This window comes from Aplidium turbinatum, chromosome 5 (assembly GCF_918807975.1).
Source record: "Aplidium turbinatum chromosome 5, kaAplTurb1.1, whole genome shotgun sequence".
In the NCBI taxonomy this organism is placed as follows: Eukaryota; Metazoa; Chordata; class Ascidiacea; order Aplousobranchia; family Polyclinidae; genus Aplidium; species Aplidium turbinatum.
Window position 1 is genome coordinate 37,878,103 of NC_137476.1, and position 112,879 is coordinate 37,990,981.

General features: G+C 37.4%; 6 protein-coding genes across 7 annotated transcripts; all 6 read left to right on the top strand.

The window, feature by feature from the left end:
* The first annotated feature begins 10,860 nt into the window (after positions 1-10,860).
* LOC145771312 (ficolin-2-like) lies at positions 10,861-14,292 on the top strand. The gene is made up of 5 exons (XM_082583058.1): positions 10,861-10,949; positions 11,802-11,898; positions 11,995-12,091; positions 12,942-13,009; positions 14,011-14,292. The coding sequence occupies exons 1-5, from the start codon at positions 10,887-10,889 to the stop codon at positions 14,262-14,264; spliced, it is 579 nt and encodes a 192-aa protein (XP_082439184.1). The 5' UTR covers positions 10,861-10,886; the 3' UTR covers positions 14,265-14,292.
* An 11,238-nt stretch (positions 14,293-25,530) lies between these two features.
* LOC145770843 (microfibril-associated glycoprotein 4-like) lies at positions 25,531-31,509 on the top strand. The gene is made up of 7 exons (XM_082582578.1): positions 25,531-25,707; positions 26,045-26,152; positions 26,645-26,778; positions 29,684-29,780; positions 29,866-29,962; positions 30,284-30,351; positions 31,067-31,509. Exons 1-7 carry the CDS (start codon positions 25,554-25,556, stop codon positions 31,312-31,314), a joined length of 906 nt encoding a protein of 301 aa, XP_082438704.1. The 5' UTR covers positions 25,531-25,553; the 3' UTR covers positions 31,315-31,509.
* A 14,131-nt stretch (positions 31,510-45,640) lies between these two features.
* On the top strand, positions 45,641-62,470 carry LOC145771377 (serine protease inhibitor dipetalogastin-like). The gene is made up of 11 exons (XM_082583133.1): positions 45,641-45,735; positions 46,620-46,715; positions 47,259-47,357; positions 49,122-49,217; positions 50,441-50,539; positions 54,915-55,010; positions 55,554-55,652; positions 57,325-57,420; positions 58,714-58,812; positions 61,663-61,761; positions 62,243-62,470. The coding sequence occupies exons 1-11, from the start codon at positions 45,656-45,658 to the stop codon at positions 62,451-62,453; spliced, it is 1,170 nt and encodes a 389-aa protein (XP_082439259.1). The 5' UTR covers positions 45,641-45,655; the 3' UTR covers positions 62,454-62,470.
* Positions 62,471-70,290: 7,820 nt separating this feature from the next.
* LOC145771265 (ovomucoid-like) lies at positions 70,291-82,226 on the top strand. Of its 2 annotated transcripts, none has more exons than XM_082583001.1 (9): positions 70,291-70,342; positions 72,284-72,379; positions 73,664-73,762; positions 75,227-75,322; positions 76,554-76,652; positions 77,737-77,832; positions 79,440-79,538; positions 80,433-80,531; positions 81,429-82,226. In XM_082583001.1, the coding sequence occupies exons 1-9, from the start codon at positions 70,308-70,310 to the stop codon at positions 81,637-81,639; spliced, it is 930 nt and encodes a 309-aa protein (XP_082439127.1). In that variant the 5' UTR covers positions 70,291-70,307; the 3' UTR covers positions 81,640-82,226. The 2 variants fall into 2 exon arrangements, with proteins under 2 accessions (XP_082439127.1, XP_082439126.1); XM_082583000.1 differs by lacking the exon at positions 70,291-70,342 and adding an exon at positions 70,516-70,630.
* A 4,984-nt stretch (positions 82,227-87,210) lies between these two features.
* Positions 87,211-93,145, top strand: LOC145769858 (double-headed protease inhibitor, submandibular gland-like). The gene is made up of 5 exons (XM_082581403.1): positions 87,211-87,321; positions 88,918-89,016; positions 90,960-91,040; positions 91,438-91,533; positions 92,806-93,145. Exons 1-5 carry the CDS (start codon positions 87,248-87,250, stop codon positions 92,948-92,950), a joined length of 495 nt encoding a protein of 164 aa, XP_082437529.1. The 5' UTR covers positions 87,211-87,247; the 3' UTR covers positions 92,951-93,145.
* A 7,509-nt stretch (positions 93,146-100,654) lies between these two features.
* Positions 100,655-111,458, top strand: LOC145770699 (uncharacterized). The gene is made up of 4 exons (XM_082582395.1): positions 100,655-100,765; positions 103,101-103,489; positions 107,647-107,708; positions 110,925-111,458. The coding sequence occupies exons 2-4, from the start codon at positions 103,121-103,123 to the stop codon at positions 111,199-111,201; spliced, it is 708 nt and encodes a 235-aa protein (XP_082438521.1). The 5' UTR covers positions 100,655-100,765; positions 103,101-103,120; the 3' UTR covers positions 111,202-111,458.
* Positions 111,459-112,879: the final 1,421 nt, after the last annotated feature.

Here is a 112,879-nt window from a genome sequence, read left to right on the forward strand (position 1 = left end):
GTTTTTCTGCAGAATTTGCAATTTATTTTCTGTCAGATTGTAGTCTTCTTTGAAGTTCTCCCCATTTGTATACTCCATGAGCAATCCGAAACGACATGGAGGATAGATGAAGTGGAAGGAGGAGTTTGATTTCCTTGTTTTTCAAGAGGATCTCATTCCAAGAAATCTTCTTTCCGTTTTGATCAATCTTGTCAATCTTCTTTTCATTTTGCGTTTTCAGATTGAGATAGATGTTTTTATAGGAGGTATTTTCCCAGTCGTGTTTCAAGCCTTTGAGTTTGCAAAAGGACTTGAAGATGTCCGCATACATTTCGTTTGGAATTGGGGCATGCGGAATGCTGTTGGAGAACAGATGAGGATTAATGTGTCTCATTCTGTAGCTCAAATTGAACATGGCCCATTCGTGCCAGATTTCAGTGGCGTCTTCTAGTGGGAAGAGGTGCCGAATTCTGTCTATGCGACTAGTTTGGAATTTTGATTGGATGTCCACCATGTTGATGCCTCCGTCTTTGACAGGAGGAAATGTCTTGCTTCTCTGGAGCTGTTCAAATGGCGAAGGATGCCAGATGAAGCCGAATAGGATTTTCTTTAGTTCTTTGATGAGTTTTATCGATGGCATCAGCACTCTACTGAGATGCAAAGTGACGGGTAGCAAGAGAGTGTTGATGATGGAAATCTTTCCATAGAGGGAGAGTCTTCGTGGTTTGTGGATGTTCGCGATCGCCCGAGTTTTCCCGATGGCAGTCTGCCAGTTCATCTTGTCAAGTTCTGTTTTGTTTGTGCCTAGCCAGATGCCCAGGATCTTGACGTTGTTCAAGATCGCAGCTTCTGGAAAGAGCTGCTGAGCTCTTTGGGCCAGGTCAGGTTTGGACGCCAGGATCTGGGTCTTTCCCTGGTTCACTTTCTGGCCGGACATCGTCTGGTAGATGGCTAGTTCTTTGTTGATTTCCTTGAGAGATGGAATGTCTCTTGTGATGAATGTGGTGTCGTCCGCATATTGCTGGATTTAGATTGTCAGCTTGGAGAAGCGAAAACCGTTAATCAGATGTTTTTTTTCTATGCGACGGGTCAACACGTCGGCACAGATTATGAAATAGAGCATGCTGAGGGGACAACCCTGTCGAATGCCCCTTTTGACGTTGATTCGTTTTGTTAAAGCTCCATTGATTTCTATTTTGCTTTTTGTTTTGTTGTAAACCAAAGACAGGTAATTCATCATTATTGGTTTTACTCCGAGTTTCTTCAAGATTCCATAGAGCAGGGGTTCTTAACCTTTTTTGTCTCGTTTACCCCTTGCCGAATGAAAAAAGTAAAATTTACCCCCATCGTTTTGGTGGCCTCTTGTGATGTCATCGTGTCCAGTCAACCATGCAAAAACTTGGAAAAGTCACCATTGCACGATAAGAATTTGGAACAAAGCGTTGTTGTACATTGAAGATCAATCAATTGATCTTTGCAAAGATCATCGTCAGCAAGCTTTCTAACTTGGCTTCGAAGGGATGAGTTATCCAAAGAGCAGTGCTGTTAAAACTTTCACCTTCGATGTAACCGTCAAAGTTCTTTTTTAAGGCGGCAAGGTGCTGGCATATTTCGACTTCGAGGTCAGAAATCTCGTTACGACTTCTATTGACTTTCCAATGATCAAATGTTGGAAAAATTTGCGTAAATTCCTTTTTGAACTCTTCTACTCCATAGATCTAATTTTGTCTGAAAGCCTTGAATTTTATCATGTAGGCCTACATCTATAATGGTAACACTTTTTCCTTGCATTTGCATATTGAGCTGGTTCAAACTTGAAAAAATGTCTGTCAAGTAAGCCAATGCACCAATAAATTTGTTGTCGCCAAAGTGCTTACTCAACGGGGATTTGCGTTCTCGAAGAAAAATCTCGATTTCACCATGTAGCCTAGTTCGAAAACTCGAGACAAAACAAGACCCCTATAGAGCCACCGAACTTCTGTGTGATAAAGGAGAACTGAGTGTTCTGATCCAATCTGATCACAAACCACTTTGAAAAGACGATGATTGAGAGCACGTGCCCTGATAAAATTCACACGTTCAACCACATGCTTCAATACTGCTTTCAAATATTCTGGAAGGGTTTTACTTGCCAGTGCATGTCGATGAAGGGCACAGTGAGTAGAAATGATGTTCGGTGCACGTTTTTTCACCAGAGTTGTAAAGCTAGACTTCGCACCTAGCATAGAAGAGGCACCGTCTGTGCAAAGTGAACCCACATGATTCCAGGATATATTATTTTGTTGAAAGAAATTATCGATTTTTTCCAGTTTCAAATTTTTCCAAAAATGTAGCACACATAGGCCTACGCTGATGAAATGAAACCGGTAGTCTACTTGCGTGAAGACAAACAAAAAAGACGGAAACTTACATTAAGCTTGAATTTGAATCAAAATCGACTGCAATACTACCAGTTTTTTAATAACTGAAAAAATAAAGTTTGCTTTAATTTATGATTTAGTAAATTTACCCCCTTGGTAGGTGAAATTTACCCCCAGGGGGTAAATTTACCCCCGGTTAAGAACCTCTGCCATAGAGGAAGGAGTGACTAACTCTGTCGAATGCTTTTTCAAAGTCAGTTATCATGATGTACAAGTCCCTGTGTTGTGTTTGAGATGCTTCCAGGGCGGCTTGTATGTTCATTGTGACCACTTGGCAGCAGTGGCCGAGTGGTTAGCGCGTTGAGCTTGAAGTCGAGAGCCTGCATGTTCGACTCCAGTCACACGCACTTGCTGTTGTTTCTCTGGGCAAGAAACTTTACGATAATTGCCTCTACCCAGTGATCGATTTCGAGTAATGGGTAGTACCAAATTTAAGTCATAAGTAGAGTAGACAACCGAAAACAGACATTGCCGTTGGCTGCAGCGTGGGTCAGGTGTACGTCGGAAGGCGTACACCGATACATAGCGCTCAAGTCCGCTTTCTCACAATGCGGGATAAAGATAAAAACAAACAAACAACAAACAAAATGCTCTATTCTGCGGTTCGGCAGTCCACATTTCTGATTCGGACAAATCAGGTTTTTGATCATGGGTGTGAGTCTGTTGGAGAGGATTTTACTCAAGATCTTGTAATCAGTGTTGAGCAGAGAAATCGGTCTCCGGTTTTTGAGCTTTTCTTTTTCACCTTTTTTAAAGATTAACTTCACTTTTGCTTCTCTCATTGAGGGAGTCATTTTTTTCCTCAGGCAGCCATTTGTAAGCATTTCCAAAATGTCGTGTTTCAGGAAGTGCCAGCATTTTTGGTAGAATAATGAGCCGAGACCATCTGATCCAGGTGCAGAATCCTTGTTAAGAGAATGGATGGCGGTTTTTACTTCTTTTAGACTAATCAGCTGTTCCGCTTGTTCAGCTGCGTCTTCCTCAATTTTGGCCTCTCCAAGAATGTTCAGGTAGTTGTTTTGTTCTTGAGTATTGATGTCGTCTTCCACACCCCATAGAGAGTGATAGAAGCTGTGTACTTCTTTAAGAATGTCTTCTTTCTTGGTTAGAGTTGTGTTGTTTGTGCCATGTATCTCAGTGATAGAGCTACTTTTACAACTTTGTTCCTCTGCTTTGAAGAAGCTTTTAGATGGCTCTTCATTGCTAATTGGGATAGTTCTGGATCTGATTTGGGATCCGATTACTTTATAGTCGTAGAAGTTGTTGATTTTCTCCAAGAATTCCGGGCGACATTCTTCCAAGACGTGTAGTTTGGATTGGTAATGTGCAGTGGTCTGATGATGTGAAGTATTCATGTTTGATGTTATGATAATTTTCAAGTGCATGTTCATTTAGGTATATTCTATCTATCCTGGTCCCTCTGTTGTGGTTTCCGTATGTGAACAGCTTTTTGTATGGATGTTCTTGTCTGAACATGTCTGTCAATTGGTTATGACGTATGAGTGTTCTAAGTGATGTTTTATCCTGTGTAGTTTTGAAGTTTTGCGGCTTAGCGGTGTCCAGCGGATCAAGGATCACGTTAAAATCACCAAGTAAGACCACACGTTCATGTTCATATTCCAGCATAGCCTCGGAGAGCAGTTCAAAACAGGACTTTTTCTCTCCGATGCTCTGCGGAAGGTATGCGTTGAAGATATTTATGTTAGTTTTGCCACATTTGATGTTGAGGTGATGTATTCGATTTTGTAATATGGTGTGGTGTGTGATTTCGGACCTGTCGTGTATGTCTTTCTTCACGATGAACATTGTCCCTGCATAGAAGGTGGTTCTATCAGGTTCTATGTTGGTGTATGTTATGTAATTGTTATGTTGAGCCCACGTCTCGAGTCGATCGGTGGGGGTTCTGTGTGTTTCCTGTATGGCCAGTACAGAGAGTCTATGAGATGTAAAGAACTTTTCGACATCTCGCAATTTCTTGGATATTCCGTTGATGTTCATTGAGCCAACCTTGAGGTTGCCCAGTCCCGCGTCCGAATCTTCACTCTCCGTATCTGCGAACATGATTATAGATAGAGAACAAGCAGGTTAAAGTTTAAGAGGTTGGACTAAACCATGAAGTTAGCTGGCTCGCCGTCTGAGTCCGTGAACTCACCCACCGAACTGAAGACATTTCGATGGGGAGGAGACGTCCCGGGCAGTCCAGCCCGCAGAGACTCTCTCGAAGAAAAGGACTCCGAGTCAGTTGACGAGTTGTCTTTGTCAACTGAGACCGTCGCATCCTTGGAGCTGGCTTGGGATGCGTCGTGGTCTCTGAGATTCGTCGCCCTGGGAGATGCTGGTTGGGAAACCGATCTCCACTTGAGCAAGGGTTCTTTTGGAGTCGATGTCTTGGACTCTCTGTTGGACAGGGGCTTATCCAATATATCAGCATCTGGTGAGAAGATGCTGCGCGAGGAGGTGTTGGGGTTGTGTTTCCCTCCTTTGCCCACAGTAGTAAAGCCATCGTCGCTTGTGGGGGGTTCTTCCTCTTCCTGTGGTTTTCTCGGAACTTTGATCTTGCAGTGCAACCAGGTTTGTGCCAGCCTGTTGATCGGCACACAGGACAGGCGATCTGTTGCCTGGTGGGCGACGAATCTGACACATACGTTTTTCTTGATTTGGCTGCAGCAAAACGCGGTCTGGACTTTTCGTCCAGCCTGGCAAGGAAAGCGGCTTCTGATTTTTGGCAGAAGAGTTCATTGCTTCTGTTCCGAGATCTTCTTGCAGGCGCCCGATATCTGGTCGACTTGGACGCCCGGTCTCGAGGTGGATCGGCCTTGGACGCCGGGTCTCGACATGGATTGGCCTGGGTTTTTTTCGGTTTCGTGGGGCACTTTGACGTTAGGTGACCCGGGACTTTGCAAATTTGGCAGAGTGGCAAATGTCCTTCTCCAGGCTTGGTGATGGAAATCCATTCACCAAACATCTGCACTTTTTCTGGGATGTTTTCCAGATTTGTGTTCTGCAGGTAGACATGCAGAAACTCGTTGCAGATGGTGGGGTGCTGCTTATGTCTACCTTTGGTCATCTGATAGACTTTCCCCCAGTTTGCTTGGCAAGCAAACTCATTGATTAAATCCAGATGCCACTCGCCTGGCACTGGATATAATGTGATCACGTCGCATGGTGGCATAGGGCGCCATACTTTGATCACGTAATCAATTTCCTTGTGATTGTAGGTCACGGATGACTGATGGTCTAGCGCCAGCTGTTCCATCAGCAAGGATTTTGTTTCATTCTCAGAAGCTGAGAAAGTAACGGTGAAAATGTGCTGCCGCAGGCTCTTGGCACGCACAGCTTTTAGCTCCTTTCCACATTTGGCAAGAAAGCTGCCTTCCATAAAGAAACCTATGAAAGTGCTTACATCAAGCCAAGTCTGGCTTGATGCTTGCACAACCAAGGTTCTTTAATATTGAAACTCGTTGGCCTTAGAGTCGCCCATGAGTATAGCTGGTGTTAAGAGTATATTATTTTAAATATAAAGAATTAACAAAGACTTACCAAAGTCCAAGCTTTTAAAGTTTTAAATTTTCCTTCTGAAGGAAAATTTAGCTAATTCTGACTTGACCACACCCTAAAAGCTGGTCACGTACTGTCTAGACTCGCTGTAGCTAACTGGCTATTCTCACCTGACCTTTCTACGTGGCAATCAGCTAATTCCCTTAAGGAGAAAAGGCTGATTCAAAAAAAATCTAGGGAGGGAAAAAAGGCTAACTACTCGCCTAGATCAGTGGTTCCCAGCAGGGGGGCCACTGATCTAGCTGACTTAGGCTATTTTCTAAACTTTCTAGTTATTTATTTATCTAGCTAACTTTAAAAGAAATTCTAAAAAGGCTAGCAAAAGTTGGTCAGATAGTGCTCTCACTCACTTGCTCTAGCGAGGAAAGCAGAAGTTTTCACTGAAGTCGCTTTTTGGCGGCACTGTCTCCAATGCCACCAAGTCACTATATCGTTCGAACTTTGAATACAGGTTTCACTTACTTTGTATTCAAATAAAACAATATAATCTTTTATAGAGTAAGCTTCATCTTCATTTGAATAGATGGACATCTCTTTTTATTGGTTAGTTTTGTCGTTTGCATTTGTGGATTGCTCAAATGAAGTGACGTTATCATGTGGTAATAATGACGTCATGGAAAAGGGACCTCCCAGTATTCTTGGGAAACTTGGAGCAACCGGAATGAAAGGTGAAGTTGAGATTGTTTTGTGACTTGCTTGCAGGAGCAGAATTTTCTTGTCTATTTTGTGTGGTACAAACACTTTAAAATTGTCGGTGGGAAGCAGCGGATAGTGCAATGGCTTTTCAATGATGAGAATCTGGTTCGATACCAGATGAGCTGGTTGTTGATAACCCTACCTCTTTACCTTACTTTGGTATTATTGCTTTTAAACCTACACACATAAAATGTTTAAATGAATGCTTTGTTTTCACTTTCAACATTGAAGCTTGTAATTAGACGTCGGATGCACTAACAACAGATTTTTAAAACCGCCGGTGAAGTAAATCGTCTGATTAGATAAACAAGGATCAGCTTATGCAAAGTTGAAAGGCGGATCACCAATAAAAAGTTCTAATCTGTGGGATACGGCTAGTGCATTAGGAAAATATTAGTCCCCAAAGTTAGCTTCTTTATCGGATGATTTGATTTATCACTAAATAATGCAATGTTGGTATGCCCAATTGCCCAACCTTCGGTGTGGGTATGCTTCCATGGTGATGTCATAAACACTACACCGGATCAACAACAGGATGAGCATGCAGTGGATTTTATTTTTGACACTAAGACAATTGAATTTTGGATCAGTCTTCTTGTCTTCGGTGGTTCTACTAACCTGCATCTTTGTAATGTGTTACCATGTCCAGTGCTGTGTTAATCCATTTGTAGGCCCCGGGGCCAGAATAATTTTGGGCCCCTTATCGTTAAGCAGACCTAGGCTATAGTAATATTTTCACTGCACCTATATTATGGAAATGTGGATCACTTGAATAAACTTTCTCACCAGTTTAGAAAACAACACAAGTGTAAGTAAACGCAAACACAGGTCTATCATTTCTTAGCTATACCTTTGCTCGGATTGAAAGCTAAAAGTGTTAACAATTTCTAATAAAAAAATTTCTGCCAATGGAGTATGGTCACAACGCGATAATACCACCAGACCGCACAGAATTTTGACTGTTTGAACTTTACCGTGCGATACCGCGCAGATAAAATCTAAGGATGAAACCAAAACTGTAGAAATCATTAATTTTCATTCAGATTTGGTCATCTGGTAACATTATTGTTTTTCACCATTTTTATGGTTTATCTGGCAACACTACTTGTTCTGTCAAGTCAACCAAGGTAAAAACATTGTGATTGTAATTTGTAAACAAAAACAGTGTAAAGCGTTTTGAGGATCAGGTGTTCAAATTATTTTTATTTAACATTATTTCATTCCAAGGCAAAGCTTTCATTATTTTCTGCAGGCATTTAAGTTAATTAAGCTTTTAGGAATGGTAGCCTAGGTTAGTGGCAAGAATAAACAGGTCACTTGTGATAAGAATGATTTTTGTTTGGATCAAAGCAATTTCAGTAGTGATATGCCAGGCCTATAAGGTATTAGAAGATAAGAGCAATTTCATGTGCTAATATTCAGAAAAAAGTAAATACAGAAGAACGTTTCTGCTAAAAGTACCAGCATTCAATGAAATGCAACTCAGATTAGCTGCCAAGGGTGGATAGGTGGATAATAAGTGCTGCAAGTTACTCAATTGCCTAAATAGGCCCTAATTTTTTTCCAAAATTTGCTTTCATTTAATAGATTCCCTTGCATTTGATGTGCCCTTGCGCAAGTGCACTCTTATTTTTTGTGGTGCAGGGACAGTATGACATTTTGAGATGTTTTGCGTTGAAGTGTACGGGAAGACATTGCAGTGCGGCAGCGGATAGGTTTTTCCTGCTCGTGACATCACTAGTCAATAGGGTGGCTCGTTTTTGAACTTTTTTTTGAAATTCTTTCGGGGTAGTGGGGAAATGGTGCCAATGAGTGAGAAAACACTCATGACAAAATTTGAGATTTGTAAAAAATTGTCTTCAGCCTCCTCATGGGGCCCAAAAATCGAAAAATGGGGTCAAAAACGCAATTTTTTTTTAAATATTTTTAGTTTGGGTAGATACAATATTGTTTAGATATATCTAATTAACCTAAGAAAAAAAATTGGCGTCATTTGAACTATTCCTTCAGCTTCCTCACAGCTTCTGAAAATTTCCATTTTGATGAAAATTTCGCATTTTTGTGGGTGGTTACATGATACATAATTGCGTTAGACATTTTGCCAGCTATAAAACGTCATTGTATTTTTCTTTATAGACCTGCCCTAAGCTGTTGCGTCATTTTTTAATGAAATTGGGTTAACTTGGTAGGAAAAAGTGACGTCTTTATTTGAATTTACGTCACTGACGAAGTTTGTAGTTATGTAACCACAAACAAAAATGCGAAATTTTCAGCAAAATGAAAATTTTCAGAAGCTGTGAGGAAGCTGAAGGAATAGTTCAAATGACGCCAATTTTTTTTCTTAGGTTAATTAGATATATCTAAACAATATTGTATCTACCCAAACTAAAAATATTTTTAAAAAAAATTGCGTTTTTGACCCCATTTTTCGATTTTTGGGCCCCATGAGGAGGCTGAAGACAATTTTTTACAAATCTCAAATTTTGTCATGAGTGTTTTCTCACTCATTGGCACCATTTCCCCACTACCCTGAGAGAATTCAAAAAAAAAGTTCAAAAACGAGCCACCCTACTAGTCAAGGATATTTATAATTACGGTATTGTATTTAAATGTTAAAAATGAAATGATACGGTAATTAAACTATCAGGAATGCTATTTTGGCTACACCGAACAATTTTTTAAAACAAAACACTTTCATAGATAAAAATAAATTATAGCCTATGTGAATTCACAAAGGGCCCAACTCCATTTTTTTTCATTTCACTTTTTGTGCATTCCGATTTCTTTCAATGAAAAGAAATTGAATATATGTGAATTCAAAAGGGCTCTCCAGTTTTTTTTCATTTCACTATTTGTGCTTTCCGATTTCTTTCAATATCTTCTAAATGATATGCTTCTTACCAGTATGTTTAAGAATATAATCATTATCGAAGTTTCACCACAAAAGTAGATGACCAAAATAATTAAAATTGTTGTGAAAAAACACTTTGTGGCAAGTATGCCCTTCTTGAATTCACATATTCAATTGCATCCCACCTGTTATCGGTAGCCTATATGATGCATTTCTGCAGATCATGTTACTAACGTTATCGCATTTTAACTTTCTTTTAAGATAGTAATGGAGTTTTTAGAGATGTTTCAGTGTAGTAAGGGCCCAAATTTGAGATGTTTTAGTTTAGTAAGACCTAAATCATCTTTTGAATGGACAAGTACACGCAATGAACTTTAGCAGCTAAAAAAAAAAACTTTACTGAAACGCAAAAGTCTATTATTTGTGAGCCTCCTGAGATGGTGGGCCCGGGGGCCGAGCCCCCCTTGGCCCTTCCCTTAACACAGCACTGGCCATGTCATTACCGTGGATGTTTAACAGAACAAAGGTCATCTGAAACCACTTTCTGGCATCTGACGTAAACTTTTTTGCTCTAGTCGCTAAGAACATTTCCGTTTGCTCCACTTCCAATACAGGCTTTAGTCATGCGCACATGCGGATGTGGAGTGATTTGAATACATTGATCATAGACAGTCGATTAATTAAAATTTTCTACTTGTAGGTGAAATGGGAGAGACAGGAAGATGCGACAACCAAACCAAAAGCACTAAGGAAATCTCCAACTTGTCCGAACGAGTGAACAGCCTCGACGAGAAAATGAATCAAATATGTTCGTTTTGTGTTTTCATATAAAGCCATATTTTGTCAATTTGGGTGTAACCTAACAATTGCTATAAAAATGTTTAACTTATTTTATATATAAGATTTCGTCATAATGACGTGTTAGTTTACTATGAAGTAATGAGAGTGAAAACATGGCCTTTAAATTTGATGAATTATATGTCACATCCATTTTTATTGAATCTACACTTACAGTAGGATGGGTATTGGGTAGGCTAATCATTTTTTTTAAGTGCAACTTTAGCCCTGGTTTTATGATACAACACTATATTCTAAGATTTCTGATAATAAAAAATTGAAATTAAGGTCCAAAACTTTTGAAATTTCTATTTAATCATGTACTGTAGATTGACTGTTTTGCATTATAGCGTTACTCTAAAGGCCATGGTGGAAATTGAATTATTTTTTATTTCCAGACAAATGCGAGATCTCGCTTACTTGCAAGTTTAATTTTTTTCTGTTCTTATTTTTTCTTTTTCTTTCTAGTACGAAATCTAGCTCGGATCAACTCCAGTAGCACCGGCACATCATGGGAAGGCTGCTTGACAGAAGGAATCAATCCAATGTTTATAGATGGAAGGCTGATTAATGTTTATTGTGAAATTGACGGCGAAGATAGATGGCTTGTAAGGAACCAATGTACATACACTCGTGCATATGCTTTTTATCAAGCAAATTGTCCTATCTAAATGCAAAGATGGTTTAACAATACTGTACCAATTGAAGAGGTGAGAACGGAAAGTGCTCAAGTCATTAGTCATATTTGAAAAACATAAATTCAGAGCTCTGTCAGCGATTATACTGTGAACCTTAATAACCTGGCAAAACATATACACCAAAAATGAGCATTTGGAGACTTAGATATCAATTTTAGGTGCAAATATCTTGGCAATGTGCTCAACGTTCCTCGTACAGATGCTTGAAGTGCTCTAAATTTATTTAAGCGTGGCATAAGCTGCATTTCATTTTCACCTCTTTGATTGCTGACTTCCTAATGTAAAATTTTAAAACAACATTCTGTAAAGATGCTAGTATAAGCTGGTTTATTCATGAAAATAAAATAGAGAAAATATTCAGTTTGAATACTAAAAACAATTAGTTGTTTATCAGGATATGTATCGTTTCTAGCACTCGTTGCAAAAGTGCAAACAAACACAAACAAATTGTTTTGTTGTTTTACTGAAATCAGTTGAAGTGCTTCCTTACATTCCGTTGATAAATAACAAATAAAACAACTCAGCTTATGTTCGTTCGAAAAGCTTGTGATGTTTTGTTAACGAAGTTTAAGATAAAAAGGTTTGAATTTGATCTCGACAGACAACTGACAAGTTATTTTGTTGTTATCAGATTATGAATCCAAAACTAATTCATAAATCCAGGTATACATCTTAAATGGTTGTGAATCTACCAGTTATAACAAACAGATAAACGTGTTTTGGCGTACTTGACAAACTTCGGGATCATACGTTTCATTTCAGGTATTTCAAAAACGATTTTCCGGTGAAGTTAACTTTTATTTGGATTGGAAAGCGTACAGGAATGGATTTGGGAACTTAGATAACGAATTCTGGTTAGGTAAAACGTCTTAAAATAGCTTATATTTAACACAGTAATAGCAAGTGTAGCTGCGTTGAGGAACAGAAGAGATTTTAAAATAAACATTTTTTGAAGGACTTGAAAACATTCACGCCATCACAAATTCTGCTTCATATAAACTTCGTGTTGATCTTGAAGATTGGAACGGCAACATTGCTTATGCTGAGTACAGGTATCAAACTTATACGATCAACAAAATTTGATTTAATCTTTCTGCGATGCTTATCACTTCACCATGCTCAATGTAATTTAATATCAAATAATAATGCACGGTATCTAAAATTAGTAAAGTTAATTGCTCAATGATTTCGGGAAGCAGCTGACTCGATGACTAATATAGTCTTTCGCTGCTTCCTGTCTGTTGTAGATTCTAGTTATGGTGCTATTTTATTTGCATTGTCTATATTTTGTACCGTATACTTTTCTCGCAACAGACAAAATAAAAGGTTTCTCTCTCACTCTCTCTATAAAACAGTATAATATTTGCCCAATCAGGCTACCAATGAACTTAATGGTTAAATATAACAACGTGTAAATTGGAATATAAATGGGCTTACTTCGTATTGTAGAATCGCGTTGTTATTGCGTTTCTGTTGCTATTCATACAGCTGTTTAGCTACAGCTTAATTATGTTCAAGCTAATGGTAGAATACGCCCTGCTGCTTTCAATTCTCCCTTTAGTGCTTTCGTACACTAGTTTGTAAGCGTTACATAGTGTGGTTTGAAAGAGTGGGCTATATTTTTTTATCGTACCTTTCCATGTTCTGTAGAGTTGAGTTTACAAACTGTTCATTAAAGCCTTGAAAGTCAACACAAACAGATGTGTTCTATTATAATCTGATACGTAGTCAACGAAATACTATTTGGCCAAAGCATAAAGCTTTAAATGAAAAATTTACGTCGTCTTTAGACTTATTGAAGTTCGTTTACCCGCTTTCTGGTGCCATCGAGTGTTGGAAGTAATTGTGGGAGGCTCCTAAAAATATCTGACTTTCTTAAAATCGCACAATGTTCATTTTCAGCACTTTTTCTATTGGAAATTCCAGCTCTAACTTTCGGTTGAGCGTTGGAGGGTACAGCGGAACAGCAGGTTTGGTAATGGTATATATTTTCATAGCGTCACAATAGTAATTGTTTGTTATTGTATGACGCACATATTCTACTCACTGAAATCTTTTTGTCTACTTGAATCTTATTATCAATGCACAAAGCAATATTTAATTTTAGTCATCACAATGCTCGTTCAAAAATTCCAATCAAAATGTTAAGACGTATACATTTCCTAGCTATCATGCTAATACCTGACATAGGTTATTGCATGGCCACCTAAAGATACGGCCTGATTTGTCACATTTTGCATAAATTTCCAGGTTTTTCTAACTTTGGGCAAACGTTTAAATAAATTTTTCTAAAAATTAGATTTTTACGCTTTTTTTATTCTTTTCCCCAGATAATGCAATAGGTTTTAACATCTTCACATGTTAAAAAATAAAGAAATTTTGATTTTGAAGATTTTAGTCAGACTGTTAATTTTCAATAACAGTCTGATTTTGCGTTTTTCAACTTACTTTTTCTCATTTGCTACTGCTTCCCCAAGGCAACAAAAAAGTTTTATGTCATTAGGAAACCGCAAAAAGTAAGAACATCTCAAAAAATGTCAGTCAAGCACTAGCAGTAGCTGTAATCAAAATCTGCAAAATGTGACAAATCAGGCCGCATCTTTTTTTTTTTTTATCAAGATGGCCATGGTTTTTGTCACTATAATTGTGATATCAATTACATTTACAGACATTAATGGATTCTATTTGAATAAGCACTTTCTGATGATCTTTTTAGTAAGTAGTAGCTGAAGTTAACATTTACAGAACAAATGGTTAAGGCATAATCAAGCAAAAATTACAAAAATGATGTTGTTTGGTGAAACATGTTGAAAGCAAATTGTGACCTTTCCCAGGAGCCTTTTTGTTTGTGACACATCAAGTGATAATAGAGCATATGAAGCGACATTATCAGCAGGCTTATTGTTCGTTTGTAGCCGTTTACTTGATAAATATTTATAATGTCACAGATGTAATATAAATCCGATCGCAGGTGATGGCTTGTCCTATCACAATGATCAACAATTCAGTACAAAAGACCAAGACAATGACTCGGACAATGGATCTTGTGCGGTACACTATAATGGAGCATGGTGGTACAAAAATTGCTATGAATCGAACTTGAACGGAAAATATGTTCCGAACGGGGGTGTTGCTAATGATTTCTCAGGAATAATATGGAATGGCTGGGGAGGACATGGGATTTCAGTGAAGAAAGTTGAGATGAAACTACAACCCCAAAAATAAAATGTAGAAGATTAATGTTTCATAATAATCAAACCCCACACGATTTTTCAGAAGTGTGAATTTTTAAACATACAAAAATTATTTCAGCACTGACAAGGCTCACAAGACTTTAAATAGCTTTTTCCAGTGCATATAGTGTTCTGATGAAAGTACATCATACTTGTATGTTTGGTACGAAATATTAAAATTTTACACGCATTGCAGTGGACTGGTTTGACTTATAGGATAGTAGACGATGAAACTACTTCGTAAAGATCAAATAAAATTACAGTCGAGTGTGTCACATTATTTACTAGTGGAATACTTCAAAGCAGTTTAAGAGCAATCGCCGCTACACTTATCCAATTTACCTTTGTAAGTAAAGAAAGGTCATGTATGAAATCAACTAACCTCTAATGAGCCATCAAGTGCGGCCTCATAAACAGATATTGACAGTCCTGCTGTTGTGATTACAACACCCATGGCATGAAAGCAAAAATCTGAAGATACAATTCGAGTCCACAAAATAGGTTGATGATCAAAGAGTTGGTTGCATCATCAGCGTTTTACTTAAGCGGCCGATTAAGCTTACCATATGATTAGTTAATCGGGAATCAATTTATCGGTGGATCAAAAATCAAGGATTTTAATGAGAGGATTAAGGTTAGTGCAAAAAAATATTATCCTCGGATTAACATGCTTAATCGCCAGAATTTCTTGATCAGTAAACCAACCTTCAGACTGTGACTTCCAAGTACATACTTAGCTCTTTTATGAAAAAACTTTCAACATTTGAATTGCTTCACAACTGGTATGGAATGGCGAGCAATAGTGACCAAAAAAAGTTAGATAGCTCGAAATGAAATCCAGAAGTTTGTAAAACAAACCTGACTATAATAACCTATGCCTTACGGTGAAATCTTCTCGTGAAAATTTCATCAACGTTATCAAAAATTTCATCATCATCATCATCGGCCCTACCTGAATTGGCCCCGGCTACCATGATTCTCCACAACGATTGATCGCCCATTGTTTAACCAAACATTTGTTACTAATTTAATACTAAAAACACTGGAATATATACGTAATACAATTATAAAAATCGTAAAACTTATATCAATTATAAGAGTGGTAAAATTTAGATCCATACCTTTTGTTACTAGCAAGGGATGAATTGATCAATGTGCTGCATCTTGTGTCTAACATCGTTGGACGGGGTAGTTCATGTCTTCGTTTTCACGCCTCATATGTGATTATCGCGTTGTCCAAGTGAGCTATCTGTCCGCCCCAATAACTCAGGTGGTTAGCGCGTGACTTTGTGAACAAAAAAGCTTCAAGATCACACGGCGCTGGTTCGACTCGGGGTGTGCGCTTAACGCGTTCTAAAAACTGCTCTCCATTTAGCAGCACCTTATCGATGGAATAATTCCCTGGCAACACTTCAACAATCGGAAAACTTCACTTTGTCAATCTGGGTAACCGGCCCTACGTTAAAAGCCTCAACAAGTATTCGAAACTACCAGGAATAACCTATCAAGGCTTTGTCAGTCCGAGGATAAAGATTCAAAACCAACCAAAATCCTTTGTTTTGCCGACTGGTCAGGTTATTGGTAACAGCTGATACTAAACGTGAATTTTGTTTAACTGAAAAACGTGAACCTTTGAAATAAACGATGAAACCACAATAAAACTCTAAAGCAAAGAATCTATCTTGTCAAACGAAAGCGCCACGCTTCAGCACGTGGAATCTAAGATTTAGATCAGTATGTAAGACTTCCTCTAAAATTAAATCTCAAACCTACTTTGTGTGTCATGCAGTCGACTCTGGGTATTGCAACACAAGTCAGGGCATAGAATAATTTATACTGTAACTTTAAATGTTTTGCTTCTGTTTTCTGTGGAATGGTTGAAACGTTTTGAAACAAATACACTACAACAAAACACTCGACCAAACCAACAAGCAAATTTATTTTGTGATTTGGTGTCGAAACATTGAAGTAAACTACAACGGTGCCAGAAGCTTGGATGTTTATCGAAATTATTTTACAAAAGATGTGGAAGCCTTTTCATCCGTTGATATTCAAGCGAAAGCAAGCAAAATCAGGCTAAAACAGATCGTTTGAATCTACATTTGTGAGCAACGATCATGCTGCTGAATGCAAAACTTAATCTATTGCAAAATGTGATTTGTTTGTCGTGATACACTGTCTTCGTTTTAAATAGTTACACATCGTATAAAAACAATTCCAACGTGCAGCCTACATTCGTGTCCAGAATGTATCTTTGTAAAGTTATTGATTTCATGATGACTGCGTACATGTATTATGACATCACAGGTGATGCGTTTGCCTACCACAATGGTTAACAAATTTAGCACAAAAGATCAAGACCATGACAGACACAGCAAACAATGCGCTGAAGAATATCACGGGGCATGGTGGTATTTGGAGTGCTACGAATCCAACTTAAACGGAAGGTATATCCGAGATGGAGGTGCTAGTCCTGACTCTAAAGGTATTGTTTGGGTTACTTGGAAAGGGGCTTCAAAATTAATGAAGAAAGCAGCAATGAAACTTCAACTCCATTAAAAGACTGAATCAGGAAACTACCGCATGTGCTTCAATGCCATTGTACAAAAGCAAACGTTTTTAACATCTTCGCCATTGCAATAAACAATGTCCGAATCTATGCGGTCACAATGAATGCGACACTGATGATACTTGTGCGAGCAGAACAAAATTTTATCGTCGTTTTTTTCATAAGTGAGTGTTAATATTTGCTCTACCTTTTGTTGATGTCAACAATGAACGTGCGACTAAGTGTCCATGGTTTGCTTATAAGTGGAACAAGACTCGAGTTGTTCTAGTTCAGTTTGGAAATTAGAATTGTGTGATACTGCCCAGGCCAACAACATAGCTTAGAAAACTTGCCCAAATTTAAAAGTTAGTTGAAACTAAACGGCCAAACAACCAGAGGTGAGCAGTAGCGCGCTACTCGCCGCTACTTCTTCGGTAGAAGTAGCGCAGCAACATTTTTATTGGAGTAGCGGTTGCAGTAGCGGCGCTACATTTCTTTCAATCGCACTTCCGCATTCCGCTGCTTTTCAATTTACAGTGAAAAAAATGACTCGTTTTTGGAAATTTTTTAAGGAAGCAAAGCGTGGAAAAATCAAAGCAGAAATTATTCGATTATTGCGGGCAACATCAAGCCACGTTGATAATAATAATGTTACGCCCAGACAGCAAACCAATCACTTTTTTTTATTGATTCAGCGTTTGCAGCTGTAAAAAAACGGCTGATTTGCCATTTGTGTGGTTTTATTTATTGTCACTCTACAACAGCTAAGGTCTTTTAGCGACAGAGCTCATTTTTAATCGATGTCATTACATCATTATCCGACTTATCCTCACTGTGTTATGCAAGAAAGAACACAATCTGTACCGTTTTCAAAGTCTTTGGTTTGACCCGACCTGGAATCGATTTCAGATCTACCAGTACAAGAGTCGAAGGCAAAACCACTCGGCCTCTGAGCTGGTTCCGTCTATCGCAAATGTGACGTGAAAAAAAGAAGTATAGTACATACCGAATAATATTTATAGATTCAAATAGTTTAGGATATGAACACAGTATATTTTAGAATTGTCCATCCCAAGTCCAACACCAGTCACGACTCCGAGGATGAACTTTTGGTGTATTGGTACCATCGCATCAAATGTCGATGCGGAAAAACAAGTCGATTGTGGAAACTATTTTGAGACAGAAACAATTCCTTGAGCTTTCCCAGTGCCGATTTAAACGTCTCTTCATTAAATGCAACTCCCCATTCCTTCCAGTGCTGCGGTCTAGAGACCTTTCTCTGTTGGTAAAGACTGAAGTCCAAGCTGAAGAAATCAGCCACTCGCATTTCTAAACGCTCGAGTCTTTGAAATATGTGTAACAATAAGTTACTTCTAGAACGTGTTTTCTATAACGACGTTCAAATGGCAGTCTAAAAGAATGATATCATTGGTTTTCAAGGCCATTTTGACATCACAATAAAGTGTTTTCTGTGTTATTTTAGTAAAAAGTAGTGGTAGCGTGTTATACTTTATCCCGAGTAGCAGTAGCGGGTAGCGCGTTATTTTTAAAATAGCGCAAACAAACGAACAAAACTTGTAATTTCAGGCGCATTGTGTGGCTTTTTATGCATGTCAGCATTGGTGTAATTTCTCTCTTGCTTCCATCAATCATTTAGGTGTTGCTTACAATGACGCCTTTCGTATGTTGCATGGCTAACATCGCTATGCTAGTGCCCACACTGTTCAAATTGAACAAAATATCTTGACCTTTGATGCAGTAGTCCGAAAATCTGTTTACAACTTTTTATGTAGATGTCAATCTTTAAAAAAGTGTTGCATGCCTGCTTTCTGCAATTCTGACTCTCTTGTCAAATTGTCGTATTTCAATGGTGCCATTCGCAATTTACTTGTTGGCAATTCCCCTCAACAATATCGTCTGTTAATTACGATATTGTGATTAATACTTGTATTGTTTGTGGGTTTTTTTAATAGTAAATATGGACCCATTGGTCTGATGCAATTAATAAAAAAAATGCTTTTCACTAACCATAATACAAATGTGGTCTCCACGCTCGCTATGTAGACTTTCCAACCCACAAAATGTCTCTTGGCAGCCAACTGCCACAAGAATTGACAGCGATAGAAACGTTCAAACTGATGTCCATTCTTGCAACGCTCTGCTGCTAATAAATAACTAGATTACTTAGTAAAGAAGAGTTACTGAATTTATGAGCCGCTTTTATATTGTTTGTTATAGTCAAGATTATCCCAGTAGGTAAACATTTAGACTAAGTAGACACAAACAAAACGAAAAGGCAGAAAAACGTAGTCTATCATATTGTGGATGACAGCCAATTGTTGTTTCCACCACTATGTATAAATTTTATTTTTTTTGGTAGAGATAAATCTACCAGAAAATGTAATTTACAGATTTCATCTTAATTCCTTAATTAGTTGGGATGGACGACAAATGGCTCCTCGTGCCCCATCCTGTGAGTACCATCTGCTTTCAACCAGATGAGAAACGAAATTTGTCAACAAAGAGCCTCCACCCGGACGGCACAGCTGCAAGGGGCAATTGATAGCAAGTTCAGACGCCCCACCATTCTGCAGCTCAACATAGAAGGCTACACAACAAGCAAGACCAAAGTTGTGGAGCAGCTTGCCCATACCAACCGGGCACTCGTCATCCTCCTCCAGGAGACCCACTGCACTTCTGCAGATAGGCTAGCCATTCCCAACTACACGCTAGCCGGGTCTACCTTAAGCAGGAAGCACGGCATTGCCACGTTTGTGCATGAGAGCCTGAAGTGGACGTTTGTCGACCAATCTCCAACTGATGCCGAGATTGAGTGGGTGTGCATATATATCTCAGACTACAACATCGTCAACATCTACAAGCCCCCACCCTCGCGAATGTTGCCATCATCCCTTCCAACGTTCCCCTCCCCCAGTCTCTACGCTGGCGACTTCAACTGCCAGCACATCGACTGGGGCTACAACAACACAAGCAGCGACGGAGAATTGCTGGCTGACTGGGCCTCTACAAACCATCTTGCCCTCCTATTCAATCCAAAGGAACCAGCCAGTTTTCACTCCGGCCGCTGGGGAACAGGGACAAACCCTGACTTGGCCTTCGCGAGTGTCGACAGCTCTCTTCCAGACAGACGTGTGCTTGAGAAGTTCCCGCGGTCCCAACACCGGCCGTCCCTCATCACCGCCCCAAAACTTGTGGCTCCTGTCCCGAGTTCACCGGTGAAGCGATGGAACTTCAAAAAAGCCGATTGGAATCAATACAGCCTCCTGACCAATGAGTCTGCTGCAAAGTTACCACCGACTGAAACATGCAACGCAGACGAGGCATACCAGGACTTCTGCAATGCCATAATAACTGCGGCAAAGGCCACAATACCACGTGGCCATCGAACCAGCTATAAACCATGCTGGGACTCTGAGTGTGAAACTCTCTACCGCTCATACCTAGCCGCCACAAGTGGTGCTGCTTCAAACACCGCCGCCACCAGACTACTTGAGCGGCTGGACACAAAGAAGCTTGAGCGGTGGAACGAAGCTGTCCAAACTATCGACTTCTCACACTCAAGCCGCAAAGCATGGAGCATCATCAACAACCTCACTGGGCGCTCAGCAAACTCCCCTCGTCAGTGCCCCGTTTCTGCTAATGCCATTGCTTCCCAGCTAGTGCAGAACGGGGTGTACAAGACAAAGGACCGCAAGGCATCCCGCCTTGTTGCCAAGGAAGTGTCTGCCCTATGGCGAGTGGAAACACCACCAGAAGAAACAATCTCTGGAGACTTCACTCCAGAGGAATTCGCCACCGCCCTCCGCCTAGTGAAACCACACAAGTCTCCAGGGCCCGATAAGATCTGCCCTGAGCTTGTGCTCCATGCTGGCCATGCCCTAAAGTCCTGGTTACGTAGATTCCTCTCTTCCTGCCTGCACCACCTCACAATCCCAAAAATCTGGAGAAGAGCTTTAGTAGTTGCGATCCCTAAGCCTCACAAGCCACCAGAGGACCCAAGGAGTTATCGTCCGATATCCCTCCTCTGTGTTCCTTTCAAGATCCTCGAAAGACTGATCTATGCCCGCGTCAACCCAATCATCGACCCGCTCCTTCCAAAAGAGCAAGCTGGGTTTCGGCGCGGAAAATCCACTGTAGATCAGGTCACACTGTTGACCCAAGACATCGAGGACTGCTTTGAGGCAAAAAAGAAGGCCGGCGCTGTCTTTCTAGATCTCACAGCTGCTTACGATACCGTATGGCATCGCGGCCTTACTTACAAGCTGCTTCGCCTGCTTCCTGACCGACATATGGTCCATATGATTATGGAACTTGTCAGGAATCGAAGCTTCACCCTCACCACCGGCAACCCACGGCGAAGCAGACTGAGACGCCTGAAAAACGGCGTCCCACAGGGATCGGTCCTGGCTCCACTTCTTTTTAACATCTACACCCACGACCTGCCAACCACGGTCTCCGCAAAATACGCTTATGCGGACGATCTGGCAATTCTCCACTCCACAAAGTCGTGGGAAAATCTAGAAGACACCTTGAGCCAGGACATGCAAACCATCTCAGCTTATCTCCAGAACTGGCGACTGAAACTCAGCGAAACCAAAACTGTGGCGGCAGCTTTCCACCTACACAATCGGGAAGCTGATCGTGAGCTACATGTCCACAACAACGGAAAACCTCTGTCCTTCTGTCCCGAGCCAAAGTACCTTGGGGTGACACTAGACAGATCGCTCACATACCGCCACCATTTGGTGTCACTGCGCAAGAAACTGACATCTCGCGCTGCATTACTGAAGCGCCTGGCAGGCTCTAGCTGGGGGGCGAGGGCTGACACTTTGCGAATAGCAGCCTTAGCCCTTGTCTACTCTTCAGCAGAGTACTGTGCACCTGTCTGGTGCCGCAGTGCTCACCGCCACAACATCGACACTGCCATAAACAGCGCCCTGCGCACAGTGACCGGATGCCTGCGTCCCACACCATTGGACAATCTCCCCATTCTCGCTGGCATCCAACCTGCTGAGCTTCGTCGCGAAGAAACCACTCTGTCCCTCGGTCGACGGGCACTGGAGCCTAATCATCTTCTCCACCACAAGATCTCTGCCTTCCCAAACGGGCACCCCCGCCGACTGAAATCAAGACACCCATTCGTGCCAGCCGCTCGGCTTCTGATCAACGAAGCTGATGAACAAGACATCTCTGCGGCTACTTGGGCGGACCATAAATGGAATTCTGAATGGAGGTCAAGCACCACCAGACTCCATTCATTCATCCCCGACGCCGACACACGCCCAATCGGCCTGACACTACAGAGACAGGCGTGGGTGCGCCTCAACCGTCTCCGTACGGGCGTCGGCCTTTTCCGCTCAACCATGCACCAATGGGGAATGGCTTCTTCCTCCTCCTGTGAATGTGGTGCCGAGGAACAGACCGCAGACCACATCATCAATGACTGTACCATCTTCAAGCCACCTAACGGAGTGGAAGGTCTGCGCGTCATGGATGATGAAACTAAAGACTGGCTGCTCTCTAGCAGCCTTCCAGTGTAGTCCGGGAACATCGTGAATCTGGGGTGGTAAAAGGATAGACCCTCGGCCCCAGAAGCTCAGACGACGACGACGACGAATTAGTTCACGTGTACTTTTGCTCATTTTCAAGGACCCCCTATACTGTATAAAAGGGGACGATTGGCAAAACATTAAACCTCAGCAGCGCTAGCAAGTCGAGTCTAATGATTGTGGTACAATATTTAGATTTACTCCAACAAGTTTCCAATTCATAAAAAATTATGTTAAAAAATAATTCCATAATAAAAAACTCATATAACTTATTTCAGACACACAATACGATACAATTTTGTACAAAAATTATTAATAGAAACAAAAGTAAATGGAAGAAGAAACAAAAGTAGTTCGAGGAATATTTGGACAACAAACATCTCTCAATGGACAAATTTAAATTACAAAAAGTGGCGCACGCTAAGCTCGTGATCGTAAACAATGGCGCATTGCATCTAATACTCGCCACCAGGAAAGAGCATAGTGATGATGATGATTTCTACAACTTAAGGGCTCATTCAAACTCCATTTGTAGCTCTAGGATATAACATAAGATCATTTGTAAAACTCGTAATCATGGAGGACTGGACACTTGGACAGGTGGTAAGAATGTGGGTATGCTGACTCTTCATTGCTTTTCGATGCGAACGCAAAGAAATGATGAAAGTAGTAAAGCTGAAAAGAGGTATATTTGTTTATTTCAGGCTTTCTAATCTGGTTTCAAACCAAGGACCATCGCTGCTGAATCATGCTTTGCACCAGACCACTGCGCCTGTGAAGTGAATTACTTTGATGATGATGATGTTCGCCCTTCGTTTCCGAAGATGGCCATACTGTACTGCTTTAAAAATACAACTTACAAATATTAAATTACACAATACTTACAACTTTACTGCTTTAAAATTGATACATGTTTGTCGTCTGAGTCTTTCACCTGCTGCCATTGCGTAATGTCGCATCACTCAACATTATGATGGATAAGAAATTGTTTGTGGTGAATTGAATCGACAAAACTGTTGATAGCAAAGGTTGGTCAGGTTCTCAATTTCCATTTATGAGCTTCGGTTTTTGAACTTTGTGTTTGCAATCATCTGTATGCTGTTCCTTGACGGTCTCTAAGTTATCGTTTCCCATTGGAAAGCTGTCAACTTTGTATTACATAAGATAAAGCGTGCGTCTGGAATGACATCATCTCTGCATCTGCAAGTGCAACCGTATTATTGTTGGAATGCTTTTAGCGGGAAAGAACGCTGCAAACCGAAGAGATTGATAAGCAGGTTGCACATTTTATCTTTCAGTCAACTGCTTTATCAGATTTCCACTTTTATCATGTTGGGAGTTTACAATGATATTGTAAGTGCCTGCATAGACAGTTGTGCTGCTATTATCAGTTCTTGCGAGTGGCATTGCAACTTTCAACTGAGCAACTAGCGTATTATCAAGAGTTGCATGTCAGGATGGAAAATCATGGAAGTTTGCTTGTACTTGATCAAAGAAACTGCTTTTCCAGGTCACATCGCACTGGTTCTTCAGAAAAGATTATGGAAGGTTTCATTTTCGAAATAAGAAGTTGTTAGAAAAGCTCAAGGGAATTTGGATAAAAGTTGTAACTAAATTAATTCAGCCAATAAAAAACAAAGTATTTTCAACCAGTGCATAGAAATTAAAAATAAGGCTTTCTCAAGAGCAAGTAAACGGTTGCAAACAAAACAATGAAACTATTTAAAAACTATATTAGGCTCAATATCATTTTAATTGGGCAACAAAGCAATTTCAGAAATGGTCTTTAGCCTACAGTCAGTTGAACTCTCGACTTTTGTTGGATGAAAACAATCAACCATTTGCAGCCAAGGACCTTAAGGTGAAAGAGAAAGTTCATCCTTGTAGTCAGCACCAGGCTGAGTGCTCGCTAGTATAACAAGGAATTTGTGATTAGCTTACCATAACGGTGTTGCTGCACGCTAACCATTAAGACCATCCACTTTACAAATACTTCTCGTTAGTCCAGTTTAGCAAAAATTTAGGTTTGGTAGAGAGGTGATTTTTTTAACCATAGACAAATAAAACATAACAACCAGACGGCATTTAACATAATAACACGAAAATGGACAAAAAATTATCAAGTAACTTTTTTCGTCTGGTTGTTAGGTTTTGCTTAGCCAGCATTGACAACGATAAACATGTATTTCGACCCAACGCTAACCCTAATTATTTCAATTACTGAATGTCACAAAGATCTAAACAATCACACTTCTCTGTTCAATCTCTTAAATTTAATAGATATTTTGTATTTCATTTAACCGTATCTGTCACTGCTTCCTTTTGGCGGCAAGAGTTACTGGCCGAGACCATCAGGTCTACGTCTCTCTTATTGCTAATTACTCCGTCGGCTTATATCAAATAACAACGGGAAAAAGTATGCCGTTGGTCAAAAGCCTTATCTATCACTTCAATCAATTTATTTCACAAAATATATTCGTGATTGTGCATTTTAGGTAGAAAAGGTGATAAAGACTCGGTTTTTGACCTATTGTCCCCATTTCTTGGTCAAATTTTTCAGTTTACATTTTATTTTGAAAGTTTTCTTGCGTTGAACACAGAATTTCATCAATTTTGTTTTTCCGTTTCTGTGCAAACAGTATTCCATGCACTTTTTGCACTACAAAGCAATTTGCGCAAATAACAAATTACCTTCCCAAGTATTGTCTGCCAGCAAAGAATGACTCATATTGCGTCAGATTGCGACTTCCTACCCAGACAGCAAAATCGACAATGAATCAATGTAAAAATGACGGATTTTGCTGCCTGGGTAAAGAATGGAATTTTAGCGCCGCCGACAAACACAAAATGAAACCGCACTTTAATAATAAACTGTCAATCAAGCAATTGAATATCAGCAAATTTCTTGCATTTCATAACTGGCTGTGACAAAAGGTTTATTGTGAACTTCACAATTATCCGATACCAACATAATCAGGATTAAAAGTTGGGGCAAGAAAAAAAAGTAAAAGTCAAGAACTGTCAGGTTTCTAGCGTCACTGCTTCGATGTGAAAGTGCTGAATTAGAAGAGGGCGAGACCATATGGTCTACGCCAGTAACAGATACGGTTAAAGAAGTTTCATTTATATTCAGTTAAAAAGCGTCCAGTAGGTTTGTTGCAAGATGAAGTATTCTCTATGTTACTTGATATTAAATCTGTCACTTGCTCATTGTTTGAGAGAAGTGACGCTTTCCTGCAGCGATAACAATGTCACAAAAGGAGTCGCTCCCGGTTATCCTGGAAAACGCGGACCTGTTGGATATCCCGGAGATAAAGGTAATTCAATTTTTTAGAGTAAATCTCAATATTTCCTTTTTCTATTTTAAAACCAATCACAAACAAAGGGATCCACAAAAGTTGCACTGCAAATGTAATAACTTTCCAACTGATTGTGCCATTACTTTAACATGAAGAATTTGTTTTCTTCTTTAATAAACGCGAGAACACGCCTCTTTGGCGTGGCCTTTTTATGAAGATTGTATTTCGTGTAGAACCAAAACTGCCGACAAAAAAAAACTTAAAAAAAAATAAAGTTTATTTTTTATACTTATTCATATCATCCTGATTAATGGTTTTCAAAAATTTAAACAAGGCTAACTTTTTATTCCATTAGGCAACATTGGCGAGGAAGGAGAACGGGGCCAAGAAGTAAAAAACTTGAATAAAATCAACAAATTAAAACAAAGAATCAAGGAACTTGAAAGAGAATTTGAAAAATACAGTGAGCTAGAGATATAACATTTTCGAAATCTTTATTTCCTTTTATCATGAAAGACATATCTATTTTATATCTTTATGTGATATTTCTATGTGATATCAGTTTTGTTTTCATTTTGTAAACAGTTTTTTAAATAGAATGTTATGTCGCACAATTTGCATTTAACAGAAAGTATAGAAAGGTTAATAAATGATTGCTAATACTGTTACTCACCAGTACGATTTAGAAATCTGATTAGTTGGTAAGAGATTTTATTTTTCAGCAATTCAGCTAAGTTGGCTGCCAACATGATAGGCCTATGTTTACATTGCATCCGGGTAGCACTACACTGTAACACGTGCAAATAGCATAGAATAATTTTTTTCTGTAAAAAAGCTGATTGTTTAAGTATTCACTTGCTTCAGTAAGCTTATTTGGTCTGAGTACAGTATTTAGAGACTCCAATGCAAAGGTCTGTTGAAATTAATAACATGCGCAGTTTTGTTCCTTTGTCAGTGATAAGTGTCGGACGAAGAGATTGCAGCGATGTGTCCTCACAAGGTTACAACGACAGCGGCGTCTACATTGTTATGATAAAAGAAACACTAACAGAGGTGTTTTGTCAGTTCGACGAAGGCGACAGTTGGTTGGTGAGAGCCACTTCATCGATACCATTGTTTCAAGTCTTCCTTTCCAAAGGAAAACACATACAGGGTGATCCGAAAGTAACTCCCTATTCTAAAATAACTGTAATTTATTCTTGAAGTGTAATTTCTCCAATTAATGAATACGAGAAGAAAATATATTGCATGCAATTTTATTTAAAGTTCAATATGGCCACCATCATTCACCACAAGCTTCTCAAGTCGACCATGAACAGCATCAAATGATTTCACAAGAAACCCTTGCGGGATGGAACTCATAACTTCACGTATTCTTGCTTCAAGTTCTTCCAAAGTTTTTGGTTTGATTGAGTACAGTAAACTTGTTCTTTTAACAAACCCCAAAGAAAAAAGTCGCAAGTTGTTAACCCTATCTGTAGCGACACGGGGCTTTATGAGGACGCCCTACTCTAGTAGTGAAATATTTCACAGAAGGAAATACGCTATAAATGTGAAATTTCTTGACTTTTAGTTTTTATTCTTTGCGAATTTTCTAAACCTACACTGGTCATTTTTCTACCTTCCTGGCCTACACAATAAGCATTTCGTCTCAGGTGGCTAGACATTTTTATTTATGAGAAATTTTTTTTTTTTTATTAGTTTAGCATTACTTTATGTTATAATTCTGCAATGTCAATTTTGAAGCTACTTTCGGGAAACAAAAATAAAAACCGACTTTTTGACGTTTTTTCATCTCAAACTATTTGATTCAACAAATTTGTTGGGTAAAAACTTAATTTCTATACGCACAATACACATGGCTATTACAGTATCTTGTAAAATATTTTGGCTCTGTGATTTTCATAGCTCCCGTTATTAGCGATTAATTAGCACAGGGCTACAATAGCCCGTGACGTGCTTTCCGCGTATGAAAACAGCTTGTATTAATATAGGGTTAAATCAGGACTTCTGGCTGGCCATTCGTGTGAACCACGACAACCCATCCATTTTCCAGGAAACTGGGCATTCAGCCATTCTCGAACAACAACAGCAAAGTGTGGAGGAGCTCCATATTTGTTCATTAGTTCATCCTTCATGATACCATGAATGCCGAAAGGCACCTCACCATGCTGAAAATTGAAGTTTAGCCAATTATCAGTGTTTGGGATAATATTGAAGATTTAATTTTCATGCAAGATGGAGCTCCTCCACACTTTTCATTGGGGTTGGTTAAAAGAACAAGTCTACTCAACCAAACCAAAAATTTGGAAGAACTTGAAGCGAAAATACGTGAAGTTATGAGTTCCATCCCGCAAGGGTTTCTTGTGAAATCAGTTGGTGCTGTTCATGGTCGACTTGAGAAGCTTGTGGTGAATGATTGTGGCCATTTTGAACTTTAACCCGTTAAGTGCGTAATTAAATTTTCGAAACTCTCCTTACTGTGCGTATTTAATTTGATCACTCGCAGTATTTTTCGTCGCATTATTGCTTGCTAGGATATTGGGGAACCCCCATGACGCAGCACAATACGCTTTTGTTCAATTTCTTTTTGTGTCTATTGCTTTACCTTTTCATCGACTACCGCGGAGATTTGGAGAAGTATCCGGCTGGACTATTGTTTTCTGGTGTAATCGCATTACTCTCAAGTGATTATACCTTTCACCATTGTGAAATTATTCAACTAGTTGCTTATTATGGAGAAAAAAAATCAGTTCACAAAACAGAATAATTTCTAAGCATTTATAGGACACTAAACAAAGTACACGTAAGTTTAGTTTGGAAATATTCAAACTGTATCATTTTCTGACTCTTGTTCTAACATTAGCAGCAACACAAAACCCTATTGTTTTGTTTACTATATGTTACAAAATATGTTTTCGAACACCAAAAAATATTTCTGAAACTGCTCGCAACATTACATCAAAAGGACTTCGCACTGACTGAACGCGTATAATGTGGTTCGAATTTTATACACCAGAAGGAAGCCATTTCAGAAAAAGAAACACATTTAGGATGAAATCGTTTTATTCTTGCAATTGTGGTTATATTGTAGGTGAGTACAGAAGCTACCTAATATTGTAATAGAGTGGTTTAGGGATTAATGATTTCTGTCAGGCTTCAATCGTTATTGTAGTTTAAACAATGCATCTATGTTTCTTCACACGTCATAATTGCGCCTTCCAGACAAAGCGAATAGAGGAAAGCGAAATTAAAAGTGCCATGAATAGCTGCGATCACGAAAACGACAATTGTCGTCTTACGCACAGCAAGAGCGACTGTCTCGGACGACAATTGTCGTCATACGCACTTAAGAGGTTAAACAAAATTGCATGCAATATATTTTCTTATCATATTCGTTAATTGGATAAATTACACTTCAAGAATAAATTACAGTTATTTTAGAATAAGGAGTTACTTTCGAATCACCCTGTATTTTGCTTAATGAGTGCTCAATTATCATTTGATGAGGTATCTTCTTAATTATTTGACATCAAATATCAATTAAACCCATGGAGGCTACGGAAAAGTGGTATACCAATCACAAACACATTGTATCTTCGCAACAACAACCTGAATAGAACTTCTGACGTTGATCTTTATTTGTGTTTTCAATTAAATTTCATTTTAGTTCAGGATTAATCCTGGATCGTGAAGATTTAGATTGCATAAGTCGAATGTAGTGCAGTTAGTCTTCCTGACATAGTATGAGTGGTTATACACGATCAATTAATTGATTTCAAAAATAAAACAAAGCTTTAATAAAAATTTACTTCGATTGCAATTTTCGTTCTTTCGTCACTGTTCACGCATAATGTTTGTAGTCACGGTAGCCATAAGTTTATGACAAGACAATGGATCTTCTGTTGGCATTACTGTCACGTTTGTTTGTCGGCGATCCCTGTCTCGACCTTCACTTTCTTCTGTCTTGATCTACTGTGTATCTTGTTTTCAGGTATTTCAAAAACGAAGCAGTGGTGCCTTAGATTTTTATTTGGACTGGTCTGAATACCAATCTGGGTTTGGAAGTAAATTTGGAGAATTCTGGTTAGGTAAGAGTTGTCATGGCAGTAGGAATGTAAATGCAATTGATTTAACAGGCAGAATTATTATATTTAAAAAAAAAAATTCTTTTAGGACTAGACAACCTTAACTCCATCACAACTTCTGGTTCCTATAAACTTCGTGTTGATCTTGAAGATTGGGATGGAAACACTGCTTATGCTGAGTATAGGTATTGTCTATTAAGGTTGAATTTATGGTTGTGCTTGTTATCAATCTCGTCTGTTCAGGCTATCTTTCATGTGACATGGTACATGTATAATTGTATATGGTGCGGATGTTGTATGAACTACCACCATAATAGTAGGCCAGCTTTTCTACGACTCTTTCAATTATGCTGAGGGTTTGCGTTGCATTGCTTAGTGCAATAAAGTTATATTTACAAGGTCATCAAAGTGACCCCCATGTTACATTCCATATTGGTTCAATATTTTAACGGCTATATTTAGTTTTTGTAAAATGTTTTTGCTGAGGTCTTCATCATATTTGGCAGCAATTTTACGATCGAGGATTCATCCACCAACTACAGATTGAACGTTGGGAAGTACAGTGGCACAGCAGGTTTTGTTTGGCTTTTAAATTGGTTCCATGATTTATATTTCAATATCTTACATAATGAAATAATTATTAATCTTATTATTGATTAATGAAAACAAATGGACTTATTGATTTAAATTTTTGTTTATTTATTTTATTTTTACTCATCCGCACTGTGTAGTTCTAATTGGCAATTAGGGCAATAACTTATAATTAACAAATTGATATTTCAATACAATAGTTTGCTTTCAATCAAAGTTCGTTTTGTTGATACGAAGTAGTTGATGCAAAAGTTGAGTGGTGCAGTGCATACTGCATAGGTGTTCCATGTTATTTAAGCGCAGTTGTCCAAGGCGAGTATGAGAAATGCGTTGGCTACATTCTACTCTCGGGAATGTAAAAGGCCGTTACAATGATTACCTTATCTTCACATCGATTAGCAACTGAAGATGGGGTCACGCTTCCTTTTACAATTTATACCTTTTTTGTAATAAAGATTTCTCTTGATAATGCTTTTCCATTGTTTTCAAATACTGTGTCCTAAATACTAGAATCTTATTTAAAATATTTAACTTGACTTGATTATGCAACCCATACGGCGCTCAAGCTACAAAATAGCTCTCAACGTTAGAGCGTGGAAAAGAGCCCAAATTGCTGAATCAACAAACAAACATACACAACAGAAATATACAAAATAAATGCAGTATCGTGCATTCTTCATGTTAAATTATTTTTACAGGTGATTCCTTGATGTTTCACAATCGTCAACAATTTAGTACAAAAGACCAAGACCACGATCAGTTCGGTGGCAATTGCGCTGAGAAGTATCACGGGGCATGGTGGTACAACAGCTGCTTCGAGTCCAACTTGAACGGGAAGTACATTAACGGAACTGTGGGTGATGACGAAAAAGGGATCACCTGGATCCAATGGAATGGATTCTTTGTTTCGATGAAGACAACAGAAATGAAAGTTCAATCTGCATGAGAATCAAACGCTTCTCATCCCAAATACAAATTGTATTGTCTCTTAAAACATAAGATTTCGTTTGTTCAAGCAGATGTCAATTTTATTGCTTTTAAACATAAATTGGATTGACCCATGAGGGACAAAAATTGAACACAAACTATTTAAAAATTGCATGATTATAAAAGATTTTTTGACAGGGCGATAACTTAAATAAACGCAATATTCGGATTAATCTTTTTCTTGCAGAAAAACATGGTTTTGAGTTTTTAAAACTACAAATTCGGATTAATTTTATTCTTTTCAAAATGTTTCTTAAACAATGCAGCTACTATTTGAGTCAAACACAACACCACCATCATCACCTATTTTTATTCCATCCATTTTTCTAGTAGTGTAACTTAAACTGATGTATCATCATCATCAGTCAGTCAAGCCACTGCAGGCAGATGGCCTTAATATAGTTTCCAGTTGTAGAGTTATAGCCTACTGGAATTATCTTTATGATTGTATTATGTATCAATTCGTAGTTTATTATTGTCGTATCCAGGTTTACACCTGGTGGTTGAAGGCTTAGATTAATTGGAAGAAAAGGCTAGGAAGCCAATCTTCGTGTCTACATTCAAGCATACTTTTAAGTGTCCTGCTAAAGACACAACCGCATACTCTTAGACCGGGAGCCCGCGACGTCCACCCTAGGTGAAAAAGTTACCAATTTCTATTCATACAGCGATGTCCGGTGGTATGTGTGTACTCATAACCTGGAAGTCTGTCGGGCCGCCAGTGGTGGGTGTGGGAATAGGAGGCATTCTTATGGCCCAAAAAATACGCTAGGTCAGCTGAAAAAGTTACCGTTTGAAACTTAATTGATTTTAAAGTAAATTGTTTCTAGATGATTGTCTGGTATGTAACAGACATTTTCGGTAGTGGGTGTCTCTGACAGGCAAGTTTTATACCCCCCAAAATTTGCGCTAGGTCAGCTGAAAAAGTTACCGGATAAAACAAACTGATTATTAATCTGTGGGTGTTAAGTTTCACAAAATCATATGTGACAGAAAAATTTGATGGTGGTGTCCCCTGACAGACAACCTAAAGTAGGTGACCTCCTAACTTGAGCTAGGTCAGCTGAAATATTTACCAGATAGAACCAATTGAAAATTAATGCGTGAGTGTTAAACTTCACAAAAATGTATGTGACAGACAAATTCGATGGTGGGTGTCCCCTGACAGACGATCTGAAGTAGGCTGAGGGAACTCCAGGTTTGCACTAAGTCAATTGATAGGAGCTATGTGTTAGCTGTGCTTTTAAAATACGGTATACAAAACTAAGTTACACAACTTAATTTATCTACTTCATTTGTCTACACAAATAAAAATAGTTTCAATTCAAGGTCAACAGCCTCTACAAGTATACGAAGCTACAAGGAATAACCTGTCAAGGTTTTGTCAGTCCGAGGATAAAGAATCAAAACCAACCAACCACTTTATGTTACGGTTGGTCATACGTACTAGAATGCGGATCAAATTCATGACGGCCCTGAGAAGGAAATGATCACCACCAAAACTCGGAGGAGCAGAAAAATCTACACTGAAACAGAAAGAGAAATTCCACCATTCCGGACCCCTCTCAGTGAGGCAAAGTTTCAAGTTTTTCCTCACTCAGAAAAATCGTGTTCCGTAAGAGAAGCATTTGATCTTGTTCAGGAAATAATGGATAAAGAGTCCATCTTGCCATGCAAAATGAAGCTGCTATAGGTATGTATTGGTTCAGCAAAAGCAGAGATTTTGCAACTCCACTCTATGCTGGTTTCATCAGAAAATATAGAGTAGATCGTCTACCGCTACAGCGAATATGTTACATGAACCCAATAACAAGATCACCAACCAACAACGACGTTAAAGAAACACTGATTAGAACGATGAAGGTTGCAACTGAAACTCATCAACAATATGCCGTGGTAACGTATGACTTAGCTGTTGCACAAAAAGCCTATACTCCATTCAAGTCATTGAAGCCCCTCTTTTTGACAATCTCCTCATCATGCTTGGGAATTTCCACACGGAACTTGCATTTTTGGAGCAGTGGGAACCTTCATAAATGATTGCGAGATAGAGCACATATCGTCGGAGTTAAAGATTCTTACCGAGGGATCATTACAAGGGTTCATTAAGGGGAAATTTTACAACAGATGTACTCGTGTGCACGAAATTACAGCCAAGGTCATGGAAAAACAGCTATACGATCGATTCCTGAAAACTTTAGATGCAGATGAAATTGAGAACTTCCAGCAAGTCATGACCACTATTCCAGCTGACCCTGATAAAGTAGAAGTATGCTTGGCCAATCCAGTCGTCACCGAACATCGGTAAAAGTATGAAGAATACTTTAACTGGTCCATGAATGGAGTGTTTGGTGATACCTGTCAGTTCTGAACACTATACGTGTTCTTAATAAACCGACTCTATTAAGAAGGGCAGAGGTGCGTCAGGATGAACGACGTAAGTGGTTACAGAGTGATCGTAGCAATACGTCAAAAATTATATTTTGCTCTGAATCGTCCAAATGATACAAAATAAGGATCGTTGTTTTACTGTACAACAAACTAAAAAACGCAAATCCGAAACTGGGGGCTATACTGGATAATGGTGCTTTCTCAGTTAGACGTACCAAAAAGGATGACTCTAAGACGGCAGTCAATCTGTCTTTACCCTATTCGGACTAACGGGTGGACGGGTTCCATCCATACCTATAACTTTCATCGATTACATAAAAGCTACTGGCTCAAATTAACTGAAATTTTATGACTTTTCCTAAAAATTATTCATCTTTGATTTAGTAAAAGAATGACATTTTTGTGTAATATAGTTTTTTAGTTATCTGCAGTTTTTGACACCCTACTCCCAAAATTATCTGCAAAACTAGTAAAAAATTAATCAGCGTGAAATTGAAGAGGGATTAAGAGGGATTAACTCCACTGCTGGATTTTGCGTCAGCAGTTGTCGAAAGAAAATAGGTCACGACGTCAAATCTTCGCTCTGCTTGATATCAGATGTGTTGCAACGTATTGTTCAGAAAAATCAGTGAACCATGACAAGTAGACTGGCATTTATGAACAAATGCAGTTGATCTCGTGGGAATCGTGCTTTCGCAAACAAAAGTGCATGAAGTTTAAAACTCAACTTTGTCACCAATTTGTAATCGGTTTCTAGCAACAAATTCCCTATGTAAAAAATTAGGCTACGGAACAAAAAAACCTCCAAGTTTTATGATAAACAACATGGTTGATAAATAATATAAAAATGTAAAGAAATATAACATTGGTATGATAAATAAATACAAAGATTAAATGTAACCACAATTTTACTGCATACTTTTAGTTTATTTTTATGGCTTTACGAAGGTCAAAAAGAAGACTTTTATGTCATGTCAAACTTGTCATTTTTGTGACTTGTCTTCAAGTATGCTCTGTACATTTTAGTTTACACAAAAACAAAAAAAGTTAGTTTCATTAGCTGTTGGAGCTTTTTTCACCAAAAATGACAGAGGTTCCCAGACAACAAAATCTGTCATTTTTACGTTGATTTAACGTCTGCCGACGTTGAATCAATTTAAAAATGACGGGTTTTGCTGCCTGGGTTGAAACTTCAATAGAATTTTGAGGTTAGAATTGTGTCTAATGCTAATAGGTTATCTAATATATAAATTTGCAAATTATAAACACTGAATAGAACCGTTTTTTTTTTGTTTTTTTTATGCAAGCAGGATTGCAGCCTAACGTAATAAAGTTTTATGAAATAGTAACATCAAGCCGTGCAAATTAACCCAATCGAGATTAGTCAACATCGCTTTGTTTTGTAATCTTGAAACTTCACTTTTTATTGTTCAGCACGCAAAACAGCAGTTTGAACAAAATAAAATTGTTACAAAGTCTCCTCAGAAATGATTTAGAACAAACATCCAACATAAAATTAGATTAGGTAAAAGAAACGCTCAAGCTGCTGTGCAAACATCGCTGTTTTCAGAACATCTTGATTGCATTCATTCCTTTTTCTGTGCTATAACAATGCCAGCAAAGTTACAATTGTTTCTAGGCTAATTGGTTTTTACAAACAGTATGGTGCAACCAATTTCCACATAAATACTCAGAAAACCCAACATGTACAATTGTACATTCATTTGTGAGAAAAATTTGTGCATGACATACAACCACACTTCAAACGCGCAACATGGCTCGACAACAATTTTCTGCAAGCGAAGTTGTCGAACAACTGGAAAAATCTTTTGAGGAAGTTATTAACGATGTGCTAATGTCTGATTCTGATGAAGAAATAGATTATGCGCCGTCGACAGAAGTGCTTAATTTAGAGCAAAGTAATGTGGAATCAAATGCTGGTAGTAGAAGAGTAACTGTAGCAGTTTCTAAACGACGAGTTCACGATATTACTTCGGCCTTGAATGAGGAAAACTATGATGACGTGAATGTACTTAGAGCTCATAAATCGTACGTAGGAATATTAGAAAAAGGAAACAAAAGCAAAAAAGATAAGGAAATTGGCTGGACAGTGGACAACTAAGTCACCGCATCAAACTGGTCGCCAAGCGAGGTCATGTGTTATTGTGGGAAGACAGCCAGGACTCAAAGACACTGCAACGCATGCAGACAATTGTGAAAAGGCATGGAAGCTATTGTTTTCTCAACCAATGATTGACTTGATAGTTGATACCACAAACAACCGAGTACGTTGCATGAATTTAGGCAGAGACGATGATGATCTCAGAGAAACCAATGAAACCGAACTATTGGCATATATTGGTTTGGTTTATATGCGAGGTATGCTGGGTCTCAACGGTCATGAAATAAACCAATTATTCGCACCTGTAGTGGGACCGCCAGGGTTTGGAGCAACAATGAGCAAAAACCGCTTCAAGCTTCTCCATGCTTGCTTGACATTTGATGATCAAGCCACTCGCCAGACAAGATGGAAGCATGACAGATTTGCTGCTATTCGCACACTGTTTGAAATGTTCAATGATAACTGTTCCAAACATATTGATCCAGCGGAGTTTCTGGCATTGGATGAAACATTGTATCCAATGAGAAATCGTATTGGTTTCAAGCAATACAACCCAAGCAAGCCAGCTAAATATGGAATGCTCTTCAAATCGATTAACGCAACTAACTACAGTTACACTTTTACCACTTATCCTTATTGTGGAAAGCCGCTGGAAAATCCCACCGAGTATTATGTTTGTGGAACGGAAGAAACTGTAAAATACCTTGTAAATAAGCTACAGCTCAGTCATGATTTACAAGGACGAAACCTATCATATGACACGCTCTATTCAAGTATTCCACTTGCTCAGTGGCTATTGAGTCTAAATATAACTTGCGTCGGGACATTGCAAAGCAACAGAAAAGGAATCCCTGCCGAAATTAAAGATGTCGGTCAGCGAGAGGAATTGTATTATCAATGTTACTGGGAGAGTTCTGAAAAGAAGTTAGTGCTACATTCCTATATAGTAAAGACTAAAAGTTCAGGAAAACGCAATGTTCTGTTGCTTTCAACAATGCAACCTCTCGTGGGAACTATAAAAGAAGACCCAAAGAAAAAGCCAGCACTGTACAAGTTTTACGACTTCACGAAAGGTGGAACAGATGTCGTAGATCTAAGGATTGGCTTTTATTCTTGCAAAACAAAGTCACGACGTTGGTCTACAACCGCATTTTGTTATATTATGGACACATGTCGGGTCAATGCAAGCACAATTTTAGCTATGCAAAAAGGAATTGATCCCAAAACTCAAAATTCTTTTGATTTTGGTTGGGAACTTGCAATGATGCTGATCAAACCGCACATACAAATGCGGTCACGGTGCGGTCTTCAAAAATCCGTTCTAAGCAAAATAGTTACTTTTCTTGGATGCGAAGATCAAACTGATGTTGCTTCAACATCTTCCAACAAGACCCAAAGAAAGAGAGCCAAAATAACTTAAACGTTTAATTGGAGGTCTTTATGGCTAGCGTGGAAGCTACACCGTTCTGGTTAGCGAAGCGTTACTGCTGCTCGCTGTGCTAGTGAGTAATCAGCCTTGTGCTGATAGCCGGGAAGAACGCCTTTCTTCACATCTTCCAACAACTTGTCTCAAAAGAAGCAATTTCCTACAAAATCAGACAAAGACAGACGTTGCTATTTTTGCAGCCCTCCAATCACTGGCTCACCAGCAAAGAGGAAAAGAAGCAATTTGTCTAAAAGTAAAAACCAGTGCCAGCTGTGTGGTAAAGCTGTCTGTGCTATTCATGTGACGCAGGCTTGTCCAGAGTGTGCAATAAACATTGATGTTGAAGAGTAATGGATGCAAAGTTTTAATTTATGCTCAATTGTTTGCAACAAAAATATTGTTTGTTGTTCACATTCCATTTTCAATGTATTTTGATTTAGAATGATTAGTGAAAAAAAGCTTTTGTAGCCAACTATAACATTTTGGTACCGGTTCTACCACTCAGAAAGTTATACTCTATTCTTTGTTATTGTTTATTATCCTTTCATAACTGTTTGATGCAATGACCGAAATTCTTCCTAATCCTAGTATTTCCATCAAAGATGCTACAGCTTTTCCTCATAAAGTTTCCATAATTTATCGGAGTTAGTTCAGCAATGTAAATTTTTTTTTTTTTTTTTTTTTGTGGCGCCCAGTTTATCAATAGGCCTACATATGCTCAATTACGAAATCTTCTTAGATCGACCCTTTGATTTTGTTTGCTAGCTACTGTCGGCATGTCCGTACTCAACCGGGAAGTTACCGCAGTCTGCAAGTGCAATAAAGCAACTTTCACCAACGGGGCAGTAGCTCACTGTTCTCAAACTAGACAAATACAGTTGAAATTTTGAAGCACCATCAAGTTAGAAACTGTTTTCAGTATAATTTGGAGCACAATGAACTCTTAGTGATTTGAATATGAAAACCACACAAATGCAATAAAGCTTGACAAGCAAAATGAACTTGTAAAACTTGCAATGCTCTAACTACATAAGATTTTGCTCATTTATTATCAAAAATCTTTGAAATGGATGTAGGCTACTCACTTCCTTTTGTAGCGCACTAATATTCTATACGTAATAATATTTTTTTAATATAGCACTTCTCTTATTTTCAAACTCTTGTCAAGCCCAAATTCAAATAACATAGGTTTGCTTGCAATAAAGCAACATTTAGCAGTGGTTAGCGCGTTGGGCTCGCAGTCGAGAGCCTGCATGTTCGACTCCAGCCACCCGCACTTGCTGTTGTTTCTCTGGGCAAGAAACTTGACGATAATTGCCTCTACCCAGTGATCGATTTCGAGTAATGGGTAGTAGCAAATTTAAGTCATAAGTAGAGTAGACAACCTGAAACAGACATTGCCGTCGGCTGCAGCGTGGGTCAGGTGTATGTCGGAAGGCGTACACCGATGCATAGCGCTCAAGTCCGCTTTCCCGCAATGCAGGATAAAGATAAACAAACAAACAAACAAAATATGAACTATAATAATAAGCACTTGTTTGATCTCGATCAGCGTCATAGATAAATTTAGTTCAATTTTTCTCAATGCGTCGACAACACCAAAAACGATATATGCCAAAACTTTCTTTTGATGGAATTAATTTTGAGAAGAAAATATTTTCTCTAAGCTAATATAATATCATCTCTAAACTAACATCAGCTTTATGTTGAAAAACCAATGCAATTGCTTTGGCTGGGAAAGTTTTGGTTTATTCGCCATCACAATTTGTTACCGAATTTATTTTATTGCTAAATCAATCTCACTTTAAATTTTCAAACATTAACATAGGCCTATACTGAATTATATAGGCCTAAATATAATTATGAAAAGCGCGATTGGAACACACCAATGGAGAAGGTTTAGGAGTAATGATTGACTGCAGACTTTTACACTGCTCAGTCAACTAAAACATCATCAAGGAGAGAATACTTTTATTGTCAAAGCAGATTGGCTACATTTAACAACGTCGTATAAACTATCAAATGACAAACATTCTTGCATAGCAATAGATAGAGTTTCGCTTTTAGCAGCATGATCGTTGATTTCTTCTTCACAAATGTATTTGCATTTGGAGTTCTTGCATAGATTGCTCTAAAATAAATTTGGATTGAACAAAAGATGATTTTTCTTCATTTGCGTTTTTTAGTTTCGAATACATCACTACGTGTTTTCAATTGTTATATTTGTTGGTAAATCATATATTCAGTGGTTTATGGTAGCCTACAACAACATACAACTTTTAAAAAGTGCGATAAGCCAGCTTTCGATTTTGTTTTGATCGACAATCTACAAAGGGACAGAAAGCACATTACTAAGTTTAGAAGTAGGCCTATGCACTATACACTACAGCCTACTGTTTTGAACTTTTGCAAAAAACAAAGTTTTTGAAATAACAAGGACATTTTCGATGTTATTTCTACAATTTTCAAACTAATAAAAACCCAAATTCAGATAAATTTAAAAGTTTTTTTTTGCTGAATAACATTTAGCAACGCTGAATCAACATGAAGTAAACTTTCTAACAAATACGTTTATTTTTATTTTTGCCATTTAGCGATAATGCAGAAAAAGATTAAAAATATGGATCCATAACTAAACAAATTTACATCGATGGAACCAAGTTCTTTTTGACTAATATTTTTGCTAAAGCAACATTGTTTTACGTTGAAAGACCGTCTCAAACTGTTGTCGTACTGATTGCTTCAGGCTATGGAAAGTTTACATAATTCATTCATCACCAATTTCTTAATTTGATTTTGTGCTTTTGTTACCACACAAATCTATACTTCAAATTTGAAGTAAGTTTGATTGTGAAGCATGAATTGAACTAAACTGCTCGAAAAGTCTTTTGAGAGATTTTAGACTGCATCCTTCCACAGTATTCAGTCAACCGAAACACCCTTATTGTCTTCATGTGCTTGAGACATTTCGTTTTATTCACAAAGCAGATTAGTTACATTGAAACGTCGTATAAACAATGGAATGATGAGCATTTTAGTATGAATGCAAAAACTGATAATTACTCACAGAAACCCTCAAAATCAGCAATTTACTATGCAACCATATCAATTAAATTCAAAATAATAATTAAGTTGAATAGTTATCGAGACGTTTGTTGGTATGCTTGCGCTGTAATTTCTGACGACTTTCTTCATAATTCATACATGTTCCAACGCAAGTCTAAAACAATTTCATTTCAAGTAACTTATTCCTTTCAGTCACAAGCAGATTGAAGTCACAAGGAAATCAATAGCCAACGCAATAACTAAGCATTATCTGAAAATTGAAATATTACTTGTAAATGCAGCGTAGTGATTAATGTTTTATACTAAACGACAAATGTTTTTCGAGGCATAATATTGGTTGGTGAGAAGTTTTGCGCTGGTTATCTGGAAAACTTTATCTTCTTGTACAAGCAAGTTAGCAAACATTTGTATTGTTTTGTGCGTTCCAAGATTTACTGCGTGACCTACATGACTAGTGACCATTTCGGATTAAATGCAAAGCTGGACCGTGCGTGCCTTCAACGAAGAGATTAGCGATTTCAAGGAGATTATAGCGGAGACATCAGTCAAATTTAAAAAAAATTGACTTTTTTTAGCAAAAAAGCAATAGCAAAAAACTGCTAGAGTATGTGTGTCCACTTAAAATTTTAACCAGTTTGTCAATAATTTTGCTCTAACTTTGCGAAAAAAGCAACCTCTTAACGTTTTTATATCAAAAGTCATTAGACAATGAAAGTGTGGATGGAATAAGTTCACACGTCAGGCCATCACCTCACAAAAATCGCCTAGTCCGAATGGGGTTTGTCTTTAAAGCAAACTGTGAATAGGGGCGCTGCGTCGCAGGTAAAAGATATGATTGGCTTTAGGAACTCGAAAATGCCATAAAAAGATAATGTGTCAAAGTTACACAGAGACCTGCTTCTGTAACAGAGTTAAGATATCTTGCAGGCTTAGAACAAGCCGAAGATGCCGCGAAACAATTACGCAATCACAGAATTGTTAAGGACAATCAGCAAATGTCACTACTCAGTACAAAAGTTGATGAAGCCTGCAATTCATTCTCCGATGAATCCGTGAACGCTGGTGGCTTGTTAAATATTGCCACTGGTAGAGCAGCATCAGCTGAGACTTCAAAATACCTATTATTTGCAGTCTTAACTGAGCGGAGGAAAATAATTATGGTCAAAAAAAGTTGGGTTGGAGTGGAAAGAAAGCCCAGAACGTTTTCAGGAAAAAGTGAAGCGAACGCGTGTAGAGAATTTTGCAGCTCAAAATATTAAAAAAGCAGACTATCATCATAACAAATGGCTAAGAGAAGTGCTGAAAGCTTAAGAGACACATTCATACGCATAATATTCTCCATGCAGAAGGTGTCTAGAAAACAAAGCTTCTCTGGCACGCTATGTTACAATGATGTGGTCAAGAGCTCACACGGCATGTCCGGAGATCTTTCCTTATGATTATGGCTGGTCGAAAATAAATGAAGTTATCATTCCAAGCTGGCTCTGAAGGCGCAGCCATACCATCTGAGCTATTTAGTGTATCGGAGGAAAGAAGTGATGAGGATGACATTGAGAGTTGTGATGAACAGTGGAGCGGAGATTCCGACTCGGAAGATGAATCTGACTAGGAATTACTTTTTTAGTCAATGACTCTCCACCATTTTGGCAAACAATTTTTTCTTATATAGACTATTCAGTGATAACGCAAAAATTCAGACAACAATTGTTCAAGTATTAAATACCCTTAACAGTGATAGTTATTATTGATCTAACTAACCCTGAATGGGTGATTGCTCAATTTGCATCATTTTTATTTCGGTATTTCATTAGTAGTTAAATTTCCTGTTATACGTAATACTTATTTTCTGTTGTGCACACATTAAACAAAACACTTCTTCAAGTCTTGTTTAGCAGTAACTCCTATCATTGATCTATCGCAAAAAGAAAAGGGGTTACCTAGACCTACTTCAGGTCGTCTGTCAGGGGACACCCACCATCGAAGTTGTCTGTCACATACATTTTTGTGAAGTTTAACACTCACACATTAATTTTCAATTGGTTTTATCCGACAACTATTTCAGCTGACCTACAGTAGCTCAAGTTGGGGGGTCACCTACTTTAGGTTGTCTGTCAGGGGACACCCGCCATCAAATTTGTCTGTCACATATATTTTTGTGAAACTTAGCACCCACAGATTAATAATCAGTTGGTTTTATCCGGTAACTTTTTCAGCTGACCTAGCGTATTTTTAGGCTATAAAAATGCTGCCCCACCTTGCCACACCCACCACTGGCGGCCCGGCAGACTTCCAGATTATGAGTACACACATACCACCGGACATCGCTGTATGAAAAGAAATTGGTAACTTTTTCACTTAGGGTGAACTTTGTGGGCTCCCGGTCTATCTTGGGTGATGTCGAACCGGCTCCGCTTCGAGTGCCGCACCAGGCTCTCACCAATCGGTTATGCAGCCGACTTTGAGTGCATAGGTTGACTGGATTTAGATTTTAGCAAAGACTTTGTAAAAGTCTCTGTCCGCAAGAAAACTCTCCCTGACACGCCACATAATTTTCATCACAGATTTTGAAACTTATACATTTACCGATGCTTATTTTGCAACCACCACTCGTGACAATTGTCATGCGTTGATATAAGCTCAAGCTTTGTTAACAACGAAACTGATTTTATCATAACAAACTAAAGTGCTTCTTCTTCTTGCTTACGTGGCAGCAATTCAGCCAACATCTCCCAATTGCTGCAACCAGTGCAATGTCTTCATATCAGGGTCTATGAGATCCACATGCTCTGCAGATCGAAACACTGTACAGTAATTTATGATGTGCTGTGCTGTTTGACGTTCAGCACAAACACAGGCTGGTGAGTTACAAAAACTCCCGGAAAACATATTGTGTTTAAAGCGACCAACACCAGTACGGAGATGATTTAAGGTCACGCATTCTTTTCTTGGCAGGTCTGAGCCAGGTGGTATTTTAGTGTCTGGTTTGACTTGGAACTGGTTGGGCCATGAGATGGTTTCCTAGCAGTTTCTCCATAATTTCATAAGGTCGAAATGATCTTCATGAAGCGCCACAATGTGTCGAAAAATAGCGCTTGGAAGGCAAGCGTTGACGTATGAGCTGTTGTGCGTAAGTACGTAAGTGTACTAAAGTGCTATTAACACACAACTTAATGATATTTGAATAGAATCATTATTATGCAATAAATCAAACGCATTGGGCTTCTACAGAGCTTCCATCTGTAAATCTAAAACCCAACGGGAGTGGCAATTAAAGGAATGACGCTCACAGACAAAAAATATCTTCGGAAGTGCAATTTCATCTTGTTGGTCTCAACTGCAGGATGCGTCAAGCTGAAATATTTCTAAAGTCATCATCATCATCAGCCGGTCATGCCACTGCTGGCAGATGGCCTCCACATATGTTTCCACACCATTCTTTCTTTTGCTGGTGGTGCCAATCTTCTCATCCAGGTGGTGCCAATCTTTTCTTCTATGTCACCTCGCCATCTTCTTTTTGGTCTCCCTCTAGTTCTTCTTGCATATATTGGTGTCCATTCTGTGGTTATTTTGGCCAATCTGTTGTCTGTTTTTTTGATGTGTGTTCAGCGATGTGTGTTCTAAATTCAATGTTCTTTCAACTCAAACGTTATTCTAACTACAAAGTAAATCAATAAATGGCTGTTAAAAAAATTAACAAAGCATTGGTCAGGATAAGACAAAACGAATTCTTCTTTTGAATGTCTTCTCATTTACGGTTTGATTATCCTGCTGGTTATTGAATAAAATCATGCTACTGGGTTTTGAAAATATTTAAATTGAAGCATGGTTAGGATGGTGTATCTTTGACATCAAAGCATAAACCAAAAAATTCAATTGAAGTTTTACTGAAGCCAGAACATAAAAATGTCACCTATAGCGACGTCGAATATCAACCAAGAAAATTAAATAATGTCTCCTACTGTTGTCACGAATGCATGGCGAGGGAAGCATTATTATAAACCAAACAAATATTTTAATGCACACAAAAAGCAGAGACAGGAATTTAATAGAGAAATCGGAAGGAAGGATAATCTAAAAGTGTTTGAGTTCGACCATATTGCAACTGGCATATGGTGTAAAAATTGCACGGCCAAACAGATTTGAAGAGATAAAAAAGGTTAATAGGAGAGATAGTAAAGGTAGCTAAAGAACAGCATTCAATCAATACAAACAAATAAAATAACAGGAAGTAAAGTTAGAGACGACGGAAGTACGACACCAATAAAGTCGCTATGTTTTAGTAAATCGGAAGCACAACACTCTAGCTGCTGATGAACCACGCCCGTGCAAAACGAGAGACAGGCCTGTAGGGTTGGGTGCCAAAAATGCAGCAAAGGAGAGAAGAGGCATAATCCCCAAACCCTTTGAGTTGTATTTATGTTTCAGACAAGGTATTTTGTTTGACAGCTGTTTCTAGTAGAATTTGAGCGGCCATCAAAATTGAATCAACGGATTAAAAGTGCATAGATGACCTAGGGTTGCCATCCGTAAGATTCCAAACCTTGCTCCCGAGCTGGAGTCTGTCAAACCTTTCAAAAGCGCATCGCGAAAAGACAATTCCTTGCTCAATGCTCAGTGACATCAGGCAGTGCAGTGAGACTAGATGGGCAATCTGTCTAATGTTTAGTCTTTGCAAATAGTGTGTTTGAGTATTTTTTTGCAATTTTTTTATCACCCTCAATAAGTTACCACAAGAGAAGTTCACTTCGATACCCTTAGACTACGTTCTTTTTAGAGAAAATGTTTTTTTATTGAAACGTATTTAGTCCTCCCATGGCATTCACAAACGCCTCGTCCTTTTTTTGAACGTTGAAGCAAACAAAACACACTCATAGAACACTTTCAGCATACTCAAAACTATCTATCAATTATTATGAAAGCAAAAACCGTAAGACTTGTTAATAACAACTACGCCAATGGAAAATATTTATCAGCATTTTTGTTTTGCTGCTTAAACTTTATCTGCGTGAAATTCAGCCTCAATGTTGGTCACCCCATATTTTTGTATGGAAGCCCAGATATCACACACGATACAGAACAAGTTGGTCTTGATGAATTTTCAGTAAAATTTGTCTTTCTCTTTTGTGATAAAATCCTCCTATTGTGACTCTTGAGTCTTGAGCACGTACTTTTCCTATTTGAATAGGCATAAAGTTGAATTTTATAATATAATCGGCTTTTGATGTTCAATAGAGTTATAGACTAAGCTATTTCTTTTTCAGAAGTCAGTTTGTTTTAAGAATTAATTTAGAAACTATGACCATGAACAGACTCTACTTTTGTATAACTTTGTTAAGTTTAATCACTGCCTCGATTGCTGATACGTGCATCACGACGTAAGTTATATCTATTGTTTGCTTGCTCACTTTGCTCCCCACTTACTGCGCTAAAGTTTTCTGGAATAAATTTTAAGCAGAAAATTCATTTTGAGGGACATGCAGCAACTCATCTCTCTATAACCTTCAAGCAGATCTCCAATAATTGCCTAAAAGGAAAGAGACTTTTCACTTGCTAAAAAGTTGCACACAAACACTCAAATATCTGCCAAGCACGTAATTCCAACTTTGATAATGATTTTTCAAAATTTGTATCCTTTAGCACTTTTCTAATTTGCGAATCTACGAAGATTTCATCTTGTAATTTTGCTTGGCTTTGGCTGGAATACTTTTTATAGAGAAAGGCAAACCCATTACAACTGCACTTTCCCATTGCTTTAACAAAATCGTTCATCAAACCCAGGTAAATATGAACAGGTGACATGAGAACTTTCTCAGGATCTACTAGAGGAACGTTTCGATGTTAACCACTCCAGTTACTGTACGAACGATTCTCTTACAGACTAGCCTCTTATGATAGAATGCTCTTTGATAGCTCTCCTCTTCCACAAACATAAGAAGGAGCAGTGTATCCTCTTTTCCTCCAGTGAATCCCCCATTCCTCCAGTGAATTCCCATTATGGTGCCAACGACTTTAAGGTCTCCAATAAAGCTCCATTTGTAAGCATTGTTTTGAATAGCTTCCAGCAGGACTTCGACGCTTTTATGAAATTCTTTCAGATGAACTGAACGTGCTATAGGTATAGACGGTTTTTATTTTCCATTGTTCGTCTCCATGGGGAAGAGTTAAGATTTCAGGCAGTTACATATATAGTAGTTGAAAAGAACACAACTGTTACACAATGTTAGTGGGTATTCCAACACACAATGTTCTGCTTTTACAGAGAAAGATGTCCGAAGACCTTCAGCCCAATGTGCGGAACAAATGGAAAAACGTATTCCAACCATTGTTTTCTCATGCAAGCAGCTCTTTGTGACAAGTAAATGTATTTTTTGTTGTGTGCACGTGTTGTATGCTCTGCATGATAGAATAAAATGGTCATTCAAGCTGGGACAATTTAAGTGACGTCGTCGTCGTCGTCGTCGTGTGAGCGTCTGGGGCCGAGGGTCTATCCTTTTACCACTCCAGATTCACGATGTTCTCGGACTACACTGGAAGGCTACTAGAGAGCAGCCAGTCTTTGGCTTCAACATCCATGACACGCAGACTTTCCACTCCGTTAGGTGGCTTGAACATAGAGCAGTCATTGATGATGTGGTCTGCGGTCTGTTCCTCTGCACCACATTCACAGGAGGAGGAAGAGGCCAGTCCCCATTGGTGCATGGTTGAACGGAAAAGCCCGACGCCCGTACGTTGAGAATGGTTTTATTTTGTAAAACTGATGCAGAACTAAAGTAAAATATTTATTTTTCAAAAACTTCCCTAAAAGCACCGTTTCCAATGTTGCTTATTTCTGTGGCTGCTCCATTTCTAAAACACATCTTTCTTAAATAATTATTGTTAACGGTAATTGCATTTTTAGAACTCTAAATGTGGCTCATCCAGGTCGATGCCAAGGCGGCATCACTACACCAACCATGGCAACCAATCCGACTTCACAAGGCCCCTGCAAACCAGACACGTGGGTAAACGTGTCTGTACATGAACCTACATACAGGATAATAATTTCTTTTTACACCATTTTTAATACGATGAGTTAGTTAAAATGATGATTATGTGCCTGAACTGATGCAGATGTTGACGATCATGATCTTCTAAACTTCTCTGTCATTTGACATCTGTACAAAATTGTTAGTTTTTACTGTTGTGTTGTAGCATTGTTTATGGCATCAAAATTTTGTCACTTTATGTTATAAACTAATCAAAAATGCTGAAAACTGTATTGGTTATCTTGTCTTACACGCAAGCAGTCACAAGTTTTTCTGAAATAAATTTTAAGCAGAAAATGCATTTTGAGGGACATGCGGCAAGCCATCTCTTAGTTTCAAGCAGATCTCCAACAATTCCTTAAAAGGAAGGCGACTTCGCACTTTCTTAAAAGTTGCACACAAACACTTAAACATCTGGCAAGCACGTAATTCCAACTTTGATAATTGTCACGATTTCTTTCTATCTCTTACCAGGAAAAAGACTTGGAAAGGTTCAATGACGTAGTTTAATGGGTCAAACCGAAAAGCAGTCAATTAAATGTAGAAACGTTCCACTAGTGGAATGATAATCTAACTTCTTGAAGGACTTTAACGAACGGCTTCTCAAATAACTCTAATTTCGAGCACAATTTATATCAGCACCAATTCTCATCTACTTGTATTCGATTTCTTCAACTCTCAATCAACAATAATTTCTGCATCAACTACCAATCCACAACTCATAACACAACTCCCATAATCGCATAATCAACTCAATAATAATAATCACACAAATTACACCACTATTTATAAAAGGTTTGTTCGGTCTAGTAACTTCGAGAAGGTTACGTAATGTTGCATCACACGAACTCATCGTTCGGTCACGTACCATTGAGCGGCATAAACAAGCAAGTTTAAAGAAAACTCTAGAACTGCACGTAGCAATCGAAAGACCTAGAATACACGTTACATAATACAGATTTCGTAATCAAAGGTTACTTCAGGTCAATACCCGATAATAACACATCGCTCAAAATTCCATAATGAAACAGCACATTCTGTCAAGACGCAAAGCAGCCCGACGCGAGGCCTTGCACATTCGATTGATTGTGACAATAATGATTTTTCAAAATTTGTATCCTTTAGCACTTTTTTAATTTGCGAATCTACAAAGATTTCATTTTGTAATTTTGCTCTGATTTGGCTGGAATACTCTTTTAGGAGAAATGCAAACTCATTAGAACTGCTCTTTCACATTGCTTTAACAAAATTTTTCATCAAGCCCTGGTAAACATGAACAGGTGACAAGAGAACTTTCTCAGGATCTACTAGAGGAACGTTTCGATGTTAACCACTACAGTTACGTAAGACTCTCTTACAAACCAGCCTCTTCTGAGATAATGCTCTTTGGTAGATCTCTTCTTTCACAAACACCAGAAGCAGCAGTGTTTCATACTTTCCTCCATTGAATCCTCCTTTCATCCAGTGAATTCCTATCATGGTGCCAACGACTTTAAGGTGCCCAAAAAAGCTCCATTTGTAAGCAATGTACTGAATAGCTTCCAGCAGGACTTCGATGCTTTTATAAAATTCTTTCAGATAAAGTAAACGTGGTATAGATAGTTTTTACTTTCCATTGTTCGTTATTACGGGAAAGAGTTAAGATTTCAGGCAGTTATTATTATTGTAGTTGAAAAGAACACAACTGTTACACAACGTTAGTGGGTATTACAACTTACAATGTTCTGCTTTTACAGAGAAAGATGTGGGAAGACCTTAAGCCCAATGTGTGGAACGAATGGAAAAACGTATTCCAACCATTGTTTTCTCATGCAAGCAGCTCTTTGTGACAAGTAAATGTATTTTTAGTAAATTATGAAAAAAATATTTAATTTACTCAGAAAATATTCAGTCTCTTTCAAACTAACCCTCACAATATAAACACATAAAAAATTAATTACTGGCTAATGTAGGATGTTGGATGTAGGCTAATGTAGAATCACTATTGATTTGATCACAATTGATTATATTTGAATAAGGACTTCTCATGATACTCCTTTAGGTGAAACAGGCTGTTAAGGATTCAAATAGTAATAATTATATATATTTGATTTAAATGAAAATATAAATTGTCAACAAATTGCAATGATAATATTTTGAAACAGGCTGTTAAAGGGGTACTAAAGGGAAAACCTGACTTGGCGATTTTCCACGTTCTTTGTGTTTAACATGCTACCATAAAACGATTTTCAATAAAATTTTGCCCCATTGCGGTTTGACCACCATTGTGCGCATGCTTTTGTCAGAGCTTTCAAAACTAGATTGGGTCTGAGCAACGAAGCGTGCGACTGTACAGTTTACGTAACAAAAGACTAGCAATCAACCGATCACGCAATAATTGTTACTGCGGGCGATTTGACTGTAGGCTATGTATGTATGTACATCAAAACAGCGCATTTCAACATCAAAACAGCAGACAGTTTGCTCAAAACATCAGATGTGGTAACGTGGCTTTTGTTATTGCTGTCTTTTATTACGAATTCTCGAGCAGTGTTTGCACGTTTTGGTCATTTTGAAAAAAAATGAAAATAAATGAAATACTGGATTTTCGGCCTTGCCAGCGCCATTGAAAACAATTTTTTTTGGGTAATTGTTTTTGAAATGTATTCTTGAATGTTCATTTTACTCATTTTAATGCTTAATTCCGGTTTGAAATTTTCATTTAGTATGCCTTTAAGGATTCAGATAGTAATAACTATGTTTGATTTAAATGAAATGATAAAGTGTCAACAAAATGCAATGAAAATATTTTTCATTTTAATATATTTATTTGAAACAATTTTAAACGATTTTAGTTTCTATATATCGCTGCAAGGCCACGTGTTGTATGCTCTGCGTGATTGAATAAAACGGCCATTCAAGCTGGAACAATTTGAATGACGTCATGAATGGTTTTATTTTGTAAAACTGATGCAGAAGTAAAGTAAAATATTCATTTTTTAAAAACTTTCCTAAAAGCACCGTTTCCAAACACATATTTCTTAATATTTATTGCTAACGGTCATTGCATTTTCAGAAATCTAAATATTGCTCATCCAGGTCGATGCCAAGGCGGCATCACTGCAACGACAATGGCAGTCAATCCGACTTCACAAGGCCCCTGCAAACCTAATACGTGGGTAAACGTGTCTGTACATGAACCTACATATGGGATAATAATTTCATTTTACACCATTTTTATTGCGATGAGTTAAAGTTAAAATGATGATTATGTGCCTGATCTGATGCAGATTTGGCGATCATGATCTTCCAAACTTCTCTGTCATTTGACATCTGTATAAAATTGTTAGTTTTTACTAAAGTGTTGTAGCATTGTTGATTTAAATGTTTATGGCAAAAATACTTTTTTATATTATAAACTAATCAAGAATGCTGAAAGCCATTTTGGTTATCTTGTCTTACACGCAAGCAGTCACAGGAAAAGCTTTGCACAAATTAAGAAAATGCGAGTAGGCCCTACAGTACATCAGTTTAGATGCAGTTTTTGAGCTGATTCCGATTATACCTTTAATTTTCTGTATCACATTTTCAAGATATCGTTGAATTCGTGTTTTTCAGAAAAATCATTAAAAACATAACACAGCTATGATACTGTACATATGTTTAGCAAATGACTTTTTTTGGCGCACATGACTGGGGTCATCACGATATATCATCCAACAGTCAAGCCCCATCTTTAACTCATTTTAAGAATCTTGGTAACAAGCTTCCATAGCTTGAATGTCCTGGAAAAATATTTCACCTTGTTCCTCACTGACTGCGCCAAGGTTATTTGGAATAAATTTTAAGCAGAAATGCATTTTGAGAGACATGCGGCATTAGGGTGTCCCTTTTGAAGCAATTTTTTCATTTCAACTTTCCTGGACGATAGATTTTTACCTTAGCCCAAACTATTATTAAATCCAAAATTTTTTTGAAATCTGATCTGTTTAGACCCTGCCCCAACACCATTTTTAAATCGAGCCCCCTAAATCACGTTTTTAATGACAAAATTAGTACTATTTGAGCTAGATATATGTTGTTGGTATTCATTTTCATTGATTTGCAAAAAGAAAGACACTTGCATGCCTTAATTCAAGTTTTGAACAACTTTTTTATTAATTCATTTTATAGTATCAATGTAAATGCTTCTTAAATTGACCGATGAAGTGATATGATTCTTTCTGAGATTTAGGCAAAAGTTAAATTGATAAAAGCACATCTAATTTATTGACCAAAAAGTAACAGCACATCGCATTTCACACAATAGAATCTATGTTTGCTTGGATTTTCTGGTGACACGATATTTTTTTCCGATCCATGGCTTTTATTCTTCCTTCTATGATGCACAAAGCTTCACCAATTTTTCGTCTTTGTCCGGCTATCCTCCCAGTTGCTGTTGTTGTCAGTTTAACTCCATGTTCTACAGATTGAGATAATCTTGGACTTGGATAATTTAGATGAAGAGGATGTTCCACAAATTGCTGAATGTTAATGCATGATTTGGTCATGGGAGCTGAGAGGTTTGTTTGTTTTTTGTATCCAGGCTTACACCTGGTGGTTGAAGATTTATATTAAGTGGATGGGAAGGCAAGGAAGCCGATCTTCTTGTCCATTTCAGGCATGCCTTTAAGTTTCTTGCCAGAGACACAGCCGCATGCTCTAGCACGGTGTCGAACCGGCGCCCTTTCGATTGCCTTTCCAGGGCTCTCACCACTCGGCTATGCAGCAGACAGGGGAGGTTCATTCAAGAGAATGATTCCTTTTTTGTTTGAGAGACCATTGTGGAGACCCACTGCCATATATGGTTATCATTTCTGTACTGTATAAGATGTTGCCTCAAAATTTAATTTGGGAAGGTGAAACTCTTGCACTGAAGAATTTTACGATTGACTTTCATCATTGGTGGTGCGCCTAATCTTATAGATTAGTTTGACTGCATTAGCTGTGATGGTTTTGTAATCATCGCCCAGCATTGCCAAAAGCACATTTTCGGGATGAGCAAAAAAGCAATTTTGTTGAACACTCTGTTGAATGACTAGGAACACTTCATTGCCATTTAATAGATTCTTTTGCGATTGCATTTCTTGAAAAAGATTCTACGGCCCATCCATGATTGTACTTTGATATTTGGCTTGAATGTGACTTTTCCAATTATATTTTGCAAGAAGCCTGATTTTTTTTGTAAGGTGCATGTTGTAATTGGTATTTCATGGATAGGTAAACCCTTAGAACACGTGATCCCAAAGTCAGCCAGCGAGAATGGCACAGTGGACCAATTTTGTCTTATTCTGTCTATAAAAAAATTGGTCCACTGTGTCATTCTCACTGGCTGACTTTGGAATCACAAGTTTTAAGGGTTTACATATCCATGGATACCCATTACAAAATGCACCTTACAAAAAAAATTAGCCTTGCAAAATATATTTTATGTTTGTCGTACAGCTGGTGGTTGAAGATTCCCTGAGATTTATATTAAGTGGACGGGAAGGCAAGGAAGCCAACCTTCGTGTCCACTTCAGGCATGCCTTTAAGTTTCCTGCCAAAGACACAGCTCATGCTCTTAAGCGGTGCCGAACCGGCTCCCTTTCGATTGCCGTACCAGGGCTCTCACCACTCGGCTATGCAGCCGACGCAAAATATATTGTTGGCGTTTATTGGAAACGTCACATTCAAGCTAAATAAAAAAGTATTATCAGGGATGAGCCGAACAATCTTTTTCAAGAAATGCAGTTGAAAAAGAATCTATTCAATGGCAATGAAGTGCTCGTAGTGTTCAACAGAGTGTTCAACAAAATTGCTTTTTTGCTCATCCCGAAAATGTGCTTTTGGCAATGCTGGGCGATGATTACAAAACCATCACAGCTAATGCAGTCAAACAAATCTATAAGATTAGGCGCACCACCAATGATGAAAGTCAATCGTAAAATTCTTCAGTGCAAGAATTTCACCTTCCCAAATTAAATTTTGAGGCAACATCTCATACAGTACAGAAATGATAACCATATATGGCAGTGGGTGCTTCACAATATCTTACCACTCAAACAAAAAAGGAATCATTCCCTTGAAGGAACCTCCCCTGACCAAATCATGCATTAACATTAAGCAATTGTGGAACATCCTTTTCATCTAAATTATCCAAGTCACACTCAATCTGTAGAACATGGAGTTGAACTGACAACAACAGCAACTGGGCGGATAGCCGGGTAAAATGACAAATTGGTGAAGCTTTGTGCACCATAGAAGGAAGAAAAAAGCCATGGATCGGAAAAAATATCGTGTCACCAAAAAATCCAAGCAAACATAGATTCTATTGTGTGAAATGCGATGTGCTGTTACTTCTTGGTCAATAAGTTAGTACCGGTAGTGCTTTCATCACTTTTTCTTTTGCCTAAATCTCAGAAAGAAATCATATTATCTCATCGGTCAATTTAAGAAGCATTTAAATTGATATTATAAAATAAATTAAAAAAAAAATTGTTCAAATCTTGATTTAAGGCATGCAAGTGTCTTCCTTTCTGAAAATCAATAAAAATGAATACCAACAACATATATCTAGCTCAAATAGTACTAATTTTGTCATTAAAAACGTGATTTAAGGGGCTCGATTTAAAAATGCTGATGGGGCAGGGTTTAAACAGAGTCAGATTTCAAAAATAAATTTGGATTTAATAATATTTTGGTCTAAGGCAAAAATCTATCACCCAGGAAAGTTGAAATGAAAAAATTGCCTCAAAAGGGGCCACCCTAATGCGGCAACCAATCTCTCTAAAAGCTTCAAGCAGATCTCCAACAATTGCTTGAAAGGAAGGCGACTTCACACTTTCTAAAAAGTTGCACACAAACACTCAAATATCTGCCAAGCACGTAATTCCAACTTTGATAATGATTTTTCAAAATTTGTATCCTTTAGCACTTTTCTAATTTTGGAATCTACGAAGATTTCATCTTGTGACTTTGCTTGGCTTTGGCTGAAAACTTTTTGCGGAGAAATGCAAACTCATTAGAACTGCTCTTTTCCATTCTTAACAAAATTTTTCATCAAACCCAGGTAAATATGAACAGGTGACAAGAGAACTTTCTCAGGATCTACTAGAGGAACGTTTCGATGTTAACTGCTCCAGTTACGTACCAGCCTCTTCTGATACAGTGCTCTTTGGTAGCTCTCCTCTTCCACAAACACAAGAAGCAACAGTGTTTCATACTTTCCTCCAGTGAATCCTCCTTTCATCCTTTGAATTCCCATCATGGTGCCAACGACTTTAAGGTGTCCAAAAATCTCCATTTGTAAGCAATGTACTGAATAGCTTCCAGCAGGACTTCGATGCTTTTATAAAATTCTTTCAGATGAACTGTACGTGCTACAGGTATAGACGGTTTTTATTTTCCATTGTTCCTTATAATGGGGAAGAGTTAAGCTTTGAGGCAGTTACATATATAGTAGTTGAAAAGAACACAACTGTTACACAATGTTGATGGGTATTACAACATACAATGTTCCGCTTTTACAGAGAAAGATGTCCGAAGACCTTCAGCCCAATGTGCGGATCGGATGGAAGAACGTATTCCAACCATTGTTTTCTCATGCAAGCAGCTCTTTGTGACAAGTAAAAGCATTTTTTGTAAATTATTAAAAAAACTCACAATATAAACACATATATTAATTACTAGCTAATGTAGGATGTAGGCTAATGTAGGATCACTATTGATTCGATCACAATTGATTATATTTGAATAAGGACTTCTCATGATACAACTTTAGGTGAAACAGGCTGTTAAGGATTCAGATAGTAATAACTGTATTTGATTTAACTGAAATTATAAATTGTCAACAAAATACAATGATAATATTTTTCACTTTGATTATTATTTGAAACAATTTTAAACGTTTTTAGTTTCTATATATCGCTGCAAGGCCACGTGTTGTATGCTCTGCGTGATTGAATAAAACGGCCATTCAAGCTGGAACAATTTGAATGACGTCAAGAATGGTTTTATTTTGTAAAACTGATGCAGAACTAAAGTAAAATATTCATTTTTTAAAAACTTTCCTAAAAGCACCGTTTGCAATGCGGCTTATTTCTGTGGCTGCTCCACTTCTAAAACACATCTTTCTTAATAATTATTGTTAACGGTCATTGCATTTTCAGAAATCTAAATATTGCTCATCCAGGTCGATGCCAAGGCGGCATCACTGCAACGACAATGGCAACCAATATGACTTCACAAGGACCCTGCAAACCTAATACGTGGGTAAACGTGTCTGTACATGAACCTACATATGGGATAATAATTTCATTTTACGCCATTTTTATTGCGATGAGTTCAAGTTAAAATGATGATTAATTATGTGACTGGTCTGATGCAGACGTTGACGATCATGATCTTCCAAACTTCTCTGTCATTTGACATCTGTATAAAATTGTTAGTTTTGACTGTTTTAGCGTTGTTCATGGCAAAAATACTTTTTTATATTATAAACTAATCAAGAATGCTGAAAGCTATATTGGTGATCTTGTCTTACTCGCAAGCAGTCGTAGGAAAAGCTCTGCGTGAATTGAGTTTAATTAAGTTTATCCCATGCCTTCTTAGAAAGCAACAGTGGCCGAGTGATTGGCGCGTTGGGCTCGCAGTCGAGAGCCTGCATGTTCGACTCCAGCCACCCGCAATTGCTGTTGTTTCTCTACCCAGTTATCGAGTAATGGGTAGTACCAAATTTAAGTCATAAGTAGAGTAGACAACCGGAAACAGACATTGCAGTCGGCTGCAGCGTAGGTCAGGTGTACGTCGGAAGGCGCACACCGATGCATAGCGCTCAAGTCCGATTTCCCACAATGCAGGATAAAGATAAACAAACAAACAATTACACTGGTCAACAAAATTTCACTCTATTTTTTAAAAGAAAATTCGAGTATATCATTTGACATGTATTTTTGAGCTGATTCCAATTATACTTTTATTTTTCTGTAACACATTTTCAAGATATCGTTGAATTCGTGTTTTCAGAAAAATTATTAAAAACATAACACAGCTATTGATTGATTGATTGAATCTTTATCCTCGGACTGGGAAAGCTTCTTGCAGAGCTTAATCCTGGCAGTTTCGCATACTTGTAGAGGCTTCGCATCACTGACGCAGGCCCGGTCACCGAGATTGACAGAGTGAAGTTTCCGATCGTTGTCGGGGAATTATTCCATCCATTAGATGCCGCTGAATGGAGAACAGTCCTTAACGTGCGTTGCTCAAGCGCACACCCCGAGAGTCGAACCACCGCCGCTTGATCTTGAAGTTTCTTCGTTCCAGAAGTGACGCGCTAACCAATTGAGCTATCGGGGCGGACGATACGGGGCGGACGATAATTGAGCTATGATACTGTGCATATGTTTAGCAAATGACTTTCTTTGGCGCACATGACTGGGTTCATCACGATATATCATCCAACAGTAAAGCCCCATCTTTAACTCATTTTAAGAATCTTGGTAACAAGTTTCTATAGCTTGAATGTCCTTGTCAAATTTTTCACCTTGTTCATCATTGATTGCGCCAAGGTTTTCTGGAATAAATTTAAAGCAGAAAGTGCATTTTGAGAGACATGCGGCAACCCATCTCTTAGCTTCAAGTAGATCTTCAACTATTGCCTAAAAGGAAGGCGAATTCGCACTTGCTAAAAAGTTGCACACAACCACTTAAATATTTTGCAAGCATTATACTGAATAGCTTCCAGCAGGACTTCGATGCTTTTATAAATTTCTTTTCAGATGAACTGATAGGTATAGGCATAGACGGTTTTATACTTTCCATTGTTCCTTATTATGGGGAGAAGTTAAGCTTTGAGGCAGTTGCATATATTGTAGTTGAAAAGAACACAACTGTTGCACACTTTTAGTGGGTCTTACAATACACATTGTTTTGCTTTTACAGAAGAAAATGTCCGATAACCGTCAGCCCATTGTGCGGATCGGATGGAAGAAGTTATGCCAACAATTGTTTTCTCACTGAAGTAGCTCGTTGTGACAAGTAAAAGTATTTTTATTAAATTATAAAAAAAGAGTTAATTTACTCAGAAAATATACAGCCTCTTTCAAACTAACCCTCACAATATAAACACAAATATGAATTACTATCTTGCAATATTTTCAAAAGCGCATTACTCCATCATATGCTGCCGAATAACCAATTTTAGGACCACAAGAAACAATGAGAATTTCATGACAAGACAAAAATAACACCAGACTCGTCTTGGTGAAATGCATATAGTAATTTCTGGATTATAGGCACTTATGTGATTCCAAAAATATTAAATATTCTTGTGATGAAATGTTGATTTTTCACCAATGAAACTTCTTTTTCAAAGTTTTAAATAATTTTGTGGGTTACTTTACGTAAACTTCACAAAAGCAACATTTTGTTACACAACCAGAGACGCAGGCTAACAACTTCTATGTCGGTGTAGGGCTTCAATACAGATGTTGCTGTGTTAGAATACTTCATTGCAGTTTATGGAGCGACACTCACTGGAAATAAAATTGTCATGAACTTGAAAATCTAAATTGATAAATTTTCAAGTTTCAAAGATTTTTAACATCAATCTATTTGTAGAACGCCAAAGATGGCCTTTTGGGAACAAATTTTGAAAGCCGGCTATCATGTTTTCAAATATATATACCCACACATCATTTTAGCTGTGTTGGTCGGTCTAAGATTAACCTGTGTTAGATTTACCTGTGTTAGCCAGTTTAAGATTAACCTGGCAAGATCAAATTGTTTATACTAACCAGTACAAAAGAAAACTTGATCAAACAACTTTTCATTATTGGATTTTTATAGAACAAACAAAATCTAATCGCTTCTGTAGAAACGTGTTCAAACTGCCAAGTAAACCTGTTTAGCACTGACTGCAGCAAACAATTTTGTATCAAGAATTACAAAAATTAATTACAATATTTGAAATCTAAATGAAAAGATAAATTGTCTGTAAAATACAATGATAATATTTTTCACTTTGATATATTTATTTGAAACAATTTTAAACGTTTTTAGTTTCTATATATCGCTGCAAGGCCACGTGTTGTATGCTCTGCGTGATTGAATAAAACGGCCATTCAAGCTGGAACAATTTGAATGACGTCAAGAATGACGTCATGAATGGTTTTATTTTATAAAACTGATGCAGAACTAAAGTAAAATATTTATTTTTCAAAATGTTCCTAAAAGCACCGTTTCCAATGTGGCTTATTTCTGTGGCTGCTCCACTTCTAAAACATATCTTTCTTAAATAGTTATTATTGTTAACGGTCATTGCATTTTCAGAACTCTACGTCTGGCTCATGAAGGGTATTGCCAACGTGCCACCACTGCAACGACCAAGGCAGCCAATCCGACTTCACAAGGACCCTGCAAACCTGACACGTGGGTAGACGTGTCTGTGCATGAACCTGCATACAGAATAACCTATTGATTTTACACCATTTTTATTGCGATGAGTTAAAGTTAAAATGATGATTATGTGCCTGATCTGATGCAGACGTTGGCGATCATGATCTTCCAAACTTCTCTGTCATTTGACATCTGTATAAAATTGTTAGTTTTTACTGTTGTGTTGTAGCATTGTTTATGGCAAAAATACTTTTTTATATTATAAACTAATCAAGAATGCTGAAAACCATATTGGTTATCTTGTCTTACACGCAAGCAATCACAGGAAAAGCTTTGCATAAATTAAGAGTTTACTTAAGTCTATCCCATGCCTTCTTAGAACAATTACACTGGTCAACTAAATTTCACTTAATTTTTTTAAAAGAAAATGCGAGTAGCTCTATATCATTTGAGATGTATTTTTTGAGCTGATTCCGATGCTGATACTTGCTGATATGATAAATGCTTTTAAATGCTGATACTTTTAACTTTCTGTATCACATTTTCAAGATATCGTTGAATTCGTGTTTTCAGAAAAATCATTAAAAACATAACACAACTATGATACTGTACATATGTTTAGCAAATGACTTTTTTGGCGCACATGACTGGGGTCATCACGATATTTCATCAAACAGTCAAGCCCCATCTTTAACTCATTTTAAGAATCCTGGTAACAAGTTTCCATAGCTTGAATGTCCTGGAAAAATTGTTCACCTTGTTCCTCACTGACTGCGCCAAGGTTATGTGGAATAAATTTTAAGCAGAAAATGCATTTTGAGAGACATGCGGCAACCCATCTCTTAGTTTCAAGCAGATCTTCCACAATTGCTTAAAAGGAAGGCGACTTCACACTTTCTAAAACGTTGCACACAAACACTTAAATATCTGCCAAGCACGTAACTCCTCCTTTAATATTTATGTTTCAAAATTTGTATCCTTTAGCACTTTTCTAATTAGCGGGTCTACGATGATTTCATCTTGTAATTTTGCTTGGCTTATGATGGAAAACGTTTTGCGGTAAAATGCAAACTCATTAGAACTGCACTTTCCCATTGCTTTAATTTTTTTTTTTATTTAAACCAGATTAATTGATTGGTTGAATTTTATGCTTGGACTGGGAAAGCTTCTTGCAGAGCTTAATCCTGGCAGTTTTGCATACTTGTAGAGGCTTTGAATTACTGACACAGGCCTAATCTCGAATTTTTTCGGTAAATGTACTTCGGTAAGTGTAGTGATTATTGATTGAGTTTCGCTTTGTAGCAGCATGACCGTTGCTTACTTCACAACTTCCATTTCAGCCTGGATGTGACAGCAATGTACGCCTTTGTACCTCCTAAGAAAGCGATCAACAATGTAATCCAAAAACTGTCGGTAGGAAGAACACAACTATTCAGCCAGTTTCACCCTAAAGAGGTCGGTTCTCTCCTCGAGATTATCCAGTCCTTAAAAGCAATCCTTAACGTGCGTTGCTCAAGCGCACACCCCGAGAGTCGAACCAACGCCGCTTGATCTTGAAGCTTCTTCGTTCCAAAGAGTTATTCTCCTGAGTTATTGGGGCGGACGTCAATATGAACGTGTGACAAGAGAATTTTCTTAGGATCTACTAGAGGAAAGTTTCGATGTTTACCACTCCAGTTGCGTACGTTTCTCTTACAGACTAGCCTCTTCTGATATAATGCTAGTTGGTAGCTCTCCTCTTTCACAAACATAAGAAGCAGCAGTGTTTCCTCTTTTTCTCCAGTGAATCCTCCTTGCATTCCCATCAAAGTGCCAACGATTGAAGGTCTCCACAAATGCTCTATTTGTGAGCACTGTACTGAATAGCTTCCAGAAGGACTTCGATGCTTTCATAGAATTCTTTCAGATGAATTGAATGTGCTATAGATATAGATAATTTTTAGATTTTCCATTGTGCAACAATGCACCTTTCAATTTTATCTTCGATGAGTCGAAGTAAAGGCACCACTCAACAACAATGTGCGCTTCGCTAAATGTTTAAAACAATTCGTTAATGTTGTTGCAGCAGCAAAGCGGTTCGTATACCGTGAATGCTTCGGCCAGGTCTAAGTTTTGCTTTCTGTAATGACTTACGACTACATCTTTTTCAAGCAATTTGTTTTCTTTAATCTTGATAGAAGCAGTTCTGACGTTTCGTTGGAATGATACAAATCTCTTAGAAGGTCATTTAAATGTTCCTGGCACAACAGAATTGGTTTTGAACATTCTTCTGTTTCGTATTAGGACTCGTCAGAACGACTAGATTAACAAACATTGTGAAAAACAAGCGTATCATTTAGATTTTTTTATTTTAAAGCTGCAGTTTTACATAAGCTACTTACTCAAACAACATACATACTCAGCCCTGAAGCACTAACTACTTCTAGAGTTAACAGAATATACCACTTACTTTATTTTTCGAAATCATTGAAAAAAGATTTTCCCCATACTGTCCTCATCAGCGATATCAGTCAGGCACAGATGGAATGCTTCATAAATTACGTTACTACTGGATTACATTGCATTGCACAACCTGCGTACAATCAAACTATATATCATAACATTGATAATTTAAATGCAAATATCTCAAAAAACTGATGTGCTAAAAAAACACATTTTTGGAATCAGCGTCAAAAACCTTCAACAATCTCCTAATCTGGTCGTTTAAAATTACTTGTTGACCTGTGTTATCATAAGGATAGTAATAACAGTGCGCTTTCAAGACCAAGTACTCTTACTAATCGTTTTACAGCTTTTAAAGTTTATTTGCTAGCGCTAGATATTAGCGTTTCTTCATTGCCAATATAGTATAAAGTGATCTACGTGATGCTCAAATATTTTCAGACGACACTGCGCCAAAGGAGGGACAAGAGTGTGCGGGTCAGATGGAAATACTTATCGAAACCAATGCTTTCTTCAGGCTCAAGCCACTACATGCGACAGGTAGATATGATGTGATGATAACATTTGCAAAACATAATACAAGGGGTCCCAAATATGCTTGGGGTCCAAAATATACTTCATTACTTGATAGTCCTTGATGATACTGTCTGAGAGTCAGTTATTTTCATAGCGAAATAACTGAAAGACGTTTGTGATTTAGTTTACGAGTTCAAACTTCAATGCGTCATTATACCAACTGCCACCTTACCTATTTTATAAACACACAATCGCCTATAGAGTGTATCAGTGATTATACACTCCATCCAAAATATCCAGAAATAAACTAAGCTGAATATTTTCAGCTAAATTTCTAATGAAAGTGAAGAATAAGGTCTTACGCCTCTCGTCTGTGAGGCCGACTTATGTTTAATTTATGAGAAATGTATAACACAGAACTAATCTAAAGTACTGGTCAGTAGTCCCATCAGTTGAAGTCATTCACCGAGCAATCAATTTTTACTGTAAAAATATTATTTTGCAGCTCACTTACCATGGAACGTACTGGATCATGCAGTAAAGATGGAAACAGGCCACTTAAAGGCGGGGAAACCAACTGTGGATTCTATCAAAGGCTGCTGAGGGATTTTGCAAGAAAAGCTGATTCCGTGGCTGACCAATTGAAACAAATGGCTTCCAAGTACCGGGAACTCGCTGGTGAAAATGTAGGAAGAATCAAGTTGGAATCTTTGTGAAAGAACAACTAAACAGTGTCGACTGTGACAGCACAGTGAAACCTTCTCTGACGAGTGATCAGAATGAATTTGTGTTAATTTGACTTGTGTGATAAGAAAAAAACTAGTCTTGTATCTTCAAATTAGTTCGATGAAATAAATTGTGTCGCTGTGCACTTCACAAAGAGTGGGTTGTTACTTTTATTGATGAAAATGATTTAATTTTTGACTTAACTTCAAAGCTTAAATTCTCAATTCTGCGTCATCGCTTTCACAGAGCAATCGAAACGTTGAAAAGTATGACCAAGACCTGAACGTGATAAAGAATTTTCTAATCAATTCTATTTGAATAAGAACCTTCTGATGATCCCAATAAGAATAAAATAGCCTGTTATTCAAGATTTTTAGGTGAATAGTTGCTGCATTTGATGTGATTTTAAAAGTATGTTAAAATTATATAGTGTTCGTTCCTGGTTTCCGGGTCTCCTGGAGAGAGACTGTGTTCTGGACCTCAGTTCAAAAGGATCTCCTGAACCCCACTGCTGAAACTATAGCACGGGTCGGCAACCTTTAGCATTGGAAGAGGTTTATCAATACAAATGTATTCAAGTAATGCTGAAATTAAATAGTTAGCTATACTGCGTAGCTACAAATTACCATTAGCCTACTAGCTACAAAGCAAACCGTAGCCACAAAGGTAAAGTGTTGCGCCTCCTTGTCGGAACTATTCGTTTTTTGATCATTGCAACATAATGGTTTAATTGTGACACGAACTAATACAAAAAAATATCACGTGAGCCAGAGCGCAGAGATAAAAGAGCCGCATGCGGCTCCGGAGCCGCAGGTTGCCGACCGCTGAAGTATTATAGTGTGGGTGGCATAAGACTACTATGCCTACAAGCAATGACTTTATTTCAACAAGAAATAACTGGACTACCTTGTAGAGCTTTTGCACTGAGAATGCCAATCATGAAAGCAAATGAAATAGCAAATTGATTTCATTATTCGAAAAAAGCATATTATAGTATATACCTACAGTAGTACGTAATGCTAAACCAACAGGATGTAGGCCTGCAGTGTCTAGACACGTGTAACTGTATATGTTTATGTTTTATCAAAAACCTGCGTTGAAATTCATAACTTCAATATAGTTTTTATTAAAGATTATCACGAAACTTACGATACACCTGAACAATTCAAAAATAAAACCACGACTGATCTCTTCAGAGAGCTAGATCAGGTAGTGACTACCTGTCCAGCATAGTAACACATAGGACCATGTTGCTATAAAGTAAACCAACCAAACATACAAGGCAAAATTCAACTTCCAAACAAATATTATCGTGTACAAATTTTGAAACTGTAATCAAAAGGTGAATAAAAAAATAACAGTTAACCTCTCAAGTACATGTAGCTCCGCACAAAGTAAAATTTACATGTCTTTTGACTTTTTTTTTATTTCTTTTCAAAACAATGTCTAAAAAGACATTTTAACTCTTTTATGTTTGGTTAAAAAAAATGTCTAAAAAGACATTATTAAAAGTAACTACGGGCAGTGGCCAGTGTTTCGATCTTCCGATCTCTTCAGCGTAGTAAAACGAAAGTGGAGAGTTGTCTTGAAGTTTTGAGATGATCGTTTCTAAGAGTGCTTTTAATAAATCAATGAGAATTAATCTAATTGTTTGATTTCAGACTCCAGCGACACGTAATTTTACTGTCAATTACAAAGTGTGATTTTTTTGAGAAAATTTGTGCTAAGCAATGACAGGAATTTGTTAAAAGTAAAAATTTGAAAAAAATACAGAAATTTACAACTGAGCTAGGACATAACAATCATCTGAGAGGGATCTAAAATTCAAGAAATTAGATACTAGCGGACATAAGTATTAAGATTCAAAGAAATTAAAGGGGTGTACCAGCAAACGTCTATACGATTGGCCTATGATACAAGAAATTTATCCACAGAGGATACAAACTGATATGCATAAATCAACAAGTGAATAAAGAAATAACAGTAACCTCTCAAGTGAAACAAACATAAAAGAGTTAAAATGTCTTTTCAGACATTACTTTTTAAACAAATAAAAAAAATGGTCAAAAGTTATGTAAATTTCACTTTGTGTAGAGCTACATGTGGATCCTTTTCTTGTATCATGAGCCAATCCTATAGGTGTTTGCTGGTATAATCAAAAGCCCCATATTATAATAAATCTTAATGATGGCATCTCATTTCCAACTAATTATAAAAAAAACTATTGTACTGTAAGTGCTTGTCTGATGTATTTAAATTGGTTTCATGCTGATTGAAAACCGTGCAGTGTTGAGTATACAATTTGATTCTTCATGACTCATACGGTTCACTCTCTCTCCGCTCTGCAGTTATTTCAGTTTCTTGTTGATGATATTTAAACTCCTTTTCTAATTTAAAAATTTGCATGCGATAATTTTTGTTTGAAAGTTTAATTTCATTTTACATGTTTGAATGATTTACAGCAACAATGCAACATGGTCCTGTATAAAAACAGAGTGAAACTGTTCAAAGAGTTCACAAACAGAGTGCATTTGATAAATAAAGTGCCTTGCGTTCTTCTAGTGACTATAGACTACTACGTTACCTCCTGATGTTAAGGAGGATATCTAGTTTTTATTACCGACGTTTCGTCAGTCAGCACAACTTGCTTTATCAAGGGGGCTGAAACAGGTAAACACAACCTGTTCAGCAACAAAAGCACAACACAAAAACATACTGACGAAATGAATAAAGTAGCAAGAATCAAATCACAACACCTTACTGCTCAACGGATTTCCACGAAAACTTGCTTGCATACAGCGACCGAAACCTTTGCTTCCTCCTTATAAATCTTTTACTTGTCTTCCTTACTTAAGGAGAGTTTCTGACAAAATCCAGCGTATCCTCAATAATAGGTAAATACCTTCTCTCGACTAAAGACCCAATGAAAAAACGTGAAGTTTTTGGGTTGATCTACCAAGTTCCGTGTCATGACTGTGATTTGGTAGGCCTACTATAATTAAAATAAATTTATTTTTAAAAATTGTACAGCTGTCTAAAAAAAATGTTTTTGGAAAAAAATTAAATTACTCAATAAGAAATAAAATGTGTAATAAGGCAAAAAAGTTGCATCGAAAAAAGTATTTTAAATCATTTTTGTGCTGAACACTTGCAAGCCTGATTAATTGACAAGTAGTTTTCCTTGTAATTGAAAGTTGCCAGTTTATTGGAGTATAGACAATTAGACATACTAGGGACGGTAGATACCGGGACGCGCAACTCCGTTGTTCCGTCAACATTAGAAGGGTCAATTGCCAATTTGACATTTTTTTCACGCTTTGTTGCTCGCTTGTTTTCAACTAAAAACCTTAAATTATTTTAAAACCAACTTCATTCTTTTTATATAACCTATAAAATGTACATTATTTTGTAAATCAGAAAAAATCGTAACCCTTCTAGTGTTGCGGATAAGCCAAAAGCGGATGTAGTTGCGCATCCCAATATTCTACTGTCCCTAAGACATACATAGCTCAGCAACAACACTACATATAACATTATAAAAAACAAAAAGCGAACGTTTTCGGCTAGTCATACAGCCCTTTTGAAGTCTATAAGAAAAATACATTTTTAAAAGAAGTACTAAAGAATCATACAGTATCACAGCAAAAATCGACAGCTCTCTTCCAGACAGACGTGTGCTTGAGAAGTTCCCGCGGTCCCGGCGCCGGCCGTCCCTCATCATCGCCCCAAAACTTGTGGCTCCTGTCCCGAGTTCACCGGTGAAGCGATGGAACTTCAAAAAAGCCGATTGAAATCAATACAGCCTCCTGACCAATGAGTCTGCTGCAAGGTTACCACCGACTGAAACATGCAACGCAGACGAGGCATACCAGGACTTCTGCAATTCCATAGCAACTGCGGCAAAGGCCACAATACCACGTGGCCATCGAACCAGCCATAAACCATGCTGGGACTCTGAGTGTGAAGTTCTCTACCGCTCATATCTAGCCGCCACAAGTGGTGCTGCTTCTAACACCGCCGCCACCAGACTACTTGAGCGGCTGGACACAAAGAAGCTTGAGCGATGGAACGAAGCTGTCCAAACTATCGACTTCTCACACTCAAGCCGCAAAACATGGAGCATCATCAACAACCTCACTGGGCGCTCAGCAAACTCCTCTCGTCAGTGCCTCGTTTCTGCTAATGCCATCGCTTCCCAGCTAGTGCAGAACGGGGTGTACAAAACAAAGGACAGCAAGGCATCCCGCCTTGTTGCCAAGAAAGTGTCTGCCCTGTGGCGAGTGGAAACACCACCAGAAGAAACAATCTCTGGAGACTTCACTCCAGAGGAATTTGCCACCGCCCTCCGCCTAGTGAAACCACACAAGTCTCCAGGGCCCGATAAGATCTGCCCTGAGCTTGTGCTCCATGCTGGCCATGCCTTAAAGTCCTGGTTACGTAGATTTCTCTCTTCCTGCCTGCACCACCTCACAATCCCAAAAATCTGGAGAAGAGCTTTAGTAGTTGCGATCCCTAAGCCTCACAAGCCACCAGAAGACCCAGGGAGTTATCGTCCGATATCCCTCCTCTGTGTTCCTTTCAAGATTCTCGAAAGACTGATCTATGCACGCGTCAACCCAATCATCGACCCGCTCCTTCCAAAAGAGCAAGCTGGGTTTCGGAACGGAAAATCCACTGTAGATCAAGGCACACTCTTAACCCATGACATCGAGGATTGTTTTGAGGCAAAAAAGAAGGCCGGCGCTGTCTTTCTAGATCTCACAGCTGCCTATGACACCGTATGGCATCGCGGCCTTACTTGCAAGCTGCTTCGCCTGCTTCCTGACCGACATATGGTTCATATGATTATGGAACTTGTCAGGAATCGAAGTTTCACCTTCACCACCCGTAGCTCACGGCGAAGCAGACTGAGACGCCTGAAAAACGGCGTCCCACAGGGATCGGTCCTGACTCCACTTCTATTCAACATCTACACCCACGACCTGCCAACTACGGTCTCCGCAAAATACGCTTATGCGAACGACCTGGCAATTCTCCACTCCACAAAGTCGTGGGAAAATCTAGAAGACACCTTGAGCCAGGACATGAAAACTCTCTCAGCCTATCTCTAGAACTGGCGACTGAAACTCAGCGAAACCAAAACTGTGGCAGCAGCTTTCAACCTCCACAATCGGGAAGCTAATCGTGAGCTACACGTCCAGAACAACCAAAAAAAAATCTGTCCTTCTGCCCCGAACCAGGATATCTTGGGGTAACACTGGACAGATCGCTCACATACCGCCACCATTTGATGTCACTGCGCAAGAAACTCACATCCCGCGCTGCGCTACTCAAACGCCTGACAGGCTCTGGCTGGGGGGCGAGGGCTGACACTTTGCGTATAGCTGCCTTAGCCCTTGTCTACTCTTCAGCAGAGTACTGTGCACCTGTTTGGTGCCGCAGTGCTCACTGCCACAACATCGACACTGCCATAAATAGCGCCCTGCGCACAGTGAACGGATGCCTGCGTCCCACACCATTGGACAATCTCCCCATTCTCGCTGGCATCCAACCCGCTGAGCTTCGTCGCGAAGAAGCCACTCTGTCCCTCGGTCGACGGGCACTGGAGCCTAACCACCTTCTCCACCACAAGATCTCTGCTCTCCCAAACGAGCACCCCAGTCGACTGAAATCAAGACACCCATTCGTGCCAACCGCTCAACTTCTTATCAACAAAGTTGATGTACAAAACATCTCCGCAGCTACTTGGGCGGACCATAAATGGAGTTCTGAATGGAAGTCAAACGCCACCAGACCCTATTTGTTCATCCCCGACGCCGACACACGCCCCATCGGCCTAACACTACCAAGACAGGCATGGGTGCGCCTCAACCGTCTCCGTACAGGCGTCGGGCTTTTCCGCTCAACCATGCACCAATGGAGAATGGCCTCTTCCTCCTCCTGTGAATGTGGTGCCGAGGAACAGACCGCAGACCACATCATCAATGACTGTTCCATCTTCAAGCCACCAAACGGAGTGGAAGGTCTGCGTGTCATGGATGATGACACCAAAGACTGGCTGCTCTCTATAGTAGCCTTCCAGTGTAGTCCGGAACATCGTGAATCTGGGGTGGTAAAAGGATAGACCCTCGGCCCCAGAGGCTCACACGACGACGACGACGACAGCAAAAATATGAACAAATTTAAACATTTGAGAAACTGCATAGCTCACACAAAATGATAACTGAAAATTACGCAGCACAACGGTCAAGTATTTGAGAGGTAAAATTGATTAATTGTTCAAAAAAGGACTCAGGCAGATTACGCAAGATGGACAGAAGCACAACACGAGATAGTGGCACAAACAAAGCAAATGCAAGAAACACAAGACGTGATAATTTAATCGAAAACTTTTAACAGTTTTTGATTGAATTACCGTTATTATCGTAATTATTGTTACATGGGAAGCGTTATTATAAACCAAACAAATATTTTAATGCACACACAAAGCAGAGACAGGAAGTTAAAAAAGAGAAAGCGGAAGGCAGGATAATCTAAAAGCGTTTGGGTTCGACCGTATTGCAACTGGCATAGAGTGTAAAATTGCACGGCCGAAGAGATTTGAAGAGATAAAAATGGGTTGCGTAGCTACAGAACAATAATCAATCCATACAAACAAATGAAGAAACAGGAAGCAAATTTAGAGACGACGGAAACACGACACCAATTACTTCGCTATGTATTTGTGAATCACAAGCACAACATTCTAGCTGCGGATGTGTGAGAAGCAGAGTTGTTTGCTTAGATATGCTTATGTTCGAATCCTCGTCAAGGGATGCTAAGTTCAACATGTCGAATATGTCGAAATTTGAAGAGATAAAAATGGGTTGCGTAGCTACAGAATAATAATCAATCCATACAAACAAATGAAGAAACAGGAAGCAAATTTAGAGACGACGGAAACACGACACCAATTAGGCCTACTTCGTTATGTATTTGTGAATCACAAGCACAACACTCTAGCTGCGGATGAACGACGCCTGTGCAAAAACGAGAGGCAGGCTTGTAGGGTTGGGTGCCAAAAATGCAGCAAAGGAGAGAAGTGGCATAATCCCCCAACCCTTTGAGTTGTACTTATGTTTTACACAAAATATTTTGTTTGACAGCTGTTTCTAGTAGAAATTGAGCGGCTATCAAAATTGACTCAACGGATTACAGGTGCATAGTAGTTTAGGAAAAGCAGACAAGAGCCAGGGCTGCCGTTCGTAATATGGCAGTCTTTACTCCCCAGCTGGAGCCGGCCAAACGCTTCAAAAGCGCATCGCGAGATGACAGTTCCTTGCTCAGTGACATCAGGCAGTGAGACTACACTGATAATCTGTCTAATGTTTCCCAAAGATATTTTTTTCGATCAGATGAACAGTGGCATTCCCTTGATGTTAATATTTAACAAATGGTGATAACTTAGTCTTTGCAAATAATGCGTTTAAATATTTTTTTGTGACTTTTTTTCACTCTCAATAAGTTACCACAAGAGAAGTTCACTTTGATATCTTTAGACTACATCCTTTTTTTAAAGAACACGTTTTTTTATTTTTATTGAAACGTATTTAATCCTCCCATGGCATTTACAAACTTCTCATGTTCTTTTTTTGAAAGTTGAAGCAAATAAAACACACACTCATAGAACACTTTCAACACACTCAAAACTATCTATCAATTATTATCAAAGCAAAAACCTTAAGACTTGTTAATAAAAACTACGCCAATGGAAAATACCAAATATTTACCAGCTTTTTTGTTTTGCTGCCTAAACTTTATCTGTGTGAAATTCAGCCTCAATGTTGGTCACCCCATATTTTTGCATGGAAGCCCAGATATCACACATGATACAGAACAAGTAAGTCTTGATAAATTTTTCAGTAAAATTTGTCTTTCTGTTTTGTGATAAAATCCTCCTATATTGACTCTTGAGCACGTACTTTTGCTATTTTAATAGGCATAAAATTGAATTTTAGAATAAAAACAGCTTTTGATTTTAAACAGAGTTATAGACTAAGCTATTTCTTTTTCAGAAGTCAGTTTGTTTTAAGAATTAATTTAGAAGTATCATCATGAACAGTCTCTACTTTTGTATGACTTTGTTAAGTTTAACCACTGCCTCGATTGCTGATACGTGCATCCCGACGTAAGTTTTACTTATTGGAGCTTGTTCACTTTGCTCCCCAATAACTGCGCCGAGGTTTTCTGGAATAAATTTTAAGCAGAAAATGCATTTTGAGAGACATGCGGCAACTCATCTCTTAGCTTCAAGCAGACCTTCAACTATTGTCTAAAAGGAAGGCGACTTCGCACTTGCTACAAAGTTAGCACACAACCACTTAAATATCTTGTAAGCATTGTACTGAATAACTTTCAACAGGACTTCAATTGTACGAAGATTTCATCTTGTAATTTTGCTTGGGTTTTGCTGGAAAAAAAATTAGGAGAAAGGCAAACCCATCAAAACTACACTTTCCCATTGCTTTAACAAATTTTTTCATCAAACCCAGGTAAAGCAAGGAAAAGCTATACATAAATTGAGAGTTTACTTAAGTCTATCCCATGCCTTCTTAGAACAATTACACTGGTCAACAAAATTTTACTCTATTTTTTAAATAGAAAATGCGAATAGGCCCTGCATCAGTTAAGATGCATTTTTTGAGCTGATTCCGATTATACCTTTATTTTTCTGTATCACATTTTCAAGATATCGTTGAATTCGTGTTTGCAGAAAAATCGTTAAAAACATAACACAGCTATAATACTGTACATGGCACTTAAATATGTTTAGCAAATGACTTTTTTGGCGCACATGACTGGGGTCATCACGATATACCATCCAGCAGTACAGCCCCATCATTCTCTCATTTCAAAAATCTTGATAACAAGTTTCCATAGCTTGAAATTCCTTGTCAAAGTTTTCAATTTGTTCATCACTGACTGCGCCAAGCTTTTCTGAAATGAATTTTAAGCAAAAAATGCATTTTGAGGGACAAGCGGATAAATTTTAAGTAGAAAATGCATTTTGAGCGACATGCAGCAGCCTATCTCTCTATAACCTTCGAGCAGATCTTCAACTATTGCCTAAAAGAAAGGCTACTTCACACTTGCTAAAAATTTAGCACACAACCACCTGAACATTTGCCAAGCACGTAATTCCAACTTTGATAATGATTTTTCAAAATTTGTAACCTTTAGCACTTTTCTAATTTGCGAATCTACGAAGATGTCATCTTGTAATTTTGCTTGGCTTTGGCTGGAAAACTTTTTAAGGAGAAAGGCAAATCCATCAGAACTGCGCTTTCCCATTGCTTTAACAAAATTCTTCATCAAACCCAGTTTAATATGAACTGGTGACAAGAAAACTTTCTCAGGATCTACTGGAGGAACGTTTCGATGTTAACTGCTCCAGTTACGTACCAGCCTCTTCTGATACAGTGCTCTTTGGAAACTGCTCTTCTCTTCCACAAACACAAGAAGCAGCAGTGTTTCCTCCTTTCCCTTATTGAATCCTCCTTGCATTTCCATCAAGGTGCCAACATCTTTAAGGTCTCCACAAATGCTTAAAGATCTTGTAAGCATTGTACTGAACAGCTCCCAGCAGGACTTCGATGCTTTTATAAAATTCTTTCAGATGAACTGAACGTGCTATAGGTGTAGACGGTTTTTTATTTTCCATTGTTCGTTATTATCGGGAAGAGTTAAGATTTCAGGCAGTTACATAGATTGTAGTTGAAAAGAACACAATTGTTACACAATGTTAGTGGGTATTACAACACACAATGTTTTGCTTTTACAGAAAAAGGTGTCCGAAGATCTTCAGCCCAATCTGCGGATCGGATGGAAAAACGTATTCCAGCCATTGTGTTCTAATGCAAGCAGCTCTTTGTGACAAGTAAAAGTATTTTTTGTAACTAATAAAAAATAGTTAATTTACTCAGAAAATATTCAGTCTCTTTCAAACTAACCCTCACAAAATAAACACATATTATATTAGTTACTATCTTCAACATTTTCGAAAGCGCATTATTATATCATAATATGCTGCTGAATAACCACTTTTAGGACCACAAGAAACAATGAGAATTTCATGATACGAGACACAAATAATATCACCAGACTCGTCTTGATGAAATGAATATAGTCATTTCTGGATTATAGGCCCTTATGTGATTTCAAAACTAACAAATATTCTTGTAATTGAATGTTGATTTTTCACCAATTAAAATTTATTTCCGAAGTTTTAAATGATTTTGTGGGTTACTTTAAGTAAACTTCGCAAAAACAACATTTTGTTTCACAACCAGAGACGCACTCTAACAACTTCTATGTCGGTGTAGGGCTTCAATACAGATGTTGCTGTGTTAGAATGTTTCATTGTAAAATGTGGATCGACACTCGCTGGAAATAAAATTGTCACGAACTAGAAAATTCAAATTGATAAATTTTCAAGTTTCAAAGATTTCAACATCAATCTATTTGTAGAACATCAAAGATGTCCTTCTGTGAACAAAATTTTGAAAACCAGATACCATGTTTTCAAATTTATTGATTATTGAAACACACATCCTTTTGGCTATGTTGGCCTGTTCAAGATTAACCTGGCAAGATCAAATTGTTCATTTAAATTAACCAGGCAAATTGCTCATTTAAATTAACCAGAACGAAATAAAACTTGATCAAACAACTTTCCGTTATTGGATTTTTACATAAAACAAAATCTAATCACTTCTGTAGAAATGTGTTCAAATTGCCAAGTAAACCTGTTTGCCACTGACTGGAGCAAATAATTTTTGTATCAAGAATTACAACAATTATTTACAATATTTGAAATATAAATATAAAGATAAATTGTCAACAAAATACAATGATAATATTTTTCGTTTAGATATATTTATTTGAAACAACTTTAAACGTTTTTAGTTTGTATATATTGCTGCAAGGCCACGTGTTGTATGCTTTGCGTGATTGAATAAAACGGTAATTCTAGCTGGAACAATTTGAATGACGTCAAAAATGGTTTTATTTTGTAAAACTGATGCAGAACTGAAGTAAAATATTTATTTTTCAAACACTCCCCTAAAAGCACCGTTTCCAATGCGGCTTACTGCTGTGGCTGCTCCACTTCTAAAACACATCTTTCTTAAATAACTATTGTTAACGGAAATTTCATTTTCAGAACTCTAAATTTGGCTCATCCAGGTCGATGCCAAGACGTCATAACTACACCAACCATGGCAGCCAATCCGACTTCACAAGGCCCCTGCAGACCTGACACGTGGGTAAACGTGTCTGCACATGAACATACATAAACATATAGGATAAAAATTTCATTTTACGCTATTTTTATTGCGATGAGTTAAAGTTATGATGATGATTATGTGCCTGATCTGATGCAGACGTTGGCGATCATGGTCTTCCAAACTTCTCTGTCATTTTACATCTGTATATAATTGTTAGTTTTTACTGTTGTAGCATTGTTTATGGCAAATTTTTATTTTTTAATATAAACTAAACAAGAATGCTGAAAACTATATTGGTTATCTTGTCTTACACGCAAGCAGTCACAAGAAAAGCTTTGCATAAATTAAGAGTTTACTTAAGTCTATCCCATGTCTTCTTAGAACAGTTACACTGGTCAACAAAATTTTACTTTATTTTTTAAATAGAAAATGCAAAAAAGCCCTACATCAGTTTAGATGCATTTTTCTTTAGCTGATTCCGATTAAATCTTTATTTTTCTGTATCACATCACATTTTCAAGATATTGTTGAATTCGTGTTTTCAGCAAAATCTATAAAATCATAACACAGCTTTGATACCTTTGAAGGTCTCTAGTTTTAAACTGAGGGAGGAGATCTGCCGGACTACCTGAGCTGCTGCTATGCTGCGACGATCCTTTGTCCATTACTAGTTAATCTATCTGCACTGTCTAAGTATCAAAGGATCGGTCAACAGTCTCAATATTTTAATAGAAATCGATTTCATGAGAGGCCGCAGCCCTCACATCGTCAGTCTAGAATCGTCAGTCTAGAATCGTCAGTCATCGTCAGTCGTCAGTCTAGAATCAGATTCTAGACTGACGATGTGAGGGCTGCGGCCTCTCATGAAATCGATTTCTATTAAAATATTGAGACTGTTGACCGATCCTTTGATACTTAGACAGTGCAGATAGATTAACAGCTTTGATACTGTACATATGTTTAGCAAATGACTTTTTTTAGTGCACATGATTGGGGTCATCACGATATATCATCCAACAGTAAAGCCCCATCTTTAAATCATTTTAAAAATCCTGGTAACAAGCTTTCATAACTTGAATGTCCTGGTAAAATTATTCACCTTGCTCCTCAATAACTGCGCCGAGGTTTTCTGGAATAAATTTTAAGCACAAAATGCATTTTGAGAGACATGCGGCAACTCACCTCTTAGCTTCAAGCAGATCTTCAACTATTGCCTAAAAGGAAGGCGACTTCGCACTTGCTAAAAAGTTAGCACACAACCACTCAAATATCTTGTAAACATTGTACTGAATATCTTCCTGCAGGACTTCGATTCTTTTATAAAATTGTTTGAGATGAACTGAACGTGCTATAGGTATAGACGGTTTTATATTTTCCATTGTTCCTTATTATGGGAAGAAGTTAAGCTTTGAGGCAGTTACATATATTGTAGTTGAAAAGAACACAACTGTTGCATAATGTTGCTGGGTCTTACAATACACAATGTTTTGCTTTTACAGAAGAAAATGTCCGATAACCGTCAGTCCATTGTGCGGATCGGATGGAAGAACTTATGCCAACAATTGTTTTCTCACTAAAACAGCTCGTTGTGACAAGTAAAAGTATTTTTATTAAATTATAAAAAGGAGGTAATTTACTCAGAAAGAATACAGCCTCTTTCAAACTAACCCTCATAATATAAACACATATATTAGTTACTATCTTGCAACATTTTCGAAAGCGCATTATTACATCATATTATGCTGCTGAATAACCACTTTTAGGACCACAAGAAACAATGAGAATTTCATGACAAGACAGAAATAACACCAGACTCGTCTTGGTGAAATGAATATAGTCATTTCTGGATTATAGGCCCTTATGTGATTTCAAAACTAACAAATATTCTTGTGATGGAATGTTAATTTTTCACCAATTAAAATTATTTTCGAAGTTTTAAATAATTTTTTTTTGGGTTACTTTACATAAGCTTCACAAAAACAACATTTTGTTTCACAACCAGAAACGCACGCTAACAACTTCTATGTCGGTGTAGGGCTTCAATACTGATGCTGCTGTGTTAGAATGTTGCATTGTAACTTGTGGAGCGACACACTCGCTGGAAATAAAATTGTCATAAACTTGAAAATCTAAATTGATAAATTTTCAAGTTTCAAAGATTTTCAACATCAACCTATTTGTAGAATATCAAAGATGTCCTTCTGTAAATTAAATTTTGAAAACCAAATACCATGTTTTCAAAATTATTGATTATTGAAACACACATCCTTTTGGCTATGTTGGCCGGTCTTCGATTAACCTGGCAAAATCAAACTGTACATTTAAATCACCCAGGACAAAATAAAACTTGATCAAACAACTTTCCGTTATTGGATTTTTACATAAAACAAAATCTAATAACTTCTGTAGAAACGTGTTCAAATTGCCAAGTAAACCTGTTTGCCACTGACTGGAGCAAATAATTTTTGTATCAAGAATTACAACAATTATTTACAATATTTGAAATATAAATATAAAGATAAATTGTCAACAAAATACAATGATAATATTTTTCGTTTAGATATATTTATTTGAAACAACTTTAAACGTTTTTAGTTTGTATATATTGCTGCAAGGCCACGTGTTGTATGCTTTGTGTGATTGAATAAAACGGAAATTCTAGCTGGGACAATTTGAATGATGTCAAGAATGGTTTTATTTTGTAAAACTGATGCAGAACTGCAATAAAATTGTTTTTTTTTCAAAATCCTTAAAAGCACCGTTTCCAATGCGGCTTATTTCTGTGGCTGCTCCACTTCTATTGTTAACGGTAATTGCATTTTTCAGAACTCTACGTCTGGTTCATGAAGGGTATTGCCAAGACGCCATCACTACACCAACCATGGCAGCCAATCCGACTTCACAAGGCCCCTGCAGACCTGACACGTGGGTAAACGTGTCTGTACATGAACGTACATATAGGATAAAAATTTCATTTTACGCTATTTTTATTGCGATGAGTTAAAGTTATAATGATGATTATGTGCCTGATCTGATGCAGACGTTGGCGATCATGGTCTTCCAAACTTCTCGGTCATTTGATATCTGTATAAAATTGTTGGTTTTGACTGTTGTAGCATTGTTCATTGCAAAAATATGTTTTTATTTTTTAATATAAACTAAACAAGAATGCTGAAAACTATATTGGTCATCTTGTCTTACACGCAAGCAGTCACAAGAAACGCTTTGCATCAATTAAGAGTTTACTTAAGTCTATCCCATGTCTTCTTAGAACAATTACACTGGTCAACAAAATTTAATTTAATTTTTTAAAAGAAAATGCGAGTACATCATTTGAGATGTATTTTTTGAGCTGATTCCGATTCTAGCTTTATTTTTCTGTATCACATCACATTTTCAAGATATCGTTCAATTCGTGTTTTCAGAAAAATCATTAAAAACATAACACAGCTATGATACTGTACATATGTTTAGCAAATGACTTTTTTTAGTGCACATGATTGGGGTCATCACGATATATCATCCAACAGTAAAGCCCCATCTTTGAATCATTTTAAGAATCCTGGTAACAAGCTTCCATAGCTTGAATATCCTGGTAAAATTGTTCACCTTGCTCCCCAATGACTGCGCCAAGATTTTCTGGAATAAATTTTAAGCACAAAATGCATTTTGAGAGACCTGCGGCAACTCACCTCTTAGCTTCAAGCAGATCTTCAACTATTGCCTAAAAGGAAGGCGACTTCGCACTTGCTAAAAAGTTAGCACACAACCACTTAATTATCTTGTAAGCATTGTACTGAATATCTTCCAACAGTACTTTGATTCTTTTATAAAATTCTTTCAGATGAACTGAACGTGCTATAGGTATAAACGGTTTTATATTTTCCATTGTTCCTTATTATGGGAAGAAGTTAAGCTTTGAGGCAGTTACATATATTGTAGTTGAAAAGAACACAACTGTTGCATAATGTTGCTGGGTCTTACAATACACAATGTTTTGCTTTTACAGAAGAAAATGTCCGATAACCGTCAGTCCATTGTGCGGATCGGATGGAAGAACTTATGCCAACAATTGTTTTCTCACTAAAACAGCTCGTTGTGACAAGTAAAAGTATTTTTATTAAATTATAAAAAGGAGGTAATTTACTCAGAAAATATACAGCCTCTTTCAAACTAACCCTCATAATATAAACACATATAATAGTTACTATCTTGCAACATTTTCGAAAGCGCATTATTACATCATAAAGTGCTGCTGAATAACCACTTTTAGGACCACAAGAAACAATGAGAATTTCATGACAAGACAAAAATAACACCAGACTCGTCTTGGTGAAATGAATATAGTCATTTCTGGGTTATAGGCACTTATGTGATTTCAAATCTAACAAATATTCTTGTGATGGAATGTTGATTTTTCACCAATTAATTTTTATTTTTCGAAGTTTTAAATAATTTTTTGGGTTATTTTAAGTAAACTTCAAAAAAACAACATTTTGTTTCACAACCAGAGACGCACTCTAACAACTTCATTGTCGGTGTAGGGCTTCAATACTGATGTTGCTGTGTTAGAATGTTTCATTGTGGTTTGTGAAACGGCACTCACTGGAAATAAAATTGTCATAAACTTGAAAATTCAAATTGATAAATTTCCAAGTTTCAAAGATTTTCAACATGAACCTATTTGTAGAACACTAAAGATGTCCTTCTGTGAACAAAATTTTGAAAACCAGAAACCATGTTTTCAAAATTATTGATTATTATAATACGAAACCAAGAAAGTTTCCAGAAATATTTAATAAAACTACCATTCAATGTTTTTTAGGCAGAGAAAACTTTTTTCTTTCTACATAGAGAAATTCCAAGTCTGACTACCGTACTTAGATTTCTAGACGATTGAGACTTCCGTTTCTTCGACTTGTTGTTTTTCTTTAGTCATTGCAAACAAACTGTATTTCTTCAGAAATGTCTGCTAGTCGAAGAAACGGAAGTTTCAATCTTCCAGCAATCTAAGTACGGTAGTCAGACTTGGAATTTCTCTATGTAGAGAGAAAAAGTTTTCTCTGCCTATAAAACATTGAATGGTAGTTTTATTAAATATTATTGATTATTGACCCACACATCTTTTTGGCTATGTTGGCCGGTCTCCGATTAACCTGGCAAAATTAAATTTGCTCATTTACATTAACCAGGACAAAATAAAACTTGATCAAACAACTTTCCGTTATTGGCTTTTTACATAAAACAAAATCTAATCACTTCTGTAGAAACGTGTTCAAATTGCCAAGTAAACCTGTTTGCCACTGACTGGAGCAAATAATTTTTGTATCAAGAATTACAACAATTGTTTACAATATTTGAAATATAAATATAAAAATACATTGTCAACAAAATACAATGATAATATTTTTCGTTTTAATATATATTTATTTGAAACAACTTTAAACGTTTTTAGTTTGTATGTATTGCTGAAAGGCCACGTGTTGTATGCTCTGCGTGATTGAATAAAACGGTAATTCTAGCTGGAACAATTTGAATGATGTCAAGAATGGTTTTATTTTGTAGAACTGATGCAGAACTGAAGTAAAATATTTATTTTTCAAAAACTCCCCTAAAAGCACCGTTTGCAATGCGGCTTATTTCTGTGGCTGCTCCACTTCTAAAACACATCTTTCTTAAATAACTATTGTTAACGGTAATTGCATTTTTCAGAACTCTACGTCTGGTTCATGAAGGGTATTGCCAAGACGCCATCACTACACCAACCATGGCAGCCAATCCGACTTCACAAGGCCCCTGCAGACCTGACACGTGGGTAAACGTGTCTGTACATGAACGTACATATAGGATAAAAATTTCATTTTACTATTTTTATTGCGATGAGTTAAAGTTATAATGATGATTATGTGCCTGATCTGATGCAGACGTTGGCGATCATGGTCTTCTAAACTTCTCGGTCATTTGATATCTGTATAAAATTGTTAGTTTTGACTGTTGTAGCATTGTTCATTGCAAAAATATGTTTTTATTTTTTAATATAAACTAAACAAGAATGCTGAAAACTATATTGGTTATCTTGTCTTACACGCAAGCAGTCACAAGAAAAGCTTTGCATCAATTAAGAGTTTACTTAAGTCTATCCCATGTCTTCTTAGAACAATTACACTGGTCAACAAAATTTAATTTAATTTTTTAAAAGAAAATGCGAGTACATCATTTGAGATGTATTTTTTGAGCTGATTCCGATTCTAGCTTTATTTTTCTGTATCACATCACATTTTCAAGATATCGTTGAATTCGTGTTTTCAGAAAAATCATTAAAAACATAACACAGCTATGATACTGTACATATGTTTAGCAAATGACTTTGTTTAGTGCACATGATTGGGGTCATCATGAATGCTTCATGAATTACGTCACTACTGTACTGGATTATATTGCATTGCGCAACCTGCGTACAATCAAACTATATACCATAACATTGATAATTCAAACGCAAGTATCACAAAACCTGATCTGGTCGTTTAAAATTACTTGTTGACATGTGTTATCTTAAGTATAGTAATAACAGTGCGCTTTCAAGACTAAGTACTCTTACTAATCGTTTTAATGCTTTTAAAGTTTATTTGCTAGCACTAGATATTAGCGTTTCTTCTTTGCCAATATTGTAAATATATGATAAATGGAATGCTCAAAAATGTTCAGAAGACACTGCACCAAAGGAGGGACAAGGGTCTGCGGGTCTGATGGAAATACTTATCGAAACCAATGCTTCCTTCAGGCTCAAGCTACTACATGCGACAGGTAAACATGATATGATCATGACATTTGTAAAACGTAACTCAAGATGTCTTAAATACGCTTGAAACACGGTATACTGAGGTAAATTGAGCTGCATATTTTCAGCTAAATTGCTAATGAAAGAAAAGTCTCTGAAAAAATTGCACCAAACTCAGACTTTCATAATAGCTTGTGGCTTACTTTACATTAATTTTGCCTCCACTCATTTCACTGAGAATGACTGATTGCTCCACTACAAAAATACCTGACGTCACTAATGTTTATTCAATTACTTCAGTTGCTTTAGAAACTCTTTGTTTGAAAACAATCCAACTACACTATGTCGACGAAACGATATCTTTAATTCTCGTGTCGTAGTAATGCTTCATAATTTATAGTGTAGCCTACTTGTAATATTATTTTTATCTTTTTGAAACAAATGAGAAAAGACGATGCAATATATATTTGAAACAAACTTCATTCTACTTTCGAAATTAATGTTTTGAAAAATATTATACCAACTCATAACTATTGAAAAAGTTACTCTTTATATTCAAAATGTTTTCGCATCAATTCTATCATTGCTGGTTGATGGGATAGATTCAATTGAATTTTTCATCAAATGCAGACTTATGCCCGGTTGGTAGAGACCTTGAGATTTAGATTAAGCGGGTGGAAAAAGCAATGGAATAAATTACCATGTCTTTCCAAAACCACAGCTGCATGGTGTCGAACTTACGCACTTCTGAGTGTAGTACATAACTTGCATAAGGTCTCTCACCTCTCCACTGTGAAGCCGACCTATGGGTAATTAATGAAAAATGTATAACACAGAACTAATCTAAAGTACTGGTCAGTAATCCCATCAGTTGAAGTCATTCATCCAGCAATCAATTTTTATTGTAAAAAATTATTTTTCAGCTCACTCACCATGGAACGTACTGGATCATGCAGTAAACAGGGAAACAGGCAACTTAAAGGAGGGGAAAAAGACTGTGGATTCTATCAAAGACTGCTGAGGGATTTTGCAATAAAAACTGATTCCGTGGCTGACCAATTGAAAAAAATGGCTTCCAAGTACCAGGAACTCGCTGGTGAAAATGGGGGAAGAATCGAGTCGGCATCTTTGTGAAAAAACAACTAAACAATGTCGACCTGTGACAGCACAGTGTAACCTTCTCTGACGAGTGATCGTATTGAATTTTGTGTTAGTTTGACTTGTGTGATAAGAAAAAAATTATTCTTGTATCTTCAAATTGGTTTGATGAAATAAATTGTGTCGCTGTGCACGACACAAAGAGTGGGTTGTATATTTTTCCGGATGAAAATTATTTAATTTTTTACTAAACTTCAAAGCTTAAACTCTCAATTCTTTATCATCGCATGCACAGAGCAATCGAGACATGGAAAAGTATGACCAGGACCTCAACGCAATGAAAGTTCTTCTAATCAATTCTATTTGAATAAGAACCTTCTGATGATCCCAACAAGAGTATAACAGCCCGGTATTTAAGGTTTTTAGGTGAATAGTTGCTGCATTTGATGTGATTTTAAAAGTATGTTAAAATTATAGCCTATAGTGTTCTTTCCTGGTTTCCGGGTGTCCTGGAGAGAGTCTGTGTTCTGGACCTCAGTTCAAAAGGATCTCCTGAACCTCACTGCTGAAACTACTGTGTGGGTGGCATAAAACTACTCTGCCTACATTAACAATGACTTCATTTCAACACGAAATAGCTGCACTACCTTGTAGAGCTTTTGCACTGAGAATACAAACCATGAAAGCAAAGGAAATAGCAAATTGATTTCATTACTCGAAGAAAGCATATTATAGTTTATACTTACGGTAGTAGGTAATGCTAAACCAACAGGATGTAGACCTATAGGGTCATATTTTTTCAAAAACCTGCGTTGAAATTCATAACTTCAATATAGTTTTTATTAAAGATTATCACGAAACTTACGATACACCTGAACGATTCAAAATAGAACCACGACTGATCTCTTCAGGGAGCTAGATCAGGTGGTGACTACCAGTCTAGCATGGTAACACACACGACCATGTTGCTATAAAACAACTAAACATGCAAAGCAAAATTCAACTTCCAAACAAAAATTATCGTGTACAAATTTTGAAACTGTGATCAAAAGGTGAATAAAAAATAACAGTAACCTTTCAAGTACATGTAGCTCCACACAGAGTGAAATTTACATGCCTTTTGACTCTTTTTTTATTTGTTTTAAAAATAATGTCTAAAAAGACATTTTAACTCTTTTATGTTTGGTTAAAAATAATTTCCAAAAAGACATTATTAAAAGTAACTACGGACAGCGGCCAGTGTTTCGATCTTCCGATCTCTTCAGCGTAGTAAAACGAAAGTGGAGAGTTGTCATGAAGCTTTGAGATGATCGTTTCTAAGAGTGCTTTTAATAAGCCAATGAGAATTGATTTAATTGTTTGATTTCAGACTCCAGCGAAACGTGATTTTATTGTCAATTACAAAGTGTGATTTTTTTGAGAAAAGTTGTGCTAAGCAATGACTGGAATTTGTTACAAGTAAAAACTTGAAAAAATACAGAAATTTATCACTAAACTAGGACATAACAATCATCTGAGAGGGATCTAAAATTCAAGAATTTAGATACTATCGGACATATAAGTATTAAGATTCAAATAAATTGAAGGGGTGTACCAGCAAACATCTATAGGATTGGCCCATGATACAAGAAAAGGATCTACAGAGGATACAAACTGATATGCATAAATCAGCGAGTGAATAAAGAAATAACAGTAACCTCTCAAGTGAAACAAACATAAAAGAGTTAAAATGTCTTTTCAGACATTACTTTTTAAGCAAATAAAAAAATAGTCAAAAGTCATGTAAATTTCACTTTGTGTAGAGGTACATGTGGATTCTTCTGTTATATCATGAGCCAATCTTATAGATGTTTGCTGGTATAATCAAAAGCCCCATATTATAAGAAAACTTAATGATGGCATCTCATTTCCGACTAATTATAAAAAAAACTATTGTAAGTGCTTGTCTGATGTATTTAAACTGGTTTCATGCTGATTGAACTGTGCAGTGTTGCGTATACAATTGGATTCTTCGTGAGTCATACGGTTCACTCTCCTACTCTGCCTTTATTTCAGTTTCATGTTGATGATATTTAAACTCTTTTTCTAGTTTCAAAATTAGCACTCGATAATTATTATTTGAAGGTTGAGTTTCATTTTACTTGTTTGGTTGGTTTACAGCAACATGGTCCTGTGTAAAAACAGAGTGAAACTGTTTACAGAGTTCACAAACAGAATGCATTTGATAAATAAAGTGACTTGCGTACTTCTGGTGACTATTAGGCTACTGGGTTACCTCCTGATGTTAAGAATTATATCTAGTTTTTATTACCGACGTTTCGTCAGTCAGCACGACTGACTTTATCAAGGGGGCTGAAACAGGTAAACACAACCTGTTCAGCAACAAATGGCACAACACAAAAACATAATGACGAAATGAATAAAGGAGCAAGAATCAAACCACAACACCTTACTGCTCAACGGATTTCCACGAAAACTTGCATACAGCGACCCAAACCGAAACCTTCGCTTCCTCCTTATAAATGTTTTACTTGTCTTCCTTACTTAAGGGAAGTTTCTGACAAAATCCAGCGTATCACCAATAATAGGTAAATACCGTCTCTCGGCTAAACACCCCATGAAAGAAGGTAAAGTTTCTGGGTTGATCCATGGCCACCTAAAGATACGGCCTGATTTGTCACACTTTGCAGAAATTTCCAGGTTTTTCTAACTTTGGGCGAACGTTTAAATAAATTTTTCTAAAAATTAGATTTTTACGCTTTCTTTATTCTTTTCCCCAGATGACACAATAGATTTTAACATCCTCACATGTAGAAAAACTAAGAAAATTTGATATTGTAAATTTTAGTCAGACTGTTAATTTTCAATAACAGTCTGATTTTGCTTTTTTCAACTTACTTTTTCTCATTTGCTACTGCTTCCCCAAAGCAACAAAAAAGCTTTTTGTCATTAGGAAACTGCAAAAAGTAAAAACATCTCAAAAAATGTCAGTCAAGCACTAGCAGTAGCTGTAATCAAAATCTGCACAATGTGACAAATCAGGCCGCATCTCCAGGTGGCCATGGTTGATCTACCAAGTTCCGTGTCATGACTGTGATTTAATAAACCTACTGTAATTAAAAGAAATTTATTTTAAAAAATTGAACAGCTGTCTAAAAAAATTTTTTTTGGAAAAAATTAAATTACTCAATAAGAAATAAAATGTGTAATAAGGCAAAAATGTTGCATCGAAAAAAGTATTTCAAATCATTTTTGTGCTAAACACTTGCAAGCCTGATTAATTGACAAGTAGTTTTCCTTGTAATTGAAAGTTGCCAGTTTATTGGAGTATAAACAGACGTAACTCAGCAACAACACTACATATAAGATATAACATTATAAAAAACAAAAAACAAAAAGCGAACGTTTTTGGCTAGTCATACAGCTCTTTTGAAGTCTACAAGAAAAATACATTTTTAAAAGAAGTACTAAAGAATCATACAGTATCACAGCAAAAATATGGACAAATTTAAACATTTGAGAAACTGCATAGCTCACACAAAATGATAACTGAAAATTACGCAGCACAACGGTCAAGTATTTGAGAGGTAAAATTGATTAATTGTTCAAAAAAGGACTCAGGCAGATTACGCAAGATGGACAGAAGCACAACACGAGATAGTGGCACAAACAAAGCAAATGCAAGAAACACAAGACGTGATAATTTAATCGAAAACTTTTAACAGTTTTTGATTGAATTACCGTTATTATCGTAATTATTGTTACATGGGAAGCGTTATTATAAACCAAACAAATATTTTAATGCACACACAAAGCAGAGACAGGAAGTTAAAAAAGAGAAAGCGGAAGGCAGGATAATCTAAAAGCGTTTGGGTTCGACCGTACTGCAACTGGCATAGAGTGTAAAATTGCACGGCCGAAGAGATTTGAAGAGATAAAAATGGGTCGCGCAGCTACAGAACAATAATCAATCCATACAAACAAATGAAGAAACAGGAAGCAAATTTAGAGACGACGGAAACACGACACCAATTACTTCGTTATGTAATTGTGAATCACAAGCACAACATTCTAGCTGCGGATGTCTGAGAAGCAGAGGTTTGCTTACATATGCCTTTGTTTGAATCCTCGTCAAGATATGCTAAGTTCAACATGTCGAATATGTTTTCGTGCGTGCATCGGTGAGAATAAGTAGGGACAACTATGGCATTGTCGTTTTTACAGGACTCTTTCCTTTCATAATCCGACTGGGAATGAAAAGCATGCAGAATTACTAATAAAACCAAAACATTAATCAAAATAGAGGGAGTTCATAGGAGAAGTCACAGCTGATCAGACATAATTTGTTGAAGAAAAACACATCGAAATGCTGCAAAAGAGCAGGACAGTTTCGTCACCTAAGGCACCTTCTGTTCGTTTTGGTAAGTGGTACAACGATGGTAGCAAGGCAATAGACTACAAGGATTGCGGTTATAGTCTGCGGTCTGTTTTTCTGTGTCATGTACCCGAGATGTTTGAAGTGGTACTCTTAGTTGGTTCACATTGCAAACCCGGCGCCCATACAAAAGCGACAGGCCTGTAGGGCTGGGTGTCAAACATGCAGCAAATGAGCGAAGAGGCATAATCCCCCAACCCTTTGAGTTGTATTTATGCTTCAAACAAGATATTTTGTTTGACAGCTATTTCAAGTAGAATTTGAGCGGCTATCAAAATCGATGGCCGAAACTCAACGGATTAGAAGTGCATAGTAGTTTGCGGAAGAGAAACAAGAACTTGGGCTGATGTCCGTGATGTGCTAATCTTCGTTGCCCAGCAGCTGGAGCCTGCCAAACGTTTCAAAAGCGCATCGCGAGATGATAGTTCCTTGCTCAGTGATATCAGGCAGTGAGACTACATGGGCAATCTGTCTAATGTTTTCCCAAGATATTTTTCTTGATCAGATGAACAGTAGCGTTCCCTTGACGTTAATATCCAATAAATGGTGATAGTCTTTGCAAATAATGTGTTTAAATATTTTTTGCGATTTCTATCTTTCTCAATAAGTTGCCACAACAGAAGTTCACTTTAATATTCTTAGACTACGTCTATTTTCTAAAACATGTTTTCTATTTTTATCAAAACGTGTTTGTCCTCCCATGGCGTTCACAAACGCCTGGCCTTTTTTTTGAAAGTTTAAGCAAATAAAATACACACTCATAAAACGCTTTCAACACACTCAAAACTATTAATTAATTACTATGAAAGCAAAAACCATAGGACTTGTTAATGAAATCTACGTCATTGGAAAATGCCAAATATTTATAAGTTTTTTGTCTTGCTGCCCAAACTTCATCTTCACTAAGGTTTAACTTTGTGAGTGAAACTTAGCCTCAATGTTGGTTATTCAATAAATTTGTGAGGAAGTCCATAGATCACACACGATACAGAACAAGTAGGTCTTGATAATTTTTGATCAAAATCTGTCTGTTTTGTGATCAAACCCCCTATATTGACGCTTGAGCACGTTCTTGTGTTATTTTAATAGGCATGAAATTTATTTTTAGAATATAAACCGCTTTTGATGTTCAATACTGTAGACTTATAAACTAACTATTTCTTTTTAGAAATCAGTTTGTTCAGGGAATTCATTTTAGAAATTATAATCATGAACAGACTCTACTTTTGTGTAACTTTGTTTAATTTAATCACTGCCTCGTTCGCTGATACATGCATTCCGATGTAAGTTGTATTTATTGTTTTCTTATTAATTGCAATTGCTCAGGAGACAACAATTTACTAAAACATCGTAGAAAGTGATCACACCTATTTTATTTATCACAGTACAAAATAAAAATAATTTTTTGAAGATAGAAACTGTCATTGCAAGACAATCGCTAAAGTTTATGAATACATTCTTGATACATCGCTTAGTGTCGGAAACAACACTGTGGTTGGTGAAGATTTGACTGTAAACAAAAGGATAAAGAACTTTTTTTGTTTAATGTAGTCGACTCCGCTTAATCGGATGGATACCAAATTGAGACCAAGTTAAATTGATCCAAAAGCGAGGAGAATAAATTTCTTTACTTTTGCGTGTTATAATGTCTACGTTTTACTGCCACTCCTCTTTTTAGTGCTGCTTGAACTGCTGTTCCGTGTTTTTTTGTTTTGTTTAATTCACAGAAGATTAAGTAAAATAAACAAAAAAACTACCACCGTCAACAAAGAAACCAAAATGTTGTATAATACTTGTAATCATATAATGAAACGCATCCAGGGTCGATTAGTTTCCCAGTCATGTAGACATGACTAGGGAACTGTGTTCCGAATGCCAGTGCAAACCGCTACTATCATAGCGAACTCGCGGTATCATTATCAGTCGTTTGTATATTTACACTTGTGAAGTAAACAAAAAACGATTTTAATAGACTAAAATAAAATAACACGAATTTGAAAAAGATAGAACACTCGAAAGTTAAAGATTGTGTTCATGTTACTAACAACAATAATAAGGTAATAACCAAGTTTTGTTTTGAGCCAATATACTTCTGCTTCTATAGTTTATTTACTTCTACCCTAGACAGATGCATTAATCTTAGACAAGCGACATCTGTGTAAGCTACTCTAGTGGTTGTTTAACATTTTACTGCAATAACTTAAAAGTTTTTCAAAGTAAGAAAATTCTTAAAAAAAACTCATTCAAATATATTTGAAGGTGTTGGACTGTATGAACTGCAATATGTTGGACTGCATTACGTTGAACTGCAATGTGTTTACTGGTTCCGCTTGGTTATTTTGAAGTTTTAATATTTAAATAACACAATGTAGCTAACTTGAAGCAATTGAATCTAAAAGAGCGTAAATAAACTGATTGCATAATAATTGACATTGTTTAGCTCATTCTTTCAGTTCTTTATAGCGTTGTTTTTCGTTAGAAACACGACGCTCCGTGTAAAAATTTGTTCGCATTTTTAAAAGAAATGGTAGTTTGATTGGATGAATATACTCGTGTGGAATTTTAGCGTTTTCGGTATGTCTAAGACTCTAAGTAGAAACCAAAGAATAAATGAATGATACAGAATCTGATAAAACTAAAGAAAAAATTCTAAGAAACTACACCAAGATTGTAAGGCAAAGTAATGATTAACTCTCCAGGAAAAATAAACTTTAAAATCCACTTTGAATTTATTGTAAATGAAGGGTAAGTATTTCTGCAAATGTATTCGTGAATAAGGAAAAGCCAAAATTAGTAAAAAGTCTAAGCAAACGTTCACCAAGTTATTGCAGTCGCCAACATGACTAATTTACATTTTTAACACTGTTGAATTTGTTCAGGCAGGCTTGCAGGGATTACAGACAACTGCTTTGCGGTACTGACGGAGTAACTTACAGGAATGAATGTTTCTTAAGGATTCAAAGGGAAGAATGTGATAGGTAGTTTAATGTAACTTCATTGTGTAGGATATCTTCTTTTATTTAATGTAAAATTGTTGTATAAATATGAATGAATTGTTTTTACACAATGTAGAGCAGTGGTCTCCAACCTTTTTAAGAAGCGACCCCAATTTAAGCGAAAACGAAATCAGCATTTACATGAGACCCCATTTTTGTTTTTGTTTATTTTTCTTATCTTTATCCTGCATTGAGAGAAAGCGACTTGAGCGCTATGCATCGCTGTACGCCTTCCGACGTACACCTGACCCACGCTGCAGCCGACGGCAATGTCTGTTTCCGGTTGTCTACTCTACTTATGACTTAAATTTGGTACTACCCATTACTCGAAATCGATCACTGGGTAAAGGCAATTATCGTAAAGTTTCTTGCCCAGAGAAACAATTTTCCAATACGGAGAAAAATATTTTAAGTAATGCTGAAACTAAATAGGCCTAATACGAGTAAGTTTGCAGAATTACATAGAAATGTGGCTACACAAAAGTATTCCAAATGATTGTTTTTAAGAAGTTTTACATAACACATGAACGTGATTTCACGAACACAAAATTGTCAATTTGTTTCAGCATTTAATTTGCACTGTTAATGCGATGATTTCAATTTGGTCAAGAACGTCATTGGACATATCTTCAATCCTACGTTTTACTGATAGTGAAATTGAATTCAAGAGATTGCAATTTACGTTCAAAAAACTCAGATGGTTTATCCATGCAAGCAGCCTGGATGATTTTTTTTCAAAATGACGTTTAAGTTTATTTTTCTTCATCGATTCTTCTGCGAGAACTTTATGACACTTTGGTTTGCGATTTGAATCAGTAAAACCAAGTTTTAAAAAAGCCTCGTCATAGCATTTTTTTATGGTATTTTTTGCTGCAATTTTTGTATAATATTTAGCTATACTTACTAGCTACAAATTACCATTACTAACTGCAAAGCAAACCAAAAACAGCCGATGAAATGTCTGCACACTACACCTGCATAAATAACTATTCGCTCGTTCTAGAGTCACCATGAATAACAAAAAGTTAATCTAAACTAGCATCGTAGTCTTTTTTTTTCGGTAATAAATTCAATATGGTGAGTTTTGGAGACCCCAGGAAAAATTAAGGCGACCCCACTTGGGGTCGCGACCCACAGGTTGGAGACCACTGATGTAGAGTAAAAAGTGATGGCGAAGATATGATGAAATGTGTTTCAAATAGCACTACGCCAACATCTATCGTAGATGCAGCGCTTTATAGATAAAACAAGGTCAGAGCAGTGGTATAGAAACATAAGCAAGGAATCCATTCTTTTCGTGAATGCTAAGAAAAAATAAAATTTAGTGACTCGTTGTTAATTATATGACTTGATAAGGTACTGAACTCAATCCTACGGACTCACAGGAAGACTGTTACTATCAATCTTATTAATCTACAATATCTCCAAGTGAAAAAATGTTAGCAATCTGCTGAGAAATTCTTGCACATTCAGCAAGAAAAAGTGTGTTTGCTTCATCTTTTGTAAAATCAATGTTGTTTTCATCTTTGTAAAACAAAAGAACCAGTCACTGGTAGAAAAAAGTCCTGTTCAAGTGATTGGATGCTCCAACAACTTTTTATTATCAGAACATTATCTCTTTTCATTTTTTTTGCATTTCTAAACTTCTTAACAAAAATAAAAGGTCATATGATGAAGAAGTTGAGTGAAAAAATATTTCTAGCAATTTAAGAAACTTTAAAAGTATTACCCAAGGGAAGGACATCAATTGAAGGAGTTGGGGCTATTGTTGTGTGCGTAATACCCGTGAACTGTGATTGTTTGTTCAGTGTTACTGATAAAGTTTATTGTTGCTGAAGAAATTAACAATAGCTACTGATTAATTAAAAACTACATATCCCTCGAAGAAAAGTACATTTTGTTTCATTTCACTTTGCATTTGTTAGCACTCTCCGCATCCGCAACAGAGGGGAGTGCCAACCCACCACTACAGAATCAACTTCACCAATTCCGTGCCTACCTGCAGAGTGAGTAGCAATGCTAATGAGCGCCAAAGCAACTGTTTACAGCTGACAAAAGCCCAATTTTCCATTTAGCATTGTTTCATATCATAGCAATGAAACTGAAGATGATCGGTATTATTAATATCATCATATACTTAACCCATAACACTGTCACTTTTATTATTGCGTGTCTCATACAATGATCAAATCTATTGAAAATTTATTTACAAGCACACGTATTTGATTAATTAGGAATTGACTACAAAATATTAAACTCTTGCAACGTATTTAATGAACTAGTGGTTCCTCATTGGGAGAGGAGTTAAGATTTGAGGCAGTTACATTATGTTGTAATTGAAAAGAACAAAACTGGTACACAATGTTGATGGGTATTACAACACATAATGTTTTGCTGTTACAGAGAAGAATGTCCGGCGATCTTCAGCCCAGTGTGTGGAACGGATGGAAGAATTTACTCCAGCGAATGTTTTCTCACTCAAGCAGCTCTTTGTGACAAGTAAATATATTTTTATTAAATTATAAAAAAAGAGCTAATTTATTAAAAAAATATACAGTCTCTTTCAAATTAACGCTCAGATTATAAACATACAGTTTCACACTGTTTTACACATATTAATTAATATCTTGTAACATTTTCGAAAGCGCATTATTACATCATAAGCTGCCGAATTACCACTTTCAAGACCACAAGAAACAATGAGAATTTCATGACACAAGACACAAACAACATTAGACTCGTCTTGGTGAAATGAGTATAGTCATTTCTGGATTGTAAGCCCTTGGCCTCCTATGTGATATCAAAACTAACAAATATTCTTAGAGGTAAACTAAGCTGCTTATCCAGAGGTAAACTAAGCTGCTTATCCAGAGGTAAACTAAGCTGCTTATTCAGAGGTAACCTAAGCTGCTTATTCAGAGGTAAACTAAGCTGCTTATCCAGAAGTAAACTAAGCTGCTTATCCAGAGGTAAACTAAGCTGCTTATTCAGAGGTAAACTAAGCTGCTTATCCAAAGGTAAACTAAGCTACTTATCCAAAGGTAAACTAAGCTGCTTATCCAAAGGTAAACTAAGCTGCTTATTCAGAGGTAAACTAAGCTGCTTATCCAGAGGTAAACTAAGCTGCTTATTCAAAGGTAAACTAAGCTGCTTATTTTCAGCTAAACGACCAATGAAAGTAAAGCCTTTGAAAAAATTGGGCCAAGCATAGATTTCGTAATAGCCTGTGACTTATTTTATATTAACTTTGTCTCCACTCATTTCAGTGGGTAATGGGTATCTGTGATTGCTCCACTGCAAAACATACCTGACGTCACTAATGTTTATTCAATTACTTTAGTTGCTGTAGAAACTCTCTGTTTGAAAATAGTCCAACTACACTATTTCGACAAAACAATATTTTTAATTTTCGTGGCATAATTGCCCTTTATAATTCATAGTGTAGGCTACGTGGAATACATTTTTCAACAAATACAGACTTATGCCCGGTTGGTTGAGAGCTTAAGATTTAGATTGAAGCGGGTGGAGAAGCAATGAAATAAATCACCGTTTCTTGCCAACACCACAGCTGCACGGTGTCGAACCTACGCACTTCTGAGGGTAGTACATAAGGTCTCCCACCTCTCGACTGTGAAAAAGACCTATGGGTAATTAATGAGAATTGTATAACACAGAACTAATTTAAAGTACCAGTCAGTGGTCAATAAATCCCAACAGTTGAGGTCTTTTACTAACCAATAAATTTTTACTGTAAAAAATATTATTTTTCAGCTCACTCACCATGGAACGTACTGGATCATGCAGTAAAGATGGAAACAAGAATAGATACTATGGATTCTATCAAAGGCTGCTGAGGAGACTTGGATGGAATACTGATTCCGTGGCTGACCACTTGAAAGAATTGGCTTCCAAGTAGCGGGAACTTGCTGGTGAACGTGGAGGAAAAATCGAGTTGAAATCTTAGTGAAAAAAACAACTGAACAAAGTCGATTGTGACATCATAATGCAGCCTTCTCTGACGAGTTATCATAACGAATTTGTGTTAATTTGACTTGTTGGATAAGAAAAATAGTAGTCCTGTATCTTCAAGTTGATGGATGAAATAAATTATCTCGCTGTGTACTTCACAAAGAGTGGGTTGCTACTTTTATTGATGAAAATGATTTAATTTTTGACTTAACTTTAAAGCTTAAATTTGTCAATTCATTATCATCGCATGCACAAAGCAATCGAAACGTGGAAAATTATGACCAGGACCTCATCATCATCATCATCATAATCCATCGTCGGTTTGTTCCCCACTAGTGGGGGTGGCCGATTGTTTCCTCGCAGCAATTGTTTTAATCCCTTTTCTCCATTTCACTCTGTCCCTTGCATCTTCCTTCTTCAGTCCGACTTTTTTAAATTCATCCTTCACTTGTTGTTTCCACGTTCTTCTTGGACGACCGCGTTTCCTCTTCCCATCCACCTTTAGATCTAGTGCCTTTCTAAGAAAACTTTCTTCCTCCCTCCTTATCACATGTCCATTAGGGTGGCTCATTTTCCTTGATGTTCTTTAAAATTTTTGTCAGTTTGGAATAATGTTCCATTTTGCTCACTGATATTTGTAAACCAAAAATTTTTGTTGGGTTTTGACCTTTGACCCTGGTTCACCCTAGGAGAAATTCTGAATTTTTCTGAAAAATTACTAAATTTCGAAGTGGTTTAGCAGTATCTGAAGAGAGGATTTCTCAAAATTTGACCACGTGATTTTGACGTCACTTCCTCTGTTAACTTCCACGTGGAACATCTTCACCCTACTCCAAGTCTGAGAGTCACTAATAGTGCATGCTTTTAGTGTCATTTTAGTTGATTTTACAACCTTTTCGCAGTCAGTGAATCTATAACATATAGACCAACAAAAAAAATTTGTCACAAAAGATGAGAGTCATTTTAGAGTATTTCAGAGCCCCTGATTCCGAAAATGCACTTAGTTTTTTCGAATTGGCTCTAGTTTTCGAGATATTCGACAATGAAAATATTTTTGAAATCGTTTCTGAAAAGCTTTCAATTGGCAAATTACTTATTTTCAGCCCTGTTTACCATTATGATGTCATAATTGCACTTGTCTAGTTCAATTAGTTCATATTGCACGAAAGTTCAAAACGCAAGCAAAGGTTGAAATGAACTGTGTTTAACGTTAGGGAGACATAAATACTCAATGAAAACAGTTGTGAATCAGTAGGCCTACATCACAAGAAAAATATCCCGAAAGTCATGTGTTTATGAATGCAGCTTTATATTGAAAAGGTAGGCCTACTGAAATGGATACTTGTACAAATGAAGTTTTATTCCAAGCCTTTGCTAAGGCCAAGTCTTTGCTGCAAGAAGTTTTTTTCTGGTCTATATAGGCTAAATAAATGGCATATAGGCTAATAAAATATGCCTTTGACAAGTAGGATGCTGTACAAACAACCCAGATATATTTTGCTGCACGAGGCAACGCAGAGGACCAACACATTCTGCGATAGATGCAGCGCTATATAAAAACAAGCATTATTATTATTACTTTGACATGAAGCTGGGTGATCAAGATAAGTCCTGGGTTCCTCCTAAAGTATGCAAACATTGCACTCAAATCCGTTCCTTGGCTCAAGGCTAAGAAGTTCAGAGTGCCATGGCATAAAGAGAGCCGTGGAATCACCATGAAAATTGATATTTCTGCACGGTGAGGATGTTCGAAGGAAGTTGGAACATCATGTTTACATGGAGTGTGCAAGGGAGTCATTGCATGGACGTTGCTATTTCTGTTTTTTGTTTGCCCTCTCTAGTTTCAAGTGGTGATTTGCTTGAAACAATAGGAAAACGGGCATGACTGAGAGTAACCTCAATACCTTCAGTAATGTTTTGGAGCAAGGTCAAGTTTTTTTCTCAAAACCATTTCTACCACCTACTGTAGTAGTTAAAGATTTAGTTATCAAAAGTGGTAGCTGCAATCTTGGCTCCTCATCTCGATCAACATGGCATTCTTGACTCCAAGGCCAAGATTACGTTCTTCCGCAGCAAGAATAAAATTCTGAGTAGCTACTTTATTGAAGAACACAACTTTGTATTCTGTAATTATATAAATGGCCTTCGTACCTTGATGGGGTGTTGCTCAGTAGGCCAATCATAATAAAGAGTTGCGTTTGTTCATCGATAGCCTTGTTTGGGTTGTAATCAACGTGATTGGTTCCAAATAGCGTTTATACAACTCAGAAATGTGCCTGGGATTACTTCCAGTTTTGTCTATGTAGTAAACGACACGACGTTAAATCGATAGGGGCTCAAAATTGCGAAAAACATATTTTTGCTGTAACTCAAAAACTAAAGCCAATTCGGGAAAACTTAGTGCATTTTTAAAATCAGGGGCCTCGAAATACCTTAAAATGACTCTCACATGTCTATAAAAAAAGGTTTGTTGGCCTGTGAAAATCGATAAACATCGTCATATGATTCAAGAAACTGAAAGCAGTAGATATTTACTACGTGAAGAGTGCACAAAGAAAAGTATATCTGAAATGTGGTAGAATTCAACATTTTGAGAGTAATACATGTGTCAGTGTTCATGGAGTTGCTGATTAAACCACTTTGCTTGCTACAAGTTTGTGTTACTGCCTCTTATTGTGTCCATTAAGATGCTAGAGTGCATTAGAAGATAGCGGGTGAGCAATTTCAGGGATAAGTGAAAATTCGATATTTTGAAAAAATTCAAACCAGGTGAACCAGGGTCAAACGTTAATATTTTTTTGTGAAATTTGGTGTAGGAGATACATTTACCAAAAGGAACAATATTCCAAACTGACGAAAAATTTAAAAGAAAAAAAATTTTTTTTTGAGATTTTGCGCCAGCCTAATGTCCATACCATCTTACTCCATTTGCCCTTGCCAGTTGGTCTATGGTCTCTTTCATCTCTAGCATATCCAACAATTCTTCAGTCATTTTTTCCCTTCTTGTTTTCACCCCACACATTGCTCTCACCATTGACCTTTCCGTTCTTCTCAGGATTGCCAGTTCACTCTCTCTCAATATCCATGTCTCGCTACCATATAGCATTGCAGGCCGCACACAGCTCCGATATACTTTCCCTTTCATCCTTAGTGAAAATTTTCTGCCATACAACATTTCCCCACATTTTCTGAACTTTGCCCAGCCCAATCTTGCCCTTGTTGTCACCGCTGCTTCACATCCACCACTTCCATTTATCCGATCACCCAGATAACAGAAGTCTGTCACTGTTTCGATGCCATGGCAGAACTCATCATCATGGCTTTCCACTTCATTCCTTCCTTTACTGCATTTCCCACAAACAAAACACTTCGACAATCTTGTTGCGGCTCTCTTGACATTAGCACATCTTGCATGTACCCACTTTCCACAATCCTTGCATTGCATTGAATTTCTCATCACTCTCTTGCCACATATTCCACAGGGATCTACTTTGCTCTCAACAACTGTTCCTTCTGCTCCACTCACCATCACTTTTGTTTTTTCAAGATTCACCTTCATACCCTTGGTTTCAAATGCTTCTTTCCATTTCTCAAACTTTCTCTCCAGTCCCTCCATACTATTACTTGTCAAGACCAGGTCGTCTGCATACAAAATTTCACGCAATAAGCCCTCCCTCACTCCTTCAGTTACAACGTCAACCACAATAGCAAATATCAGAGGTGACAAAACTGATCCTTGGTGTACACCAACCTTCACAAAAAACTCGTTTGAATAATTTGATCCAACTCTCACTTTTGTTCTTGCATCCTCACACATAGACATCACAGCTCTCACTAATACTTCCGTTATACCTCTTTTCCTCATTGCCCACTCCATCACTTTCCTTGGTACTCTGTCAAATGCCTTTTCTAAGTCGACGAAACACATATATAGTTTTCTCTGCTTCTCTTGGTATTCCTCCTGCATTCTTCTCAATATAAACAGAGCATCCACTGTACCTTTTCCTGGCATAAATCCAAACTGCATATCATTTAATTTCACCAATGTTCTCAACCTCTTTTCTAGTATTCGCTCCACAATTTTCATTCCATGCTCTAGTAGTTTTACACCTCTATATGCACTGCAACTTCTCACATCCCCTTTTCTCTTGAACAGTGGAACAACAGTACTATGCTGCCACTCCTCCGGCATTCCCTCTCCATCTAATACCCTTTGGCTAAGTTGTAGCATTACTTCAATTCCCAACTCTCCACTTGCTTTTATCATCTCTACGCTCACTTCTGATGGACCGGCTGCTTTATGCAGTTTCATTTGCCCCATTGCCTCCACCACTTCATCACGAGTAACCTTTCCCACTGGACCCTCCACCAGATCAACCTCTGTCATATGATCCCATACATTCTCCTTATTCATAACATTTTCCATATGTTCCTTCCACACTTCTCCTCTGCTTTCCGGACTGAAATGCAACTTCCCATCTCCACTCCTTATACATCTTCCCCCTACAATATCTTTCCCATCCTTTTTCATTTGCTTTATGAGTCTGAATGCTTTGTTTTGGCTTTCCCCCATTTTTATTAAGTTCCTCCTCAGCACCATTCTTCATAGCTCTTGAAACAACCCTCTTTGCCTTCTTTTTCATACTCTTATACTTGTTTTTATTCTCTTCTGACCAATTTCTGCGCCACTGCTTGTATGCATCTCTTTTCTGTGAAATCGCATGCTTCACCTCTTCATCACACCACCATGTGTCTCCACAATCCCTCCTCACTTTCTTTTTCCCACATACTTCATCACATGCTGCTAGGACACCTTTCTGAAATGAAGCCCACAAGTCCTGCGTACTCATGTTTACCAGCTCTTTTGCTCTTTTCACAAACTTAATTCTCGTTTCTTTTTCCTCCAGTTTCCACACATTTCTCACAAAAACTCGTTCTTTCTTCACAATTTTCTTCACTTTTTTCATATTTAAGTCTCCTACTATTAGTCTATGCTGCAACTCCCACGGAATTACTTTCACATTCTTCAAGTACTTTCTCTGTTCCTGCCCAACCACAATAAAATCAATTTCCGACTCATGTCTTCCTGAGCTGTAAGTCACCTTCCTTTTCTCTTTCTTTTTAAACCATGTGTTGGCAATACAAAGTTTCCTTTCATCACAAAATTCAAGTAGCATTCTTCCTTCCATGTTTCTCTCCCCAAAACCATACCCTCCATGAATGCCCTCGAACCCATTTGCTTGTTTTCCAACATGTCCATTAAAGTCTCCTAATCCAAACACCAACTCTTTTGAACTCCGTAAATCCCATTCCTCTGCCAAAACATCATAAAAACTTTCCTTTTCTAAGTAATCCCTACCACTTTGAGGTGCATATGCACAGATTAGCCTCACTACCTCCTCTTCAAAAGCAAGTACCATTGTCATCACTTTGTCACTCCTTCTTCTAACTTCTATTACTATCTCACATAATTCCTCTTTTACCAAGAAACGACACCACCGATTCCTGTGTTATTTCCTGACCACCATAACTTATATCTCCTCCCATTGACACCTAAAAACCGCGCTGACTGTCCCCTCCATCTTACTTCCTCTAGGCAACATATATCCACCCTTCTTTTTCTTAGTTCTTCACATATTTCAGTTCCTTTACCACACAAACTTCCTACATACCAGCATCCGATTCTAACACCATAATCTTTTTTCAATGTTTTTTTGTTTTCTCGGAACCCAGAGATTCTTCGCACCCCTTGCCCATCTAAGGGCTGCTGGGGACTAGGGGCCATTTTTAGCTTTTGCTGCATTTAAATAATATTTTGGAGCATAGATTTTCCAGCCGGATGCCCTTCCTGACGCTAACCACAGTTATTGGCGGTGGGCCTAGCCTTTACTTAAAAAAGTATTTCCTGCAAGGCAGCAGGATTTCTAACAAGTTTTAGCCAACCAGCCGAGGTTGTTGCCCATGAGGTGGGACGTGGACCCACTTGTTAGTTTGGTGTGTGATCAAGACCAGTGTTCCCCGAGACCCATGGTGTAACAATCCATGGCGACTGCCCAAGGTTCAAAGGTGCTACTTGTACCACACACCTACCTCACTCAAAGCAATGAAAATGTTTCTAATCAATTCTATTTGAATAAGAACCTCCTGATGATCCCAATAAGAATAAAACAGCCTGTTATTTAGGTCGTGAATAGTTACTGCATATGATGTGATTTTAAAAATATGTAAAAATTATATAGAGTTCTTTCCTAGCTTTCAGGTCTCCTGAAAAGAGTCTACATTCTGGACCTGAGTTCAAAAGGATCTCCTAAACCCCATTGTTGGCACTAAAGTGTGGGTCCTATAAGACTAGTCTGCCTACAAACAATGACTTTATTTCAACAAGATATAACTGGACTACCTTGTAGAGCTTTTTGCACTGAGAATGCAGACCATGAAAGCAAATGAAATAGCAAATTGATTTCATTATTCGAAAAAAGCTTATTATAGTATATAGCCTACTTACGGTAGTAGGTAATGCTAAACCAACAGGATATAGATCCATACCGTTATGTTTTAGCACAAACCTGCTTTGAAATTCATAACTCCAATATAGTCATTAAGATTATGACGAAACTTATAATACACCTGAACGATTCAAAAACAAAAACACGACTGACTTCTTCAAGGGGTTAGTATGCTGTACAGTAAGTGTAAACGAACCAAACATTCAAATGAAATTCAACTTCCTAACAAAAATAATCGCGTAGAAATTTTGAAACTATTATCATAAGCCTCATACAATAAATCTTAATGATGGCATCTCATTTCCAAATAATTATAAAAAAGAAACTATTGTAAGTGCTTGTCTGATGTATTTAAATTTGTTTCATGCTGATTGAAAACTGTGCAGTGTTGCGTATACAATTTGATTCTTCGTGACTCGTGCTGTTCACTTTCTCCCCGCTCTGCAGTTATGTAAGTTTCTTGTGGACTCGTAACGCTTAAACTCTTTTTCTAGCTTCCCAATTAGCATGCGATAATTTTTGCTTAGAAATTGAATTTCGCTTGTCATGTTTTATTGATTTACAGCAACATGGTCCTGTGTTTTACCATACTAGACAGGTAGTCACTACCTGGTCTAGCCCCTTGACGAAGTCAGTCGTGTCTGATTGAAGAAAGTTTGGAATAAAAGCCGATCATCACTTGTACATCTTATGATAGTTCAACTTAGTTTCCACCAGAAGAGCGCATCATCTTATTGAACCTTTGAGTATGCTTGTGGATTAGCACGACGCAGCACATTTAAATAAGTTAGTAATTATAGCAAAGTGGCAATTGGTATAAACAAATATTCATAAAATGTTAGAAAGTTTCATAGCTTTGGCAGGTTACGGATTGACTTGATTGTTGATTACTTATTAACAGATGGTGCGGGACTAAACATGATTGTGAAAATATTTTTGTTTTCTTGTGTCATACAACACAAAACTCGGTGATCTGAGTGTTAGTGCTACGATAAAGTACAGGGGAGTTAAAAGAATAACATCGGGTTTGTTATATCTTTTTTATAACTAACGTAACCAATATAAGTTGCTTTGAAGTGGAAAGGGTTTATGACGTCACAATGCTTCATGGGCAATTGGCCTTTGAAGGCAATTTAGAATAAAAGCTTGAAACAAATGGCCAATTTTTGTTGATATGTTGATAGTTTTGTTGTTTTTATTGGTTTTGTCTTTAGTAAAAAATTATGAAAACAAAAACAAAGCCGAGGTAATCAAAGGTAAGAGAATGTGCTTAGGCCTATTGTTGCAGACACTGCAAAGTTACATTTTTGTTGCAAGTTCATGTGGACTCATAAAACATTTTCTTACAAGGCAGTTCCAGTGAAGAATAGTGGAGTAGGCTGAATAGCTTTTGGCATACAATAAATTTTACTAAAATCTTTACAAATACCACCGTTGGTGTTTGTGTAAAAGTATAGTACGGTACTGTAATTAAAAGAAAAATCTTTATAAAAAATTGTAGAGTTGCTAAAAAAGTTTTTTTTTGGTCAAAATTAAATTGCTCAATAAAAAATAAAGCGAGTAATAAAGCAAAAAAAGTTGCATCGAAAAAAGTATTAAGCCATTTTTGTGCTGAACACTTGCAAGTGCCTGATTATTAATTGACAAATCGTTTTCCGTGTAATTCAGCGCAAAATAGCCAGTTCATTGGAGTATATCCAAGACAGAAAATTTTGCGTCGAATCAAAACGAAGCGTTTTTGAATCATTCTGTTCCTCACAAGACGTGTTGTCTGCAATCGGTCTGGTGGAAAAGTTATTTATTTAAACATTACGTAAACAAAGACTTGCAACATAGCTGTTAATCACTCATCCTAACATGGACTTTCTTTGCATGACAAAAGCTACTGTACTGTAATCTAAATAAATATGTTTCTCGGCAGCCGACTGTGGCTAGAATTGACAGAGATTGACACCGTGTTTCGCACATGAGGCTGGGCTCGTCAGTATCGCACCACTAATTCATGCCACAAGGGTATTCGACCACCGCTATTACCAGTCAGTTTAACTCTCATCTTACTAGTGAGTGCTCAGCAGTGTGCTGATAGCCAGGAAGAACGCTCCCTTCTTCACTACATAAATGTGTTAAGATCTTTTCACAGCAATATTTCTATTGCATTGGAAAAATCCCAGATTTGTTTGGATAAAGTCTCGATACACAGCTGAAACTCTTATCAATCTTTAAATGCAACCAGCACAGTACAATTCGAATCGAGTAACTTGTGCCATGTACATGGACAGATTGCTACTAGTTGTTATCGGTCTGAATTGTGTGCGGTGTAGCATTCCAGAAGCTACTGCACTCCAGAAGTGACTAGATTGCCAAATATTTGATTTCTTTTTAAATCAAAAGAAATTTCTAAACCCTCAAAACTCACAGTAACACTTTTAAGTTTTTATTAATGGAAAAATTATCTATTAGTTTGAGAGCAACAAGTGAATCTTACTTAGGCCTATTTCCAATTTTTTTGCTTTAGCATTTTTTTCCTGCGCGCCTGGCAGCTCTTGTAACTTTTGATCTGGCGATCACTTCTAGACTGTCGCTATGATGTAGTGGTCTAGAAGTTACTACTATTGCAAGGAGGCATGCTGTTTCGAAATTGATTTCAGAATATTTATTGCAAATGGTTAGAGTGTAGCCTAAGGCAGTTGAAACTATTTTTCCGAATTTTATAACTAGGCTTCAGAGAAAACTGTAAAAACGGAGCTTCAGCTATCAAATCTTGTAACCTGTGTTTGGTAACTTCTGGATCCTCACAGAAGCACAAAATTGTTTATAAATGTCTTCAGTAGGAAATGCAGTTATTCAGTTTTGTTATGAAATTCTTTGGTTTTGAATCTTTATCCTGGGACTGAGAAAGCATTGATAGGTTATTCCTGGTAGTTTCGCATACTTGTAGAGGCTCTTGACGCAGGCCCGGTTACTGAGATTGACAGGGTGAAGTTTTCGATTGTTGAAGTGTTGTTGATGGGGAATTATTCCATTAGGTGCCTCTGAATGAATTCACACTGTGGCAGCCACAGTGTGGCTGTAATCTTCCGATTTTAAGAATATCCAGGTGAGATCACAATATTTTTCGTTACTTCGTCAGACAGCAGACCGCTGTTGCTGTTGTTAGACGTAAGTCAACTTGGGTTGGTTTCGGAATAATAATAATCATCAATATCTGAAATTCGTACTGTTAAGGGGAAGATTGTATTAAACTTGACTGAGGGTCGTCCACTTCCACCCTTCCACCCAAAAGAGATTTTCAAAAGAGGCGACAATCCACTTTTTGCACTATTTTCTTATGTTAAGTTTTAATCTTCCGAGCCATTTGGTTATTGTATGTATCATGCAGGTCATAACTTGCACAATCAAACAAAGCAACGTAATTTCGTATAAACTATTTGTTTTACTTAGTAGCCTACTTGGAAAAGCCGATGTAAACCGATTATTACGATATTCTTGTAAAAACGACTAAATGCTAGTGAGAATATAAAACGTAATGGATTAAGACAACGTCAAAGTAACCAACAAAATGAATTAATTGCTAGGTTGCAATTCTTTCAGATTGATGGGAACCATCAAATATGTCACTGGTGATGTTGCCTCGCATTCGTCAAGCGGATAAGGAAGCGAACTTACACGATCCAACAAACAAAGAGGGATGGCTTTCTCTCTATCAAGCCTCAACTAAAGAAGTTCTTGATTCGTTTCGTTCAAACAACGAAAGCAGTGAAGACGAAAAAGATGTCAAGGAGGAGAAACATGATGAGGACACTTCCCAGTCTCTATTCTTCGATGAAAATTGTGCAGTTTCATCACTTGGGTTCGCATATGAGCCGATTCAAAGACTAACTAAGAGCCACTTGCTTTCCCCAAGTTCAGGGCGACATGCTTACCCATCAGACACTGAAAGTGACAGTGAAAAATCTTATTACGAAGGTTACCTTTCACAGGTAGGTTTAATGTGATCTCAACTCCGCACAACTTGTTGTTTGATTGCTGTTCATCCATTGTTAGCTGAACAGATGCACAGACAGATTTGCAAAGCTACAAGTGCCAATCGTAAGCTCCTTTGATTCCAAGTGTAGTTCAATAATGTAAACGATTGCTGGGTTAGATTAAACTTAAAAGGTTGTGTAAGATTTTGTTCATATCAAGACCCAAAATACGTCATCAGTATTTTTAAAACAAATTCATGTAGTAATCCACATGGATAGAAGTAATATCTAACTGGGCAAACTTTGGTTGATAGCAGGGCCCGATTAACCATGAGGCACACGAGGCACAGGCCTCAGGCCCCCTGGTTTTGGGGGCCCCCATTTTTTTTACATTAGTAGGGAAAGTACTATAATTTGGACCACCTAGATCAATTTAAAATAAAAAATCTTAATATTTTTAAAAAGATCCACAACATTGGGGTGCAACTAACTTTATTTGATTAGTTACAGGCTAGTTGGTTTGCAAAAACAATTCCAATCAAAAAAACATAATTCTATTTGTAATCAAGGTATTATCTCTAATTTAGAACCTAACAACAATAATACATGGATCAGTGTTCTGTTGGAAACAAAAAAAAAAACATAACACAAACAAAGAAAACTACATTATTATTTTTTTATATAGTGGTCCATATTATCAACTCAGTTTCTAAAATGGACCACCCTGTTTCATAATATGGACCATCATACTGTAATATGGACCGTTGTCATGTGAAAGTAAATATATCAAACTTCAATAGCATGAAATAGAACACAAAAACTCAATAAATAAAAATAGTCTGAAACGTTCATGATAGTCATCTCAAACAAGTTTCAAATCATTGATCATTGGCACAGTTGTCACAATAGTAAAAATGAGCATTTGATATATCAGCACAACTTTCATGGGCCAATTTCTTGCACTGACAACACTGAATCCAATCCTCATCAGTGGACTCGTCACACACAAGACAAGTGCATGCAGAAGCAGCATTGCTTGGAATGTCTAACTCTCTTTTTTGAAGACTTAAAGGTTAAAGCCTTTTCTCACTTGTTTTGCTGGTTTAGCTTTTTCTGTGAACTTGATTTTATGTTTGTGTGGCGTACCTGTCAGCACAGTAGCCTTTGTAGTTTTTCTACGTTTTCTTCCCTTCGTAACTTGTTTTGGAAGTGGGCTTATGTCCTCGACAGATTCCCTGCATGAAATGCTAACTGAACAAGGTTGTAAGTTCTTAACACTCAATGACGATGGTCCTGGTGCTTGTGAGATTGCTTCATACGATGCATAAGCTAAAGTTCCAGCATTTAATTCTGTTGACATGATAGAATTTTTTGCCACTTTCTCAATGTTTACCACATCTTGTGACAAAGGTGAAATGTTTCGAGAAATTGCATCTTGAGTAGACATATCTTGATCATCAATTATCAGCAGTGATACATTGTTTGGAGAGGTGTCTACTTCATGAGGCTTGTCAGTAACTTCAGCTGAGTGAAAACCACTTTCATCAAATACAAGAGGATTAATGGGGTAAATTCCTGCTTTTTTAAATCCATTTTAAATCCAATTTCCATGCTTAGACATGTCGTCAGAACTTAATCAAATTGTTTATAATATCAAAGTGATTATGCAAATTACTGGTAGTAGCTTTTATCACTATAAGAATGCAAGTTACAAATATATTTTATGATGCACTCTAAAAAGTTTGAAAAAAAAATGCATAAATCTCATGGAACTTCATTTCTATGCCTGTCTTCATTACTGAGAAACAAACTTCTACCAATTGACCATAACCTGGACCACTGGTCCATATTACCAAACAGTTAGGTGGTCCATATTACAGTTAGCATAATCTTATGTTGCTTGGTGTCATTTAGAATTAAACAGTGGACATTTCTTCAAGATTTTGGCAGATAGTCATTAGTAATGCCTCTCCTGCAGATTACTTTTGTATAATCTTTTGTAACTGTAGCAATATTTGAAAAATTCTCATAGTTTAGACCAGCAAAATAACATCGCAGACACCCAAAACACAAAACCTCTAGTAACAACAAAGAACCAGCTCAATCCTTTGAATCTGAATTCTGAATTCTGAAATAGTAAAAACTAGGTCAGTAAGAAAGGTTAATTCAAGCTGTTCACAAACCATGAAATTATTTACTTCAGTCGTAGAAAGAAAAAACAGCAGTGGTCCAAATTATCAGCCGGTCCAATTTATAGCACTTTTCCCTACCGTAGGCGTAGGCAGTGAAAGTTGTTGTGCCAGCAAGCCCGCAACCAGGGGGGGCATTGAGGGCATTTGCCCCCCCCCCAAATTTTTTGAAAAAATTTTAAGCGTTTTATGCAGTATGAAATGTAGGCCCTACTATACGTCGTACACGTACAGCCATACTGTAGGGTACCCGGACATTTTGTCGAAAGGACATTTTGCCGAAAGGACATTTTGCCGAATAGACATTTTTTTGAAACTCATTTTGCCGAAAGACTAATTGCCGAAAGGACTAAATGCCGATTAGACAAATTGGCGAAATTATAGAATTCGGTAATTAGTCCTGTCGCAAAATGAGTTTCGGCAAAATGTCCTTTCGGCAAAATGTCTTTCATCAAAATGTCCTTTCGGCAAAATGTCCGTGCACGTACTGTAGAGTGTAGACTATCGAAACCGAAAGTAGGCTACGCTGGTTGGAAGCTATGCTAACAATTTTGTTAGGCTGGCATCCTCATTATCTGTTTCGTTAGCGTATACATAATGTCAGCATCCATCATCACCATAAAAAGCGCTTAAAAACAACTAAATGATTCGAGATCAAAAGCAGCTGCGATAGCGTGGTGAATAAGCTACTCAGTTGGGCTTAAAGCATTTGTAAATCTGATTTTAAATGAATTCTTGAAAGTGAAAGGCCAGCAAGTGCGATTGATGCGGTGTCAGCAATAGAATCCCAAAAAGAGTTTTATCCAAACATTTAGGCTACAAACTCTTGATAATTTTGGCTACACTTCCAGTCACAATTACTTCTGCAGAAAGAACATTTAGCTGTCTACGACGCTTGAAAAGTTACCTTAGAAGCACTATGGGGCAGGACAGGCTTTCTGGACTAGCTCTCATGCAAATCCATCGTACTCAAATTCCAAGCGCGGAATTGGTGTTAAACGAACTTGCCAAATCAATTAGAAAGTTAGACATTATGCTCTAAATTAAAATGTCATTTTGCATTTGCAAAGTCAACTTCTTTGGGCCTACAAACATAAAAACTTGCTGAGCCAACAAAATGTTTCAGGATTGTAATTTGTAATTACCGTGTTGAGTTTATTCATATGTATCTGTTTGTTTGTGTCAGGGATATGGTTTATGTTGATGTAAATATATGTTATTGATTAATTTATGACTCCAGTCGTGCCAATGCAGTTCGTAGCCTACAGATGTTGTATTTTATTTGTAACCGACTGAACACATTACTGTGATATTGTAATTTTCTTCCTTGGGCAATCATAGCTAAATGAGAAAAAGTTACAAAGGCTAGTTTCCTTTAATGCTGTACTAAACAAAAACGTGATTGACATAAGTGATAACCACTGAACCGTAGCATGGTAGTGCCACACACTCTATCAATGGGCGTGGACATTAACATAAAAATGTGACAATGCATCATTTTAATGTTTGTTCTTTGATAAAAATTAAATGCTCCCCCCGAAAATATTTGCTGGTTGCGGGCCTGTGTGCCAGTGTGTGCACACTTGTTATTTTTGAGTAACAATTTCAAACTGTGTAATGATTTTGCAGTAACAGTTGAGCACTCCTGCTCTGCATTGAAAGCGATTGCCAATAGGGGCCCCTAAACTTAGCTGTGCCTCGGGCCCCCGTGAGCCTTAATCAGGCCCTGGTTGATAGTGTTTAAGAAATGATAGGCCCCACCAACAAACACTTTACAAATTTGGCAATGATTGCACAAATACTTAAAGCACAAGTTCTTGCAGACTGATTTTTTGCATATATCTTACCTAAAAATACCTTTTAGATTGAAGAAAAATCTGAATACTTCCTTTTCAAATGAATTAATCCAACTGACCAAAAAACGTGAAGTTACTCTACCAATACTTAATCTTCTCACTAAGCCGATTGTTGTCACGTTTTCAGGACACGGATGACTCGTTTCTCTTCCACGATAAAGCAACAAAGCTCTGGGCTTGGAGGAGAAGGTCTCGGATTGATACCTTAATGTTGATTAATTCCGCACACACCGTATTGCATCACAACTTTTGCTTCCATAGACGAGCTGTTTTTAACCGTATTAAGACTGGGGCTGGCATAATCTGCCCGCGCCAATTTCAAACCATTGTATTTTAATGGGCATACGTGCTATTAAGCTGAAATTTCTTGACTTTTCCTAAATATTACTTGGCTAAACGTATTTAAAGTTTCGTGGCTATACCTGATTCGGTTTGGGAGATATTTTACCGTTTTTAGCATGTACCTTGAAATATTTCATTGATTTGCTCCTGAAGTGAGAGAAGATTGCGCCTGGTTGGTTTCTTTTATAAAAAGAGTGACAGATCAACGATGGTTTATTCAAAGGCGCCAAACCGAGTCGCCTAATGAGCTTATCGCGCGTGTAATTTGATTACAGTAGTTGTGAAGAAGACACTGCGTGGTATCAATTACCGATTTGCGCCTGGCGTAAATTGCATACATTTGTTCTGTCTGTGAGTGAAACGAAACCATTTATTTTACGCTGATTGCACATCATTACACAATATATCAACGCAAAAAGTGTGGCATTACAAGCTGGAAATAGAATAGTTTACATGGACAATACCGGATAGCCGAAATTGATGATATTTTTGATAGTAAAATTGTTTCATTTCGCAATCGTTCAACTAAGTCGAATACTTATAAGTCGATTTTTGATGGTTTTTTCCACAATTTATATAGCATCGGCAACCATTTTTATTCAGTAATTTTCTAGCCGACAAAACTGCGCTGTTATTTCGTCGATTCAACGATTAGCGAATGGTATGAGGTGTAAAAACATGAAGATCCGCTGACGGATATCATCAGGGACCAAGCATTGCGGCATTGTCAAGCTGAAAGCAAATACAATTTATTATTTAAGTTCAATGGAACTTGATTCTAGGTGGCTGGTAATGCTCAACATTGCCAGATTTCAACGTCTTCAGTTGTTGAATTTACGTAAATATAACCGATTTGTCGGCGGACATATTCTTCCTGGAATAACTTATTTCCAAGTTTGGTTGCTTTGTCTATATCAGTTTTTCGTCCTTAGATGTACCTCTAATGTGAAATTGGGGAAATGAAGCAAATATCAACAGAAATTTGCCTACATCTCAAGTAACAGTTGTTTCCGATCTTCGCATCTTTCCAAACAAACTGAAGTCACATAAACAATTTTCACGTCTAAGCACCGTGGTCAAACGTTGAGTCGATATAATAATGTCGCACTTTTGCCGGCTGGACAATTACAGAGTAAATAGATTCTCGGCAGTTGATGAGCCGTTACGGTTGTTAGCGTGAGAGACAGAACGCAAAGTGTGACGCGGGATTACAGTGACGTCATTATCTCAAGAAGAGCAAGCCTTGTTTCTTTATTATAATTTACATGTAACTTTGGCGATTTGACTGCTGTGTAATAAATCCATTACAGCTGTAAATATACACATGATTCGAAGACAAGTTTAAATTTGTTGGAAAGTCAGATAAATTTTCTTTCACTTGGTAAAATACCTAAGTGACAGCATGCTTATCAAAGGCGTAACAATCGTTTAAAAACCGCGGGCGCTTTATGCCCCCCCAACTCAAGAAATCCCTTGAGAACCCAGTCTTAATACGGTTAAGTTTCTTAATGTGAACAAATTGCATATTAGAAGAAAGTTTGGGGTAATAAGATGAGTTCGCAAACTATAAGTTTAATGAACTTCTTGTCCAATTTGATTGTGTTTTGTGACGTAATAATTTTAATGCAAAAGGTTGAGTTGACCATTGTTTACTTCACAATGTTAGTCACAAACGACCTGTTATAGCCTGATGGTGCAAGTTTGCTGTAGCAATAGGGGTTTGTCACTAGCTTTCGGAACACAGTTCTCTAGTCATGTGCAATTACGAATGGTGTTGAAGTCATTGTGTATTGTTTCACAAGGTTCTTTTCTTCGGCTTGAGGCTGCTGTCATGATTGCTGTCTGCTGAGTTTATGTGTTGTCAAGCGTACTTACAGTAAAATTTGTCCAATCAGTTGATTTGCCATAGACTGAGTTATGCTTTTCAATTGATTCGACAAATTTTACAGTAATCATGCCTGACAACACTCAAACTCAGCAGACAGCAATCATGACAGCAGCGTCAAGCCAAAAAAAACAGAGCCTTGCAAAACAACGACACACTGACTTCTACACCATTCGTCATTGCACATGACTGAAGAACTGTGTTTCGAAAGCTAGTGACAAGCCGCTATTACCATAGCGAACAGTATCAGGCTAAAACAAGCCTTTTGTGTCTACAATTGTGAAGTAGTTCTAATCTCTGATACTATGATTCAAAAACTATGAGTTGGAACTGCTAAAATTTGTCTCGTATTTCAGTGTAAACATCGAGTGTACAGTAAATACCAACACTGGGCAACATTTTACAACTTATTTTTTATTCTTTGCTCGTTTCAAGTTTACTTAGACTAATGTGGCCATGCTGAATCCAAATTTGGCCTTAGATTTTTTCTAACACATCACGTTTTTGAGATATGATAATAAAAATACCTTATTTTTGCCAAAAGTGGAAGATTTGGCGTTCCGTTTACCACCAACATATGCAGTGTCATAGCGAGAGGTTAGTATTAGACAGGCCAAAATAGCTTAAATAAGGTTACTAGACAAGCATTGCCATAAGCCTGCATAAATGTTTGTTATTTCATGCAAAACATTGACAGGGGGGGGGTCAATTATACTTTTAGCTTCACTTTTATCTTGATAATATTGCTTTGTTAATAATGTTGCTTCCAAAACAAATTAGTATCAAATTGTAGTTTGTAGATGTATTTCAGCTATTCATGCACCCCATGGCCTGGATTTCTGGATGTAGCACAATGTGTATGTGTAATAAACGCAACGTCAAACCTTACACTTTTGGAAAAAGTAACAATTTGCTCTTATCATATCTCACAAACCTGACGTGATAGGATAAATCTGAGGTCAGATTTGGAATCAGCATCCCAAAGTTAGTCCAGGTCATCTATTTTCATTTAAGGAATAAATGTGATGTTGTCCAGTGCAATCATTGCAGTCTATAAACTGCAATGCATAAAACCAACCAATAGAGGATGCTAACTTTGATTTTCATACTGAAGCCGCCTACATGTAGATAACATGCCGGCAGTAGATAGTTATTTTTAAACTATTTTTTTTATTAAGGAAGAGTATGGAACGAAAAAGAAGAAGAGAAAACAGACAATTTTTTGGGTTAGCGTCAAAGATGGCATTGGCGTGGGCTGTATGCGGTCTTGGATATTATCTATACCAGTACCCTCTCAAAGATCAGAATTTTGACATTCTAGTGTGGGCCTGGTCTTGCATCTACTCGTGGTGGGATGTTTTAGACGAATTCTTAAATGAAACTTCAAAAACTAAAGCAATAAATGAAATTCCCGGCCGAGTGCTTGACTTAGACGTTATGCTTGCTTTTACTTGAAAAAAAGTTACACTCAAAATCAGCGAAAGGTACAGTTTGGAATGCTGTACTTGGATGAATCCTTATCATCTTCATATGTTTTGTTATGTGCACTGCTTCATTTGCTGATATGTGTCTTGCTTTGCACTGCTACTTATGTTGTTCTGTTAAACGGGCAGCGTAATGTTCCTAAAGGTGTCCTACGATAATTTATGTTTACTGTGCTTTTCTTAATAAATTTCTATGGCCACCACAAACTAAGCTGTAAAAGTTGATAATCTTAGTAACTCGGCAAATGGTTTGTCAGACTAGCACAGATTTAAACCATCATGTGGACTGCATTAGGCAACCCTGGTAAAAAATAACTTTATTTGCCACTCAGATTCTGTAACAGTACTGTATACGATAAGCTTACAGGTTTATATGTAGTGTTTTCTTTCACCTTGAGACACTACGTTTATATTCCGCGTTAAAGAAGTGAAAGCGTCATGAAAACAAGCTTTGAGGCCTAGATTTCTTATCCCACTTAACATTGTTTTCTTGGACTACACTGAGAGACTATTGGAAGGAAGCCAGTCATTGATGGCATCATCCTTATGGTATGTTTGAGGAATGTATGGTAATACAGTCATAGATGATCTGCGGTCTCTTCCTCCATACCGCACTTGCAAGAAGAAGACACCACCCCCCTATTGTGCAAGATTAAGCTGGACCGATGCCAGTGGAGAAAGATTTAGAAAAACCAGTGCCTGTCTCAAAAGGAACTAAGCAATATGCCCAAGCGAAGATGACTTCTTCTTCAAACAAAACTCTCTAAATATTTTAAAATATTTTTCATCTTAATTTGTTCATAAAAATACAGTAGATGAAAGTGTAGGCACTCTTTCGGTTGACCTCACAAAGTCGTGACCACAACAAGGCAGTTACGCACAAACTGCATGGCAAAGTCTACAAGAGAATATAGAGGTCACAATTTTCCATTTGTGACATTGATTGATTGATTGAATCTTTATCCTCGGACTGGGAAAGCTTCTTGCAGAGCTTAATCCTGGCAGTTTCGCATACTTGTAGAGGCTTTGAATCACTGACGCAGGCCCGGTCACCGAGATTGACAGAGTGAAGTTTCCGATTGTTGAAGTCTTGTTGCCGGGGAATTATTCCATCCATTAGACGCCACTGAATGGAGAGCAGTCCTTAACGTGCGTTGCTCAAGCGCACACCCCGAGAGTCGAACCAGCGCCGCTTTTGATGTTGAAGTTTCTTCGTTGCAGAAGTGACGCGCTAACCAATTGAGCTATCAGGGCGGACATGTATAGTGTCACAATAATTGGGTTTAGATACAAAGTGCTTAGTTAAGCAAATGTCATCACGTGTGTCATAGATTTCTCAACACTCAATATTTTTGTGAGAACTATAATTATATAGTTTACTGTGGTATTTAATGTCAATAGAAGAGGAGTTATGTTACTGTAGTTGTTTTAAATAATTTGATGAAACTGCTATTGAGTTTCAAATCAGCTTTCAGGGCGGCGGATCTGCTGCTCAAGTTGACGACGTCGATGATACACGAGATGTCTTTGTCGGGTCCTTGGGAAAGAATTGCGCACAAGGTCTTCAATGACTGCTCTGAGAAAGAGCACGTTAGACAGGTTCAAAAAGTCTAAAGTTGCACAATTTGTTGCGACAACGACATCTGCGG

What these genes read in the sequence shown, in the direction of transcription:
- LOC145771312 (XM_082583058.1), top strand. Translation starts at nt 10,887, where the DNA reads ATGTTTATAGATGGAAGGCTGATTAATGTTTATTGTGAAATTGACGGC. An exon ending in AGATAACGAATTCTGGTTAG is followed by an intron (nt 11,899 to 11,994) that starts GTAAAACGTCTT and finishes CATTTTTTGAAG; the next exon opens with GACTTGAAAACATTCACGCC. An exon ending in AGGGTACAGCGGAACAGCAG is followed by an intron (nt 13,010 to 14,010) that starts GTTTGGTAATGG and finishes ATCCGATCGCAG; the next exon opens with GTGATGGCTTGTCCTATCAC.
- LOC145770843 (XM_082582578.1), top strand. Translation starts at nt 25,554, where the DNA reads ATGAAGTATTCTCTATGTTACTTGATATTAAATCTGTCACTTGCTCAT. An exon ending in ATTTGGAGAATTCTGGTTAG is followed by an intron (nt 29,781 to 29,865) that starts GTAAGAGTTGTC and finishes AAATTCTTTTAG; the next exon opens with GACTAGACAACCTTAACTCC. An exon ending in GAAGTACAGTGGCACAGCAG is followed by an intron (nt 30,352 to 31,066) that starts GTTTTGTTTGGC and finishes TTATTTTTACAG; the next exon opens with GTGATTCCTTGATGTTTCAC.
- LOC145771377 (XM_082583133.1), top strand. Translation starts at nt 45,656, where the DNA reads ATGACCATGAACAGACTCTACTTTTGTATAACTTTGTTAAGTTTAATC. An exon ending in GGACCCTGCAAACCTGACAC is followed by an intron (nt 58,813 to 61,662) that starts GTGGGTAGACGT and finishes AAATATTTTCAG; the next exon opens with ACGACACTGCGCCAAAGGAG. An exon ending in CAAGCCACTACATGCGACAG is followed by an intron (nt 61,762 to 62,242) that starts GTAGATATGATG and finishes ATTATTTTGCAG; the next exon opens with CTCACTTACCATGGAACGTA.
- LOC145771265 (XM_082583000.1), top strand. Translation starts at nt 70,557, where the DNA reads ATGAACAGTCTCTACTTTTGTATGACTTTGTTAAGTTTAACCACTGCC. An exon ending in GCTGATACGTGCATCCCGAC is followed by an intron (nt 70,631 to 72,283) that starts GTAAGTTTTACT and finishes TTGCTTTTACAG; the next exon opens with AAAAAGGTGTCCGAAGATCT. An exon ending in CAAGCAGCTCTTTGTGACAA is followed by an intron (nt 72,380 to 73,663) that starts GTAAAAGTATTT and finishes TTTCATTTTCAG; the next exon opens with AACTCTAAATTTGGCTCATC.
- LOC145769858 (XM_082581403.1), top strand. Translation starts at nt 87,248, where the DNA reads ATGAACAGACTCTACTTTTGTGTAACTTTGTTTAATTTAATCACTGCC. An exon ending in GCTGATACATGCATTCCGAT is followed by an intron (nt 87,322 to 88,917) that starts GTAAGTTGTATT and finishes GAATTTGTTCAG; the next exon opens with GCAGGCTTGCAGGGATTACA. An exon ending in CAAAGGGAAGAATGTGATAG is followed by an intron (nt 89,017 to 90,959) that starts GTAGTTTAATGT and finishes TGCATTTGTTAG; the next exon opens with CACTCTCCGCATCCGCAACA.
- LOC145770699 (XM_082582395.1), top strand. Translation starts at nt 103,121, where the DNA reads ATGTCACTGGTGATGTTGCCTCGCATTCGTCAAGCGGATAAGGAAGCG. An exon ending in ACGAAGGTTACCTTTCACAG is followed by an intron (nt 103,490 to 107,646) that starts GTAGGTTTAATG and finishes TCACGTTTTCAG; the next exon opens with GACACGGATGACTCGTTTCT. An exon ending in CTCTGGGCTTGGAGGAGAAG is followed by an intron (nt 107,709 to 110,924) that starts GTCTCGGATTGA and finishes TTTTTTATTAAG; the next exon opens with GAAGAGTATGGAACGAAAAA.